At 36.2% G+C, this 144,179-nt stretch overlaps 4 protein-coding genes across 5 annotated transcripts; 1 reads left to right on the forward strand and 3 right to left on the reverse strand.

The window, feature by feature from the left end:
• Positions 1 to 465: 465 nt before the first annotated feature.
• On the reverse strand, positions 466 to 55,267 carry LOC105383814 (corticotropin-releasing factor-binding protein). Its single transcript, XM_048622924.1, has 7 exons — positions 54,796 to 55,267; positions 43,720 to 43,825; positions 31,469 to 31,626; positions 5,425 to 5,620; positions 4,166 to 4,344; positions 2,640 to 2,748; positions 466 to 1,428 (listed from the first exon to the last, which is right to left on the reverse strand). The coding sequence occupies exons 1-7, from the start codon at positions 54,862 to 54,864 to the stop codon at positions 1,277 to 1,279; spliced, it is 969 nt and encodes a 322-aa protein (XP_048478881.1). The 5' UTR covers positions 54,865 to 55,267; the 3' UTR covers positions 466 to 1,276.
• Positions 55,268 to 63,684: 8,417 nt separating this feature from the next.
• On the reverse strand, positions 63,685 to 78,276 carry LOC105395077. Its single transcript, XM_048623238.1, has 5 exons — positions 78,055 to 78,276; positions 76,064 to 76,257; positions 73,636 to 73,763; positions 65,564 to 65,739; positions 63,685 to 64,277 (listed from the first exon to the last, which is right to left on the reverse strand). The coding sequence occupies exons 1-5, from the start codon at positions 78,247 to 78,249 to the stop codon at positions 63,849 to 63,851; spliced, it is 1,122 nt and encodes a 373-aa protein (XP_048479195.1). The 5' UTR covers positions 78,250 to 78,276; the 3' UTR covers positions 63,685 to 63,848.
• Positions 78,277 to 82,991: 4,715 nt separating this feature from the next.
• Positions 82,992 to 108,342, forward strand: LOC105383628 (serine protease nudel). Its single transcript, XM_048623106.1, has 26 exons — positions 82,992 to 83,137; positions 86,223 to 86,307; positions 86,838 to 86,963; positions 87,220 to 87,807; positions 87,933 to 88,014; positions 88,239 to 88,361; positions 88,662 to 88,903; positions 89,309 to 89,466; positions 91,491 to 91,618; positions 92,134 to 92,311; positions 95,113 to 95,444; positions 96,381 to 96,679; positions 96,832 to 96,947; positions 97,356 to 97,515; positions 97,700 to 98,789; positions 98,885 to 99,054; positions 99,232 to 99,345; positions 99,488 to 99,665; positions 100,254 to 100,691; positions 100,820 to 101,008; positions 101,374 to 101,527; positions 102,111 to 102,279; positions 103,578 to 103,775; positions 104,250 to 104,484; positions 106,771 to 106,887; positions 107,959 to 108,342. The coding sequence occupies exons 2-26, from the start codon at positions 86,226 to 86,228 to the stop codon at positions 108,275 to 108,277; spliced, it is 5,985 nt and encodes a 1,994-aa protein (XP_048479063.1). The 5' UTR covers positions 82,992 to 83,137; positions 86,223 to 86,225; the 3' UTR covers positions 108,278 to 108,342.
• Positions 108,343 to 127,211: 18,869 nt separating this feature from the next.
• Positions 127,212 to 135,667, reverse strand: LOC105383538 (probable aldehyde oxidase gad-3). 2 transcript variants are annotated; one of them, XM_048623162.1, is made up of 17 exons: positions 135,544 to 135,667; positions 135,113 to 135,279; positions 134,574 to 134,734; positions 133,528 to 133,913; positions 132,985 to 133,208; positions 132,580 to 132,682; positions 132,212 to 132,339; positions 131,808 to 132,098; positions 131,315 to 131,599; positions 130,506 to 130,999; positions 130,235 to 130,418; positions 129,933 to 130,128; positions 128,901 to 129,673; positions 128,598 to 128,790; positions 128,006 to 128,116; positions 127,680 to 127,798; positions 127,212 to 127,634 (listed from the first exon to the last, which is right to left on the reverse strand). In XM_048623162.1, the coding sequence occupies exons 1-16, from the start codon at positions 135,584 to 135,586 to the stop codon at positions 127,719 to 127,721; spliced, it is 3,819 nt and encodes a 1,272-aa protein (XP_048479119.1). In that variant the 5' UTR covers positions 135,587 to 135,667; the 3' UTR covers positions 127,212 to 127,634; positions 127,680 to 127,718. The 2 variants fall into 2 exon arrangements, with proteins under 2 accessions (XP_048479119.1, XP_011551942.3); XM_011553640.3 differs by having other exon boundaries at positions 127,212 to 127,798.
• Between the last annotated feature and the right edge of the window lie 8,512 nt (positions 135,668 to 144,179).

Genomic DNA, 144,179 nt, shown 5'->3' on the forward strand with positions numbered 1-144,179 from the left:
ACCTACCGCTAGGTGGCGTCTCTCCCGCGCCATACAAATTTACTTTACTCACCGCTTCTTGAACTGTGAAAAAACTAACACTTAGGGCCCAGTTTATAACTACACTCGCGAGCAATGAAAAACAATTTTCAGTGATAATAGCACCAAATTACTCCTAAACGGAATAGACTGCCATATTCAAGTAAGTTTGTACATTTAACAGCGCATCAGAATATTACCAACTCAAAACGTATACATTACTATATTTAAATTTTAAAATTAACACACACACACACACACTCACGCCTTGTACTAATGTACTAGTAGGCAGAGGTGCATTGCTGCACCCACTTTAAAATTAAATGTTTAAAAAATGGTTTTACTTGGTATGGGCTATTTGAGAGTGTTAAATGATATGATATGAAGCCACGTTAAAGGATCATTTACGAGTAATAGCTTCACAAGATATTAATAAATAAAAATCCATTCACAGTACGACTATTTTATTGACAAATGTACCTATTGTGATTATGTTTACTTCATTCAGAATGAATGTACAATCAGGCTTGACTAGATTTATATGAAATTAGTTGATTACCTATAAAAAAATCAGTTTGAAATTGTTCACATAATTTATATTGTTTTTGAAACACATTTAAATAAACATTACTAGTTGTTTTGATTTAATTAAAACAGAAGATATAGAGATTAACATTTATGATTATTAGCTCTAATTTCTCCACAGTCGGTTAGATCGTAACTAGGTAAAGGTTGATCAATTATAACGTCATCTCCAAATTAAATTCTTGACAGATGTGTCAAAAGTCAAGCAATAATCCCTGGTTATGCTCTATCTAACCCACTATGGCGAAATTGGCACTTAATCTTATTGATTAGTAGGTAAGTAACTTGTAACACATACAATTATATTTATTCAATCTAAAAGTACACTATGGAATGCATGTAATTTTATTTAACTTTCATACACTTACGTGTAAGTTTCATCAACAATCAAAAGTTCGTTTAATGTACATTCCTACTTTAAACGTGGGTAGGTATACGGAAAATATATTTATAATAATATAAACTTTTTAAAATCAACTAAATGGCACATTCTACTATCTTGCTAAGTTACCCACCACTTTAAGTTAAAATTCATAAAAGAACAAAATGACAAAGACGTCAAATGACTCAATCGGTGACATGAAAAACAAAATGGAAATATAAGATTTTCTAAATTTGAATCTGTGTTCGACGGTGTACAATCAAGAACAGTAAGTATGCTTCTAAGTTCCGTTTACAGGTCGTTCATTCCACAGAGGAGGTCGGCTTGCTCAATGTCTTCCGGGTTGAGGGAAGAGAAAGCCAGGGTGACGGAGTTGTGGAAGCGCCCACTGGACACCAGCCGCACCACTGTGTCTTCACACGCGATCAAGGCTGGACGCCGGCCTGTAAGAAGTCGTCGTACTGGTTAGTTTAGTTTACTTTGACGAGGGTACGGTCGGAACACACAATGTTATCTAATAAAATTGTGGTAAATTATGTCGATGGTGAATGCAATTTGAAGAGTATTTTATTTTAATATCTATTTATTTTAAGGTTTTATTGTGATTAGGTCTCAATAGATCATTATCTATGATGACGGTACTGTGAAAGTGATCTGCATAGTACCAAAATAACCTTTTTGTTGATTATGTGTTTGATTTAACAACATTTGTATGAAACAGTATTTTTTGTTTTTACGGAATTTCACAAGCGTGTTGACAAAATAAGCTGTTTTGCGAAAACCACTAATACGCGTACTTAACCATATTTTCATTATTTTGAGTGAAATTCGGCGAGATAATAATTTACTTAATGAAAACAAAGAAGACAAAAAATCTATGAGCTCTTTTGTAAAAAAAAAACATGAAAGTATTTTCAGAAACTCAGACCGTGCCATATAAAATAATATTTCAGGTAAAATATCAAAATATGTGAGTGAGGTTTATTTAAAATTGAAATTTCAGGTGGTTTCAAGAAATATTCACACACATTTCTGGTTATTTGAAATGAAGTACGTATTTAATTGCTTTACGGTAAAAGCGGTTAAATTGTTTCACATTGTTATAAAATTAATAGCATTGTTATGAAATTTATAGTTTGGTAACGTTTTCAAATTTCATTAACGGGTAAACACAAAAACAGATTTTAAAGTTGCCAATTATTAATAATTAGAAACTTAGTGAACAAATAATTGAAAGAGGTACATACATCTTCTATTAAAAGGTCTTAGTCAGTGCTAGAGAGGGGTCAGTTTCTTTAAAGACCTGCTATACAGTTTGAGTTTAGTAGATAAGTATGCAGATTTCCTCACGATGTTTTCCTTCACCGTAAGAGCACGTGGTTTGAATGTACATACTCGTCGTCTCAATTCAGCCACGCCTCCACTAAAACTAACCATTACTTATCCTATCTATGTGGTTGTCTGGAAGACATACTTTTTAGTAATAAGGTCGCCGATTGTAGGTACCTATTTATTATATTGTATTATCTATGTTTGTGAAACTGTTTCTATTTTTGTGCAATAAAGAGTATTTAGTATGTCCACCAGTGTATGATTGGGTATTGGCTTATCATGATGATGATGATGATGAAAGAGTATTTGATCTTTATCTGACCTTCACTGGAGTCCAGTCCGCACACGTTGTCGAGCACCTCCATCTTGGTGTGGTCCAGTCCGCTGGCGCCGCCGATGTCCACGTAGTCCGTCAGGCCGCGCTTTGAGCACTGTGGACCAACCACCATGTTTCAATTAGGTACACTGATGAAAAACGTTCCAGTACAAAAGCACCCTAAATGGAAAAGTATATATTATATAGTACCGAAGTAAATTTAATAGCACATCAGTATGATATTATACCATATATTTAAAACGTAAAAATATTTTAATCAAATATTAGGTAAATAAATGTTTTGAAAAATTGGCGTCATTTGGTATGGACAATTAACATTTTGTAAGTGGAACTTCCTCATTGCTCGCGAGTGTAACATCTAACGGTCGTCAATTGCCAAGTTAACACGCCTGGGTTGCAGTGGGCTTCTCGTGTCTCCCAGGTTTGTGAAGATTCAAATTATGCGTTATGTGATGTACTTATCACGTGAACTGCTAAGAGCTTCTCAATATGGTACATAGTATGTTAAATCCCAGTTTGATGTCAGCTTTTGGTTGCAATTTATACGAGATCTAGTTTTTTAAGTTATTTTTTTCTTATTATTACACCCTCGTAGCCAAATTCAATTCCCAATACCTATTAAGATTCTATTTTCACTTCAAATCTACGTAGACCCTAAACGATATATCGGTTACTGTAGCCTATTCAGATCCACTAGGCTTTGTAGCCACATAAATATATTTTAGCCGAATGACTATTTCGTATGAGCCGATTTATGGCCCAGCAAACGTACGAAGGCGTTAAGTAATACTCTGTAGACGATTTTAAAGAAACCCACTATAAATTTAGGCCGTGGCATTTACATTATGTTAAAGTCAAATACCTAGAGAAAATATATTTAAATTGATCAGGTTTGATCCGACTAAGCGGTTGGCTAAAAATAACTAATTCTTTCAGCAAAAATTGCCAATTTCGTTAATATTTGAAGACGTTTTCCTTACAGCCTTAATAAAGTTGGCAGACTATCATTATTTAGGGATTATCCCCAACGCAGAGGAATTTATTACGAAACAATATTAGCAATTTGAGCTGGGGATTTCTTTATATTGGATTTGGTCCCCGCGAAGGGTTGAAAGGAAATCGCCTTGAAAAATGATATGCGGTAAACTTAACCTGCAAACAAATAACATAAGAAATATAAAACAAACAAAAAATAGTGACGTCTGATGACCCACTTCGACTTAACTTAAATGTTAAATTTAGCTAAATTTAAAATTATCGAAGAGATCCTTGAGATTTGATTATTATTGACATTTCAATGGGTCCGGGAAAACGAAAGCAAACAGTTTATTTCCTCGATTCCACCCCATCAGACCTCACTATTCAAAGCAGTTAAAAATAAAATAGGTATAATCTTAAAAATAAAAATATACAACGGCACAGAACAACATAACATGATCATTCCGATCATACAATGTAAACAAACATCCCCAGCACATCGACAATCGAAAATCATTATTCCGAGAACGTACATGATGGATAGTCCCAGTCTCGATCTCCAAGGAGGTCCCTCGCTTCACCGCCTGGCCTACGTTGAGGTCCATGACGCGGACCACGGTGGGGGCCACGGCCACGACGGAGCAGTTACCCGACGCGCCGTGGTTGCGCAGTGTGAACACGCCTTCGGAACCGAACAGCATCACGTTGCAGGCTGGCGAGAAAAAAGAAAAAAGTGGAATTTGGAGTTTTGGACATGCGTTTGGAGTTCGAATTACGAAAAAAGTTTAGACTCGTTTAGGTCTATGCGGTGTCTATGCTAAAAATACGATTGCACAAAAAATTATGACTCTATTTTATACACAGTGAGCTCTCTCTCGATCAACTCCCAAAATCATTCTTTTAAGAAGATTCGAGAGTCGTCGTCTAAAAAGGGTGATTTTCATCGAGTCCTTACTTTCAAGAGGGTGGCAAGTGGCAATTTATACCCATTTGCAGATTAACATTAATACAAAACAAAGTCGTTTTAATAAACAAATTAATTCTACTCCCGTCCAAAAAAATAAAATAATGGAGACAAGAAACTCCTGCTCCATCTTTTCAAATTGACTCAGCTGTTTCTTGACTCCCTAGCTTCCAGTTATTATTCTGAGCTTGCGGTTTCCTACAAACCAACTCACGTTTAGGATTCTTCAAATGGCGTATAGTAACTGAGAAGCCCTTGCCTCTCGCCGGCACGCGATACTGGATGAGGGCGGCGTTCTGCCTCGACACCAGCTTGCCGGGCGCTCGTATTAATACCCAGTTCGCAGATTAATATTAATAGAAAACTAACTCAAAAGAGTTTTATTCGAGTTTTAATCGATCAAATTCATTTTACTCCGTCCAAAAAAGCCCAATTTGTCTTTGTAACGAAAAGAAAACGATAGCAAGAAACTCCCATCTTTTCACAATGACTCAGAAGTTTTTGGTCACCCTTCCAGTTTTATACACTCACGTTTAGGGTTCTTCAAATGGCGTATAGTGACGGAGAAGCCCTTGCCTCTCGCCGGCACCCGGTACTGGATGAGGGCGGCGTTCTGCCTTGACACCAGCTTGCCGGGGGCGTGTATTAATACCCAGTTTTCAGATTCATATTAATAGAGAAGTAACTCAAAAGAGTTTTATTCGAGTTTTAATCAATGAAAACTACTCCCCTTCCAAAAAAGCCCAATTCCTTTTATGTAACTAAAAGAATGGAGGCAAGAAACTCCTAACCAGTTTCTTGCCTTACCATTCTTACAAACCAACTTACGTTTAGGATTCTTCAAATGGCGTATAGTAACCGAGAAGCCCTTGCCTCTCGCCGGTACTCGATACTGGATGAGGGCGGCGTTCTGCCTCGACACCAGCTTGCCCGGCGCGCGGCGGCCGCACGTCTCCACCACGCGCGCCTCGTCCCACGCGTCGGCTGGCCAGACCTGCCCGGACAGCTCCCAGCCGTCGATCCACTGAGGAGGTTAGTTGGTGTTGGATTAACAATGTACGAACTAGATGGTGTGTCACATAGAAAAACAAAGCAAAAAACTGTTGGAATTTTGTTTACTGTCAACCCGTTTTAGTTCAACCTATACTCTAATTTTTAATTCCGCGGAATTCTGACATTTCATTAGTGATACCACTAAAAAAGCTCTTCACCGAAAAAAGGTAAAATTTGAGTCCATTTAAGGACAATATTTTTTTTAATGTTTTCATAGAAAAACATAGATATAAATATTTGCTTGCTAAAGTGAAGTAAGTAATACAAAAATAAAAACCGGCCAAGTGCGAGTCGGGCTCGCGCACAAAGGGTTCCGTAGCAGCAAAATTACAGTTAAATCAACCTATCTCAAAAACTATAAGAGATACTTTGATCAAACCAAAAATCGTTGAAAGAGTTAATTAGCATGCATCACCTCTATTTTTTTTAGAATTTTATACCCCGTAGTTATAAAAATAGAGGGGGGGGGACATACTTTTTACGACTTTGAGAGCTGATATCTCAAAAACCGTTCACTTTAAGAAAAATGATTTTTAGAAAACTTTATATCATTTTAAAAGACCTTTCCATTGATACCCCACACGGGTATGTACATCGAAAAAAAAAATTTCATCCCTCAGTTACATGTATGGGGGGCCCCACCCCCAATTCTTTTTTTTACTATTTAGTGTCATATTTTTGTAGCGGTTCATACAACACATATTCCCATCAAATTTCATCACTGTAGTACTTATAGTTTCCGAGTAAATCGGCTGTGACAGACGGACAGACGGACAGACGGACAGACGGACATGACGAAACTATAAGGGTTCCGTTTTTGCCATTTTGGCTACGGAACCCTAAAAAATATTTCAATACTAGATGTTGCCACGAGCTTCGCTTCAACTTAATTAGTTTTCCCGTGGGAATTCCGCGATAAAATGGCTATTTTTTATCGCGGAATACTACATAAGCTATTATGTGTTAATCCAGGGTGTCAGCTAACTCCATTCCAAATTTCATTAAAATCGGTTCAGTTGTTTTGACGTGAAGAAGTAACAAAGGTACACACATACATACATACACACATGCTCACAAACTTTCGCATTTATAATATTAAGTAAAATCACGACTCACGACCATTGTATCGAATTAATTTTAATTACTTTATTTTATTCTTTAGCATGGCATCACTTGCTACCAAATTCAGGGATAACAAACCTTTTTAATCGATTTCAAATAAAAGATTCTCAATTCGGTAAGTATATAATATGTTCGGTATATAGGTACCTATATAAGATTATTGGAACTGCACCATATTAACATATGACAATCCATTAAGCCTTTAGGTATGTTGAGGTGCGACGTTTTAAATTAAAGTCCGAACTCCAAATGAATGTTAACAGTTTATTATCGTCACAATAACACACACAGGAAATATCGAAAGATAGAATAGAAGGAGTGAAAGAAGAAAGCACAAATAGTTTTTAGATAAGTTAACGAACAGTTTTTACACAAGATACACGAAACACGAACAGTCAATAGTCCTTATCACAAAGGCATACGGTTGATATTCGCGTAACAGGCGAGAGCGCCAAACAAATAATGTTATAGCCGCGGAGTTGTAGATCACGACTGGCGACTGATGCGCGCTTGCTCGCGCGCACAGAATTCGCGGGTAAGCGCATAATAAAAACGGCAAAGTGTGTATCACATTTTTAACCGCTGACAACAAAAATAAGGTGTTATAATTTTGTCGTGTATTTGTGTGTAGGTAATTATGATATAAATAGATAATGTTTTGTATAATATAATAATATAGGTGTAGGTATATAAATAGATATTTTTAGATTATAATTTTATTTCTTATTTTGTATAGTGTAAGTGTAAATATTTGTAATAGGTAAATAATTAAATATAATAATATAAATATTTATGTGTGGTGAGTACGCCACATCACCCCCCTCCAGAGACCGGGTTACGGGCGATAAAAATCAGGAAACCGAACTCTCCGCCCAGAACGAGTCGTTTTAATGGGAGGTTGAGGTGGAGATGCACGAGTGACGTCAGGTACCGGTGCAGGTGTGACGTCAGGTGCAGGCGTGACGTCGGATGCAGGTGCAGGTGTGACGTCAGGTTGCTGGTCAAGGGTGTCCGAGTCCGTCAGTATGTAGGCTGGTTTTATGCGGTCTACAGATACTGTTACGGCTTTGCCCTTGACATCTAACTTGAAAACCTTGGCACTGATGCGCTCCAAGACTTCGTGCGGGCCCGTGTATGCGGGTTGGAGTGAGCCTCGCAGCGCGTCTTCTCGAAGGAATACGTGGCTGCAAGTGGCTAGATCCTTAAAAACGAAGGTTTTGGGGTTACTGTGGTGCGAAGTTGGAGTTGGTCGCAATTTGTTGGCGAATGACTTGAGTCGGGCGGCGAATTCAGTCGCATCGGTGGTATGACCAATGGCTGTTGAGTTGAAAAACTCGCCCGGCAGACGTAATGGTTCGCCATACAGCAGCTCGGCAGAGGAACTTTGGAGGTCGTCCTTGAATGCACTCCTTATGCCGAGTAAGACAAGCGGGAGCGACTCGGTCCAGGTGGTGTCAGCGTGGCACATGATTGCAGCCTTGAGCTGCCGGTGAAAACGCTCCACCAACCCGTTACACTGCGGATGATAAGCGGTGGTCCTTCGGTGCTGGAAACCGACAAATTTGGACAGGTGCTGGAAGAGAGCAGACTCAAACTGCCGGCCCCTATCGGTAACGATGGAGGTTGGGCAGCCGTACCTCGATATCCAGCAAGCTAGAAGCGCTTTAGCCACTGATTCCGCTGTGATATCGGTAATTGGGACAGCTTCCGGCCATCGCGTGAAGCGATCGACGGCTGTCAAGCAGTACCGGTATCCGTTGGAAGGAGGAAGAGGGCCGATGAGGTCTATATGGACATGTCTAAATCGCGTTGCAGGTACGTCAAGTGTGCCCAAAGGCGCGGACACATGTCGGGTAACCTTGCAACGCTGACAGTCTAGACATGCCTTAGCCCATTCGCGGCAGTCTTTCCTCATCAGTGGCCAAACGTAGCGCTGTGCTACAAGTTTGGCACTAGCATTGGCTCCAGGGTGACTCATCGAGTGTAGGCAGTCGAAAATGGCCCTGCGCAAAGGCTTAGGTACGAATGGCCTGGGGGTCGGTGTGCTGATATCACAGTACAATTCAGTACGACACCCGGGAATTGGTACCTTTGCTAGCCGAAGTGATGTTTCACCCTGCAGCAACTGGATAAGCTCCATGTCTGAAGCTTGGGATTCGGCTAATACTTCACCGTTGACTGGACTTTGCAGCTCCTCAACACGAGCGAGCGTGTCAGCCACCACGTTATCCTTGCCAGCAATGTGCTGGATATTGGTGGTGAACTGAGATATGAAGTCCAGGTGTCTATACTGACGTGGCGAACAGTTACGCTTCCGTTCGTGGAAAACGAAACACAGCGGCTTGTGGTCAGTATAGATGGTGAAGTGCCTGGCCTCTAGCATATGCCGAAAGTATCTGATGCTCTCGTAAATCGCAAGGAGCTCCCGGTCGTAGGGTGAGTATTTCACCTGCGTAGGGCTCAATTTGCGGGAGAAAAATGCTAGAGGCTGCCAAATCCCATCCTTGTACTGCTGCAAAACGCCGCCCATCGCCGAATCAGACGCATCCGTGACTAGACTCAGTTTGGCCTGCGTATCAGGATGAGCCAGTAGCGCAGCGCTACAGAGGCTGTCCTTGATTTCGCTAAAGGCCTTCAGCGAGTTTCCGCTCACATCGACAGGCTGTGATGCCTGGATGATGATCGGTCCGTCACGAAGAGGCGACTTGTGGCGGTGGCGTTGGAGGGTACGGTCGTCGCTACTTCCGGCCTTCTTGGCCGTTTCCCGCCGTGAAGTCGCAGGGCTGGATGCATCGCTTCGCCTGGTCCCTGAACCTCCAGTGGTGCCAGCAGATCGGATGCTTCCGGTAGCTGGACTGGGAACGGGTCGAAGGTGATCGGCGGTCACGTCGCTGCGGTGGTCGTCGGTCGCGGGATCGGGATCGGTCGCCGTGGACGTGGGCAGTGAGCGCGCTGACCTGCTTCGTCAACGCTGCGATCTGCTTCGCCATCTCCTCCATTGCCGACGTCGGCCTTGAGCTGGTCACGGCTGTGACGTGGTGTCCTGGCACGATGTCGTGGATACGATCCGCTAGCTCAGCCAGCGCATCGAGGCTGGAGGTCGCCTGGGAAGCCACGATGGTCTGCATGCTGCTGGGGAGTCGGCTGGTCCAGATGGTCTTGAGGAAGTCCTCTGGAACGTCAGGACCACCGAGGTGACGCAGGTGACGCAGGAACTGTGTGGGCTTGCGGTCGCCCAGCTCCTCGTGCATCAACAGCTGTTTCACTTTGTTCTCCTTGGAGACGCACAGCCGCTTGATAAGCTCCGACTTCAGATTCTCGTATTTGTCGGTGTCGGGAGGCGAAGTGATAATGTCCTCGACCTCTGCCGCATACTGGTGCTCTAGCTGCCCGATGACGTGGTAGAACTTCGTGGTGTCATCCGTTATTCGTGAAATAACGAACTGGCCCTCGAGTTGTGCGAACCAAATCGCCGGTTTCTCTGGCCAAAACGGGGGTACCTTTACGCCCACTCGGCACACGTCGGGCTGGTCTACCGCGGTCACCGGGGCGCGCTTCCTCGCGCGCGGCGTAGGTGGCTGCGACTCTGCAGTATCTGCTTCACTGTCCGTCATCTTCTTTATATTTCACGGTCCAACAAAGGGGTCACCAATTTAGGTATGTTGAGGTGCGACGATTTAAATTAAAGTCCGAACTCCAAATGAATGTTAACAGTTTATTATCGTCACAATAACACACACAGGAAATATCGAAAGATAGAATAGAAGGAGTGAAAGAAGAAAGCACAAATAGTTTTTAGATAAGTTAACGAACAGTTTTTACACAAGATACACGAAACACGAACAGTCAATAGTCCTTATCACAAAGGCATACGGTTGATATTCGCGTAACAGGCGAGAGCGCCAAACAAATAATGTTATAGCCGCGGAGTTGTAGATCACGACTGGCGACTGATGCGCGCTTGCTCGCGCGCACAGAATTCGCGGGTAAGCGCATAATAAAAACGGCAAAGTGTGTATCACATTTTTAACCGCTGACAACAAAAATAAGGTGTTATAATTTTGTCGTGTATTTGTGTGTAGGTAATTATGATATAAATAGATAATGTTTTGTATAATATAATAATATAGGTGTAGGTATATAAATAGATATTTTTAGATTATAATTTTATTTCTTATTTTGTATAGTGTAAGTGTAAATATTTGTAATAGGTAAATAATTAAATATAATAATATAAATATTTATGTGTGGTGAGTACGCCACAAGCCTAATAAACAAATATGAAATTTTTTATTGTATAAGTATGTTTATATGTTTGTTGGTATGTATGTTTGTCCACGAATATCTCGGAAACGATTGATCCGATTGTTACTATTCTTTTTTATAGTTCTGTACCTGAAAAGGAAAAAAGGAACCCTTATTGTTGTCCGTCTGTCTGTCACCACCCTTTTTCTCAGAAACGGTTTAAGATAACAAGCTAATATTTCATATAGATGTAACTACAATGACATAATGATGAAATTAAAAGGAAAAATATCTCAGGTAAGTAGACTTGTACGGAACCCTCAGTGCGCGAGTCCAACTGGCACTTGGCCGGTTTCTTATCGTTGACCTTTCGCGTTGTGATAGTTTGTTGATTTTTATTAACGTTATGGAGCCACAACCTGGCCCTTCCCAGGAAGCGGCCCCATCTGACAGAGCACAAGAGTCAGACTTTCTCTCTCCCAGAAAGCAGCGTCCTCGTGGTTCTTTTGCGCCTAACGTAAAGACCATCATTCTAAATATTTAAAAACTAGAGGTCGCGTTGTGGCGCGGGCTGCAAGCAGCCGCGCGGGGCTATGTTGCGTTTGTTTCGGTTTCAGCAGGGTATTGACTTGAACATATCGTAACCAATCTTTCTTGCGTTTTGTTACGCCCTAAAAACAGTTTTTTCAATATGAATGTCTTTATTAAAGGGGTACTGATGATTTTATTTCAGGTGGGATTAGTTTTCAGTATGAATTTCGGTTTCAGCAGGGTATTGACTTGAACAAACCGTAGCAAGTCTTTGTTGTGTTTTGTTTTGGATTAAAAACCGTTCTTTCAGTATAAATTTCGTTTTAAAAGGGGTACCTGATGATTTTGTTTCAGGTGGGATAAAGTTTTCAGTATGAATTTTTGTAAGATACGGTTTTTAAATTGACCATAACGTATCGAACATTTCATGGGGTTTCGTTTTCCCTTCAAATCTAATTTCAGTATGAATATAGGTAGGTATAATGTATAGGTAGATATGGAAGCATTTAACGTAGCTGAAAAAATATTTCAGTATGAGATTTGGTAACAGATGGGTATTGACTTTGCCATAATACAACGGATATTTCTGGCATTTGGCTTTACACAAAAAAAAACTCCACAGGAATGTTAACATTTGCCTTGAAAACTATTTTCATGGTGAATTACGGATTGTCTCACACAAATACGGTAGAGAAACTGATCTATATTGACATTTTATGGTTTCGTAAACTTTTCTTACTTACTTTCGTTAACTTACCGACATAGTTTTGTGTAGAAATATTGGGTTCTTTTACACCTCATAAAAAATCTGAGTCACCTCCATTTGCGCGTTTTTCTAGCTTCTCGATTATTAGTTTACTCTGTCCTGAAGATAAACTTTTTCATAGCAATGAAATTTACAGGCTTTTTTGATACTTACATGAATTTCTTATGTGGGTTTGCTGTTTAAGACACAGTAAGTAAGTAGGATAAAGAGCGTTTTTTAACATTATAGAATAATGCTTTACTTAAATTTAATCCATAATTGGTTGCACACGTATGGAACTATAAACGCGCCCAAACTACGAGTAACACTTTGTCTTTCTTTTTTATTCATTCATGTTATTTCTTAGCCACAATCGGCTCTCAGGTTATATAGCTGTGTTGACGAGAGTTTGAGTAGTCTTGCCTCGCTTCGCTCTGCTCTCCAGGGTTTGAAGTATGGTGGTTCGCATTGTTTTGCCTCGCTTCGCTCGGCTCATCTTTTACGGTAAGGTTATACTTAAGTTGTATTGCCTCGCTGCGCTCGGCTCTTCAGTGGTTGTGGTATGATGTTTTGAAATGTTTTGCCTCGCTGCGGTCGGCTCTCCAAGGTTTGTGGTATGATGGTTGGATTGTTTTGCCTCGCTTTTACGGTAAGGTAATACTTAAGTTGTATTGCCTCGCTGCGCTCGGCTCTTCAGTTGTTGTGGTATAATGTTTTGAAATGTTTTGCCTCGTTACGCTCGGCTCTCCAAGGTTTGTGGTATAGTGGTTTGGATTGTTTTGCCTCGCTGCGCTCGGCTCCTCTCCAGGTCTCGGAATGGTAGTCTCGGTTGTTCTGCCTCGCTTCGCTCGGCTCTGCAGTTACATAGGCACTTGCTGTTTATTGTACTTTAGCCTCGCTTCGCTCGGCTCTTCGGGTTTTCGGATGTTGGTTTCAGTAGTTTTGCCTCGCTCCGCTCGGCTCTCTAGGTTTTGGATTGATGGTTTAGGTTGCTTTGCCTCGCTTCGCTCGGCTTTCCACTTCTTAAACGGGACTTTTCCCGTAGTTTTTCTTTATTGATATTGATAATTATGATACATAATGCCTCGCTTCGCTCGGATTTCATGCCTTTATGGCAGGGTTACTTATCGGATGCCTCGCTGCGCTGGGCTGGTTTTATTTTGGTATAGCTTGTAGAAGGACTATGGCCTCGCTGCGCTCGGCACTTACACTGTGGTAAAGTTGATTGACATTTTGTATATTTTTAGTGAAAATATTTTTTCCTCTAAAAGTGGGGATTTTTATTTTAAAAAATAATTATTTGTATTTATCTTCACAAATGCGCCATACACTTAACACAAATCTGTCTGACCACTTCAAAGGGGTGAAATTGCTAATGTTGGTAATTTTTTCTACGTTTTTAGGGAAATTTTGTTTTTTTCCCTACAAGTGGGGAGTTTTTATTTTAAATAATTATTGTTTGTATTTATCTCCACCAATGCGCCATATACCACAAATCTGTCTGACCACTTCAACGGGGTGAAATTGCTAATGTTGGTAATTTTTTATACGTTTTTAGGGAAATTTTAATTTTTTTTCTCCATAAGTGGGGAGTTTTTATTTTAAATTAAAATTGTATGCATTGAACTACACAAACACGCTATACATTCGAAACCCCTCAGACCATCTCAAAGTGATAAAATTGCATATTTATGTAAATTTTCCCATGTCTTTAGGGAAATTTTAATTTTTTTTCTCCATAAGTGGGGAGTTTTTATTTTAAATTAAAATTGTATGCATTGAACTACACAAACACGCTATACATTCGAAACCCCTCAGACCATCTCAAAGTGATAAAATTGCATATTTATGTAAATTTTCCCATGTTTTTGGGGAAATTTTGATTTTTTTCCCCATAAGTGGGGAGTTTTTATAATTAATTAAAAATCTATGCATTTAACTACACAAACGCACCATACATTGAAATCCCCTCAGACCATCTCAAAACGATAAAATTGCATATTTATGTAAAATTTCCCATGTTTTTAGGGAAATTTTGTTTTTTTCCCTAAAAATGGGGAGTTTTTATTTCATAGAAAAATTAAACGTACCTAAACACACAAACGCGCTCTACAAGTCAAAACTGTCAGACCACCCAATACAGGTGAAATAGCCTTAAAACATGTAAAATTTCTCTTTTACAAAATGGCTGCCACTTCATCCGCCATTTTGATTTTTGCAGTTTTCGGAATTTTCCTAATAATTTCACCATATATCAGACCATGTACAAAGAAAAACATCACCCCACCTCTCTCCCTTCTGGGAGATCAATTCACCTCAACTTGAATCGACGTCGAACTTTTTCAAAAATATAATCTCCCGTATTTCTCAGGGTTGCCAGCCGAAAGTGATAAAAATAGTCAAATGTCATTAGTATGAGCCTTTCTGACTAAACTGCATCATTTTTTATTAAAATCCAAAACGGTTATTTCTATTTTTTATGTTATTGGGGAAAATCTCAAAATTTTCCCTAAAAATGGGGAAATTTTATTTAACTGGTATAGTCTACCCAACAAACTACACAAATACGCTATACAAGACAAATCTCTCCTACCACTCAAAACACGTGAAAAAATCAATCAAAAATCGTGAAAAAAAGTCACTTTTACAAAATGGCCGCCAAAGCAGTCCGCCATTTTGTTTTTTCAACTTTTCGGAATTTTCCCATAAATTGCACCATACAACAGATCATGTCCAAAAAAAATCATCACCCCACCTGCATCCCTTCTGGGAGATCAATTCACCTCAAGTTGGGTCGACGTAAAAAAATCGGAAAAAATATAATCTCGCCTATCGCGCAGGGTTGCCAGTCGAAAGTAATAAAAATGGTCAAATGTCATTAGTACGGGTCTTTCCGACAAAACTGCATCAAATTTTAAAATCAAAAGTGGCCATTTCTACTTTTCATGTTTTTGGGGAAAATCTCGAAATTTACCCTAAAAATAGGGAAATTTTTTTCACATGGCAACTCTACTCATCAAACTACACAACCGCTCCATACAAGTCAAACCTGTCAAATGCCTCGAACACAATAAAAAAATGCTTTGAAAATCCCCGAAAAAACACGTTTTTATAAAAAAATCTCCCCTCCCCCCGCAATAAAAAAAAAAAATTTTTTTGGAATTTTCCCATAAATTTCATCATGTGCCCCACCGTTTGCTAAAAACACCATCCCCCCACCTCCCCCCCTTCCGGGAGATCAATTCACCTCAAGTCGGGTCTGACACGCCCTAAACTTTACCTCACTACAACTCGGCCGCCATTTTGTTTTTTTATTTTTTTATATTTTTTTTATAATCTGTCAGACATTCCGAAAACACCCTCGAAATATAAAAAAATGTATGGTCACCAAAAAAGAGGAGCAAAAAAAATTTTTTTTTTTTACAACTTTTTTTAAAATGTCGGATTTTTTCTCTACTCACCCGAGCACCCTGTACATTTCCCTAAAACATTTTCATATCAAAAAATGGCTCCTTCTGGGAGAACTACTATGTCAATGAATCAGTGAGTGGTAATCCAGCTTTATATATTATAACTAGAGGTCGCGTTGTGGCGCGGGCTGCAAGCAGCCGCGCGGTGCTTTTATGCTTTTGGTTCGGTTTCAGCAGGGTATTGACTTGAACATATCGTAGCAAATCTTTTTTGCGTTTTGTTACGTCTTAAAAACTGTGTTCACTATGATTTTTTTTAATTAAAGGGGTACTGACGATTTTGTTTGACGTGGGAAACAGTTTTCAGTATGATTTTCAGTTTCAGCAGGGTATTGACTTGAATATACCGTAGCTATTCATTCTTGCGTTTTGTTATGCCTTAAAACTGTTTTCACTATGATTTTTTCACTATAACAGGCGTATAGTGCCACAAACAATTATCTGTTCCGGTGAGAGCGAACTAAATTGGTCCATACCTCATTACTTACTAAATGAATTTCATATTGACATAGATTATATGGACCAATTTAGTTCGCTCTCACCGGAACAGATAAGTTTGTGGCACTATACTGATGATTTTTGTTTTATGTGGGATACGGTTTTCAATATGAATTTTGGTGAGATACGGTTATTCACTTGAATAAAACGTATCGAATATTTTATGGGGTTTAGTTTTCCCTTGAAATGGGTATTGACTTTGCCATAATACAACGGATATTTCTGGCATGCCTTTACACAAAAAATCTCCACGGGAATGTTAATATTTGCCTTGAAAATTATTTTCATTGTGAATTACTCTCTCTCGTCTCACAAAAATACAGTAGAGAGACTGGTTATTGTATTATTGTTTCGTAAACTTTACTTACTTACTTTCGTTAACTTATCAAGCCGACATAGTTTTGTGTACAAATATTGGGTTCTTTAACACCTCATAAATCAGCTGAGTCACCTCCATTCGCGCGTTTTTCTAGCGTCTCTATTATGAGTTTACTCTGTCCTGAAAAGAAACTTTTTCATAGCAAAGAAATTTACAGGCTTTTTTTATTCATTAGTTTCTTATGTGGGTTTGCTGTTTAAAAGACACAGTAAGTAGGATAAAGTGCATTTTTAACATTATAGAACTGTGTTTTACTTAAATTTAATTCATAATTGGTTGCACACGTATGGAACTATGAACGCGGCCAAACTTATACTTTGTCTTTCAAGTTATTTCTTAGCCACAATCGGCTCTCAGGTTATATAGTTGTGTTGACGAGGGTTTGAGTAGTGTTGCCTCGCTTCGCTCGGCTCTCCAGGATTTGCAGTATGGTGGTTCGCATTGTTTTGCCTCGCTTCGCTCGGCTCCTCTTTAACGGTTAGGTTATAGATACTTAAGTTGGATTGCCTCGCTGCGCTCGGCTCTTCAGTGGTTGTGGTATGATGTTTTGAAATGTTTTGCCTCGCTGCGCTCGGCTCTTCAATGTTTGTGGTAGGATGGTTTGGATTGTTTTGCCTCGCTGCGCTCGGCCCTCCAGTTAAACAGGCAGTTGGTGATTGAAGTAGTTTAGCCTCGCTTCGCTCGGCTCCTCTCCAGGTCTCTGAATGGTAGTCTCGGTAGTTTTGCCTCGCTTCGCTCGGCTCTGCAGTTACATAGGCACTTGCTGTTTATTGTACCTTAGCCTCGCTTCGCTCGGCTCTTCGGGTTTTTGGATGTTGGTTTCAGTAGTTTTGCCTCGCTCCGCTCGGCTCTCTAGGTTTTGGATTGATGGTTTAGGTTGTTTTGCCTCGCTTCGCTCGGCTTTCCACTTCTTAAACGGGACTTTTCCTGTATTTTTTCTTTATAAATAATTATGAAACGTAATGCCTCGCTTCGCTCGGATTTCTTTTCTTTATGGCAGGGTTCTTGTCGGATGCCTCGCTGCGCTCGGCTGGTTTTATTTTGGTATAGCTTGTAGAAGGACTATGGCCTCGCTGCGCTCGGCACTGACACTGTGGTAAAGTTGACTTACATTTTGTATATTTTTAGGGAAAATATTTTTTCCTCTAAAAGTGGGGAGTTTTTATTTTAAAAAATAATTCTTTGTATTTATCTACACAAATGCGCCATATACCACAAATCTGTCTGACCACTTCAAAGGGGTGAAATTGCTAATGTTGGTAATTTTTTCTACGTTTTTAGGGAAATTTTGATTTTTTCCCTACAAGTGGGGAGTTTTTATTTTAAATAATTATTGTTTGTATTTATCTACACAAATGCGCCATATACCATAAATCTGTCTGACCACTTCAACGGGGTGAAATTGCTAATGTTGGTAATTTTTTATACGTGTTTAGGGAAATTTTGATTTATTTCCCTAGAAGTGGGGAGTTTTTATTTTAAATAATTATTGTTTGTATTTATCTACACAAATGCGCCATATAGCATAAATCTGTCCGACCACTTCAACGGGGTGAAATTGCTAATGTTGGTAATTTTTTATACGTTTTTAGGGAAATTTTGTTTTTTTTACCCATAAGTGGGGAGTTTTTATTTTAAATTAAAATTCTATACATTTAACTACACAATCGCGCTTTACATTCATAACCCCTCAGACCATCTCAAAGGGATAAAAATGCATATTTATGTGAAATTTCCCATGTTTTTAGGGAAATTTTGATTTTTTTCCCATAAGTGGGGAGTTTTTATTTTAAATAAAAATTTTATGCATTTAACTACACAAACACGCTTTACATTCGAAACCCCTCAGACCATCTCAAAGTGATAAAATTGCATATTTATGTAAATTTTGCCATGTTTTTAGGGAAATTTTGTTTTTTTTCCTATAAGTGGGGAGTTTTTATTATTAATTAAAAATCTATGCATTTAACTACACAAACGCGCCATACATTCAAATCCCCTCAGACCATCACAAAACGATAAAATTGCATATTTATGTAAAATTTCCCATGTTTTTAGGGTAATTTTGTTTTTTCCCTAAAAATGGGGTGTTTTTATTTCATAAGAAAACTTAATGCATTCACTTACACAAACGCGCTCTACAAGTCAAAACTGTCAGACCACTCAATACAGGTGAAATAGCCTTAAAACATGTAAAATTTCTCTTTTACAAAATGGCTGCCACTTCATCCGCCATTTTGATTTTTGCAGTTTTCGGAATTTTCCCATGAATTTCACCATATATGTAACCATGTACACAGAAAAACATCACCCCACCTCCCCCCCTTCTGGGAGATCAATTCACCTCAACTTGAATCGACGTCGAACTTTTTCAAAAATATAATCTCCCGTATTTCTCAGGGTTGCCAGCCGAAAGTGATAAAAATAGTCAAATGTCATTAGTATTAGCCTTTCTGACTAAACTGCATCATTTTTTTAAATCCAAAACGGTTATTTCTATTTTTCAGGTTTTTGGGGAAAATCTCAAAATTTTCCCTAAAAATGGGGAAATTTTATTTAACTGGTATAGTCTACCCAACAAACTACACAAATGCGCTATACAAGACGAATCTCTCCTACCACTCAAAACACGTGAAAAAATCAATCAAAAATCGTGAAAAAAAGTCACTTTTACAAAATGGCCGCCAAAGCAGTCCGCCATTTTGTTTTTTTAACTTTTCGGAATTTTCCCATAAACTGCACCATACATCAGACCGTGTACAAAAAAAATCATCACCCCACCTTCCTCCCTTCTGGGAGATCAATTCACCTCAAGTTGGGTCGACGTAAAAAAATCCGAAAAAATATAATCTCGCCTATCGCCCAGGGTTGCCAGTCGAAAGTAATGAAAATGGTCAAATGTCATTAGTGCGGGTCTTTCCGACAAAACTGCATCAAATTTTAAAATAAAAAGTTGTTATTTCTACTTTTCATGTTTTTGGGGAAAATCTCGAAATTTACCCTAAAAATGGGGAAAATTCTTTCATATGGCAACTCTACTCGTCAAACTACACAACCGCTCCATACAAGTCAAACCTGTCAAATGCCTCCAACACAATAAAAAAACGCTTTGAAAATCCCCGAAAAAACACGTTTTTATAAAAAAATCTCCCCTCCCCCCGCAATTAAAAAAAAATCATTTTTTGGAATTTTCCGTTAAATTTCATCATGTGCCTCACCGTTTACAAAAAACAGCATCCCCCCACCTCCCCCCCTTCCGGGAGATCAATTCACCTCAAGTCGGGTCTGACACGCCCTAAACTTTACCTCACTGCAACTCGGCCGCCATTTTGTTTTTTTATTTTTTTATATTTTTTTTATAATCTGTCAGACACTCTAAATACACCCTCGAAATATGGAAAAATGTATGGTCACCAAAAAAGAGGAGCAAAAAAAATTTTTTTTTTTTACAACTTTTTTTAAAATTTCGGATTTTTTCTCTACTCACTTGAGCACCCTGTACATTTCCCTAAAACATTTTCATATCAAAAAATGGCTCCTTCTGGGAGAACAATCATGTCAATGAATCAGTCAGTGGTAATCCAGCTATATATATTATAAATAAACTAGAGGTCGCGTTGTGGCGCGGGCTGCAAGCAGCCGCGCGGTGCTTTGATGCTTTTGGTTCGGTTTCAGCAGGGTATTGACTTGAACATATCGTAGCAAATCTTTCTTGCGTTTCATTACGCCTTAAAAATTGTTTTCACTTTGAATGTCTTTATTAAAGGGGTACTGATGATTTATTTTAGGTGGGATTAGTTTTCAGTATGAATTTCGGTTTCAGCAGGGGATTGACTTGACCATACCGTAGCAAATCCTTCTTGCGTTTCGTTATGCCATCAAAGCTGTTTTCACTATGAATTTCTTTACTAAGGGGGTTACTGATGATTTTGTTTTAGGTGGAATACAGCTTACAGTATGAAATTCGGTTTCAGTAGGGTATTAACTTTAACATACCGTAGCAAATATATCTTGCATTTTGTTAGGCCTTAAAAAAGGTTTTCACTATGAATTTCTTTATTAAAGGGGTACTGATGATTTTGTTTCAGGTGGGATTACAGTTTTCAGTATGAATTTTGGTTTCAGCAGGGTATTGACTTGAACAAACCGTAGCAATTCTTTGTTGTGTTTTGTTTTGGATTAAAAACTGTTTTCTGTATGTATTTCGTTATAAAAGGGGTTCTGATGATTTTGTTTCAAAGGGGGGCACAGTTTTCAGTATGAATTTCGGTTTTAGCAGGGTATTGACTTGAAAATACTGTAGCAAATCTTTCTTGTGTTAAGTTTTGCCTTCAAAACTGTATTTGCCGTATGAATTTCGTTATCACGTGGGTATTGATGCTTTTGCTTTTATTTTAAAAACTGTTTTTTTTTTCAGTATAAGTATCGGTCAGCTTTACAATAACGCAGCGACTCTTTCTGGTGTTTTTCTTCGCATTAATATTCCAATCATATTGAAGAAATACTGGCTTTAACTGATACTGATTTCCCTTAAAAAATTTAGCCATTATAACTATAATACCTTTACCTATAGTTTATCTAGCCGACATATTTTTGTATACAATCGTTGGCTTCTTTAATAATAACATAACACCTTATAAATCTGAGTCACCGCCATTCGCGCGTTTTTCTAGCGTCTCGATTATTCACTTATACTCCTGAGTTTTTTAGTAGAGAAACTACCTACCTATATGAACTTTTTTTTTCATGAACTTTACCTAGTATCGAGGCGATATCTTTTGTATACAAATATTGGATTCTTTGGTATTATTTGCGGCATTCAGCTCTCAGATAAGTTTTGTTGATGAGGGTTTGAGTATTGTTGCTCCCTTCAGGGTTTGGGTTTTGGTGAGTTGAATGGTTTTGCCTCGCTTCGTTCGGTCCTTATATTTTTACGATAAGGGTATACTTAAGTTGTATTGCCTCGCTGCGCTCGGCTCTTTAGTGGTTGTGGTATAATGTTTTGAAATGTTTTGCCTCGCTGCGCTCGGCTCTCCAAAGTTTGTGGTATGATGGCTTGGATTGTTTTGCCTCGCTGCGCTCGGCTCTCCAGTTAAACAGGCAGTTGGTGATTAAAGAAGTTTAGCCTCGCTTCGCTCGGCTCCTCTCTAGGTCTCGGAATGATAGTTTTGATCGTTTTACCTCGCTTCGCTCGGCTTTGCAGATACATAGGCATTTGCTGTTTATTGCGCTTTAGCCTCGCTTCGCTCGGCTCTTCGGGTTTTCGGTTGTTGATTTCAGTAGTTATGCCTCGCTCCGCTCGGCTCTCTAGGTTTTGGATTGAGGTCTAGGTTGTTTTGCCTCGCTTCGCTCGGCTTTCCACTTCTTAAACGGGACTTTTCCCGTAGTTTTTCTTTATTGATATTAATAATTATGATACGTAGTGCCTCGCTTCGCTCGGATTTCTTTTCTTTATGGCAGGGTTACTTGTCGGATGCCTCGCTGCGCTCGGCTGGTTTTATTTTGGTATGGCTTGTAGAAGGACTATGGCCTCAAACTGCACTTAAACTTTAGTAAAGTTGATTTACATTTTGTATGTTTTAAGGGAAAATATTTTTTCCCCAAAAAGTGGGGAGTTTTTATTTTAAATAATTATTGTTTGTATTTATCTACACAAATGCGCCATATACCATAAATCTGTCCGACCACTTCAACGGGGTGAAATTGATAATGTTGTTAATTTTTTATACGATTTTAGGGAAATTTTGATTTTTTTCCCTTTAAGTGGGGAGTTTTTATTTTAAATTAAAATTGTATGCATTTAACTACACAAACGCGCCATACATTCGAATCTCCTCAGACCATCACAAAACGACAAAATTGCATACTTATGTAAATTTTCCCATGTTTTTAGGGAAATTTTGTTTTTTTTTCTATAAGTGGGGAGTTTTTTTATTATTAATTAAAAATCTATGCATTTAACTACACAAACCCGCCATACATTCGAATCTCCTCCGACCATCACAAAACGATAAAATTGCATATTTATGTATAATTTCTCATGTTTTTAGGGAAATTTTGTTTTTTCCCTAAAAATGGGGAGTTTTTATTTCATAAGAAAACTAAATGCATCCACCTACACAAACGCGCTCTACAAGTCAAAACTGTCAGACCACTCAATACAGGTGAAATAGCCTTAAAACCTGTAAAATTTCTCTTTTACAAAATGGCTGCCACTTCATCCGCCATTTTGATTTTTGCAGTTTTCGGAATTTTCCCATGAATTTCACCATATATCCAACCATGTACAAAGAAAGACATCACCCCACCTTCCCCCCTTCTGGGAGATCAATTCACCTCAACTTGAATCGACGCCGAACTTTTTCAAAAATATAATCTCCCGTATTTCTCAGGGTTGCCAGTTGAAAGTGATGAAAATAGTCAAATGTCATTAGTATGTGCCTTTCTGAGTAAACCGCATCATTTTTTAAAATCCAAAACGGTTATTTCTATTTTTCAGGTTTTTGGGGAAAAGCTCAAAATTTTCCCTAAAAATGGGGAAATTGTATTTAACTGGTATTGTCTACCCAACAAACTACACAAATGCGCTATACAAGACAAATCTCCCCAACCACTCTTAACATGTGAAAAATCCAATCAAAAATCGTGAAAAAATGTCACTTTTAAAAAATGGCCGCCAAAGCAGTCCGCCATTTTGTTTTTTCAACTTTTCGGAATTTTCCCATAAACTGCACCATACATCAGACCGTGTACAAAAAAAATCATCACCCCACCTGCCTCCCTTCTGGGAGATCAATTCACCTCAAGTTGGGTCGACGTAAAAAAATCCGAAAAAATATAATCTCGCCTATCGCCCAGGGTTGCCAGTCGAAAGTAATAAAAATGGTCAAATGTCATTAGTACGGGTCTTTACGACAAAACTGCATCAAATTTTAAAATCAAAAGTGGCCATTTCTACTTTTCTTGTTTTTGGGAAAAATCTCAAAATTTACCCTAAAAATGGGGAAAATTCTTTCGCATGGCAACTCTGCTCGTCAAACTACACAACCGCTCCATACAAGTCAAACCTGTCAAATGCCTCGAACACAATAAAAAAATGCTTTGAAAATCCCCGAAAAAACACGTTTTTATAAAAAAAACTCCCCTCCCCCCGCAATTAGAAAAAAATCATTTTTTGGAATTTTCCCTTAAATTTCATCATGTGCCCCACCGTTTACAAAAAACACCATCCCCCCACCTCCCCCCCTTCCGGGAGATCAATTCACCTCAAGTCGGGTCTGACACGCCCTAAACTTTGCTTCACTGCAACTCGGCCGCCATTTTGTTTTTTTATTTTTTTATATTTTTTTTATAATCTGTCAGACATTTTAAATACACCCTCGAAATATGAAAAAATGTATGGTCACCAAAAAAGAGGAACAAAAAAATTTTTTTTTTTTTACAACTTTTTTTAAACTTTCGGATTTTTTCTCTACTCACCCGAGCACCCTGTACATTTCCCTAAAACATTATTATATCAAAAAATGGCTCCTTCTGGGAGAACTACTATGTCAATGAATCAGTGAGTGGTAATCCAGCTTTATATATTATAACTAGAGGTTGCGTTGTGGCGCGGGCTGCAAGCAGCCGCGCGGTGCTTTGATGCTTTTGGTTTAGGTGGGAGACAGTTTTCAGTATGAATTTCAGTTTCAGCAGGGTATTGACTTGAGTATACCGTAGCAAATCTTTCTTGCGTTTTGTTATGCCTTGAAAACTGTGTTCACTATGATTTTTTTTAAATTAAAGGGGTACTAACGATTTTGTTTCACGTGGGAAACAGTTTTCAGTATGAATTTCAGTTTCAGCAGGGTATTGACTTGAACAAACCGTAACAAATCTTTCTTGCGTTTTCTTATGCCTTCAAAACTGTTTTCACTATGAATATCTATATTAAAGGGGTACCTACTGATGATTTTGTTTTAGGTTAGTTAAGTTTACGTTTTTAGTATGAATATTGGTTTCAGCAGGGTATTGACTTGAACATACTGTAGCAAATCTTTCTTGCGTTTTGTAAGGCCTTAAAAACTATTTTCATTATAAATTTCGATATCATGTCGGTATTGATGCTTTTGTTTTCAAAACAGTTTTTTTAAGTATAATAATCGGTCAGCTGGCTTTATTTATAATATACCAAATTTCTGGCGTTTTCCTTTGTATTCAAATTTGAGTGAAGACTACTTATGGCTTTATGCTTATGATTTTCTTCTTATGAAATGTTGCTATTATAATTACTTTAGCTTTTTTTATTCATTAATTTCTTACGTGGGTTTGCTGTTTAAGACTATTTTTACAGAACTATGTTTTACTTCAATTTAATCCATAATTGGAACTATAAACGCCCAAACATACACTTTATCTTTTTTTTATTCATTCAAGATATTTCTTAGCCACAATCGGCTCTCAGGTTATAGGTATAGTTGTGTTGACAAGGGTATGAGTAGTAGTAGGCTCTCCAGGGTTTGAAGTATGGTGGTTCGCATTGTTTTGCCTCGCTTCGCTCGGCTCCTCTTTTACGGTAAGGTTATACTTAAGTTGTATTGCCTCGCTGCGCTCGGCTCTTCAGTGGTTGTGGTATGATGTTTTGAAATGTTTTGCCTCGCTGCGCTCGGCTCACCAAGGTTTGAGGTATGATGGTTTGGATTGTTTTGCCTCGCTGCGCTCGGCTCTCCAGTCAAACAGGAAATTGGTGATTAAAGTAGTTTAGCCTCGCTTCGCTCGGCTCCTCTCTAGGTCTCGGAATAATAATTTCGGTTGTTTTGCCTCGCTTCGTTCGGCTTTGCAGTTACATAAGCACTTGCTGTTTATTGCGCTTTAGCCTCGCTTCGCTCGGCTATCCGGTTTCCGCATGTTGGTTTCAGTAGTTTTGCCTCGCTCCGCTCGGCTCTCTAGGTTTTGAATTGATGGTTTAGGTTGTTTTGCCTCGCTTCGCTTGGCTTTCCACTTCTTAAACGGGACTTTTCCCGTAGTTTTTCTTTATTGGTAATAATAATTATGATACGTAATGCCTCGCTCCGCTCGGATTTCTTTTCTTTATGGCAGGGTTACTTGTCGATCGGATGCCTCGCTGCGCTCGGCTGGTTTTATTTTGGTATAGCTTGTAGAAGGACTATGGCCTCGCTGCGCTCGGCACTTAAACTGTGGTAAAGTTGATTTACATTTTGTATGTTTTTAGGGAAAATATTTTCTCCTCTAAAAGTGGGGAGTTTTTATTTTAAAAAATAATTCTTTGTATTTTTCTAAACAAATGCGCCATATACCACAAATCTGTCTGACCACTTCAAAGGGGTGAAATTGCTAATGTTGGTAATTTTTTCTACGTTTTTAGGGAAATTTGGATTTTTTCCCTAAAAGTGGGGAGTTTTTATTTTAAATAATTATTCTTTGTATTTATCTACACAAATGCGCCATATACCATAAATGTGTCTGACCACTTCAACGGGGTGAAATTGCTAATGTTGGTAATTTTTTATACGTTTTTAGGGAAATATTGTTTTTTTCCCTACAAGTGGGGAGTTTTTTTTTTAAATAATTATTGTTTGTATTTATCTACACAAATGCGCCATATACCATTAATCTGTCTGACCACTTCAACCGGGTGAAATTGTTAATGTTGGTATTTTTTATACGTTTTGAAATTTTGTTTTTTTTCCCTATAAGTTGGGAGTTTTTATTATTAATTAAAAATCTATGCATTTAACTACACAAACGCGCTATACATTCGAATCTCCTCAGACCATCACAAAACGATAAAATTGCATATTTATGTAAATTTTCCCATGTTTTTAGGGAAATTTTGTTTTTTTTTCCTATAAGTGAGGAGTTTTTATTATTAATTAAAAATCTATGCATTTAACTACACAAACGCGCCATACATTCAAATCCCCTCAGACCATCACAAAACGATAAAATTGCATATTTATGTAAAATTTCCCATGTTTTTAGGTAAATTTTGTTTTTTTCCCTAAAATTGGGGAGTTTTTATTTCATAAGCAAACTAAATGCATTCACCTACACAAACGTGCTCTACAAGTCAAAACTGTCAGACCACTCAATACAGGTGAAATAGCCTTAAAACATGTAAAATTTCTCTTTTACAAAATGGCTGCCATTTCATCCGCTATTTTGATTTTTGCAGTTTTCGGAATTTTCCTATTAATTTCACCATATATCCAACCGTGTACAAAGAAAAACATCCCCCCGCGTTCCCCCCTTCTGGGTGATCAATTCACCTCAACTTGAATCGACGTCGAACTTTTTCAAAAATATAATCTCCCGTATTTCTCAGGGTTGCCAGCCGAAAGTAATAAAAATAGTCAAATGTCATTAGTATGAGCCTTTCTGACTAAACTGCATCATTTTTTTAAATCCAAAACGGTTATTTCTATTTTTTATGTTTTTGGGGAAAATCTCAAATTTTTCCCTTTAAATGGGGAAATTTTATTTAGTAGGTATAGTCTACTCAACAAACTACACAAATGCGCCATACAAGACAAATCTCCCCAACCACTCAAAATAGGTAAAAAATCAAATCAAAAATCGTGAAAAAAAGTCACTTTTACAAAATGGCCGCCAAAGCAGTCCGCCATTTTGTTTTTCAATTTTTCGGAATTTTCCCATAAACTGCACCACATAACAGTCCGTGTCCAAAAAAAATCATCACCCCACCTGCCTCCCTTCTGGGAGATCAATTCACCTCAAGTTGGATCGACGTAAAAAAATCGGAAAAATTATAATCTCGCCTATCGCCCAGGGTTGCCAGTCGTAAGTAACAAAAATGGTCAAATGTCATTAGTACGGGTCTTTTCGACAAAACTGCATCAAATTTTAAAATCAAAAGTGGCCATTTCTACTTTTCATGTTTTTGGGAAAAATCTCGAAATTTACCCTAAAAATGGGGAAATTTTTTTCACATGGCAACTCTACTCATCAAACTACACAACCGCTCCATACAAGTCAAACGTGTCAAATGCCCCCAACACAATAAAAAAATGCTTTGAAAATCCCCGAAAAAACACGTTTTTATAAAAAAATCTCCTCTCCCCCCGCAAATGAAAAAAAAACATTTTTTGGAATTTTCCCATAAATTTCATCATGTGCCCCACCGTTTACAAAAAACACCATCCCCCCACCTCCCCCCCTTCCGGGAGATCAATTCACCTCAAGTCGGGTCTGACACGCCCTAAACTTTACCTCCCTACAACTCGGCCGCCATTTTGTTTTTTTATTATTTTTTTTATAATCTGTCAGGCATTCTAAACACACCCTCAAAATATAAAAAAATGTATGGTCACCAAAAAAGGGGAACAAAAAAATTTTTTTTTTTTTACAACTTTTTTTAAAAAGTCGGATTTTTTCTCTACTCACCCGAGCACCCTGTACATTTCCCTAAAACATTTGTATATCAAAAAATGACTCCTTCTGGGAGAACAATCATGTCAATGAATCAGTCAGTGGTAATCCAGCTTTATATATTATAATATAATATAGAAAATGGTCCGGATACAACTGATGTTCAGACTCGTATTGAAAAAAGTACCCAGCCAAAAAAAGGTTTGTGATCTCTGACATGTCAAAAATTGATAACTGTCAGAATTCCGTGAGATTAAAGATAAGAGATTAATGTCAACCATTGGACCGATGAACAAAATTACAAATCTTTTAAAGGAACTAATTCAAAATAAGGGCTGAGTGGTACATAGAAGTGGGGTGTTATTTATCGAGACGTATCTTTTGCATTCCACATAATTCGTATTAAAATGTCGTTGGTATTAGCACATACAATTTACTATATCCATCTACTGTGATAATAAACTACATCGCCACGGCAGCTAATGTGCTTAAACGCTCAAGCGGAATTATTAAAATTGGTGAAAGCTCGTGGGATCCGCTTACGAAAATGACGGTGAATTTGGCCAGTTGCGCGTTGGCGGTTGAGACTGCTTGACTGAGCAGTAGGTTGTTAAATGGAGTGACGGAAGCCTGATATTAGCTACCGCCTACTGTTTCACAAAGTGTGAGTAATACTGCGTTCCCAGTATGCAAACTGTTAATGCAAATTGCGCAGAAAGAGCGCAAAGTAACTGTGAAAACTGGGCATACTAGACTGATACGCCGATAACTCAGTCGGTGGCAAACTGTCATGACAGCCTAGCAAACAGACGGTTGCACCTATCATCAACAAAATGTCTTTTAGCTATATGTAAAAACTTTTCACAAATGTAAAGATAAAAGTTCTATATTTGGGGGAAAGCAAGGCTCACTTTTATTATTATTACTATCGGGACCAAAATAGGTAAGTATATACGTAACACGGTTAGATTGAAAGAACATACACAGTACTTAATTGTATTTATTCGAGCAGTGAAAAGTAAATGGAAAAATCTAGTATGAAAGTTATAAACGACTGTATAAAAATATTGACTCTAAAAATAAAAAGATTTTGAATCTATTTGAATTTCTCCCCCGTCATTGCACTCGAAATATAAACTGAAAGAAAAGAGCAAACAGAAAACGCCAGTTAGTTTGCATTCGTAATAAAATGGAAAAGCAATTTCAGTTCGTTTTCTTGATTCGAAAAAGTTACAAATGTTCTATTTTCACTTCATCAAGAAAAGTGCTTGCGGTTCTTATAATAAAGTTTAAGTAAGGAACTCTCTGTGTACTAGAAAACAGATGCGTCTTACTTAATCAATTTACTCTTACTGGAAATCGAGTTTTCCAAGTGCACCCCCGCTATGAAAAACTACTGAATCTTGCAACTGTTTCAACATGGTCACACTTTTCCAACGGAAATGTGGTTTCTTTTAATTGCATTTCACTTTCAACACTCATCTATCGTAGCGTTGTAACCTACTTTATACACCACTAATATTGGGGTAGGTAGGTTCACTCCAATGTTTTTTTTGCATAGGTACCTAGTACCTACGGGTCTCTAGGGCCCGGAAAACTAAAACCCGTATAATTTGCGGGATGATTGATTGTTATTATAAGATCAATACCTACTAAGTCTAAACTGACCGCAACTAGCCGTCGCCGACGCCTCGACCGACGGAGACTTGAGGAATAGCTGCCCTACCACCACTGACACATTAGAAACCTTAACCTAAATCCTTAACTGTCAGATATCTGTCAGATCCATACAAATTATGTTAGCTTTCATACATAAGCTGTTGCTTGAGAATTGCTTATTGCTAGTGTGTCCGTGATGGTAAGACAGCAAGATCGCCTTCTTCTGACTCTCACACTGACCAGGGAAAATCTCACGGCCTTGCACGCTGTGATCCCATGATAGTTTGGGGATCCTTTATTCTACAAGATAAACAAGTCTACACTAACCGCAACGAGTCCCCCATTCTCGCACGGCACGTGCATGTAGTTGAAGGCGATCATATAGATGCCGCACACACCCGCCGAGCCAGTAGACTTGGAGAACAACCCGCCTTCTGACGTCACCGGGATCAAGGCACGGGGCTATTATCGACGGTGGTAAACTCATTTTATAAGCGTTCTATTATTCAATCTGTTTTTACCTCGAGTTTCGATTTACTATTTACTACTTTATTACGTCGATAACGGATAGTCTTATACCAATCTCTGGGCCGTATTAAGACAAAAGATAGAGTAACGTTTATCTACGTCTGTATTTATCACGAATCCCCGGTATAGTACCGTTTATCTACCTCGATAAATTACTCGTGCTACGCGGACAGGAAACAATAATAATGGTAGACTAGACTAACCGCAATGAGCCCCCCATTTTCGCACGGCACGTGCATGTAGTTGAAGGCGCCCGCACGCGTCGGTCCGCCGCCGCGACCATGTAGATGCCGCACACCGTCGCAGAGCCGGTAGACTTGAAGAACAACGAGCCTTCTGAGGACCTCACCAGGCCCAAAGCACGGGGCCGTTATCGACGTTGATAAACTCATTTATGGCGCTTTTTTATCCCGAATCACGATACTATAATTTTTATCTACATTGAAAACAAACCCGTGCTGCGGGGACAGAAAACAATATTTTTTATGGTTATCTATATTCAATATCTATTTATAAAGAATCTCAATATAGTAACTTTTATCTATGTCGATAAAAGATCCGTGCTGCGAGGACAGAAAACATTCTATATTTATCACGAATCCCGATATAGTAACGTTTATCTATGTCGATAATAGACCCATGCTGCGCGGACAGGAAACTTTCTGTATTTATCGTGTATCACGATATCCAGTATACTAACGTTTATCTATGTCGATAACAGATCCATGCTGCGCGGACAGAAAACAATAATGCTTGTAGAGACTATACAAACCGCAACGAGCCCCCCATTCTCGCACGGCACGTGCATGTAGTAGAAGGCGCCTGCACGCGCCGCTCCGCCGCCGCGACCATGTAGATGCCGCACACACCCGCCGAGCCAGCTGACTTGGAGAACAACCCGCCTTCTGACGTCACCAGTATCAAGACACGGGTTTGTTATCGACAGTGATAAACTCATTTGATGCGAGTTCTATTAAACAATCCGCATTTATCGCTAATTACGATAAAATTACGTGTGTCTATGTCGATAACGGAGCCGTGCAGCGCAAACAGGAATCATTCAGTATTTATCGCGTATCCCGATAAAGTAAAGTTTATCAATGTCGATACCAGACCCATGCTGCGCTGACAGAAAACATTCTGTACCTATTTATCACGTATCACGATATCCAGTATAGTAACGTTTATCAATGTCGATAACAGTTCCATGCTGCGCGGACAGAAAAGAAAAATGGCGGTAAACCCTATACTAACCGCAACGAGTCCCCCATTCTCGCACGGCACGTCCATGTAGTTGAAGGTGGCCTGCACGCGTCGGTCCGCTGCCGCTATCATGTAGATGCCGCAAACCGTCGCCTCGCCAGCTGACTTGAAGAATAACTCGCCCTCTTCTGACGTCACCAGGAAACAGTCTGGAAGGGAATTACGTAGTTAGGTATGCTTGGAATGGACAAAATGATGGAACTATCCCCAAAGGGGTAGTCAAAACTTGCACTCAAGTGATAGTCGTGGGCCGTACCGCCGTTTTAAAATGAGAATGGAAACATTTAAATGAGTACAATGCATTTAGGATACATCTAGAAATCTAGATGTGTATGTTTCCTCATGATGTTTTCCTTCACCAAAAGAGCACGTAGTACTTATAATAATATCTTATACAGGACAGGATAATAAGGGCCTAGGTTGTGGCGGTCTGGGCCTTCAGAGGTTTTAACGTTAAATTGAATCAAGAGACTGTTTTTACCATTTCTTTCTACCAAAAACGCTTTGTGTTAGAAAGTACCACGGTTTACGTTGAACAGCCAGGAATTCAGAAAGAAAATAATTACATTAGGATACCTACATTGTAAGCAATTTAATCTATTTTGTTTTTGAAATAATAATAAGTAGAACAATTTAATAAAGTTTAGATAGAGCTTTGCAAGGAGAGCTTGCAATGCCCACGCATTTAGTCCAACAACATTGTCAACATTCCCGATTTTCATTAATGTATATTATTATAATTATTATGAAGATTTATTATAAATAGCTGTTCCCGCGCGCTTCGCTTCGCCTTTAAAAGTTTTCCCGTGGGAATTCCGGGATAAAAAGTAGCCTATGTTCTTTCCCAGGGTCTAGACCTTCTATATACCAAATTTCATTCAAATCCATTCAGTAGTTTTGGCGTGAAAGAGTAACGGACAGACAGACAGACAAACACAGTTACTTTCGCATTTATAATATTTTTAAGTTAGGATTAGGATAATATTATACCTACCTACCTGGTAGGTATAATATTATCCTAATCCTAACTTAAAAATATTATTAATTATCTTATAACTACCTAACATCCTACCAAAAAATATTCACATATCCCAATATAGGTAGTATTTTTTACTTTACACTCAATGTAAAAGATATTAGGTAAAGGACAACTGCCTATACATTGAACTGCTCAACCAATTTTCAGAATAACAGTGATAAAAACTCTGATCAAACAATTTCATAAAAAGACAGATACGTAGATCAAACCTTAAATAGAAAGTACCTAAAGGCTACATAAACTTAGTCAGCTTTAACAAATTTTTGCCCTATCAAATGCCTTTATAATCATAAACCAAAACTATTTTAGTCTACGTTTTTATAATAAGGGAGATCCTTAATCTATATTCAGACCGAGATTTCAGCAATTTAAACATAAGAATGGAATTCTCGGTATTGCTCTCACCATAATCTACACCCAATCAGAATCCCCCTAAGCTAAAAGCCCCTTGAGTTATCCAATAACAAGCATGGGCCCACTTCAATAAGGTTAACATCGTGTCAGAGACATGCATGAGATACGGACATAGTAACTCTTGATTTTATTTTATTTTTAGCCAATAACTTTTAGTGTTGTTGGTGATGATATTGAAATTAACTTATTTCAGAATACTTTACAAGATTTATATTGAATTCATATTTCTTTGCTTAAAATAATACATTTACCACTACTAATACATTATTATGATATTGTCATAGGCATGTAATTGTATCAAACATCCTGAACAAGTTATTCGTGAAGAAATGTAGGCACTTATAGGAAAGCTTTTTTACGAATTTCCAAATGTCATAAAATGAAACATTGCTTTAAATTACAATAGTCATTTACATAATTATGACTTTTTTAGATCCTGAATACGGAAAGTCGGTTAACTCGATGCTGAAAAACAGTTTGTTCATCGTAGCACAGCTTGATAATATATATATAGGTATATAGCGTAATATCGTAAGTCGTAAGTGTCCTTAGAACATTTCATTACATATACTCCTTGTGAGATGTTGCAGAAAATTGGACTGTTAGTGGTCAATGGCTGTACAAGTATACATAATACAATCTATGGAGTAATTACTTACTAGGACTCCGTAATTACTTACCTACACAAAAGATGCCTTCCAAAAGGAAGAACTGACAATAGCAACATCAAATCTTTCATTCAGTAACATCAATGAATGAATGAAAAAAAAAAAAAAAATACATGCTTTTCCACATTAGAAAAAGCAACACAAATTTAGGGCAATTTTCTCCACTAAACAGGATGTGTAGATCTTTTAATACAGTCACCAAAGAAACGGATATCTGCATATCTCAGAGGCTTCCAGTTTTCAAAAAGGAACTGATGCGGTTGTTATAGTCACATGTTGGAAGCTACACTGTAATTAGTATTCTTACGGAATTCTGACAGTTATCAATTTTAGACAAATCAGAGATCACAAACCTTTTTGGGCTGGGCACTTTTTCAATACGAGTCTGGACATCTGAGACTATAATATTTTTTTTTAGTCCCTGTATCCATTTTATTAAGTGCGGCGCTCCAAATTAAAAGGGGATTTACCTACGGTGAGAAATAATTACCGTACCTAAATATATCACAAACAGTGAAAAATACAATTAAAGATAATCTCAATTATCTTATATAATTATCGCTGTCGTAGAAAATATATCTAAAAACAACTAGTAATTCTTTTTGAAACGGTAGCCGTAGTTCGCCGATGTCAGGCCGATGTTGCGTTCGTATTTGAATAGAGGTGAAAAATTTGCAATAGTCGGAATTTCGTTCCTGTAGAAAAACGCGTGAACCTTTCGTCGAATTGTCGTAAAAGTAAAGTCATCAAAATGTATGAAAGATAGTTGCGGACCACTCTTTTTCGGTTTCTGAAACTCTTTTGTGTCTTTATATTCTTTGATAATTTTATAGACACTTGACAGACTCACGCCAATCATCTCGGAAGTCTTTTTAGCACATTCCTTTGCACTCCAATCAGTTGTTTCCGGCCAATTTTCTATATTATATTTGTAAATATTTAGAATGATGGTCTTTTCGTTTGGCGAAAAAGAACCACGAGGACGCTTTTTTCTGGGAGAGAGAAAGTCTGACTCTTGTGCTCTGTCAGTTGGGGCTGTTTCCCGGGAAGGGCCAGGTTGTGGCTCCATAACGTTTATAAAAATCAACAAACGATCACAACGCGAAAAGTCAACAAGGAAAAACCTAACAGAAACTTAACAAATATAACAAGATGTAGACAAGAAATAGAAGCAAATTACACTGAGACTGAGAACATATGAGCGCATTCGAGCATTCAAAGAAGTCGAATGAAAATCTTTCTTGAAAACTCACTAACCGATTTTGATGAAACCTACACTTGGTTCCTACGGTCGGAGGATCCTCCCTTTGCCATGGGGAAGCGCCTCCAGCATCTCAATACTGCCTTCTTAAGCTTGGACCATTTCCCACCACGCTGGTCCACTGCGGTGTTGGTGGGTTCACACATCTAGATGTTTTCCTTCTCCGTAAGAGCGATGGTATACATTGTACTTAAATTCAAAGAACTCATTGTTACCTACATGTCAGCGCCGAGATTCGAACCCGCATCTCTTGCTTGAGAAGCGGGCGCTTACCCGACTGAGCCAGTTGGACTCGCGCACTGAGTGTTCCGTACAAGTCTACTTAATTACCTGAGGTAGTTTTCCTTTTAATTTCATCATAATTATGTACATCTACACGAAATATCAGCTTGATATCTTTACCCGTTTCCGAGAAAAAAGGTGGTGACAACAAAGTGTGATCCTATAAGGGTTCTTTTTTTTCCTTTTGAGGTACGGAACCCTCAAAAAGAATAGTGACAATCGGATCAATCGTTTCGGAGGTATGCGTGGACAAACATACATACCAACAAGCATATAAACATACATAGGTACATAAACATTTATAAAATTTTGAATATTTGTTTATTAGCCCTAATATATTGTCATATGTCAATATGGTGCAGTTCCAATAATCTTACATACATACCGAACATATATGTACTTACCGAATAGACAATCTTTTTTTGAAATTGATTAAAAAGGTTTATTATCCCTGAATTTAGTAGGAAGTGATGCCATGCTAAAGAATAAAATAAAGCAATTAAAATTATTTCGATACATTGGTCGTGAGTCGTGATCCTACTTCATATTATAAATGCGAAAGTTTGTAAGTGTATGTGTGTATGTATGTATGTATGTACGTGTGTATGTTTGTTATTTCTTCACGTCAAAACGGCTGAACCGATTTTAATGAAATTTGGAATGGAGTTAGCTGACACCCTGGATTAACTCATATGTTACTTTTTATCGCGGAATTCCCACGGGAAAACTTATTAAGGCGAAGCGAAGCTCGCGGGAACAGCTATTATATTGAAATATTTATTATTTTTGTATTAGTTTACTTGAGCAAGTAAATATTTAGATTTATCTTTTTGTATAAAAATATTAAGAAAAAATTATTGCCCAGAAATGGATCGCAATTTTTCCTTTTTTCGGTAAAGAACTTTTTTAGTAGGATCACTTATAAAATGTCAGAATTCTTTTCAATTAAAAATTAGAGAGTACATATTATTTTTTTTTTTTTTTTTTTTTTTTTTTTTTTTGGACTCGCGCGACTAGCGCATTTGCCACTAACAGCTATATGTTTTTTTTTACAAAATAAAAGGTAAGGAAACGAAACACGGAAATGTTAGGGAAAAAGGAAAGGACATAGGATCAGGAAAGTTCAGGTATAAAGAAATACATTTAATATAAAACATTAAAAAAGGCAAAAAAAATAAGTACATATTTACAATTCAATATTATTTTGACTGAGAAAATCAACTAAAATATTATAAACCTTTACTTTACATATATGTAATAAACTATGAATGGAAGATGGGAGAGGAATTTTTAAGGCAATCAAAGAATTATAAAAATCAGAATGATCAAAAAGAGGACATGAAAAGAACAAATGGTTCAAATCTGCCCAATCTGCACCACATTCACACTCAGGAGTTGTCACAATATTCATTTTGTATAAATGAGCTGGAGTACAAACGTGCCCCAGTCTCATTCGTACAAGAGAAGAGGTTTTGTTTTTAGAATAACATATCTTATGAAACCAAGGTTTAATTGGAATATCTACTTGAATTGTTTTATAGTGAGCTCCTTTCGTGTAAGCATTCCACTTTTCCTTCCATGTAGACTGTAAAAAAGTTTTTGGTAAAGAATCTAAGTCATGAGAGAATATTTTATAAGGAAAGGTGTCACCACAAGAAACCGCCTCATTGGCCAACCTATCAGCCATTTCATTCCCTCTAATGCCACAATGACTAGGTACCCAAGCAAATGAAACCGAGATACCTAGATTATAACATTTTTGAATGTCTGCTCTAATATTAAAAATTAAAGGAAAGTTATGTTTAAGTTTAAATGGAAATCTGTCTAATGTCTGAAGAGAGCTTAATGAATCCGTAAATATGACTGTCTTTTGAAGTTTACATATAAGAATATACTCTAAAGCTTTCGAAATACCAAATAATTCACCTGTAAAGACAGATGTCTCTGGAGGAAGTTTGATTTTCTGTACTATGTTATATTGGGAGTGGTAAACTCCTACACCTACTATTCCTGAAGAGGAATGTTTCGAAGCATCTGTGTAGATATAATGATAACCCTGCCATTCATTCTCAAGAACTTGTAAGAAATGATTGTTAGTAAAATCACCACTTCCCACTCCAGTGTTTAAAATAACATTTAAGTTTGAAACTAAGGCCTCATAATCACATTCGAAAATTGGAAGATGAGTTGACCGATTGATGGGCGCACACAAAGATTTATATTTTCGGAAACTATTTACTAAACATGGGATAGGTTTATATCTCCAGTAAGAAGAGGACTGAACATGTTCATTAAGATATTGAAGTTTGGAAATAAGGGGATGATGAGAAAATTGTAGGATTCTAAATAAGAATTTATCAGAGAGGTATTGCCGACGTAGGGCAAAGGGAGGTTCGGAACACTCCACTTGCAAGGCGCTGATAGGGGAAGAGCGCATAGCACCCGTTACCAATCTTAGGGCCTTAGATTGTATGACATCTATACGTTTAAGTCCAGTGACATTACTAAGGTCAAATACTATAGACCCATAATCGATAACACTCCTTATCATAGCATTATAAATTAATTTCATTGAAAAGGGGTGGGCACCCCACCATACACCAGAAAGACATCGCAACATATTTAACACTTTCTCACATTTCATTACTATGTAATCAATGTGAGGTAAACCCGACAATTTACGGTCAAGAATCACCCCAAGAAACTTAGTGTGACTCTTAACAGGAATTATGACATTATCATATGAAACTGTTATGGGAGGAGGCATTCTCTTTCTTGTAAATAATACTATTTCGCTTTTATAAGGTGAAAGCTGTAAATGATTGGCATCCAACCATATCTGTAACTTCCCCAAGTCACCCGATAAAATGGTCACCGTCTCATCTATTGACCTATTACTGCAATAAAAAACTAAATCATCAGCATATTGAATAATATTTACATTACTAATTGATGATTCTAAATCATACGAGTAGATATTAAACAACAATGGACTAAGCACAGATCCCTGAGGGAGACCTTTACATATAATTCTACTGCTTGTAGATTGACCATTTTCGAGTAAAATAGTTCTATTGGTTAATATATTCAAAATAAAGTTGGATAATAAAAACGGTACATTCAAAGCTAAAAGTTTACGACGTAGTATATTCAAGTTAACATTATCATAGGCGGAAGTAATATCCAAGAACGCAGCCAAAACGGATGCATTGGCAGAAAATGACAGACGAATATCTGTCACTAATAGGGAAATACATTCCATGGTGCTCTTGCCTTTCCTGAAACCATATTGACTTTGAGGCAATAAACTATTACTTTCAATAAACCATTCAAGCCTATTTTTAATTAAGTGCTCTGCAATCTTAAGTATTACTAACGAAAGAGCTATTGGTCTGAAGCCTGAAGGATCTGAGGGATTTTTGAGAGGTTTAAGCAGAGGAATAATAGTCTGTACTTTCCATAAATGAGGTACATTACCAGAAATCAACACATGGTTGATAATCTCCAAGTAGTATAATAGTGTATTATCAGACAAATGAGCAAAGAAAGAATAAGGAATACCATCACACCCTGGTGCGGAATCTTTACAATATTTAATAATACCTTTCAATTCATTTAAGTTAAAAGGAGAGTTTAATCCTACTTGGTTGTCAACTATTGAAGGGGGAATGGAATATTTACAACATAAAGATTCTGGGGGAACTGAAGGAGGAGCTAACCTGTCAAGAAACTGTTCAGTCAGAGAAGGGGGAAAAGCATTAATTGTGGATTCCTTGAAAGCAGATTTAAATCTTCTTATATTTGCCCACACTTCGGAAGGATTTACTTGGGGGGATATGGAAAGACAAAAAGATCGCCAACTAGCAAACTTTTTCTGTTTAAATAACTGTTTAGTTTTAGTGATAGTTTCTGTGAGTATACTAAAATTTTCATCAGTAGTACAGTTAGAGTAATTTAGTTCAGCCAATTTCCTATCTTTGATTGCTAAAGTGCAGTCACTATCCCACCAGGGTGGAGAAGGACACTGCACCATTTTAGATTTTTTAAGAGGGAAAACTTCTTCAGCAGATTCTATGATAATTTTTGTTAAGGCTTCAGCGCATAAGTTTTCATTACCACATGATACACTAGGTAAAGCGCTTATTTTACTCTCAACTTTCTGTTGAAAATTACTCCAATTAGCCTTTTCCAGATTAAATTTAAAACGAGGGTTGATTTTACAGGGTGGAGTGGATGAAAATTTTGAAGGGAATTTAATTAAAATAGGAAAGTGGTCACTGCCAAAAGTGGAGGGAAGGGGTGTCCAGAGTAGTTCAGCTGCTAATTTGGGTGAACAGATAGATAGGTCGGGGGCACTTATGCCTTGGCCAGGAGCAGTCCTACGAGTAGCTGAGCCATTATTTAATATAACTAGGTTATACTTATCAACTAATTCTAAAATATTTACAGAACAGGGTGTTGGAGTAGAAGCAATAGTGCTACCCCAAGAGGAGTGTTGGCAGTTAAGATCACCTAAAATTAAAAGAGGTTTAGGAATAGAAGATAGGATACCATCAATCTCATTGATGATATCAGAAGAAGCAAGGGGTATATACAAAGAAACAAAGGTAATGTTATTAACCTTTACGGCAATAATGGAGAAATTACTACTATGGGATGGAATGGGAATATGTACATAATTACACGGACGCCTGATGAATAAGGCTGTACCACCATATCCATCAGATCTGTCCTCTCTCAGACTAGAGTAGCCTGGGATTTTAAAGATAGAGCCTGGCTTAAGCCAGGTCTCTTGAAATGATAATATAAATGGTTGGTACTTATTAATTAAATGAATTAAATCAGATTTTTTATTTCTTATACTTTGGCAATTCCACTGAATCATTTGTTGCTGTTTGTGGTGAGCCATTGTTAGTAGAAGGTTTATGCATGTTAGTATGGTCATCGTTGGACGGTGTGTTTTTATATTTACATTGAGTTAAATATGTAGTTAACATTTTAATTAACTCCTCAATCGTAGAGGCTGTTGATTGTTCTGAAATAGTTATATTTTCACGATGTTTAATAACACCCCCATTCGGAGATGATTCGACATGTTCCTGAATTATTTCATTATGAGCCTTTCTATCATAACCCTTGGCTATGGTAGGAGGCGATTTCGGTTTCAGATAAACAGTTTTTTTATATGAAGTTGAAGATGAAGGATTATTTACAAATGATAAATCATTATTAGTAGCCATGAATGGAGTGGAGATCGGTTTAGATGAAACCACTTCAGAAAACAATCGGGTGACTTGAGGATGAATTTTGCTGGCCTCAGCATAAGAGATGCAGCTCTGCGCCATGGACAATTTAATCGCCCTTTGTCTTTCAAATTCTGGACACTTCTTGTTGGTTGCAAAGTGCGAGCCACCACATGAGCAGCATTGGAAGTCACCTTCCTCTGCTGAACATGTAGATCCCGAGTGTTTGCCGCCACACTTGAAGCACCGAGGTAAAGATCTGCACTGATCCTTAACATGCCCAAACCGACAACAGTTGAAGCACTGAACAGTGGGGAAGATATAAAGTTCTACGGAGAGGGAAGAGTAACACATGAAGATTCTTTTAGGAAGAACTTGGCCATCAAATGTTGCTACAACTGTACCTGTGTTAATATGGGATGCCTTTCCATCATTAAAAACTTTACGTTTCATTCTTCTTATTTTTATTATTTTTCCACAGCCTATTGGAGTGGACATATCTTTAATAATGTCCTCCTCTGTCCAATCAAGTGGGACTCCTTTAATGACACCCATGCGGGTGACATTAAAAGTGGGGATAAAAACTTTATATTTTTCTTTTAAAGCCGAGTTCTCCATAAATAAATTTGCGTCTTCAAATTCAGAAAAACTCACTGAAACTTTGTTCCGGCCAATTTTCTTAAGACTTCCATTTATTATATTTTTAACGTTATTTTGCTTTAACACGCGTCCAAATGACACGGGGTGTAGTATCGAATTGGATGAATCAGATTCTGTGATTTTCTGAATATGCACAATAAAAGGTGCAGCATCTGTTTTATTATAAGTGGACCTTCCAACTGGGTTGTAGGTGTAGGGTGTTTTTGAAGTATCAGTTTGCTGTGGTGGTGTAGGGACAGTTTGTGGTGCAGATTGAGTTGAGGGTTCCACAATTGCATCTGCTTGAGAGCAGGCACAATCATGTTCCTTGTTAATCTTTCCATGTTTTCTCCTTTTTTTATTGCAATGTTTGCACATGCGAGATGGCCTAATTCTTTTCCTACTGGTTTTGATAGAGGATACTGAGGCATCAGTATCCATACTGCTGTCTATAGTTACGTATTGCCCGACCTCTGGAGAGGCCGTGCCCCCCGGGTCAGGGGGCTCCATAACGGGTCAAACTATAAATAACTTTTTTACTTACCTATGTGACAGCAAACTATATATATTTACAAATTAAAGTATATACACACAAATGTAACGATATTTACAAGTTAAAACAAGCCTGATCCTGTTTATAATTAGTTTACAAAAATTGTTAGAAAAAAAGACACCCGCTCAATTCGACGTTTCCCGCGCTTTTCTACATATTATTTTAAATGTTCAAATATTTATTTTATTTTATCAATTAATTATTTTTAATCAATCTATCAATTTCAATGTAAATTCAAATTATTTATTGCCAATTTATGTTATTTTAATAGTGTTTCAATGCAATTATACTTTTTTATAATTTAAATGTAAATTATTAAGGCTCTAATTTATACTTAATTTATATTTGATTTGTACTTTTTTATAATTTAAATGTAAATTATTAAGGCTTTAACTTTAAAAATCTAATTTTATTATTACTTATAATGCATGCTGTAATAATGCTGTATTCGCCTGTTATTGAAGATGCATTTATCATTTAACTACTGTATTTTTATTAAGCATGAATTTAATGTAATCTTTGTTGGCGAATCATATATAAATAAATAATAAATAAATCAATGCTCTAAATATTTATTTATTTATTGGGACATTACGTGAATTGAATAAAATAAATGTGTATTAGGTTAACCTTGTGGTATTGTATTTATCTGGTTAGCGTATTGTCAAAAAGATCTTAATTATATAGGTATTTATACGTTGCATCTATGCATGATTATGTGTTTGGTCAATACTTATGTACAGAAAAATGCCATTCAGTGAATAAGAAAGGGTGTTTTTTTTTTCAAAATATAATCTAAGATGTTGCAGTAGTACCTATTTACTGTAGCCGCCTTTTCACTATAATATAAAACAAATGTAGGTATGTAAGTAAACCAAAAATAAACATTCCACAATAAGTTTTATGTTATAGTATATATAGTATTGCAAACAGTATATTTAATCAGCGAAGATGATATTAACCATGTCGATACGAGTATGGACCGCACCCAGTAATTGTACTACACACGACTAAATGAAAATTGATCTTCTACTTCGGTTACATCGTATATTTCTTTATCGAGCTCGGATCAACATAAATAACCGTGTTCTAGTTCATTTATATTCGTTTGTGTTTTATACAGATCCTACAATATTTCTCTTATGTTTTTAACTTTGTATGTAAATACAAACACCTAGATAACCTTTGGCATTAGCACTACTTTAATAATTATCTAACTAAAGGTAACTAAAGGGTTTTCAACCCCGACAGCTATAACAAACGAAAACTGAAGAACGAATCCGATTTTCATGAAATCCTTCGACTTGTACACGGTATTTACAATAACAATTACCTACCTACACTCATTATTTGCACCAAAATAAGAACTTAAAAATAAAAGGCAGCCTTATTGCTTATAGCAATCTCTACCAGAAAACCTTCAGACGGAAGAACATTTTAAAAATAATAGGCTTATAGATGTAGCTGTGGTGCAAGCTTTAATAGATGTAGATGTGGTATAAGCCTTATCCGTTGCTCACGGCTCTCTACCTACATCAAGCCTAAATCAAGAAGCACCACAATGTATCCTTCCTCCTCATCTATCAAACCGCAGTCGTTTACCTACAACGCTAATCACAAAGCAGTACCTTCAGTAGGGTCGATGATGCGGTGAGTTGGCTGCGACATCATGCCTAAAAGGCCAGGGAACTCGCCGGCTCTTAATAAAATTTGAAAATCTGTGGGCTATCGTGAAAGCTAGACCTCGTAAAATAAATAAATATTGAGGCTGTAATCCATACGTGGTTTCAAAGCCAGGAAATATTAGAAAACTGTAAAAAAACTTGTCGGTTCTATGCCAAAACGTGTTAAAAAAGTTCTAAAAGCCAACGGAGGACACATTTTCCATTAAAACAACTAAAATTGTATTAATATCTCTGTTCTTTTTAATTATATATTTGTAATAAAAGTATTTCTTCAAATTATCACTTTATGCTTACATTAATTCGCACAATAGTCAATACTGTAGCTGTGGTGCAAGCTCTGTTGCTCACAGCTCTACAACGACATAGGCCTCAATCAAGAAGCGCCACAATCTATCCTATCTCCTCCTCATCTATCAAACCGCAGTCGTTTACCTACAACGCTAATCACAAAGCAGTACCTTCAGTAGGGTCGATGATGCGGTGCGCGGGCTGCGACAGGCGGCGCGCGCGCGTGAACCGGGACAGGGCTCGGGTGACCGCCCTACCTCGGCCCGGCTCCATTTCCTGCAAGCAATTAGAGGCCTTATGAACTAGTGAGTCTAGTGACGTGACGTGTACAGGTTATTTGATATTGTGAGAAGGTTAAGGGGAACTGAGGTTGGATGGGAAATAGAGACGAGGAAAAAAGAAGATTCACTACAATAGTATAGGTAATTGTAAAATTAAACAATTTAGAAAAATGTCACAAATGCGGCTTCATTATTTTTAACAGTAAAAGAAAAGTACAAACTACTGAAAATGAATGGGTATTTTTCCCCATCTCTACTGTGATAAAGCCTATGTGATTGTTACCAAACAGTTTACATTTAAAATTGTTTCTTAGTGGTTGCCTACGTCATACAAGAACAATCCCTGTAAGTTTCAGGATGATACATACAGAAATTTAGGCTGCGTTAATTCTTTGTCAATTATTCAGACCAAACCATTTTATAAATAAATAAAATAAAAAAATTCACACCTTGTCCTAATGAACTCCCTTGCGGGGTAGGCAGAGGTGCATTGCTGCACCCACTTTTCTCCAGTGTTATGTTAGTCCCAATGTAATAGGGGGCGGGCAAATTGGCATTTTACGGGCACATCCAAGACCCGAGAACAAATATCTGTGTTTAAACAAATTTACATACCTTTATAGTAGATACCTAGATAAGTATGGACAGAGCCCCGTATTTTGCCATTCAGAAGGATTTATGCGTGACATGTGCGTAGGCATTCGATCGGGAACCATTTTATCGGTGACCATGAATCTAATTACAGTATCAATATGGCCAAATATGTGTAATGGCTGTAGCTCATAAAAAATAAAACGTAGCCTGAAAAATACCGTTTAGGATTAGTATAAGTAGGGATACTTTTTCAAATAAAAACGTTTTGCACGGGTGGAATCATAAAAATAATTTGAGTATGGTACCTACAAATTGGACAAATGAGGATCTTTTCACTTAATTCAAGTTAACTGTAATTTTCAGTTTAGAGAGGATTTTCTTCAGCGTACCAGTTAAACTAAACTGCTTACGTGGGCAACGCACTACACTTGTAGTTACACTAAAGGTCAATTCCTACTACATATTTCCTACTGAGCCAAAATATGGAACCCTCCCTAACTGAAAGTTACTTAGTAATAATCTCTAGTAAGTTGATCTGCTTCAGGCAAGCTCACTGATAAAACTCCACCCTTAGATATTATGTACGGCGGTGAGTACGTAATTAAATATTTTTTACGTTCTCGTAAAAAATCACTTACTCCGCCACATCCCCCCATAATGACGGCGGATTTATGTGATAAATCATACTTCCCACTGCTTCTGTCTCCATACAAATATGTTGACGCATAAGGGGAGGGGAAGCAGATTTTAGGATTAAATCTGTAATTTTAAGTATTATTATATTACTAACCTGTTACATCCTAAAAATATTATTTAGCTTGATTATATATATTTAGATTGATTAGATTAATTACCTATATTTATATTTCTTTGCATTTGTAAATTAATATTGCTGTCTAAGCCAAATAAAGTTTTTCTTTCTTTCTTTCTTTCTTTCTAAAATTTAATGGCGAGTCTCCAGAATCGGCCATTTTGTCAAGTTTGCATTAAATTCGTCAAACTTTGGCAACGGAGAAATGAAATGAAATGAAGAGGCTCTAACAAGAATATGGTTTCTTGTCAAAGCATCGACAACCATCGGTTGTTGAAAGCTTAGGGGTGATTTTTCAATAGTCAGATAAATGCTATCTGAGGAATAAAATTGTAGCTGTCACTGTCTAATAAAAACATTCAGATGAGACAGCATCAAAATTATTCCTATTCCTCAGATAACGTTTATATGGCCATTGAAAAATCAGCCCTTAGTTAAAAATTATTTATACTTTGGACATACCTACTTGATATAAATTGTTTCCAAAACTGGCCTCTCTCTATTTTCTTTATAATTTTAAAATAGCCAACTATTTATTAGTATTACTTGTATAAGAAACATTATTTCGTTTACATTTATTACAAAAAAACATGTCGGTACCTAACAAACATCTTACTGTAACTTATTCTAAACAATTAACTGCGCTATTTATGGTATATATCGTAGATTAACTTCCAATAGCGACTGAGTAACTGACTGAGTCCAAGCAGCAATAGAGGCTACGCCAAACTTAGTTACAAGGCTTGCACTAGTTCAGCCTTGTTCAAAGAAGTTGTACCCTTTGATATGAGTACACATACTATATGTAATGTTATTACTATGAGTGATTTCGTATTACTTGTGGTGTAATATTTAGCATAATTATTGATACTTAATAGCCATAGCATGTATACGTGTATGTATACAGATAAACACATGCCTTTACAAGTCCTTGATTCTTGATTTACGATTACCTAATTGTTCCTAGTTCTCTGTGGATTGGATACTTTGTTGCTCACTTTTTACTATAATTACAAAATTGTATTGTTATTATTTTTTTCACAATTTTCAAAACTAGTAGAGCAAATTTTTTCCAAAAATATGGACAGTTGAACTTGGATGTATGTTTTAGAATGAGATATCATGAAATACCTATGTCACTAAATACTTACCTACTGCTCTCATGCAAGCATGAGAGACGTTCAAGAACGTCATCCTCATTCTCAAAATCCATCTCAGAACAAAAAAAATACAAGAACTTTAACGATAAAAAATATAAGTAAAAAATAGAATAACATCTGCGAACACTTCTACATCATCGCCATTGTAAAGTTAAATTGATACGGTAAGAGAAAATGTCGACCATATTATTTTAAGTCCAGCACTGCCAGCTCTAATGCAAATGCAGTTTTCATACAATAGAACCTCCTCATTTTTTAAGCCGGTTAAAAAGAAAATTATAGGTACCATTGCCCAACAGTAAACACATAACATTGTTATTAAGGATTGTCGGTTGTTTCTTATCCACGATTTCTTATTTATGTTAGAATAATTAAACATAGTCTTCTGAATAATATGAAATATTTCAGGTGTAAAATGAGTAACTCATACATGAATCTGGGAGCTTAATTCAAAGAGCTTTAGGCGTCCGCAGGTTGACTCAACTATATTCAGGATTATGTGAACCTGAATTTTGTATTCGTGAACATTTCGAGGTTCTTAGGAAAGGTACACAGCCTTCTTCAAAGTTTGTTGCTACCTCAAAGGATAAGCGGAAATTAATCCAGATTGATGCTTAGATTATCTACAAATTGCTTAGTACTAAATGTAATTGCAATAGTAATTTCTCAACATTTTACACCAACTACCTAATATACGTTTTGAATAAACTTAGTCATACGTTTTGTAAAAAAACCCGTACCTTTTCATTTGCCTCAAATAATTATGATGTTGTTAATACAGGGTGAAAGTTTATAAGTTAACTTCCTGAATAAGGTCAACGTACGTGACACAAGATCCCGAGTAACATTTGATAAAAATGGGCTGCCTTCGAAGATTTCACTGATAAAATTTCAGCATTTATTCACTCACAATATTAATTAGAAGAAGCTTTGATCAATATTATTTTATATAGTATTCCTAAAGCACGCGGTCACATTTATTATACATCTAAGTAACTTAGCTGAAACTTCAGGACCTATTGTGTAAAACTGATGACTGAAATACTTACTCTATACGGTTTCATGTTCATAATTGCCATAATCCTTTGTTCAGTAACTAAAGTTGTTCCCTAGAAGGGATATTTTCAACAGTACTATGTACCTAATTCGAAAAGTGGACATGTTAGAACGGATTGACTCTATGAGAAGTTTTAAACTAGTTATTAAAGTATCAGCAACTTCCTACGCATGAAAAGGTTTTGAAAAAAGAGAAAAAATATTTTAATTATTATTATGCAGGTATAGTAGTTTGATTTTTTGCTTATTTTATTAGACAGAAATATCTGAAGAATCGCAATAATAACATCCTCGAATATTAAACAGTACACAACTGTTACTCATTGACCCATGATACTTTTGTACGAAAAGTCAGCTTCTTCTTTCACGCCATTTGGGGGCAAATTTTCCCGATCATTGGCTAACTATTCGCTCCCACAAAACATATTTCATAAATATTTTCCAAGGCATAACTTCAATTTGTTTCGATTTGATAGGTTTTATCAAAAGTACTCAACACTTCGGGCGAATATAATATCTGCTCAAAGAAAGCGTAAGTAGACGGGTAGCTACGAGTGAAAGCTAAAAGGTTTTTTAGAGAATGTCATTATTAACGTACCGTGGCTGCAATAAATTCAATAACAATGAAGGATTTATTTATGGGTCTGTACGTAGTACCTAGGTATATATTTATATAATGTGGAAAAAATAAGTAACTAATCGTAATATTTAGATTTCTGTTAATAGGTATCTAACTGACATTAGTGTGTTATATCAAAAGCAAAACTTTTACGAAAAATTTAAAATCCTGACTTGGAGTTGGGCCAAGTAAGACCTTCAACTTCATAAACGGATTCAGTGCAAGGCTTCGTGGAAACAAACGTCTCTCACAAGGTAGCCAGTAGCCGTAGGCAATAGCATAACTACCTTAACAAGTATGCGACTTGCAAAGAAAGACACTATGACAAATCTTTTGACCATAAAGAGACTACAGATCTTTATAATGTAATTATTTTCAAGAGAAACGATCATCTTCTTCTTAGCGTATATCAGTGACAAATGTTAATACAATTACTTAACTAGGGTTTGTCAATGAGGTGAGAGGATTAGTGCCAATTTTCCCATAGTCGTTTATGTAACCGACCAAGGATTGGTTCATTAATTATACGTCATCTCTATATCGACCTCCATCGAACCAGAAATCGCATTGCAAAAATGGAGATGGATTGGCCACACAATCAGAAAAAGAGCCTAGAGCAAAGCGAGCATTGCCTTCGAATGGAAACCGCCTGGCGGCCACCGCAGACCCGGTCGCCCCGTGCACACACGGCGAGCTGCGAGGGCAAGGCCTGAGCTGGACGGAAGCCAGAGCGGTTGCTGAGGACAGAACGGCGTGGCGCACGCTTGTATAGGCCCTCTGTACCACCGGGGTACCATAGGACAGCAACAACAACATCTCTATATACAATACAATTCTTGAAATATGTATGTGTCAAACTAATACCTGGTTATGCTCTAACCGACTATGGAGAAATTGGCACTGAGACAGACAGAATAGTTTTAATTGGCTACCAAGTGTGCAGCGGACGTATTTGGTACAAACACTCAGGTAAGCTCTTTTCGTGAACTCTGATAGAAGCTAATATTGTGTTACTTATTTAGAAATACTGATATTATGTGTATTCAAGTTCACCAATTTTACGCGTTCCGTTTATTCCATTATTTTTTGTTTAAATAAAAAAAATAAAGATAATATCCACAGTTTTTGAGTAGGATAGGAACCTACTGTAGAAAATATTTTAAATTCAGTTTTTTTTCCACGGAAAAGCTGATTCACTGTACAGTGAATGTAAAAAGATATTATGGACGTGCTGTATCTTGATCACGATAGATTTGTTGACTCCATAAAAAAAATCGTCTAGAGTATTCCAAAAAGGTTATCGGCTGTCGAATCTTATTGAAGTGGGGAGGTAATATCCGGACCTCTTTGAAGGGTGCAAAACTTTTAAACTTGGATTTTTATGCATTTATCAACGTCTTTAAAGCCAGAAGAAATAAAATAACGTTGATTCCGCTGTCTTTGACGCATATTTAGATGTTGATCATGATTTTTTATAAATAATTATTGCTCAGTATAAAAAAACACTTGCCCACAAAATGCCAACATTTATATAGGTACCTCGTCAAAATGCGTCACATCAGATATAATTGGATATCATATTTCTCTCATTATTTATTGATAAATTGATACTTTCGTCATCAATTTTCAACCCCCATGAGTGTTCATAATTAATGATTTTAAATAGTATTCCGAAGTGCAACGTTATTTAAAATATGTCGATGGCTGGGTGCTGAAATCTATACCAAAGTGTACGAAAAAGACATATTTTGACATCCATCGATGAGTCTAGGTTTTTAAACAGAGTTAGCCAGCATCTTAAGTTAGATTAAGAAAAAAAAAAATTTTATAAAAATACAATGTACACTCACCAGCAATAAAAAAGTTCAACCTGACATTGGCGTTCCATATGTCACTGGGACTTTTTCATTGCTCGTGACTTTATAAACTAACATGAAATCGGAATAATAAAAAGTACTAAAAAGATTAAAAGTACTCATGGATAATGTAGCATTGTAATGGTGGCATAAAACATATGTACTTACTTATAGATTTCTTGTAGGTATTTGTTACAAACACACATACCTAAGTACTTATGACATTATTTGCTCTTTATAATATCTCTACACTCAGTATAATGCTCAACAATGCCTAACAACATTGAAAAGGCAAACCGAATGATGCCTCGTTATTTTCTCGACTTAATCAGGCTTAAAACTCTCATTTCGTTTAATTTAACAATCAGTGTCAGCCTCAGTGTTGATGACGCAATGGAATCGAGATGGACGTTTTATCATTTCGTTTTAATTCCAATTAGGAGTGTATGTTTTATAATTCATATTAACATAAATTCTATAAGGAAAGCTATAGATCGCATCCAGTTGCATGCTTTGGGAGAGTCCTTACCTAGGCTGCTACTGCCAAAGATGATGATGTTTAACATAAATTTTAATTTTGTATGGTCAGCAAATGCTTTTTTAACAGCTAAGTGTTATGAAAATTTTATTTTCGTGTGTACATTAGGAGTATTAGGAGCGGTGGTAGCTCAGTCGGGTAAGCGCCCGCTTCTCACGCCAGAGAAAGGGTTAAAATCCCGGCACTGACATGTATCAATAAGTTATTTTAACTTAAGTACAATGTATACCATCGCTCTTACGGTGAAGGAAAACATCGTGAGGAAACCTGCATATCTAGTTTTAGCACATCTATGTATGTGAACAAACCAACCCTCAGTCGACCAGCGTGGTGGGAAATGGTCCAAGCTTAGGAAGGCAGTTTAGACCTTGGGGATATGCATAAAGGTTCCACTCGAGAGAGCCAGGTGCAGGCACTTACACCACCACAGAGAATAGAATAGAATAGTATTGTGCACTGACAATAGAAAATACAATGACAAGGGTAGATAATACATGCAGCAACAAGAAATGCAGCATAAAAAGACTTCATTCACCTAAAATATAGATGTAGGATGTAGATGGTAAAGAATGCTACTAGCATTAATTCGCCTTTGTACCAATTTACTTTGTGCCATAAATAATTTAATAATAATTTTATCATGATATCGGTATTAATAATTTTAATTATTACATGGTTAATCCAATAAAAGTAAAAAAAACCAGAATAATACGAAATATAACGTACCTACCGTATTTATTATAAGTATTGTATAATTTTGTGGAATGGAAAAAAAGTTTATAGGTACTATTTTATGCAGGTATGTTCATTTGGGAAAGTTGTTCTGATTGATCAGTAGATTTGTCTTGGGGGCATCACTTTAGCACCTTGTAGGACCCTACAATATACATGCATTGTTTATTAAAAAATAAAATACATGAAAAAATATAATAACACACGCGAGCAATGAAAACATTCCAGTGGCAATTAGGTTCTCCTGAACGGAAAATTACGCCGTCTGCAATATTGAAGACCATTCATATCAGTCCATATCAGTGGATCAGAATATTACCAACTAAAACGGTTGGCTAATTGTTAAGTACATAATATATTTTTAATGAAATGTTTTAAATAACTTAACTGCCCCAGTTATTTGGTGTCGGCATTTTGTAAGTGGCACTTTTTCATTGGCCGCTTGTGTATTATAAAAAGGCCCAAGTCAAACAAACTGTAAATTGTAATTTTGAATAAATTAAGCTGTGAAATTGAGCAGTTAATTTTAACTAAAGATGTCATAAATATTCATTTTGCACAGATAAGATTACATTTTGTGAAAAGCAAACCCCTCAGTTGATTTAAATTTAGTTATAAATCGTTTTAAATAGGAAAATCGTGCCGCGAAATACTATGATAATAGACAGTTATGTTTTATTTGACCTCCTAGAGCAATATAATAAATATGATCATCATGTATGAAAAAAATGCTATTTAAATGATTACGTAAATAATAGGTACCTAAATATAATATAAATCTATTACCTACATGTAAGGTCAGCTCCATAATTAGCTATACACTTTCTTTGAATAAAATTTGACGAGTTAAACTTAAAGGTATAGCTACTTATGATGCTGACTGTACTGCCTGTCATATTTACTGCCACATACTACAAGAGCTTAGCATGGAATGTCTTGAAGTAGGACTAAATAAAACTATGCTAAAACTGAGGCACCAGAACCGACAGCGATAAAAACAAAAACGAAACAGGTACTTTAGTTTAAACTTTTTTGATGTTTCACTCTTCTTCTTCAATCCCGCTATTCCTCTGAGGAGTCTGGGGCTGACACCAGATGTTGATGTTTTTTGTTTGGATTAAATTCCTGCCATTTTTCACTATATATGTGCGAGCCCAGGTCGATGAAATGATACAGATGATGTAAATGATACAGTCATGATTCCCTGCGATTTAAAACCGATGCGACGCCACCGTGACGCCACCTCCACGCCGCCGCCGCCTCGACTCTAGTAGTGGGTGCTGAAGCGGCCTAAGTATGTGATACAGTGAAAATTCATCGTAGTTTTTCAGTTAATTTGATTATATTAATGGGCGTTTACCTACAGGAAATTGGGATCATCCTACATAATATAAACAACTTACTCCGTTTTCACACTCAAAAGTTAGAGGAAGGTTTTGGGGAGAGACCATCATTTTTAACCGACTTCGAAAAAAGGAGGAGGTTCTCAATTCATCTGTATGAATGTTTTTTTTTATGTATGTTCACCGATTACTCCGCCATTTATGGACCGATTAAAAAAAATTATTTTTGTTGTTGTATTGGTTTGAGTTCAGGGGTGGTCCCATTTTTTTTCAGAATTTAATTTCACCCCCAAGGGTGGGTAAAGGGATAAAAACAGGGTATGAATTTATATTTTCGGCATCTATTATCCGATTCTAATGAAATTTATAACGTAAATAAATATACTAAGTAAATAACTAACTATATTTATAGCAAAAAAATATGATGATGACCTTGAGCTGATCTGATGATGGAAACGGAAGGGAGTTAAGGGAACTCCTCGACGGTATATAGCAACTACCTCGTGTTTAGGCTTGAATGGTTCGTATTGACGAGTAGGGCTTATTGGTATCATTTGCATCTTACATTTGATTGTCAATTAAACTAAAAACAATAAAATGTAATAATAATTGCAAATTAACTAAAAACAATAAAATGTAATTACATTTTTTTTGACTTCAACAAACCACTAAAAAGAAAGAAATAATTTAAGGTTTACACGAATTCTATGTGACAGTACAAATATACCTAAGCAGGAACTGTTCTTTTTAAACCTTAAATTATTTCTTTCTTTTTAGTGGTTTTTTGAAGTCGGTTTTCTATTTTTTTTAATTATTATTTTTGTTTATTCTGAAAATTACGGTGTTCAAGCCTTTCCATTATCTACTGTCTGATTATTAAAATGATCTATTGTGACGAATGGGCATTTTAAACAGGTGAACTACTGTGACTTTGCCGTCGTGTCGGCCTTCCCATTTAATTAGGTGAGTGATGGATGGTGGTTAGTGCTAAGATAATATGTACAGTCAGCTGCATAAGTAGCTGTAAATTTTTGTACCTTGTCAAACTCACAAACTATGGTATGGGTAATATACAGGGTGTTGCCAAAATGAAACGGTAAGCCGAAAGCTCACAACTTTTGTTCGACGACATTTTGCGAAGTTTGCGTTATAATTAGGTATTTTTCTTTCGAACGAACGTTAGTCGTCATAGAATGTTGATTTCTATGAGCAAGAAAATCTATATGAATGTTTGATAGTACCTATATTTGTTTTCAATAGTTGATTTAAAAAAAAACGATTAAAAAAGGGGGTGCCATTTACTACGCCGAATGGCGTAGTGGTTAGTGACCCTGACTACTGAGCCGATGGTCCCGGGTTCGATTCCCGGCTGGGGCAGATATTTGTTTAAATACAGATATTTGTTCTCAGGTCTTGGATGTGCCCGTAAAATGGCAATAGGCCCGCCCCCTATTACATTGGCACTGACATAACACTCTGGCGAAAAGTGGGTGCAGCAATGCACCTCTGCCTACCCCCCAAGGGAGTACATTAGTATAAGGCGTGAGTGCGTGTTTTTTTTATGACATAAATATTTTTTATTGATTGTATACACAGCCACCGGAAGAGATGTGGTGTGCCATCCTCCACCTAGTGCCTCTGCTCTGGATATGCTGTAACTATCATCTGTTAAGATGCTGTGGCCACTGAAGGCCTAGCATGGGGCGCATTTAAAACGTGACAAAAGTTTTTCATTGCGCTCACTCACATCGCGCAGCCTCAAGAGCGAGCGCGATGGAGAACTTTTGTCACGTCTTAACAGCGCCCCGTGCTACAGGGCCTGATGAGTATAAAATTCTCATTATACCTATGCAATTTACGAGCAATAAAAAAATTCCAATTACAAAATGTCGACACCAATAACTACCCTATTTTTAAAATACGATTAATTTAGAATTTGATTAAAATATTAACGCTTTTAAATGTTTTTTTTTTATTGGCATTATTAGAAAGATCTACATTACATTTTGTATAATAGCCTTTATTTATTACAAGTATACAGGTTGTTGCAAAACTTTGTTGTTAACGTCAAGTTACGTGTCTTTCATTATGAATATTCATAAAATAGAAATTGATCACAATGATTGTCTGAGTCCTCTTTCGTCTTAGTAACTACTAGTTCTTTTTGCAACAACCTGTACATACTCTTATTTTATTTAGTTTTAAACATAAAATCTAAAATAACTTTACTATAAATTCTATTCAAACCAAACTTACCGGCAAAAACAGGCCGTTGATACAATTACACGCGAGCAACACAAACGTCAAACAGGCGAACGACTTCATAATGTCTTTCACTGAGCACTTGCACTCAACACTCCGTATTTGTGAAACTTTCAGCCTCCCCTTTCACGGGCTAGCTCGGTACTCGCCCCCAATAGAGTGAATGGGAAGTCTCCCGACCCTGCCTTATAAGCCCGCAAGCTCGCGATTCTGCGCACCCTCTAGTATCTCGAATACTTTACACCCCCACAGAACTTTCGCTGATGAATTTGATGACTCTATTTATAGTGACTATATCCTCTTCGGCTGTATCAGCTTGCGCGATAAAAGTTTATTTAGAATACACAACTCCCGATTGAGGAGACGTACAAGTGTAAGGGTTAAACATTTTTGTTCAATTTTAACGGCGCACGCCTGTAGTGTCGTAGTCAAGCGTTTGAGAACTGTGGTAGTAAATGATAAGGAGTGTTTGCCGCACGAGTAGTGGGTATAGTTTTTATCTGTGATTCAATATTTGCCGGGCAAATGTTTTGAACTAGACGTCACAGTAGGTGCGACTGATATAGAATTGCTTGAGGTATGTAATAGTGTAAGTTCAGCCGCACACTTCGGGATTTCTCACCAGGTTTCTTCGATACACTATCATAATAGGCATGGTTATATGTTCGCTGCAAGCTTGGTTCTAAAAATATTTACTATCAGCTGATATTGTATAACGCCTCTTCAAAGGTGGGCTATAATACTCGGCCATCGGCCTTAAGGTAAGCTTTCACCTATCGGTATCGGACCAAATGGAATTTCTGTTCAATAATACTGAATAATACTGAATGCAATGCTTTCGATGCCGAAAGATGGACGCTTAGCTTTACCCACCCACTGTCGGTTACTAGTCTAGGGTCAACGACCCATTAGTCTGAATTAAGTAATCGGTTAACTTTCATAGTTATTTTATAAGTTCATACCAAAATTCAGCTGACACAAATAAAATTCCATCCGTTACCGTGAACGGAAACCTATGTTAAAACCGTGCGTGTGCGGTTAGCATGAAGAACAAAAAGGAGAGTGGGTAATGAAGTTATCGTGTGTTTGCTAAGAGTTTTAAATACTTACATTGTTTCCGTAGATGCTCTCAATTCGATCTTGATCAAGTTTCGTAACACCTTCGCACGTACGCCCACAGTACTGTCACTTATGAACTTAAAAACTTCTATAATTTTAAACCTGTAGAGTAGGTACGTACTATTTCTTTGATTCTAATTATGTTAGGAGGTATTTGGAATACTATATATTATAGAAAACAGACGTTAGACGTTTAAATACAACGACGTAATAAATGTAATAACGTTATATATTAACAGAACTAGATTATGTATTTCGTTTGCTATATACCTATATTTTTTCGGACCGGTGCACTTGGTAGCGGTTGTAAATAATCTGGTAACGCAGGGCGGGTTTGAAATCACGATCAATATGCAGTGATAATAAAATTAGAAAAAATCCTTGGACAGAAGATCGCGGACTAGATACCTAGGCGTAGGTACGGGACTAAAAATATTATGTCGTTGTAATCCTATGGCAACCCAAAGGAGCAGAAAGATTTTATTTTATTTTTTTATTTTACATTTACAAAAGTAGATGTAGGTGGACTTAATGCTAAGAGCATTCTCTACCAGTAGGAGGTTCAGGAGCAGAAAGTAGGGAAGTGCAAAAAAATAATAATAATAGATGGTTTCCGCTAACGTCCACAACTTTCACCTATCTTCAGCTGTATTTTTTGCCTCGCTCGCTCTCAATGATTCGGTGCCACATTCGGACACAGGAGCGTCTTCCATTTGGGCGCCGCTACTCAATAATGTTTCATCATCATCATCAGCCAATAATCATCCACTGCTAGACATAGACCTCTCCCAAGGAGCACCACAACACTCAGTCCTCGGCTTTCCTCATCCAACCACTACCGGCTATAATAATATTTATGGCAATGAATAAAAGGCTCACAGCTAACAGGGTTAAAATTTGTATTACTGCCACAAACTCCCGATACACCCTACGCATTACCGAGAAAGAAATGGATACACTGAAAGGGTGCGTAATTATCGCGTAGGTTCTAAGAAAAACCTTTTAACTATGAATCATGTTTATTTATGACTTACACCTTTCCATTTTAAGTACTTCCATAGTATGAATGAATGACGGCATGATGACGTCACTGATATATCATAGTCGCCCGATTGTAGTTCTATTAGATAGGTAAGTGCTACATTCAGGGATAATATTAGACTCATTTCAATGAGAATTAAGTCTAGTGGTACGAGTATACCACAAAACATTGTCTGCCGAAATTTTCAAAAAGTGTTTTTTTTGTTTTTGAATTATGTATTTAACAATGATCCAGAGAAATCTCTACTTGGAAAAAATTATTTAGCATAACCATATACCATCACTATCAATATACCAAAAAATCAGCTATAGACCTCATTTGATACAAGGTAAAAAACATAGTATCAATTCCTGAAAGAAAAGGTGTGTAAACAGTTTTCATAATTGGATGAGTGGTATTCGATTGGGAATACTGGCTTTCTCTTCTAAGAAGGTTTTATACAAATTATTAAGCAAATACAATGTAATGAGATTATGTGTAGGTATTATTTTAAGTACCTACATATAATATTATGTATTACCTTAGTAATAACAATAATACCTTTTTTATAAAATATAAATTATACTAATAGTGAAACATGACAGTTGTCAATTAATTAATCGATTCTCGAATATATTCGAATGATTCAAAAAATCATTGATTGAATCATTTATTCAAGGTTATAATATAAATTAACATTTAACTGATGAAGCCTAACCTAATTGTAAATAAAATTATGAAAACTGAGCTAAAAGATAAAATTTTACAAGTTAAAAGTATTCGCCTCGAGCTTAGTCTAACTAGTCAAATATGCCGCCTCGTATCGTTCCTGGCTCCAAAGTGCCCAACAAGCCAGCCGCATTACCGCGCTGTATCGCCAACGAAATGCGCTGAACCAGGAACCACCCAGAGCGAGCATCATGACCTTTTTCCTTCAGGCGCTTGCCAAGCTCTCTGATGAAGCATAAAGCCTCTGTTTCCCAGGAACCTGCTGCTTTGACAGCAAAAGGCAGAAAGCTGTAAGAGGCTTTCAAATTAGAATACTTTAAATGCTTTGCCCCTGCAGCTGTCTCGGCAGCAGCTCCTCCAGCACGAATTGTGTTGCCGAGATGAGCGGCGGCATAGGTACTTACACATGTAGCGTCCCAAACCAGACATTGGCCCCTCTTCCAAGGAATTAGTGTGAGGCCATCAGGGCGCTTCCCGTCGGTCCGAAACAAACCAGGAGGTTCAAGGACGCACGGGATATTAGCTGACACCAAAGCTCTGCGTATTATATCGTTGAGGTCACTATGACGGGGCAACCTCCCGGCACACCTCATGCAGCTGAGAGCGTGGTGGCCGTCTGCCTCTACCATCACCCCGCAGATGCACTTGTGTGGGACACAGACGTCGCAGCCAAGTCGCAATGCTACGGCAATGCGTAAACTGTCATTTTCCAAATGTGTGCCAAGCTGGGGCGAAGCAGTGCATGCAACCAGGCTCCCGCTTCCGGTCTCGTAACCGCCTTAATTCGTGCAAGGTGGGCCCCCGAGGAGTTTGCCATAATATCAGCAACGAGAGCCTTACACTGAATTTCATCCCATTCTTTCTGTATGTTCGGTTTGACAACATCCAGAATGTTGTCAAGCAAGCTTGTGCTGAGAGAGTTGTCGGGTAAGTTGGCAACCCGACTGTCAGATGTTTTCAAGCTGCCCGAAGGCCTCTGACTAGGCTTAACGACTGCTGCCGAAGCAGCAACCGGGACCCACGGCTTAACGTGCCGTCCGAAGCACGGAAGCGTCCAGAAAAGCACCACTTGAAATTGGTCACCCATCCAATGGCTGACCGTGTCAGTTGTTGCTTAACCTCAGCGATCAGTTACGATCACTGAGGCCCGCTCGACTACGGACGCTTCGAAGATGGAATTTACTAGTAGGTATTTGTGCATTTAAACTGTGGTACGTGTGTAGCCGGCATAAACCCAACTTCGAACTAATAAACCAAGTGATAAACACGACGGCAGCTCTCTAACCTAAGTCAATATAATTTCGTGGTCCCTTTATACAGCTTCCATGGTATTAAGTTTAAGCCCAATCTCGATCAAACTGATTTAAAATAGCGGATAACTTTAAATATAGTTAAGTAAGTAATAGGTAAAAATTATGCTGGTTTTTCAATTGATTCCTAATGAATTTTAATTGATAGACTGATTGGTGTACAAAATGAAAAAAAAAGTATTTTCAATTGAAAGCATATTAATTAAGGTCCAAGTGCTCATAGTAAAAAAAAATACCTATATCTGCTACGTGTGAAAAAATATACCCACTTGGCTGAGAAGCGCCACCCACGACTACAATACGTAAATGTTGAAGAATCAGCGATCGTATTATAAAGAGCACGAATGTATCTAAGCCAAGCATAGCACTATCTAGGTCAGCGGAATAATTGCCAAGGTGTCATTTTACGTGGGTGCACTGTAGAATGTAGATATTTAACCAACACTATCATAGTGTTTAATGCTTACGTACATAATATTGTTTCAGCGTGACGTGAAACAATCAATTCGATTTTTTTTTTTATAATTTTATTATTATAATATACAGGGTGTTGCAAAAAGGGTATACTAAGCCGAAACCTACATGTGCAGCATGTTATATCTAAGCCCGAAACTGAAATCAGAATTTAAAAATTCGCGAAAAAAAATTATTCAGTTTCCATAGAAACTTTGTTAATCACGTGACTTTTTACTACGGTTTTTTTTTCGCGTATTTCCAAATTCTGATTTCAGTTTTGGGCTTAGATATAACATCCTGCACATATACGTTTTGGCTTAGTATACCCTTTTTGCAACACCGGCTTATTGAATACCTAAAGCTTAAAGTTCCTTTGTGCAACTCAGCGTCAATTATTTATTACATCTTTTAATGTTACACCTATGTATATTACATAAGGAAATTTATGGACCCTGTCGGAATACAAGTTATATGTGGGATGAAAACCTCACATATTGATAATTATAACAAATATAATATAGTACTTACGTTGTATATTTGTCAAAGTCAAGGAGCTACGTAGGTAGATACTCCTGAAGATTTACTCTATACTGACGAAAAACTAACGAACGAGAGCTGTCGTGCAATCGGGACATTTAATACAACGAAATAGAGTCGTGCCTCGCGCAGCAGCGCACGGAAACTTTGTTTTTCGTCGTATAGAGTGACCCGTCTGTAACGAGGAGGTAAAAATCCAATAAAATTTCACTTGTGTATAAGTGTCAATAACACTAAACACTCAGAAGTCATATTTATAAAAGCCCTTACAAGTAATAACAATAAAATCGTTTGGTATTATTATCTTATAAATATATATATTTTTTATATTTATTAATTATACCAGGGGGTAAAAGTAACTACATACTTACCTACATAGATTTTCCACCTACAGATTTAATAGTTTTTGTAGTTTATACCTAAACATTTTCTATTCTTATAGATACAGGGTGTCCCTCCACGGCGATGATGATTTTGATGATAGGTATTTAATTAAATAGCTATAAAATTTTATTTTATGTAAGTACGACTTATAATTAATAAAATGTACCTACTAAGTATCACAAAATAAACGTTATATGTTTAATAAATCTTTTACTTCCCATATTCCATATTGATAATCTTTTACCGCAACAAAACATAATTTGACCATTAAGCTAAGGAAAGGTCTTTAGAATATCTTTCAGGCAATTATCTTTTCTACTCTCCTGAATGTATTAAGGAAGATTAATGAAATTAACTCATAAATGTGAAGAATAGCTGCTTTTACTTAATAATAAAGAGCTAAAAGGAAACCATCGTAAGAAACTACTTAATTATATCTGAGTAGGTACCTCCCCTATTTTTCACCTTTGACTTTGACTGTGTTTTGCAGGTAAAATTTGTATTTTTCGTACTAAAATACTTTTTTATCATCCTTAAGTATTATAAATTGCCAATTTTGATTTATATGTACTTATTAAAATCTATAGGTGTTATTCCGATATATTATATGCTTTTTAGTATATCAGTACCTATACTTCATAATAAAATGGTCATTCTTGTTTGGCTCACGGGAATATTTAGTTCATTTTGAATCAGACACAACAGGCACTGGTGAATAAGCGATTCTAATGAGCATTATCCAAACCATTGGGCTTAAACGTTGGGAATGAGCACTACTAATTATTCCCCATTAATATTCATTAAACGTTTATTCATCATCATTAATTAACTATTTCGTTTCAAAATATTTTCTTGAGGCGTGCTGTTCTATGGGTGGTTTAGGAGTACTTACATCGTATACTTATTCGTTCATGGTCTCCACTCGAGAAGTCGTTTATCCCACCGCTTTTCGGTTCCTCGACATATAGCTATTTCTGGCTCAATGCTGGTGACTCATGGGGTCATTCAGAAAAAAGTTTTTCAGTATGACCCACTCCGAGGCACTTGCTATACCACTTTTGTTACATCCTGTATTATGTATTTGAATCAATCGGTTCGAGTGGCCGTGTGTGATCATGTGAGATTCCCTTACTTACCTTTTAATAAATCACGTTAATTATTATAGCATAGCATAATATAATATTATGTCTGCTATTACAGTCCTACGGGGCTTTTAAAGGTCATATTTCCTAACTCGCACTTCATATTGAAAATAGAGAATAGCATAGCTAATGTGAGAAGTCAACCATATTTTGGAGGTTCTACTGAAACCGTGTCCAAACACATTTAGGCCAGCTTCGAGCCACAAATTGAATAAAGTGTCAGCTACCGAAAAAACTCCGCCTCTGAAATACGCGGTGCACGGAAAGAAGAAAAATAAAGGAAAATTGACTACCAAATGTCAGATATTCTTCCTATACAGTCAACTCTACTTTCAGATTTTAAGGGTCGGTTTCACAATGTCTGGATAATGGCTATTTGTGGGATAAAATACATGCTGTCATTCTCTGTAATTAGCTATGTTTTATATAGTGATAGCCATTGAGTTGAATCCCGAGTCCTCGTTGTTCTATGATGACAGCGTGTCTTTAATCCCACAGTTAGCCACTATCCAGACATTGTGAAACAGGCCCTGAGTTAAATAAAAAAAAAAACTTCCATAAAGGGTACTTTTATTATTATACTTATACTTCATAAGACCTGATACCGAAGGCTAAGTGAAACAGAATACTAGACAATCCGACCCCAAAAGCCACTTGCAAAGTATCAAATCTGCAATGAGAAACTCGAAACCCCAATTTGGTGGCATCTACATTTTAGATGAGGGTGATGGAGTGATCATTCTAGGGTAAAGTTTTGAAAAGATGAAGTTCATGAAGTATTTTTTCTCTGCTATAATTTTTTACTCTACTTTTGAAATTGAAAAATATACTTAATTCCTACAGACATTATGTATTAACTATCTCGTTGTATTTAATGTTTTATGCTGATTGTACGACAACTCACCTTCGTTAGTTTTCCGTCAGTAAGTATAGAGTTACCCGCCTGGTGAGTTGCTCCTTAGGATAATTACCTATCACGCTTATTTCCTGTAGCTGATAATTATTTCGCGACTGATAGGTAATTAAGATAGGACATTAATCTAACACATAGGTACCTACGTATTGATAACAGTAAACCATGGACTGATTTGAATGCGGGTTTGTTGACATATCTAGTAACTATAAGTAGAGCACAGTATCTATAATACTCTCACGAGCAATGAAAAAGTTCCACCTGTCGCTGCCGTTTCATAATAATTATGCCAAAGGAACTTTTTCACTGCTCGTGAATGTAATTTTACACTGGACTACTTTCATTCTTTATTACTTTTGTACATACTTCTTAACAATTTTTTGTCACAGCTATCTATGCATCCATAAGAAGAACAGTTAGTCAATTTGTAAAGTAACAAAATTTGCAAGATTAGATAAATCATCCCGTCGTTTTCAAAAGCTCTAGTGTAAATGCGGAAATTGGAACGGAAGCGGCGCGCCTCCGTGTTACTCGCAGGAAATAGCGCCATCTTCTTTGTCTTCTCACATTCAAATAGCTCAAAAAATATATTTTACATATTTTACGGATGTAAAAAAGGGTATATACTAAGTAAGCCGTAAGGAAATGACTCAGATAGTTAGTTTTTTTTAAGAGTGCAAATTGGGAAGCTGTTTTAGAATGTCCGACCCGAATTATTGTATTTTGGTACAATATTTCCATTCATATATATTATTTTGTTTGGTGAGCCTATTTTTTGGATCTTTATGTAAAATAAAACTGTTATTTAGGAGATACAAAAGTCATGAAGATATTTAATGGAATGTAATATTCATCCTAATTGAGGATATAAATATTGGAGTCTTATTCAGAGTAGAACCTAGCGATTTGAACACGATTGTGCCTTAGTGCATTCATGTTTATAAACCGTTTTTATCCGCGCAGTTGAGTTCAACAAAGGCCAAGCGGGGATAGGCAAATTATATATTCATTTTCGATTTAGAAACGCTGAAGCAACCTGAATAAGATTGTTGGATGTTTGTAATTCCTTGATCAATACCTTCCGATAGCTAGGAAATAACTGTTCAACCAATCGACGTCTGCTCTGTTTGGGATGGCTTTGATTGCAGCGGAACTACTACGACCTAGGTAAGTATTATGTATGTATCAGGCAAGTATTGAAATGGGCTGATTATCAAAAAGGTTTGTGAATTGAAAGACTAAATTTTACCATTCATTGAGGTATAATAACAACAACACTAATTAACTACATCATAACTACATTACAAAAATAAATAAATCAGTACGGGTAGTAAGGACTATAATAAACATGTCTTTGCGGATACATCACTTGGGCGAAATAGGAGAAAATGCCACGCATCACCTCAAACAACGAACGAAATAGGCTGACGAAGACTTCAAGCTGAAACGACAGGAGTGGGACTTTGAAAGCGAAACCCATTGTACGGAAGATCTATGGAGTAGTCAGCTTGCACGTCTCCCGGCCTTGTCGTCAGATCAGCCAATGGCAGAGGGGCATCCATTGAAGTGAAGAATGGAGGTGATGCGTCGGGTTCATAAACAGGATAGATTCTGGGTTCTGACTCTTTCTTGACAGGCTTCGGGAGCTCTGGTCTCCAGGTCACTTGTAGTCGATGTTTTGATTCTAGTTTTTCGCTAGATTTGTCCTGTTTGGCGTTTGGGTCCATGTTGGACCAAAGCTTGGCCATGGAGAGGGTGGTGGCGGCTGGGGTGGAGAGTTGGGGCCAATCCTTCAGGCTGCGCTGCTCGAAGTGGTCGTACGGGTAGGAGTGGTAGAAGCCGTAGTTCACCGGAGCTGTAGCAATCTAGAACAGAACGCCTTTTAACCGGTTATCCTGGTGGCGAATTAGTAATGTGCGGTAAAGCCTACAGTGATCATGATTACTTTATTAGTGAACGTTATGTTTCTGGGAAGAGTCACTAAGCCTAAAAATGTTAGAATTAAAATGAATACGACATTTTATTTGTTACAGTCTGTGTTATGTATTTTTTAAATCATTTTGTACCTATTAGTTGGCAGAAATATTTATTTACTCCTCTTAGTACCAAATATGTACCTGAAAAACAAACTACACAAAAAAAGGTGTATTTAGCTACAAAATCCTACAGTTTCACAGACTGTCACAAACTTATGCAAAATGTGGAAGTTAGAGACAATGTTAATCAAATCATACCTTATGCCTCTCGTACTCATCCAAAGTGCTCACCTAAAATTGAATGTTAATCTAGTGTTAGTAGTTTACTTCACATACACCAAACCAATTTACTGATGTTAATTGTTATTGGCTTTGTTAATTGAAAATGAAATTGGCCAGTTCATTGTTGCCGCGAACTCTTTGAGACTATTATTAACTTTACGGCTTCTAAGCTCTATTATTACTCAAAGGTCATGTTTAACATAGTTTTCATGGTAATAGGATCAAATTTCGTTTAATTTGTAGCTATTGAATGGCGTAAAAAGGATTTATCAGTAAATTTGTACGGTATCAAACCAAATTATGAATATTATCTACTTACTGAATTTGATAATTGTTTATCTAATTAGGTTAAATTGAAACCACCCACAGGGGATCTGGCCAATTTATTAGTTTAAATGCGGATGTAAGGAAACCTCTATTTTAGGCAGGGAAATTCAAATAAATGCTAAATAATATGTTATTAACAATTTATTGTGATTTTAGTAGATATAGCTAAAATAATACGGTAATAAAATAAAAATACTTAAATAAAATACTAATATAGAATACATATAAATTGGGAATGCTGAGTCATGATTAAAATGTGGTTACACATTAATGTGGAAAAACTTTGAAATAATTTTTTTGATCAGTTAAAGTGAAAATGAGTTGTACCCACTTACGAGTTAGTAGTTAAATTCACATAGTTAAAACAGACAAGAAGTGTGAAAGTATATTATAATTGTAATGTACTGCGAAAAAACAAAATCGGTCCTAAGACACTTCCTTGTGGCCCTCCAACAATTTTCACCCACGTTAGCCATTACTATCTCATTACCCTGCATTCCATCACTCAAAACTTACAGAGTTAAGTCACAGCAATACAAATCACCAAGCACCGGTTAGATATTTACCTTTTTGAGTCCCTGAATGGAGGCGAGTATGAGCGCCATCTTGGCCAGAAGCAGTGCCTTGCCGCCGAGCACGGCCAGGAACTGGAAGCCCATGGGGATGAGAACCATGCCGATGGACACGATGCCGAACATCATCATCGTCATCATCTGGTGGCGGCGGCGGCCGCGGTACTCCACTGAGGGGAGTGAGAAAGTTAATAACCACAATGCACGAAAAGGATTTATTGCATAAAGAAATTTTCTAGCAGACGACATTTGTTAATGTTTCGTCGAGTTTTAAAATTAAATAAGTACAATGCAAGAGTCCGAAAACACAACGCCACTTTCAAACGGATAAATGATTGAACATGTTTTTCTTTAATTTAACTGATGACGAAAATTAAAAAGAATATTTCGTTTCCTTAATAAATACAGTCACGAGCGAAGAAAAGTTACAGTGACAAAAGCACCACATTACTCGGAACTCACACATTAAACGGAAAAGTCTAGCTTAAGGCCAGAATATTACCAATGTAAAAGGTATTTTTATCATATTCTTAATAATTTGTTTAGTAAAATTTTAGTAATTTGGTCGTCATTTTCGAAGTTCAACTATTTCATTACCCGTGAGTGTATTTTAGGTGTTGATTATGTTACAAAGTCACCGTTGCAAGCTGTACATCCCTTTGTCTGGTCTATTTGTATCTCACACGGGTGCATAGTTCAAGGGTACACAACGAAGTTACTGTCATGTGTCCATGGTTCACTTACATTCCTAACTGTCCCGGTCTAGTTGATATGTGATAGTCTAATACAGTAATAGCCCCCCACGGATCACGCACACGGTATTAAGTTGTGCTATATTTAGTCGCTAACCAGAGCGTATAATTATAATCCAACAAAAGTAAATAAACCTATGTCATTGCTTTTGAATTCGTGGAAATGAGAAACTGAGTAGTAGGTACTACAAGATCTGAAAGGAACAATTTTGTCTTAAAACAAAAATGTTTATAACCCCGATCGGGAAATAAGCGCTTGATTCACTGTACTAATTAGCTGCTTAAAATCATTTACAGTGAAACTATAAAGTCCTGAAATTAATGTTTGAGGAACTAAAATTTTCAGGAGCCTGGCACCATTAGAAAAGAAACATAAAAGTCATAACAATTGTTTATGTCAATAGGCGGTTGGCTGTTTTTTCGAATTTTCTTAATAATTATAAGGATAATCTAGATAAAAGCAACAATTTTCGCTTGGATGCAATTAGGAAGATGAAGAAAAATATTTGTAGTCAAGCTAGTGAAGTTATTTATCGAGTTTTAATACAATGTTTAGCGGAACATCAAGCTGGACACATTTTGTCGAATTTGGAGGATGTTTACGCTCGTACAGCGTCTATGACGGGTATGTAGCATTGTACAAATTGTAATAACTCATTTTTTATTAGTACAAACGCTTCATTTATCGATAAACCTAGGTTTAGAGCCCAAGTCGAACATTGTTTACATACCACTGATTGTAGGTTTCATCTGGTTTCAGTTGAGTCAAACCTTAACATTTTGATACTTGAAGATATATTTTTTGTTTACTTACTAAATTCACATTGTGTGAATTTGGGGGGCATTGTGTAACTGAAAAGGATTTTTTTATTTTATTTTATAGTTATATCGGACCAGCGTGCCAAAGAGGGCAAAATATGGAATATTTCTAACTCCTGGAAGAAACAGAACTGGCCGTCCAAAAAGAGAAATTGATGTCTTTACTATGTGTGCCCTTCGTCAACAGATCCAGTTTTTTTATACAGTTTTAATAACGTTATCTAAATAAACATTTATTGGTTTCACTATTAGCCTTCATATTAACACCTTCTAGCTTGTGTAAGAGCTTTTTTGTGGATGGTAAGTTGTTTTTAAAATACATAAATAGGTAGGAAGTTAACAGGCAAAATTTCAAGTATCAAAGTCAGTTATGTTTCGCTATATAGTGTTGCTACATGAAAGATAGCAGTGCCCTCATTTAATTTCAGGACTTTATAGTTTCACTGTAAGGTGAAGTGCGGTAATTGCAACTAAAAATATTGAAGTCGTAACTTCATGATCTGATAATTCTTTATATATAAGGAAATAGTATTACTGCAAAATCATGCCAAAGTCAAAATTTTATGTAGATTTTATTCTACTATCATGACAAAGAAAAACTCTGAAGAATAAAGAGCTATTGCCAAAAGTTCCGGCAAAGGCAGAAATAGTTGCAATTACCCCTCCTGGCGGGTAATTGCAACTAATCGTTTTATCTCCATATTTTTCTATGTGTGGTGTATATTGTGTATTTGAAACACAAAGACTAAGAGAATATTCATAGGATTGTGACACTTATCTCCTTGTAACTACGACCAATTTCGCATGAAACTACTGTTTAGCCGTGGGTCTGGTAATTGCAACTAATTTCTCAAAAATAGTGATGGGAACTTTATCGTAATTTTATCGACAGTCATATAGTGTCTGCCATCGACAAGCCAAGAAGACCATGGTCGCAGAATAAAACTCGGGGATAAAAATTAATAGCTATATTTTTATTAATCAACATAACTAATGTTTAATCAAACAGCCTTTTTACAATTTTTTTGGAAAGTTTTCGGAATTTGCCGCAGGCAGGATGCCGGGTGGAATTTTGCAGGTTTTCTAAAAAAATGTATGCTTAACAGATATGTTTAAAATTTGGTATTCAGCCTTTTATTCTTATTTGTGTGTTATATTATTAGTGATTGTATCGATATATTCATGTTCACTGCCCCATCACTGGCTTTTTCCAATTTCATACAAAAATTGGCAGCTAATTGTAACCACCCTAAAAACTGCAAAATAGTTGCATTTACCAGACTTTGCATTTTTTGTCTCTTAAATGTAACTACACAGAAAACTCGGAAAACAATCGTGTTAGAATAAAACAAATACATACAAAATGACTTACCGTTATTAGTTTTTACTTTTTTTTGGAAAAACCTTGCGAGGAACCACTAAAAACTATTTTATAAAATAAAAATGCACACCATGTCCATCCGACTCCAGCAGACTCAAAATGGCCGATGACAAAAAGCTTTATAACTCCCACAATTCTTGAGCTATCAGAGCCATCCACATTTTTGGGTAGAACTTTTATGATGTAAAATTGATTTTAGTCTGTCGTTTTACAATAAAGTAACTCTAGAGGGAGTTATAGAAGTTAGTTGCAATTACCGGATAGTTGCAAATTACCGCACTTCACCTCATATGTAGAATAAATTTTCATACTTATTCTAGATACTAGATGTACAGGAAAGGAGTCTCAACTAGTCTTAGTGATGTATAAACTGTACCTACTTCGTCGAACCCTGAGCTCATTACCCAAGCCTATTTCCATAAATGTGACCAAAAGTTGTGGCTTTTAGTTCCGTATACCCCTTTATTAACACCCTGTATAGCGATCTAGATATAAGCAACACTACTACGGGAAATATTTTTAACGATGCTGTTAGTTGGAGTTTGCATATTAGTTACTCGTTGCTAAGTATCGGCTCATGTTACGTGGGACGACGTCAAAGCTAAATGACTTTAAACTTGGAAATGTGAAGCGAACTCACTAACAGGCGGAATGTTAGAGGTAGGACAATGTTTGAAATGATAACTATACGTTAAATGTGGGCTTGTCCTAATATTATTGATTAACCTACATACTTGGCTCTTTATTATCTTATGTATAAGTTTTTTGCTACTTTAACTTATAAACGGCCATGAATACTAAATTAATTAATTGGTTTTCGCCCTTAACTCAGGGGTCTAAAGATTAAAATAAGGTATGATCCTTAAATACTACGACTGATTGAGGGTTAAAGTTGAATATGAGTAATCGAAATCGAGTCTTCAATAGCACAATAATAGGATCGTTTTACTTTACCCCCGGAAGTTTTTATTTTCTACTAGGTTTAAAGTAAGTATGTACATTAAATACGCTGAAATATAAACATGTATTATTCAAATCAAATCAAATCAAATCATTTATTTGTTTAACACAGGTTAATGGTAAGGTGGTAAATATTAACAAAGTTCCGCTATGCTATGCCACAGGGCGTACAAATATTTTAAAGATTAAAGTCCATGCTACATATGACATGCAATAACTACAAAGATAAAAGAAACAATACATATAAAAAATTGAGCCAAATAATAATTTTGTTGCAAAATATTATATGAAAATAAATATAAAAAAAACCTAATGAACTCATTAATAAGTTTGTCAATGTGTGTGCGTGTGTCTATGTCAAGAATGATTATATATTAACTTCGTCTAATTAAATTAAAATGGTGATAAGGAATAAAATTATTTGTTTTAAAATTAGTAAATGTCAAGAAGGAATTCATTTATAGAATAATATGCTTTATTGATAAGATATTTTTTTAGTTTAAGTTTAAACGCATTGGGATCATCAATCTGTCGTATGGTATTTGGAATTTTATTATAAATTGCGGGTGCCATTCCGAAAATATTTTTACTGAACTTGGCCGTTTTGTGTCCAATATTGCAGATTCTGTCACCGTAGCGCTGAATTTGAATCGTTCAAAGAGATAGGGGTTCGACTTTACAAATGCGGCTACTTCATACACATAAAGAGACGGAAATGTAAATAAATTATTATTTTTAAAATACGTTCTACAGCTATCTGTGCGTTTAAGCTTGAAAATTGCACGAATGCATCGTTTTTGTGATTTAAACACTACATCCCTGTTAACAGTGTTTCCCCAAAAGATTAAGGAAAATCGTAATAGAGCCTCAACGTTACCTTTGTAGGCGATTAAAACTGTCTCTTTATTCGCAACTTTACCTAATTTGTGTAAAGCATAAGAGAATTGGCATAATTTTTTTGTGACATGTTCAGAGTGAGATCTCCACGACAAATCACTATCTATGTACAGACCAAGGAATTTGGTAATATTAGTATGTTCTATTTTATTATTATTATATTTAATGTCAATATTTAAAATGTCTGAATTATTTGGATTAAATGTCATTATTTTAGTTTTTTCTAAATTTGCCAATAGACTGTTATCATCTAGCCAATGTATTATGTCCTGAAGGGTTACGTTAATTTCATTTTCTAATGATGAAATATTATTTGCCGAAAATACCACTGTGCTGTCATCAGCGAATAGTACTACAGGATGCTCTGTTATTTTGGGAAGATCATTTATGTAGATTATAAAGAGAAGTGGTCCCAGTACACTACCCTGAGGTACGCCATATTGAACGGTTCGAGCACGTGAGAAGTGAGAGAGTTCACTTTATTATATATACCCATCACATTTATGTCAGAATGTCATGATTATGCATTAAGTGGCTCAGAGACCTATCTCCGAAATTCTATGTTCTATGCGAAAACATAACTTTACCGAGATACCAAGAATAAGTCAAAGTCAGAAAATGGCAAAGAGTCACTAATCATGCTGAAACTTTCCATATAAAGAAGCTCGTTTCTATAAGTATATTTTAAGGGTATGAAGTAATATGCAACAAATTTGAAATACATTAGTCCAAGGTTTAGGTTATTAAAAATATTTTATCAATAACCATCCTGACAGTTTTTGTGGCAAATTTGCATTTCCTACTCTGAAATCTTGTGAAAAACCTTTTAATAAACTTTAGTTGAGTAGCAAGGCATTTAACTCTACTACTAACCGCTATTTTCACAAACCCTGCTCTTATGCGAATAACCTTAATCTTATAAATGTTACTTTTGTTTCATAGATCCCGATTTGTTACACCAAATACTATACTAGTACCTACTAGTAATGTATAACATATTGTACACTTTGTACAATAATATAAACTTCGCCCACATTCAGTGAAAGTTTGGCAAAGTACCTATTTCGGGAAAGTTGAGAAAACTACTCTTTGTGTGTGTAAATATAGAAATAGTAAATAGTAACATCAAATGGTACACCCACAGTCCCATATAAACTTTTCAAATCTACAGAGATTTGAAAGCTATACCTACATAGGCTATTTGTAACATGAGTTAACATGACAAACATGTTTCAATGTCTGTGTGAAATGACTGATAGTTATACTTGTATTTAGTATCCTACAAAATTTACCGAGTAAAATGATATTAGATCTGTCCAGAAACGTAATTAATAGGGTAACGTAACGTACCTAGGGACATTTTCGACTACCCCAACTTTGAATGAAGCTATCGCAGCGTACAACTAAGATATTAATGTGAAATTTTCTTTATTCGGTAGGATATATAATCTATTATCACTAGTATTTGTGCTTAAGCTTTACTGTGGCCAGATTTTATTAAATTAAGATAAAAGTAAAAATGCTTGTTTTGACCCAAGGTACGTTACACGTTTGTACCTTGGGACACTGTTTCCTATAGCTTTGTACTATGGAAAATGCAAACTTCTAAATAACGCCTTATATCTCTGTTCTTATTTATTTACTGCATCTCTCTTCTGTCTAGTTTCACTCTGGCACTAATAAGAACAGAGATATAAGGCGTTATTTAGATGTTTGCATTTTCCATAGTACAAAGCCATAGGAAACAGTGTCCCAAGGTACAAATTTAATCGTGTCCCAAGGTACAAAAAAGCAATATTTAACCAAAATTTAAATATCTTTATTTTTAATTAATAGGAATCTTTCAGATAATTGCCATGTCATAAAATTAAATAACTGAAAAGTTATACGTGACATCCATGTCTTTATTTTGAGCATGCCTCAATGAGATAAAGCAACACAAAAAACTATACAAAAGCTACTTTTGACTCCAAAAAACTTCATACTGTCTTCACCACACACTAGATGCTGGTATGATCACGAGACTCACTAGTTTTGCCAAGCGAGTAAAATACTATGCCTAGGGTAGAATTTTAATGTGTTTATTTAGCCGGTTTTTAAAATACAATCAATGTCCCGAGGTACAAGCGTCCCAAGGTACGTTACGTTACCCTACCTATGAATACAAGCTTTTAAAGCTCCATTCTGTAATGGAACAACAGCTTTAATGCACTTCTATTGTAAAATAGTACAAAGGGACAGGTAGACGTCAATGTTCAGGACATCTAAAGCTAAAAGTTTCCTTTGAGACTGGACAATACATGTACCAAATACACCTACGGACATGCTTTTGTACATGAAAGACAGAATGTGTGGCCTTCTGCCTCACCTACGCCTACTGAAGCTAAAACAATGATGTTCAAGACAAAAGCTTAAGGTCCTTTCGGCATCGTACATCGCAACGGACGCATCGCAATCTCTATTCTTTGTATATAAATTCACAAAAGTGCGTAAACTTCATCGGCATTACAGACGTCTTTTTTTCATACGTAATACCTAATTTATGAAAATGTTATTGGATACGTAAGATACCGATAGGTGGAGGCTTACCTTAACATTGAAAGGCGCTCATGGATTTTCTGACGCCATTTATTATCTCTGTAATTCGATCCCATACAGAGAATTATATTTTACTAGCTGTTCCCGCGCGCTTCGCTTCGCCTTAAAAAGATTTCCCGTGGGAATTCCGGGATAAAAAGTAGCCTATGTTATTTCTCAGGGTCTAGACCGTATGTATACCAAATTTCATTCAAATCCGTTCAGTAGTTTTGGCGTGAAAGAGTAACAGACAGACAGACAGACAGACACAGTTACTTTCGCATTTATAATATTAGTTACGATAGTCCAGCAGAAAGATATTTTGACAGTGTGGGCTGTCCTACATAGTTGTACAGGGCCAACGTAAAATTATGTATATACTTATGAGTTTTTTTTTTATATTGATGGAAGGATTAGGCAGTCAGATTACTACATAAGGTACCCATACAGTTATTGATAGGTCACTCGAGGCGCCTGACCAATTTGCAGTGCTATTTGCAATATACTAGTTTATTGTCTGCCTTTAATGGGTCGATTACACCTAAGGAGTACAGTGGCGAGTCAGTGTCCTCGGCCGAGCACTTTGTCAATTGCTACCCGTTCATTGGTCGAGGATCGGCAGAGGATACGGACTCGCCACTGTACTCGTTAGGTGTAATCGACCCGTAACTTCCACTCACCTGTCTCAGCAGTCTTCCCGGTCTGGTCGAAGTCGAACTTGATGACGTGCGTGCGCAATACCTTGGCCATCCGCTGCAGCGCCAGTGAGCGCCACTCGCCCTCTTCCAGCTCCTTCTCAGACCACGAGCTGTTGACGAAGGGGTGGTTAAGAAAGTTTTGGATTAAAAAGTTAAATCGACAGAAATATTTTTTAGTAAGCTAAGATAGTAAAAAACCTCAGTTAAAAAAAATGTTTTGTTTCGACTTTTTACAATGTTTAATATAATTTTGGTATAGGTATGGCTTTCAGAATCTCTCCCTAATAATATGACATAATAATATGACATAGGTAGTTACATTCAGGTTACGAATAGTATATTAAACCCCAGTTTCACCACACACTGTTAGATCAAAACAAGGGATTAGTTGTTGACTTTTGACACATCTGTCAATACTAAAATTTAATATGGAGATGGCGTATAATCGATAACATTACAATGTAACAGGGGTTTTAATGATCTAAGAGACTATGGTGAAACTAGGCATAAAAGTTAAATATCATAATATAAGCAAACTCAGATATGAGTGCCAAGTCTATTTAATAAGGGGTACTTAGCAATAACTATTCGCAAATACCTTTTGTGAATATGAAAAAAACGCATACGTGACAGTACTACGAATCACTTCGGCGGAGGCGTTAGCCCACTCAAAGTACTCACAGTAAGTGCCCGTATGTTTGAAAAAAGCATCCAAAAAAGCTTAAGAACGGAAGAATGGAAGTACCCCTAAAGTTTATAAAGACGAAAAAAATGTTTTGATGACCTAATTAAGTGTAGTATTTTCCGGCTTCTCCATAAAAGTTTTCCTGCAGAAACTCTGATTTAACAGCGATACCTACTCTCTATACATCCAACGATAAAACAACTAACAGGTAAACAATTTAAGTATGTATTTATTCCTTCCTGTTATAAATGAGTTGATTATCTTTTTTGTTTGGCCAGTAGCCGCGGCGATATAATCTCGTCAGTGCTGAAACTAGGGCGCATTTGCGCAATGAGTCCCTGACGTAAGAAATAAACATGAAACCTCCTTTTTGTGCCGACGAAGACGTTAGCAAATTCTGTAGAGGTTGTTGAACTGTGATATTGTCATGGCTTGGTAACGCGTATGTACGTTACTTGTAAGTTCTCCGAAGTGCCAGGGGACAGAATTTGATGAGATCCCTGTATGAAATAATGTTGCACGGAAAGTGACAATGCCGTGAGTGAAAAGAGAGTAATTTTTCATTAGCTGAGCTAATGGAAATAGTGGGCGGTATGATGATGTACGGATGTATATTATTTTTTATATATTTTAGACACAATCATTCTCAATAATAATGAATCAAGAAATAATTATCTGTACCTATACTTGGATACTCCGCACTTTATGTGTATCGTTCGTTATACAGATACTATCTGAAGGCCTGGTAGTGCCCCGCCAACTCGAGCGAAAACAGTGACACAGGCGTACCTTCCCTTTTTCGAAACAGTTCATACATTATATCAGAGTCTTTACATCACTCATTTATTTATGAATTACCTATATAAAATAAAATAAAATTATACAGTACATCTTATTACATCCCTGTTTTATACACATACTGTATAACATACTGTCGGGCGCAGACAAGAAACACTATGAAAATGACGGCATTTTCTTAAGGGAAAATGGGAAAGTTTTGAAGGTCTGAAGTTCTTTCTTTGTGACAACAACACAGAGATCTGATGAGGCGAAATCATACAATTGTGGAGTCATCAGCTTTAAAACCAATAGTAACGCAAACTTGGTGTCTGTACCTATATCGTTCTTCAATATTGCAGACGGCGTCAATGAGCTAGTTTTTTCCGTTTAGGACTAATTTAGTGATATTGTCACTGGAACTAACTTATTGCTCGGGAGTGTATAACGCGTTCGGAAAATCTAGTGAGCAATAAAATCGCAAACCTCGTCTCATTCTCGCCGACCACGTTGCCCGACTTGTCGACCATCTCGAAGCGCACCAGGTTGACGCCCTCGGCCAGCGGCACCACGTCGGTGCCGAGCGAGCGGTCCAGCGCGCGCAGAGTCTTGCGCTTCATGCAGCGCACGGACAGATACACTCACGAGCAATGAAATAGTTCCACTTACAAGATGGTGACAGCAAAATTACCCAAACTTTTTAAACACGGTTTTGTTGGTCAAATTCTGAAGCGCTGTAAATTTATTTAAAGATTGCAGACGGCGTCAATAAGCTTGCCTTTTTCGTTTAGGAGTAATTTGGTGCTATTGTTTTTCATTGCTTGTAAGTGTATTATAACGTATAACGCGCGAAAATAAAGAGTCAATCTTAAAACCGCGTCTAATTCTAACATCCTTTTCAGGCGTATCGCGCGGAAAATCTAGTAACTAAACAATAAAATCGCAAACCTCGTCTCATTCTCTCCGACCACGTTGCCCGACTTGTCGACCATCTCGAAGCGCACCAGGTTGACGCCCTCGGCCAGCGGCACCACGTCGGTGCCGAGCGAGCGGTCCAGCGCGCGCAGAGTCTTGCGCTTCATGCAGCGCACGAACTTGGGGAAGTACTCCTTGTGGTCGATCACGTCTTTCACGTCGATCAGCTGGGAAGAGAGAGAGAGAGAGAGATTCAAAGAGAGACAGAAAAAAACTGGAAACTTATAAGGACTTACAGTGCTTACATAGAGAAGCGGATTCCCTGTATCTACATATGTGTACCGGTATTTCCCGTATTATAACGAAGAATTTCCCGGATTTTTAAATCTGTCAATGAGCGCTTTAGCATAATCAGGTTACCGATACAGGTAGAACTCGATTGTCTATGTAAGCACCCTTACACTGTCCCATGGATGTTTTGCCCGCGCTTATCAGCGTTGCTGCGCTAAGTAAGCGCTTATAACTTTCCAGCTTTCTTTCTGAATACGGCCTAACAGAATCATCTTAAAAAAACTAAAGTATTATCGATGAATGTTTAAAAATCATCTTTTCATCTCATATATTTTTTGTGTACTGAGTTGACTGTTGATATCCACTGGAAAACGGAATGGTCCAACCCGAATATCTACCGCAAACGCCAATTAAATTATTATTTATTTATTTACAAAAGAAATCTGACACGGTTTTTTCCCAGTATCATAAAAGTAAAAGCGTGGGTCCAAAATCTGTCGTCCCTTATCAAGAATAATGGCCTGTTATCCCTATTACCGATACATTTTCTTTAAATTCAGCATTTAATTTTCTGCACATTTTGTTTCCGAATCTCAACAAACAACTTTAACATTTATTTATAAATTCTGTAACAGAAATGGTGAGGTATTGTGTAGATGATAAGGTTTAATTTTACTCTACTGCTCCGGAATCTGCCTCCATCAATCACTGGCAGTCAAAGATCATCTTGTCACATCAGTTATTTAGGGATTTGGGCCTTTGAAGCTTTCATTGCCGATTAATATTATTCAGTTCGGGAGCATACATTTTAATATCGATCAAGAATACTGCTATATCTATGTTAAAATGATTTTTTTGGTGAATCAGTTTTAAAGAGCACTTAGTGTTTGTCTGTCCTCTCCTCCCGATTGTGCGACAGTTTGCAAAATCCCGCCGCTTATACGTATGTATAACTTAACCAAAGTTAAAGCCTCGGTCGATTTTAAACGGCTTAGCTTACTTTTTTATAACTAAGTTTTTATCTGAATTAAAACACATGTCAAACTGCATTGTTGTAGGTATATTTTGTCTCGAAACCACCAAAATATAAATAAATAAAAACACATACAGACGTAGACTTTTCCAATCGTGGGAGTAAAATATTTTTTTTTTAAGTAAATCATCCCTTTATTTGTTTTTTAGGCAAATTAATAGAATATCTTTGATTTAAATAGAGAGATGGTGACCATAGTCCTAGAAATCTAAAACCTTACCCTAGCCACACATCAACCAACCGCACCGCTAAATACAGGCCCAAGCTCTTTGGTATTTAGTAGCGATCCATTAGATATAATCGGTTTAATCCGATCGAATAGGGATTACCGCCCGCCCACCGCACTGTGAACAATGTATGTCTTTGTAAACTTGCCACTTATACCGTACCATGTTATAGGTATGCCGATATTCATACTATACATACTACTTTTTTTCAAACTTTTACTTTGTGTTCTTTATAAAACGATATCAATTACCTTTTACGCGTAAAAAAGGACGCTGATATTTTTTATTAATTATTCTAAATCCCTGTTTATCAACAAAACGGAAGGTTTCAGAGATGACATCCGAAAATTACCAAAACTAACATTTAGCTACGCCATCTCAGCATACACTTTCCTAAAAAAATTAACTGACTTAGACAAAAGAAGGAGGTTCCCAATTCGTCTCTTTGTATTTTTTTACCTAAACTGTCTTACCTTTTTGGAGCAGTCCCTCCACAATATCCTTATCACATCGGCTCCATCCAACCACAAGTTTGCCAGGAAGCTGCTGAGGTGGGCATCTCCGTCTAACTTCACGTTGGTCTGGTCGCCATGGCAACCAATCAGAAGTGCGGCCAGGAATGCTATGGACGACTTCATGTTGGAACGGGCTTGTTGCACGCTTTTCATTTGTTTTCAACATGTGCCATGCCGCGTGGAACTGCAATCAGATATTTTTATATTGTATTTTTTTATTATTTTTTATTATGTTTCGCCGTCTTTTGATATTGGAGGCATGTTTTTTTTATACATAGGTACATGCTGTTTCTGAAAGCTTTAAAAGCTATGCTATTAATTTATCTAACTAAATAACACTTTCCTATAGAACGTTCGTTTATGTAGAAACAAAATCAAGCCAATGATCTTAAATTTAATGTAATAAATACTATACAGACTACAGAGATAAATAACTTATATACATTTTTGTTTTATATTGAGATGAGATGTTGAAACTGAAGGTCTAACGCTACTAGTCTAAAGATCTAGGTAACTTTATTTGTGAAGCTTCGTGTAGTTTTCCTGTAAAAGTTATGAAGTGTTCGCTCGGCAAAATGTTGCTAGTTAAGAACTAACTGTGACGAACATAACTTGTGTATAAACTGCTTACGCTGAGTTGCAGAAAGGAGCTTTAAGCTAAGGTCGATCTTTAATGAATTACTACCTTTCTTTAGAAGATACAGACAAAAGTAGACATGCAAAAAATTTATGCCGAAATTAGTTCTGCTAAAACTTCTTTTTCGAATCTAGGCATTACTCAGGTATACCACTGCACTGAAAACGGTAAGGCCATCTATATTATGCACTTGTATCTATAAAATCAATAAATTATTATACTTTCTTCTACTTCCTTTAGCTACCTCTACTAAAAAAATACTTACGTGTAACTGATAATAATATATGGGTAGTCTGTACCAATGAGCAAGTTTTTAGAAAATGCCATTTAAAATGTCTCGGGAGCACGTCTTCCATCCATAATATGAAATGCGCATGTGACAGGAATCGAAGTCGAGTCGGAAGCAAATTGGGTCTGACTCTCAAATTGCTCCGGAACGAAAGACTATGTATGTAGGTACACATACGTATCTATGTATGCACCTTATACCTAGGTATCTTCGAAGAATAAGGTTAGGTAGTGTTAGCATGCAGCAGATGCAATGTAAGCGAATTCTCTTGAACTGTTCCATATTTATAGCCGATGTCTGAAGGTTAGCTTTTCACATGAAAAACTACATCTACATCTAGGATAATATTACGAAAATGTATGCATACCTATATTAATTTTAAAGAATATTAATGCAGAAACTTATTTATTACCTTTTAAAACTGCTTGTACACTGTAGTCACGTATAATAAAACGAATCACACACAAAGTTTCGTCAATCCCTTGAACAACGTAATACTTTTAAAACTTGGTACACGCAAATGTTACACTTAGAAAACCGATGGTCACAGATAGACAGTACAACACAAAAGCCAATAGTCCACTGTCAAGGTCAAATTGCAAATGGTAATAGTCAATTGACCCCCTTATGTTTTATGGTGTGTGGACAGTTGGAAAGTAGCCGCTTTTCTTCGTGATTATACACCGTATCGGCCTAATGGAACATACTCGAACTATAATTTCCCCGTGTCCATAACGATGTATGTATTATTGTGTCTGTACTTATTGCACTAGTTAAACTTTTATTATAAATATAGGTACTCATAAAAATCACTACAAGGAATACATTGTATACAGACAGTTTTCTGGAATGAATGTAGAAGTTATAAGTACACATTTATGTAAAAATATATTATTAGAATGTACCTATGTAGTATATAACTAAATATCAAATCATAATAAATGAAGATTCCCAAAAGCAATTTTGCGAAAAGGCCTCGACCGACTCCCGAACACAATACAGTACCAGCAACTTCTGACTTACAAACTGACACTTGCTACACATAGATTAAGCACGACACAAAGTCCCAACAGTCCCAAGTCCTCGACAGTATTCGGGTGTGATACGTCATTTACAATGCTAATATGATGCTAACGATGGGCGGATGCAGTGGATTTTATCGGAGTGTGCCTTTGATGGAGCGATATGTGTAGACCTTTCATAAAACGGTCAAATATTTACGATCGTATGAGTTTCAGCCTGTGTAAACTGTATCTGTGATTAAAAGCATTTAATTAGTTTTAAGTTCGACGTAAACAGGTGAGTAAGTACGGTACGAGTTTGGTACGTAGGTACATACATTGTAGACTAGGCTGCTGAAAAAGTACTTAAAATAGAATAGAATAGAATAAATCTTTATTCAAAGAAAACAACTTATGCTATTACATACATCCCACAAAACCAAATGTTAATATGGTTTGAATGTGGGTAAGGAGTCGCACTACATAACAAATTTATCATAGCTTAGTAGCACATATGCACATTTATATATAATGATTCCACTTTTCAAAACATCGTAAACTGAAGGCTTAGGTTTTGGGTAGAATACGGATATAAATATCTCTGAAAAGATACCTATCTCTGTCGGTGTAAATTGCGCTTAAAATATAATGCTAATTATCCAATTAATTAAGTACCTACTACATAATTTATTCAGACCTAATTATCATTATTATTTACAGAAATGACAAAGCTGACTTTGTTGTTGATGAACAATGGGTCTTGTAGTCTGGCTAGTAAGCAATTTTTGGTTACCCGAAGTAGGGCATTGACATATGCAACAAGTTTGCAACTCTAAAATGATAACCGTACATAGCACGTAACTCGTTAGGTTTAAAATAATAATAATATATGTACTTACATTTACAATACAATAGAGGTGTTGTAATTTTGAAACCTGTATGTGTGGAATTGTAGAATATGACACATTTTATAATATTTTTATTTATAGCAATGTGACTAGATCTGCTTAGCCGATCAAGAGTTGCTCCCCATATTTTGTTTGAGCTTCATAAATTAAAGAGTTATTATTTTAAAGAACCAGATATCTATCAAAATTATAACTTTACTTAACTGTATAATATAGTTTATAATTACTTAATTATTATGGTTGCTGTCAGTGACAATTAAAGTTTTTCTTTCTTTCTTTCTATTGTATTTCTATTCCTAAATACAACATAAGTATGCAGTGAAACGCTTATAGTACTAATCATTTCCTTAAAACAAATTTAACTGTTTTATACAGCGCATGTAATAAAAATAAAGTTATAATGATGGAAATAAAACTGGTTATTAGGTACGTCCATAAGTTAGTAATATCTGAAAACGCTGATGGGGAAGTTATTTAACTGTTAATTCTCATTTTAGGATAAGTACCAAGTAGGTAATTGTACCTATTAAGTTTTTTTCAAATCTGTTACTTTTAAGGTCAAACAGTTTAAAATAGGATGCGTAAGTGCATACCTAAATACTTTTAAAATAGAAACCTCTATCTCTTTAGTATTTTTTTACATAAACACCAATACCATATACTTTAGTTAACAGCTATACTCAAACTGCGGCCCGCGGGCCGCATGTGGCCCGCCGGGCCTTTATCAGTGGCCCGCGTGCCATCAGACATAATAGAGAATATACATTATGTGTAAAAAGTATCGGGATTATATCCATAAAACAAAAAAATATTGTTATTCATCCAAATTTATTTTATCACCTTCAAAGTTTGCTCCTTCAGAAACTATAAACATACGCCAACAAATTATCCAATCATCACAACATTTTTTTAAACGCTGTTTTCAGAGTTGTGTTTAGAACTCGCGGCGATTTTTCCTTCATTCGATTGAAAACAGTGCCTCGAAGTGGTAATTTCAGTTTAGGAAAAAAAGAAGCTAGAGCCGTGAGCTGCAGCCATATCTGGTTAATATGGTGGAGGCCCGATGGTATTTGTTGAGTGTTTGCTCAAAAAATCATTTACAATGATGATCCTTGTGCGAAAGGCGCGATATCGTGGTGCAAAATCTTTTCTCGAATTTTTTTCCACACATCTTCGTCGAATTTGCTGTACATATTAAATTCTACATAACCCGCAAATAATATTATTTTCCTACCGTTTGACTTTCTAGCAAGAATTCCGAGTGCATAGTCAAAGAAAACAGTCAACATGACTTTAACTAACAATCGATAGAAGACAAAAAGAAAATTCGCCGCGAGTACTAAACACAACTCTGGAACCAGCGTTTAAAAAAATTGTGATGGCGTACACTACAACTATAAAGTCCTGAAAACGGGAGTGGATTATAACTAATTGTTTAAGACTGTATTTAATCGATCCTTTATATTTATTTTAGGACAAATCCGTTAAAAGCCATTATCAATCGGTATTTTATTTTTAAAATGTATGTAAATGTAAATAAATAACAGAAAATTATAAAAAGTTTTAGCAAAATCTTTCTAATAATTCAAAATCTTAGCATTTTTTTGTTTTATTGATCTAATCCCGATACTTTTTACACAGAGTAGTATATGCATGTGTTTTTTAATATTATTATGCGATAGTTTAAAAAATAATAATATATATTTTGCTTGCGGCCCGCGACACCATGAATTAAACGTGTTTGTGGCCCTTATATAAAAAAGGTTGAGTACCAATGCTTTAGTAGGTATACAGGTGTTCTTATAGTATGGACCAAACCATACAAACATACAGCCAAAAATATTACTTAAATCATAAATTAACAGTATGTGATAGGTTACGATTTCAGATGCCTTTTTAACATAACGTAACATTATTTAACAAAATTAGTTAGACCGAGTTAGTTTACGCTCTTAAGTCACAACGCCACTGGTAGGTATTGCTAAATATGAAATTACTGACCAATCAATTAATTGTTTTTCTACCCGATTATTGCGATCAGCGAAAACTGGCCAGTTTCTTCAGGTCAGCGGGTGACAATGGTGATTCGGTAGTTTCCAATTTAAATTTCGAATCTGAATTTATTTTAAAAATTGCCATGAGTGCGATTTTTAACAAAGTGTAAGTGTCGGTTTTACTCGTAATACTGTCCGGAAAAAATACGAACGTAAGTATTTTTATAATTATATAAGTAGGTAGGGTAACGTAACGTACCTAGGGACACTTTCGACTACCCCAACTTTGAATGAAGATATTGCAGCGCACAACTAAGATATTAATGTGAAATTTACTTTATTCGGTAGGATATATAATCTATTATCACTAGTATTTGTGGTGGAGCTTTGGAGTGGCCAGATTTTTTGAAATTAGGATAAAAGTAAAAATGCTTGTTTTGACCCAAGGTACGTTACACGTTTGTACCTTGGGACACTCTTAAGTGTACTTTGGGACAAATTGATTTATAATATTTTTAGCAAAAAGTCCTGTAATCATCGAAATTTTATAACTACATTGACATCATATTATCATTAGTTTATAACGAAATTATATTTTGTGATTATGTATGAATCTTACGTTACAAAAAGGAACATTCACTTTATATAAAATAAATAGGAATATTTTCTCCTGTTTTTACTTTATCTACTGCTTGTTTCAAACGTTCCAGACTGACTGCAACTCTCTTCATTCCCTTTTCACTCTGCCACTTATAAGAACAGAGATATAAGACGTAATTTAGAAGTTAGCAGTCTCCATAGTACAAAACCATAGGAAATAGTGTCCCAAGGTACAAATTTAATCGTGTCCCAAGGTACAAAAAAGCAATTTTTAACAAAAAAAATCAGTATCTTTATTTTTATGTTAGGAATCTTTCAGATAATTGCCGTATCATAAAAATGAAATAACTGAAAATATATACGTGATATCCATGTCTCAATTTTGAGCATGCCTCAATGAGATAAAGCAACTCAAAAAAATATACAAAAGTAAATTTTGTCTCCAAAAAACTTAATGTTGTCTTCACCTCACACTCGATCCCGGTATGATCACGAGACTCAATAGTTTGGCCAAGCGAGTAAAACACTACGCATAGGGTAGAATGATACTTTGTTAAATTTGCCAGTTTTAAAAATAAAATCATTGTCCCGAGGTACAAGCGTCCCAAGGTACGTTACGTTACCCTACATATATGTTAATCATAATGTTTTAATTTCCAACATTTCTACTTGGTTAGCTTCTTTTATATTCGTAGTTTATGTAGTAGAACATTAAAATTGCAATCATCCTAAAAATACTTTATATGCTTTTAGGCCAACAAATAGAACAACTTTTTTATGTAATTTCAGTTAATTTAGACTTAACAACAATCACAATTTATAAGTTATTACGTTACTGCTATTAGGCTTCATAATATTAAATCTGTATAATGTCTCCACGCCGACAACAATATAACGTGGCGGTTGGTTTTATCATCTCATAAAGATGCGATACTATAATTATTGTAATGTTCACAGGTGAGCAAGTATACTAAGTTTTTTTTTTAATATAAACACTCACAACTTGCACTAATGTACTCCCTTGCGGGGTAGGCAGAGGTGCATTGCTGCACCCACTTTTCGCCAGTGTTATATTAGTCCCAATGTAATAGGGGGCGGGCCTATTGCCATTTTACGGGCAAATCCAAGAACCGAGCACAAATATCTGTGTTTAAACAAATATCTACCCCGGCCGGGAATCTAACCCGGGACCTTCGGCACAAGAGTCAGCGTTGCTAACCGCTGCGCCATCCGGTCGACTAAGTATACTTACAAGAAATACTTAAATCTATTACTTAAAAATGCCCAAGAAAAACTTTTAAACCCCCCAATCAACACTAAAAGACGGATCATCTTTTGAAAGGCTTAGCCAATTTTGATACAATATAGTAAAGATTATTTTAATATAAAACTTCACTGACTCCTGGCGCAGCTGCAGAAGAGGCTGCGAGATTAAAGTGCCAAAAGTACGGTCCGCTATTGGGTAGTTACATTTTTGCCCCCCTTGCTCTGGAGACCACGGGTGTGTGGGGAGTACAGGGCAAGGCCTTTGTGAAGGAAATAGGACGCCGCTTGAGGAACCGTGGTCTTGACTTCCGGTCTGGGGCATATCTCATGCAGAGGATCTCCTTGGCGGTTCAGCGTGGAAACGCTGCAAGCGTCTTGGGGACCTTTGGGTCGGATATGGCCCGAGTCGGATTGCTAGTGTAGGAATTTCATCGAAGAAATGACATTTAATCATATTTTTAAATTATTATTTTAGGTTATTGTTGACATTTATTTTAATTGTTTTTGTGACTTAGATTTAATATTATTTTTTGTGTTTTTATTTTAATGTATGATAAGTTTTAATTTGATTTTATTTAATTTTAATGTATTATTATAATCTTTTGCATGAATACATAAAATTATAAAAAAATATTTAGTAATATAGTAAAGAACACTCGGGGTAACATTACCTACCAAAAAAAGTCTGCCGTTTAGAATCAACACTACCACAGACATACACAGACACAATATACTTACTTATAACACCCCTGTTTTGTGTTCGGAGTTAACATTGAACTGGAACAAAGCTGGTCTCGGGGCAAGATATCAGACCCTATTTATTGTAATGATACTACTTTTTTTCCTCTTTGCTACTGATAAGAACCTGTACCTACTGTTTCTCTGCCCCCGACTGTAAAAGGTTTTATACCATATCGCCTGTGTGTCTATGAGTAAAGTATACTAAGTCCCAAAGGGTTAATGCAGGAACATGACCATTTAGTACTTAGAGTACTTGGGTAATACTTTATAAGCTCACCTACAGCACTTTAAACTTTTGACATTTATGAAGTTTATTTTAGTTTTAAACACTTGAAGCAATAGTTCATAATGTGCACACTTTTTATTTAATAAGGTCTTATAAGAGAGGAGTCGTATGTATTTGAAGTATGAGTAGCACGTAAAGCTGTAACATAACATTGGAGTCATCAAATGGAAGTAATATTTAATTACTTAACATTTATTATTATACATCATTTATTATTTTACACCCGGTAAGAGAAGAATGCTATATTTTTGTACTAGATACCTACTACTCCTTTCGATTGTTGGCTATTTATCAAAAGTAATAAATTAAGAGATATAGATAGCAATTTTTCATATTCTATGATACAGAGGTTTATGTAGGTATTTTTAACTATTAAATATCAATTTTTTCATGACTTTTTTCAGACCATGAATGAGAAAGTGCAGCTAGAAAAGACCCTCGGTCTCCCACCCATGGAGCTGGCTGAAGGAACCACTTACATCAAAAGAGGTACATATTTGTAACATTCATTATTTATTTAACAAATTATATATATCCTTTGCCCCACGGGGGGGTCATAGGACGCCAAGAAGAAGAAGAAGACAGGGAGGAATTATAAAAATATCAGTGACGGTTTCTTTGCTAGGTCAATGTACGCAACATACTGAGCACCTTCCTTTATGAGATCAACTCAGGAATGATGGAAAAATATCAGCGACGTTATACGTTTTCATTGAATTACCTACATATTTATCTGTAATATGGGCTATTATGAAAGTTTTCAGTACATCAGTCGGGCATTCGCCTGGGCACGGGAACGTCACCCATAAAATTGTTCCCTGTATAAATTTTATTAAACTTTATTAAACTACCATTATATCTTCATTCACCTGTATCAAACATGCTGTAAAGTATGTATAATAAAGCCATTATACCTTTCCATTGACATAAAAAGTCGATATTTTCTTGACACAGCTACAATTCAACCTGCCACAGTGAACATGTAAATCTAACTCCCAATAACATTGTATTACTCGTAGAAAGCGGTTCGAACATCGCACAGAAATGCTTCCATCCGTGGCTGAAGAGAGCGTTGCAGACCGTACTGCTCACTGCTTGTGCTGTCGGTACTTTCGTTGTTCTACTGCGGCTGTTACAGAGCACAGGTTTGTGCACTCATATAATTTTAATATTTACTACATGCATATAATTTTAATATTTACTGACCTGTTGGTAATATTGTACTGTAAGGAACAAAAATGGTGGTTATCTATGAAAATCATCAAAGTATCAACTAATTCAGCCAATCACCTACATAATATATAATCAATGCATTAATAATTATACAAGTCCTTATAATGGATGTTGGAAATGTGTTGTGTTTATATTTGTCATTATACTAAAAGTTCATTTTGATTTTAGATAATAACAACAAAAGTACAGAGATAATAGTAGTCACTGGGTTACGTGATTCGCCAAACATAACAGTCCAACAGCATAATTTCGAGATCATTCTTCAACTACGAAACAAAACTTCCAATCGTTCGAGAAGAAAACGAAGCATCACCAGTAAACAAGATTTGTTGGCCACATTCAAATTACACGAAGAGGTTGTGAAAAAAGCAAGAAATATTGTGATGAATCATGACAAACCTTGTAACAGTGACACTCAGGATAGCATATGCAGAGATCTCGTTCATAAACTAGATTTGGTTACTAAAAAACGTAGTGCAGGCCATACTAACGAGGGCTTGAAAAACCATGAAGATGTTTTAACTAGTGCAAGAGAAAGTGATACTATAATAGAAGACGTTAATCATGAAGGAGATCATATCATGGATGCCAATGAAGGGGAAGATCATCATGATCATGGTTTTCAAGCCAGAAGTCAATACCCAGGCCCAGCTTACCCCAACCCAGGACCATCGTACCCTATAGTAGCGCCTGCTCCTATAGCTGACACTTGTCTGTTGGCACGCCTGCTGAAACACAATCCTCAGCAACTTCATGGTAAGTTCTTTAAACCTAAGAATTTAAGAAAATTATCTCGAACTATTTAAATTTGTACCACAAAAGTAAAACAATAGACAGACACTTGTTTCAATTTATTTATTGATACTTTGTGTATTTTTCAGGAGTTTACGATGTACCACCCAGTTACATACCACATTCTCCAGTGCCGGTTCCGTACCAGCAAATTCCTCCACCGTACCCTGAGTAAGCTTAATTCATTTTCTATGATGATTGTGACTCGTCAAATTACTGAATATCGTAATTGAAGTAGAATAAGTGGACCACAGCAACCTCTGGTCCATTTTTAAAATGCCTCTTTCATCCAAAGGTTGTCTGGTAGAGATAGCTTTGTTTATCTATTTAAATAAACTTGTTATATTTCTTTGTTTTTGGTGCAAATAAAGAGTATTGACTATTGTATTTTATAGATATGGGCCACCAGCATACCACGTGCCGTACCACGGTCGTGCCGTCTCAGATGTTCAGGAGCATGAAGATCATAACGTCCATCCACAGGATATCGAAATTTTGCGCTCTCATACCACGACGCCGTAAGTTTCCTATTTTAATAGTTATAATGTGGGTTTAGATGTATTTTAATTCTAGGTAGGTACATAATTATGTAGCTCAATATGACAGAAGTTTTAGTTCTTAATACAACACGGGTCAAAAATCAAAGGACATGCTTATTGACTACATGATGTGAGTTGATGTGATATAAGTAGATTAAGGGACTATACTAGTCGTACTATACTAGTTTTCCCATGTACGGTATGTCGAGAGCGCTCATGTGTAGGTATTTTAAAATAATGTAGCATCAATATTTAAAATATTCTTTTCTTCATCCACAGACGCATCACCCTTACAAACGAGTCTCTCTCCTCAACCAGAGAAGCTGACTGTCCTATAGGTTCAGTTTCCTGTGAAGACGGAGGGTCTTGCGTGGCTCAGAAGCAGTGGTGTGATGGCCTGGTCGATTGTGCTGACGCCAGTGATGAGGCCAGGTGCACTTGCAAGGCTAGAGTGGATAAGTCCAGACTATGCGATGGCTATTACGACTGTCCGTTTGGAGAAGATGAGATGGGATGTTTTGGTTAGTACAGTAAGGGGCAGATAAACCTGACCCCCTTCAGAAGCATTGTTACTATGAGAGGGGGGTCAGGTTTCTCTGCACTTGACCGTACATTTTCTATGTAATAGTTTAAAGTATTACCAAGATTATGTATGTGGAGAGTTTTTTCTGTAAAATTTTGAGCATATTTACTAAATCTGCATGCAGCCAACTACAGCAACTCACCGGCCAAAGCAAAACTCACCAAAGCAAGACGGACGGACAACAAAGTGATCCTATAAGGGTTCTTTTTTGTCTTTTTAAGTACGGAACCCTAAAAATCGTAAAATGCTGGCTGGGCAATATAAGCACAGGTGTAACCAAAATTGTCGCCATAGTTCCATATCTCACAATATAGCCAACCATTAACTTATATGTCCCGAACAGGCTGCAGTGAAGACACCTTCAGCTGCGAGGACCTGGACCTGAACTCCCGCAGCAGCTGCTTCAGCCGCGAGCAGCGCTGCGACAACACCGCCGACTGCCCCAACCGCAAGGACGAGCTCGAGTGCAACCTGCTAGCCCCCAGTCTGCATGACAAACCGGTGAGTAAACTGTTACTAGTCACCTTTGTAGTAAGTAGACACCTTCACCTTCAGCTACAAAGACCAGATGGGCTAACACAGGGTGCATTTAAGACGTGACAAGAGTTCTCTGCGAGACAAAAGGCTGCGCGATGTGAGTGAGCGCGATGCAAAACTTATGTCACATCTTATATGCCCCGTGCTACTAGCCCTGTACAGGCTGCAGTGAAGACACCTTCCGCTGCGAGGACCTGTGGGGTCACCACATATTAGCTATTAACAATCCTTAAGCAGCGTCGCTCGCTTGTCAAAACTGACGTAACTTCAGATCTGACAGATGTTTGACAAGCAGGCGACGCTTAAGTCTAAGTCTACTTCTAATTGCGAAAGTATCGATGGTGGTACGGGATCTGGACCTGAACTCGCGCAGCAGCTGCTTCAGCCGCGAGCAGCGCTGCGACAACACCGCGGACTGCCCCAACCGCAAGGACGAGCTTGAGTGCAACCTGCTAGCCCCCAGCCTGCATGATAGGCCGGTAAGTAAACTGTTACTAGTGTATTGTATATTAGTAGGTCCTGAAGGGCTACAAATACAAGACAGGAGGAGGCCTGGGCGGCCAATGACATCATGGCTGCAAAATCTACGCCAGTGGTTCCAGCTGAGTACTGGAGAATTGTTCCGTGCGGCGGCCTCCAAAACGGAAATCAGCAGGATGATTGGCAACCTTCGCTGGAAGACGGCACTAGAAGAAGAAGGGCTAGCAAGGGCGCATTCAAGACGTGACAGAAGTTCTCCGTCGCGCTCGCTCTTCAGTCTGCGCAATATGAAGCGCGATGCAAAATTTTATGTCACATCTTAATTGTGCACCGTGCTAGTCGTTCTGGACCTGAACTCCCGCAGCTCGTGCTTCAGTCGCGAGCAGCGCTGCGACAACACCGCCGACTGCCCCAACCGCAAGGACGAGCTCGAGTGCAACCTGCTAGCCCCAAGTCTGCATGATAAGCCGGTTAGTAAACTGTTACTAGTGTATTGTGTATGTCCTGAACGGGCCTGCCTGTGCTAGCCGTTCTGGACCTGAACTCGCTCAGCAGCTGCTTCAACCGCAAGGACGAGCTCGAGTGCAACTTGCTAGCCCCCAGTCTGCATGATAAGCCTGTAAGTATTTTTTTGTAATAGGATAAGCCTGTGGAAGATCTGTGATACTTAGGCCTAGTTTCACCATACTCTGTTCAGATCATAACAAGGGATTAGTTGTTAGCTTTCGACACATCTGTCAAGAATTGAATATGCAAATGATGTATAATTGAAACAGAATCAAACTAACAGTAGAAAAACCATACACATTAATATATGTCTATGAGAAAAACACAAATTGCAAAAACAAAAGCTCATCATGAAACGTCACTCATAAAATGACACTCTGTTTAATTAGATCATTATATTTATGTCGTCTATATTTTTTATTGTTAGCGATTATCCAACTCGAGATTAAAATGTGCAATAGGATTAGAACTTTTTTCCTTGTTTTGTTGTTTTTTTTTTATTTAAAAAGGCACTTAAAAACTTGAGACTGGGTCGAGTTTGAAAAGCGAATTCATGTAAAGGAAATCTTTTTATTTTTAGCTTTTCTAATGCAAGCCAAACTTTTAAATGTTTTTTTATGATCAGAATACCGTAGGTATGTACTTAATAACATAAAAACTTTAATTTGGTACAAAATTAAACGAAATACTTCGTATGTAGATGTTTGGAATACCTTAAAATTTTCGGAAAACTATTAACCAAGAAAATATATACTATAACAATATGTAAAAAATTACTGCCTTAAACAAGGATGTTCCGTAATAAAATATCTCTTCTGATTTTTTAAGTAATCATTTGCACTCAAAATATATAGCTAAACGATGTATACTAAAAACATGACTATACGGAACCCATACCAATCAAAGCGGTTTCAGCTTTTGACTGCCATTTAATCTTTTAATGGAGTCACAAAGTAAAAAAAACATTAACAGTATTACAGAAATGTGCTTGGAATTTTCAGATGTTTGCAGTGTCCAATACTGAGGGATTTCTGCAAAGGAACTTCCGAGGTACGTGGTTCCCAGTGTGCAACAACCCTTACATGTGGGCCCACGACGCTTGCCGCAGGGAAACGGGCCTTATTATCAGGTAAATAACGACGTTAACTCCTAAGAATATTTTATATAGCTGAAGTGTTTTGATAGCTTTTGAAATTTATGAGTGCCACACCGACTTCAGGCTTTGATGAATGGTGGAGGAGAATTTGTGACAAATGCTCTCAAAAGCAGCCCAATTATGTTGGTGCCACCTTACATCCTTTTGTCGAAGATTTTGAATAGCGTCATAAATAAGTAGTACCTCGTTAATTTTTTATCAGGAATATAAATCATTATACCTAGTTTTTTATTACTGAAATTCCATTCATAATAAACACACATTCATCGAAGAAGTAATGAGTATTTCAATAATTCTCCAACTTAACACAAATAGTACTTTACATATATAATTTTTTTACAATCTCATACACTCTGCTCTCTGTACCTCCTGCAGGTTGACTGGTAAAAAATGCTTTTAGGATTAAGTCCACCTTATTTTACATAATTAGGCTCTTTTGAATACTGTGCAATAAAACAAAAAATTAATAAAACCCACATTCTCCCCAGGCCCCCATACATCCAGATGGTGCCCATAGACCCTCGCCTCAAAGTGACGTACCTAAACACCGGCCCCGGCGGCGTGCAGATGAGCGACAGTTGTGTGAACTCCTCAGCAGTCTACGTGACCTGCCCTGACCTGCTGTGCGGGACACGGGTGCTGACTACTCCGCAGTTCTTGAGAGAGGTTGGTTGATATTCTGCCGTCGAATCTTAACTTTCTAGCTGCCGCTTCACGGGTTTGTTATCGATGTAGATAAACGTCAAGCTATATCACAATTCGCCATAAATACAGCGCATTGTTTGGTGGAACGCGTATTTAACGAGTGTATCGACAACGTTGCTTAAAACAAACCCGGGCAGCGCTGTAGGTATGAATCGCTTTGAAAAGCTGTCCCGTGCAAATTACAAGATAAAAAGCCTATGCAATCTTAATTCACCAGCAGTTTTCCGTAAATGAGTAACAAACATGTATATCTATCCATCCAAGAGTCTTTATATGATAATGTATATACCTATTTCATATTTTATTAAAATGGTTTAGCATTACATATAGCGAATCCCGTTACAACTTTTCCGTTGTGTATGTCCCAAGTAGCAAAAATATGTGCAATAAAGGTAACGGCCACGTTCCTGTTTTGCTATCATGTGCTGTAAAGGTCCCGTAATTAGTCGAATTATGGTCGCGGCAGCGCTGTCTCGACGCGAAAAGGGCACAAATTATACAGCAATTCAGTGCCAAGACAGTCGAGTAATTGTGACCAAGAAGCTTAAATAGTAGGTTAAAAGTCGAGTAAAAGTAAACTGCACCCAATTTAGGGCTGTCATAGCAATTTTGTTGCAGCTTCTACACTAAGGGTGCAGTTACAGCGATGTGGTGCTCATTAATCGACAAATAAATAGAATTATAGCTGCCGAGTTGCTACAACTCTTCATTTTTGTGCGATAAATGCACATTACCTACTATTTAGCTATATTTTAGCCACGCTGTTGCAGAAAAATATAAGGAACTAAAACTGTGGATTGTGTCTTCTCTATCATTTGAAAGAGATAGATATAACCGATTCCAAAAGCATATTATCTTTATTATTTACTAAATGAGTTATTTCGAGTGCAATTTCTTTGGTTGCATTTTACACATTCGTATACGAAAAATCTTAAACGCATTTAACTTTATCGATAAAGTAATATGAATTCCTTAACATATGTTTAAGGGCTATGTTAAATCTTTCTGAACAAATAGTAAATTTGATCAAAATTTATTAAATAATTTATAAAAATAAAATCATAGCCATCTTTGTTCGTATATTGCTATTACAGCACTGTTAATAGATTTTTGATAGAATAATAGTTACAATGTTGCACTTATAGCATAGCAAGCAGCCATCATTAAATAAATTTAGGGTTCCTCAATGTAAAACCCTTAACTTGACTAACCCGAGTTGGGATTAATCTCATTCGATGTCTATTATTAAATGTAATTTAATTACCGTTTGGTTCATATTTGCTTCATATAATACTTAATGATAATGAAATGAACTACTAATGTTCCCATAAGTCGGTTATATATCGCAAAGTTCCGTTCCCGTGGTAATATCGGAAAAAAGTATCCTATGTGATATGTCCCAGATAAAAATCTCGGGGTAGATCATCTTCATCGAACGCGAGCGCAACTACATAAATGACACTGTAGTTTCGAAACTCGAATCAACCTAAAAGCCATGCCGCACAATGTTATCGTGCTGGCTTATTACACCTTCCTAAATCAGTCGTCTTTCTTACTTGCCTTTAAAAATAAAAATATATTACGATAAAAAACTTTATTTTCTTTACACGATAAAAAAATAATAAAATTGATTTTCAGAATAGAATATTATAGCAAACATAGGTCATTAAAATGGTGAATTGATTTAACAATTAAGAGTGATTTATTGATTGCAAAGCAAGCATGCATACTAATTAAATAAAGCAGAATAAAATTGTGCAGACATTCGATTTCTTCAGTTGATTTCTGTGGAGCAACGGAAGTCGGAACCACTTGACGTTTCGGCCATCGCACTTGACAAATTTTGAGACAAATACTTTGTTTGACCTTTAGTTTTCATTTTCTTCTATAAACGTAACCAAAATGCTATTACTGAATTATTTATCGAATTAATGTGCCACAATAGCATTTCAAATAGAATATTGAGCTATTACAGTTATTTGAGAGCTTTTATTCGAAATGTCGATTAATGAAGCTATAAGAGTTACAATGATGCAGTATAGTGAAATAAAATCTTTTATTCAGCTAATTAGATCCAAATAATACAATGATGAGTAATAGTTCTATAGTAGCAACCTGAACAATCAATAAGCGAATTAATAACTCCTATAGCTCTTTTTCAGCACTAATGTGTGCGTTAATAAAAATAAAATAGCTTTTATAGAAATGTCGAATAAACGGGCTATATAGGTCGAATATTGGTCGAGTAGATGCGTATTCCACATTGTTACTGCGCAATTTAGATAAAAATGCTTATTAATAGCTGGACCACTTTTATAGCACAATCTAGTAAAATTTCAGCCATTAATTGATATTTATTCGATTTTAAGTTCTATAAATGGGCCCTTATTCGACCATTTTGCTTGTTGGGGTGTTATCAACGTCTGCAGACTTTTTCAACTTTTCAGGAAGGTTATTGAACTGTTCTAAAACATTAGAACTTGTTATTCTGTTTCGTATTGTTATTATGACTTCATGAAAGTTATACAATTACTTGCTGATTTCATTGGATATTAATTAAATATTTGCGTAATTTAAATGCAAGATTATTTATTCAGGAGAAACTTTTTAATGATGAAAATTTACAATTAATTCAAATAATATCGGATTCGATACAGAGTATTATTGAAGTAAAATTTATATACTCGTACTTAATAATATCAATGTAAAGAATTTAAGTTTACTAAGATTAACTTTTATATTATGTACCTATAATATTTCAGAACGCCGCATTCGAAAACCACCTATTCGGACGAAACAAAAGATTCTTACTCAGAAACCCGCGATACTCAATCGTCTACTTCAACCGCTCCAAGCGGCATGTCAACAGTACTTTCAGCCGTAACTCTGTGGCTGAGGAAAATGTGCCTTACATTGATGGTGGTATAAGGGGTTGGAGAGATAAAAGGGCTGAGACGAGGGTGGTGGGGGGCAGGCCGAGCCAGCCCGCCGCTTGGCCCTGGATGATCGCGTTGTACAGAAATGGCATGTTCCACTGCGGAGGCGTCGTCATCAGCCAGAAGTGGGTCGTGTCGGCTGCTCACTGCGTTCATAAGTAAGTTTGTTACATTTATTTTGTGTCATAGAAACAACAGCTGCCGCTACACGGGTTCGTTATCGATGTAGGCAGATAGGCATATCGCGAATCGACTTAAATACGGGGCTGTGATTGGTGGTGGTGCGATTATCGACGTCGATAGCGAACCCGTGTAGACCTTTTTGAGTCATAATTATTTTGCTACCTTGTAAATTTTCACACTTTGTTACTTCTAAGCCTTGAAGTGTACCTCTAGTTAAGATATAGACTGCAAATTGTGTTGCTTCTAACTCGGCTTCCAACTAACCAACTCTCTCTCAACTTGACTTAACTTGATAAAGGCCACTTTATTCTCTTAGTTGACAAAAGTAATGGGCTATTTAAGACTAAATCCAACTTAATCTGGCAATAATACATTTTATAACTCATAAAACTAACGAAAAGGTCAGTATTCTCTACGTTATGGCATAATACAACAGCTAATTCTGTTTCCCTCATGTATCTAATATTAAAACTGTCAGAACCATACCTTACCACCGTACATTAAAACGAAAGTTTTGTTAAAATACGAAACAAGAGTACCGCAACCTCATCATAATTTAATCTCGAAAACTAACAACTTTCTAAATGTAGAATATTTTCAAGTTCATCATACATCCTTCGTCTACAGTTTTATAAGCACATAGGGTACTAACATGCCCCAAGTTAATTAAATTATCCAAGGCTAAAGAGTTTTAACGAGATCAGCTGAAAATGTAGCGGCCATGTATTATTCCACGGCGCAGACAAACTTCCCGCACAAGACCTGCGAAGCTCTTCATGAATTATTTATTGAACATCATGCGAGGAAAATTGAAAAGATGTACATTTTGCTTTACCAATAACATTCGAAAAGGGATGTCGATTGATCCTTAGTGTACACATGATTTTTTAATCAAACTTTTATCCTCTAAGGTTTTGGGAGCACTACTACGAGATTCAAGTGGGTATGCTGCGTCGTTTTTCATTTTCGCCGCAAGAGTCGAACCACCGGGTGACTCACGTGATAGTGAACCAGCACTACGATCGAGTGGACATGAAGAACGACTTGTCACTTCTGCGGGTGACGCCGTCGATTCAGTTCAGTCGCTGGGTACGTCCCATATGTCTGCCGGGACCTGACACGGCCGGACCTGACTGGAAGTGGGGTCCGCCCTCGGGGACCAGCTGTGTTGCTGTGGGCTGGGGAGCCACTGTGGAGCACGGACCGGATCGTAAGTGTACAATGGTTTTTGCTATCATTGTTTCACCGACTATTAACACAGTGTTGCGAGTAATTAAAATTTATCGACATCAGAATTCGGCCTCCCGTAAATAACAAGGTTTGCTAATAATGTAATTTGTAATGATGATGATTGTTTCACAGCTGATCATATGCGTGAAGTGGAGGTTCCAATATGGGGTCAGTGTAAACACAGAGAAGATAGAGCCGGCAAGGAAATTTGTGCAGGACCTGTGGAAGGAGGCAAAGATGCTTGCCAGGTATTGAATCCCCTTTAAAAGACACCTGACTAAAAACGAGGTTATCTGTTTGCATGTGATTTTACTCATGGAGTTAACATCTTGCCTTTTAATTTATTTCTTAAATATAATTATATTAAGCACATAGGATATACATACATACATACATCCATCCTCACGTCTCTCAGCAGGGACAAAGGGCTTTGAGACATAGGATATTGTCATACAAAATTACTCGATGAATTTGACTTCACTACTTTTAATTTATTTCTAAGTATAATAAATAAATATATTAAGCACATGGGATATTCAAACGTTACGCACTGTTTTTACTGTTTTAGCTAACAGTGTATGTATTTTAACTTTTAACTTTTCTTGCGAAGTATTTACTTATCCCTTGAATAAATTATTTTATCTTTATAATTTTAGGGAGATAGTGGCGGTCCACTTCTATGCAGGAATCCTCTGAACGCACAGCAGTGGTACATGGCTGGCATCGTGAGTCACGGAGACGGCTGTGCACGCAAGGGGGAACCAGGCGTCTACACCAGAGTCAGCTTGTTTGTCAAATGGATCAAGTTTCATATCTGTAAGTATGAGGAAAAATAAGTTGTCATAGGGTGACGTACTTGTTAAATCATTGGTGCTTGGTACCAGAAGGAGTAAACACCTGCTACCATAGCCTGCTACTGTACCACCCATGCCGCCTGTCAAACATCTGTCAGAAACCAGTTAAATGTCCATATTTAAATTTTGTATGTTTTTGTTTTCAGTTTCTAAAACATTACCTGGAATCCAACCTAAACAAGAATGTCCTGGATTCAAGTGTATATCGGGAATAGCAAAATGTTTACCGAAAAAAAGAATGTGTGATAAAATCATTGACTGTTTAGATGGTGAGGATGAAATGAACTGCAACTTTGACTCACCTCTTCATGGTGCTGATAAAAATATGTTTATTTCCGAGAACACAGTTGAAAAAAGAAATAATTTTGAAACAAAGGAAGCAGAAACTGAGTCTCCAACAGTTAAAGATACTACTCAAGGTTCTAAAGATATAATTGAAGATACAGATACTAGTGAAACAAATAATATACGCACTGTTTCTCATCAAGCAACAATGAGAGATAATTCAGATTCCGCTGGTACTGTTTCCCGGGGTGACATTGAAACGATATCGATATCTGTTACAAAAGATCCCTTAGAATCAAGATCAATGATGTTAGATAGCCAGAAGAAAAATGAAGAGCTTAGGGAATCTGATATTCCAGAAAACTTTGACGATTTCACAACAATTACTACACAGTCACCCGAAAAAAACTCTATAACAACTATAAGTGACACAACAGAAGATTTCAGCCAATCAGTAGAACATGAAACTCAAAGTGTGGAGAATGAGAGTCAAGAAATAGGAATCAAAAATCCTCAAACAAAATCTACAACAGAGAAAATACATGCTGAGCAAGACAGTGATTCGACGGAAGAGAAAGACCATTCTAAAGAACGTAAAATTAACAAGGAAGATCAGGAAGCCACAGACACTACAACAACTGACTCTTCTTCTGTAGCTAATACTGATATCATAGATTCCACTACTCAAAAAAGTACAATTACTACTCGTAGTGAGACTGTTGATTTGGATGATAAAGAATCTAAAACCTTTTCGTTAGATCTTCCACTTGATGAAAGTGATCTGACCAATAATCATCATGTCAACAAACATGATCAAAATTCAGACTTATCTTCAGAACCTGAAAGTAAAAGCATAGTCGACAAAATAAAAGGACTAGTGTTGGCAAAGTATCTAGTACCCGCCAACATAAAAAAGAAGCATCGCGTACCAAAATTCTTTGAATGCAGAAGGTAACGAAAACGTTTTAGTCCTTCTTAGTTTTAATATAATATCGCCTAAGCATTAATATTAAATTTATTTTAATTGTTGAAACTCTCTATTCTAGAATTAATCAAAGCATTCCTTACCATCACCGCTGCAACCACAAGGCTGACTGTGAAGACGGGACGGACGAGCTGGACTGTTCGTGTGTGGACTACGTCACTACTTTTGATGAAAAACTTATATGCGACGGTGTAGTGGACTGTGCTGATGGCCATGATGAACTTAACTGCTGTAAGTTAACAGAGTGGAATTTTGCTATTGATGAATTTTAAGGCAGACTGATGGACTGTAGTCTGCCTTGACTATAAAAATATCTGATTAAAATTAAATTTATGTAGACTGCAGATTACCTAAATATTTTTACGGGTTATTTTTATAAAAATAATTCAATTTTAATGATCATTTCAGATTCTTGCGCCGACGATCACTTTTTATGTAAGAAAAGCCAAACGTGTTTACCGCTTAGTTTTGTTTGTGATAAAAAGCCACAGTGCCCTCAAGGAGAAGATGAATTGGATTGCTGTAAGTATCTAACAACAGTAAAAGTTGTACTACTCACCCATAAACACTATATTATAGTACACGATATATATACCAAAAACATTAACCACTTTATCAAAAAGTACCTAATGTTTTCTGAAACTTTCTTCTTTATTTGTTTCAGTCGCACTGAGTAATGGGAAAAATATTGAGATTGACTTCGATGGAAGGCCAAAAGTTGCTCTCGAAGGTTACATTACTCGTAGAAACAGGAATAATTGGAATATAGTATGCGAAGATAAACTCTCTTTTGATCGACAGGAAGCTGCTGCTTCTCATATTTGTCGTTATTTGGGATTCAGGTAAATATAATAATAGATTATCATAATTATCTATGTACTCTTACCTTACTTGCGATAATTATTCACAGCATATACGTATGTGACATATGCATTTGATGTTTAGGAATCACCGTAGAGTTGAGGGTTTTCATGAATATGATGCATTGATCGCTCTATGTAATTCGGTATTGTATTACAGAATATCTTCAGCTAGTTTATTAGTATCTTAGGGAGCGGTGGTAGCTCAGTCGGGTAAGCGCCCGCTTCTCACGCAAGAGATGCGGGTTCGAATCCCGGCGCTGACATGTACCAATGAGTTCTTTTAACTTAAGTACAATGTATACCATCGCTCTTACGGTGAAGGAAAACATCGTGAGGAAACCTGCATATCTAGATTTAGCACATCTAGATATGTGAACCCACCAACCCGCAGTGGACCAGCGTGGTGGGAAACGGTCCAAGCTTAGGAAGGCAGTTTAGACCTTGGGGATATGCACAAAGGTTCCACTCGAGAGAGCCAGGTGCAGGTACTAACACCCCCACAGAGAATAGAATAGAATAGAATAGAATAGTATCTTAGAGACTTATTGATTTCAATTTCTTTTCCAGCGCAGCAAATAGCTATCACGTGAAATACATTAACATCAAGGATGAAATACTCACTGAATCAAACAATGATTTTAGAAGAAAACGAGATGCATCTTCTGTTCCCATTAGTTTCATGTACAGAACGGCTGAAGAAGATTCAGACAAAGCTAGAAACATTGTAATAAGAGACCCTCAAGTTATAAAAGAGCAGTGTGTCCCGAATATAACAAAGACTTGCATGTCATTATACGTCTCATGTGAGCTCAATTTGTACAGTGACTTTACCGAGTTCTATGAATTAGAAAATGATATTGCATTTAGACAAGCTGATGGTAAAGCGGTGAGAAGGCTATGGCCATGGGTGGCTAAGGTGTTTGTCGAAGGCGAGTACCGGTGTACAGGAGTGCTCGTGGATTTATCTTGGGTTCTTGTCAGTCATTCGTGTCTTTGGGATTCTATGTAAGTTGCTTATCTTAAGTTACTAAGCTTTTGTATTTTCGTTCATGGTCCCAGAAGATAGTTCAACATTTTAGTTATTATCACTGTTACTTAACAATGGTGTAAAGGAATAAATCTCTTAATTTCAGGTTGATTCAAAACTACATAACAGTGGTCCTTGGTGCTCAACGGACGTTGAAAGCAACTCATGGTCCCTATGAGCAAATCTATCAAGTGAATGGTAAAAAAGAACTTTACCACAGTAAAGCAGCCCTTCTCCATTTGAAAGAGCCGGCAAGCTATTCAAGATTGGTCAAGCCAATGGTAGTTCCTGCAGTGTAAGTATTATTGCACCAATATAAATATTTACACCAATATAATAAAAACAGGACATTTGTTTACTCGTGAAAAAATAAAACATCTGAAACAAACGACCCATTGATGTTGCCTGAATTTTAATTTTTAGTCCGCTTTGTAAGAAAGATAAAAATATGAGACACGTATTTCGTATAATAAAAAAATTATAGGTAGGTAGTTACTTAATTCATTACAATTTCAATTAAGTTGAAATATGCTTGTCGCATACCTATCACTCACCATTAAACTGAATTTGTTTAATCGAAAAAGGAAAAATAAGACACTGCTATTTTTCTATTCTCTGATATACGGACTAATAGAATTTTGATTATTCTTTCTATTCTAGTACCACTCACAGCGAAGAAAACGATGCTGTTTGTGTAGCAGTCGGACAAGATGACAATAATAAAACCGTCAGCGTTTTCCTGAAGGAAACTGAAGAAGGCTGTGATTTACACAACAAATGTTTTAAACGACACAAACCTGAGCTTATCTGTCCGGTAAGTGAAAGTAAATAAAATACCTACTTGATACGACTGTTATGTTTAAGAAGCTTTCACGTTGTTTCATCTTGAGTATGACATAGGTAGGTATTCATTGTAAATTATACATACCTACCGTCTATGACATGTTTTTTTTAAGTAAGTTGTTACCTAGATTCGGTATGCTTTGAATGAATGGTATTTCTATCTAAATTCCTAGATAATACCCAGTTCTTACAAGTCATCATATCTGTAGATCATTTATCAATCCGCTCGAACCTTTATTATTATGGACGCTTGTCGTTCCTAGAATATGCATAAAATATAGGTTTACTGTTATACGTAAAAAAACAATATCATCGAAATGCCTCAAAACAGTGTAAGCGCATTCGAATTCACGATAAAGGTTCTAATGACGGTTAAATAAACCAAATACCTGTCTATTATAGCTACAGTAATACAAATTACACTATCCATGTTCCAATCTCGACCTTCCCGTTTGCCCCAATTATGAAAAACCCCCGTGCACCCCCCCGTGCGAAAGTATTTGACAAATATTTTTCCCAATATTCCCCAAATATTTTTTCCCTCGTTATTGCAGGCTGACATGAAGTCTCGTCGCTCCTGGTCGGGCATTGTCAGCTGTCACTCGGCGCGCGGCTGGGCCCCGGCCGCCTCGTTTGTGGAGGCCGGCGGAGAGTGCGGCTTTGGAGACAGGATTGTTGGCGTGGATGTTGACAACCTTGGGAGCGAGATTAAACATGCATCTGGTTGGTTACGCGTTTTAGTTTTTGATTTTTTGAAGACATAAATAAGTAGGGTAACGTAACGTACCTTGGGACGCTTGTACCTCGGGACATTGATTGTATTTTAAAAACCGGCTAAATAAACACATTAAAATTCTACCCTAGGCATAGTATTTTACTCGCTTGGCAAAACTAGTGAGTCTCGTGATCATACCAGCATCGAGTGTGTGGTGAAGACAATATGAAGTTTTTTGGAGTCAAAAGTAGCTTTTGTATAGTGTTTTGTGTTGCTTTATCTCATTGAGGCATGCTCAAAATAAAGACATGGATGTCACGTATAACTTTTCAGTTATTTAATTTAATGACATGGCAATTATCTGAAAGATTCCTAAATTAAAAATAAAGATATTTAAATTTTGGTTAAATATTGCTTTTTTGTACCTTGGGACACGATTAAATTTGTACTTTGGGACACTGTTTCCTATGGCTTTGTACTATGGAAAATACAAACATCTAAATAACGCCTTATATCTCTGTTCTTATTAGTGCCAGAGTGAAACTAGACAGAAGAGAGATGCAGTAAATCAATAAGAACAGAGATATAAGGCGTTATTTAGAAGTTTGCATTTTCCATAGTACAAAGCTATAGGAAACAGTGTCCCAAGGTACAAACGTGTAACGTACCTTGGGTCAAAACAAGCATTTTTACTTTTATCTTAATTTAATAAAATCTGGCCACACTAAAGCTTTAGCACAAATACTAGTGATAATAGATTATATATCCTACCGGATAAAGAAAATTTCACATTAATATCTTGGTTGTACGCTGCGATAGCTTCATTCAAAGTTGGGGTAGTCGAAAATGTCCCTAGGTACGTTACGTTACCCTATTGTGCAGATAATTTTTTGCTTTAACAATGTAGGACGCTTTTTCGTTATATAGGTATAAAGTGTCCAGTGTGTATTTTATTACCTTCTGGCAAGAATGATCTACTGGTTCTTTTACCAGATAATTTTTGCCCCACGTTTGCCAACTAGCTCAGTATATCCTTCACACATACAACCTAGCTTTCAATGTGCCTTCTAAAAAAAAATGTGCCGTCTGCCACTTTCTTGCAAACAGCAAACAATGTTTTTATGATACCTATCAGCTGGTCCATACGTATTCATTTCGTACATATTTAGCTTTAGTATGGAACACATTTTTTTCACGATTTTAGAGTTGGTCCCCTGATGAAAGTTTCTCAGAATGTCGGATATTCCCGGGAATACACTTATGAAACACCTTTTTATCATATAAGTACAATAAACATGTTTTTTAGGTAAAGTTCTATCAACATCGACGGAACAAGTGACGACAGACGCATGCGACGGCATCAGGTGTCGGCGGGGGAAGTGCATCAAGTTCTCTCAACTGTGTGATGACGTCAGGGACTGTGAGGATGGGTACGACGAGTCTGACACCGCGTGCATGAAGAAACAGACGGTTTGCGAGGAGGATCCGCATCATAGAGGCTGTGGTAAGGGTTTCAATAATAATAATACTTACTTGTTTTAATTGTTATGTTGATTAAGTTGATTTAACAATTCTGTATTTTTTGTACAGAAATTCACACTAGTGCGTCCCCTCATGGGCATTGCCGAAGCCGTTTTAGAAAAACAGCTTGGTGCGATACGTACGATAACGATTGTTGACCGATAAAGCGTTGATTGACACCTGATTACGTTTTCACTGATGGATAGAACATTTGGAATGTGTATTTTTCTTCGAATTCCCATGTGAATACTGGTTGAAATATGTTTTTGACCATTCTTATACGTGTATTAATATTTTATAATGTGTTCAGCGTTCACCTTCTTAACTAATCGCAAAAATACCTACTCATCACATTTTTATAATAATCAATGACCCGAACTTGGACTGCGTCAAAACGATTGTACAAGTGCTAAGTATCACCAGACTCTGCTACATAGTAATATTAAATTATTTTCAGAATGCACATCGGGCCAGATGAAATGCAAGAACGGGCGGTGCATCGCAAAAGAGCTCTTCGGTGATGGGAACAACGACTGTTATGACGGATCAGACGAGCCGGGCCGAGTCGTCACGTGTGCGCAGTACCTCTCCAGGGTTATGCCTCTGAGACTGTGTGATGGAGTCTTGCACTGCGATGATAAGAGTGATGAAGACCCCATGTTCTGCAAGTGCTTCTCTAAGAAGTCTTACAAGTAAGGATCTTACTAGTAGTGAGAATAGATACACACTCGCGATCTATGAAAATGTTCCATTGAGAAAAGCACCTTATTACTTTTAAACGGAAAAGTATCTGCAGTATTGATAAAAAGCGCATCAGAATATTACCAACACGAAACGTAAACGTAAAATAGAACTCTAATTTTAATGATGAAATGAAAATTGGGGCCTCCTTTTGTAAGGAGTATTTTTTATACATGAATTCCTTTTAGTAGATAATATATTCTTCTGATGCGCTATTCATATAATTTCAATTTTGCAGACAGGGCGACATTAATCTAGCCGGTTCCATGGCGCTATTCTCACTGGAACTTTTTCATTGCTCGCGAGTGATAACTTACAAAAGATAGATGAAATATAGAAAGAGTCGTGCATATCTTGTTCATGCATGACAAGTCAGGTAAAGTGCACTCTCCGTGCATACTCTAGTGATCCGTAGGAAAGGGTGCACTGGAGCGACTCACATCGTGCCGAGACGATGTCATTATTCCGATCGGAAGAAAGTAAGGTTCAGGAAATCATTTGCTGTTTAGTGTATGTGTATTCACTTTGCAAGTTCAGCCGTTCGAACAAATGAGTACATGAGTACCTAATTTCAAGAAATTCAACAGCAAATTCTACAGCACTGTAAAAATGAATTTGTATTACTAAGAACTGTAAAGCTGCGTTGCTTTGCTGCGATCAGGTTTCGTTGACCTTCGTTGCTGTAATCTGCCCTGTATTATCCTAACTTATTAGTTAGGATAATATTTTATAATATTTTATAAATGCGAAAGTAACTGTGTTTGTCTGTCTGTCTTTCTGTCTGTCTGTCTGTCTGTCTGTCTGTCTGTGACTCTTTCACGCCAAAACTACTGAACGGATTGGAATGAAATTTGGTATACATACGGTCTAGACCCTGAGAAAGAACATAGGCTACTTTTTATCCCGGAATTCCCACGGGAAAACTTTTTAAGGCGAAGCAAAGCGCGCGGGAACAGCTAGTGTATGATAAATATCCATCGTTGGGCGTTCGTAGGCCCGGTCTGTACGCAACTTAAGGGACCGTCTCTACAGGCGAGGAAATCGCGACGATACTATCTTCGTGCCACGCATTTTATGATATTATAATTTTCTTTCCAGCAAGGAAAGTAAAGCAATTACATCATTAAAATTTTAATTCGGTTGCCTCGAAATCATTCCCAATATATTATTAATTTGATATTCTCTTTAAGGCCAACGATAGTCTAAATTTAGATTTAAGCAGTGAGTTTGTTCACATCCTATTTATGTAAAGTACATGATACAGAACGGAATATGGAGGACCCTGTTACAACAAAACGATCCTTCAAATCCACTTACTTATTGTTTGTGCTCGCACAATATTTACTACACCTAATACTATTTACATACATTAAAACTACGTAAACACTACTTACACTTGGAAATCCTGCTTAGTGTTGCTTAAAACATGATGCATTCCGAACAAGGTATAGTCGGCAAAATAAATAAGTAATAAGTCTTCACCTTTAGCGGATGTGTGTAGATTGTACCTGGGACTCATTGGTGAAATTAACATAATTTAAGGTGCTTGTATATTACAAGCACTATCGATAAGTTTATTAGAACGTTGAATTTTCAGTAGGGATATCTTCACGAATACGAGATAAAGGGCCTTGATTCACAGACAATCGAATTTGACGGTCGAATGGCGTACTCGTAGTGGTTAGTGGCCCTGACGGCTATGCCGAAGGTCCCGGGTTCGATTCCCGGCTGGGGCAGATATTTGTTTAAGGACAGATATGTACTCGGGTCTTGGGTGTTGATATTTATATTTAATATCTATCTATCTATCTATTTATGTATTTGTGTAGATATATCAGCTGTCCGATACCCATATAACCATATTTCCATAACACAGGCTCTGGCTAGCTTGTGGTCGGATGGCCGTGTGTGAGATGTCCCCACATATTATTATTATTATTATTATAATCAGACGGACGTACAATTAAGTTGTGTTTGAAGTACCTACTTCTTCTCTTTCTTTGGGTATCATCTCCTCCGGTCGGCAATCATTCGGCTTATTTTCTCTCTCGAGACTGCTCTACAAAGATGTGGATTCCATGTCGTACTATAGTCTCTTTGTACCTGCTAGCCTAGCACGGGGTGTACGACGTGCACGTTATGAAACAAAACTTTTGTCTTATCTTAGCGTGCGCGTCTTGCGCCCCGTTCTAGGCTTCTGTTCGAAGTACGGAACCCTAAACCAGCTTCATCCTCAGATGCGGTTCCACCGAGCACTGCGTGGCCCCGGACCTGGTGTGCGACGGCTCCCCGGACTGCCCCCACAAGGAGGACGAGGCCACCTGCATGGCCATCAGCGCCCCGGAAGGGACTCCGTAAGTGCACCCTCACGAGCCATCTCATCCCCATATACAGGGTGTTGCAAAAAGGGTATACTTTTAAGCTATATGATTTGGAAATTCGAGAGAAAATATTCCTTTCCATAGAAATTTCGTTGATCACGTGACTTTTTTTTACAAAAGTTGTTCAGAATGACCCCTTGAGTCACCCTCTTTCGGCTTAGTATACCCTTTTTGCAACACCCTGTATTATAATGTACAACTTATAGGTGAATACATTGGTGACGACATGATAACAATGATCAAAAGCCAACTTTCTTACACGCTAACACGGTTTGAAGATTTCATTTGCTGGGGCCAGATTCCAGTCCTAGTCCATCACGCTGGCCTAGTGTGGATTGGTGGACCCCTACACAGGCAAACTTGAGTGGTCAACCCGACTGTCAGATGTTTTCAATATCGGGTCACTAATCTACTATAAGGTGTGCATTATACCGTAGAATGAATTACTTATTCATAGTCTCTAATCTACATTTTGGAGGCGAACTCTTTTTCGCCTGAAATAGGTAGTTTAAGGTTAAAATTTGGTGCCATTGTTAGAAGAGATTTTTAGGCGTAAACATTTTTAGACTGCTAATAAATAAGTGTCCTCTTGAACTTATTAGGCGGAAGAAATACCTTTCTGAGGATTTTTCACAATGACTGCTGATTTTCAAATTTAGTCGCATCACGTCCTTTTCGTATAGGTACGATGCGCAAGGAATGAATTTAATAAAATATCAATTTTGTAGCAAAAATTGTGGAAGATCAATATTACAGCAACTTATAATTCCAGTGGTTACATCAATGTACCTATTCCTTTAAAGTATTACGACAAATTCTTTCTGAAGGTGAAGGTTGTCCTTCATTTATAAAAACATAAAAATCTTCTAAATGTAAAATTACTTTCAGGCCCTTTTGAAATTCCTTGTAATATTTTACTTTCCTTTTGATTTCCACCTAATAGAGTCAACCCCTAGTCTGCTCCACAGAGAATAACAAATTGCGTTACCCGCGCAAAATTACTGTTTAAACTTAACTAGACAAGTCTACAAAACAATTTTCCAGGTATGGCACTGGCGAGGTCATCGTCCGGTCGCATGGCGTGTGGCACTCCAAATGCTACCCTAAAGAGAACCACACAAGGTCTGAATTGGAAGACATCTGCCGCCAGCTAGGCTTCATAAGTGGGCATGCGAAACAACTGAAAGTGGGACAAAAGTCCACTTTTCATCCAGTGACTAAAGTGGTCCTTGAGCCGTTCACCGAGGTGGTACTGAATAACAACACGAGGATAAAGCTAAGGAATAGCGACCAACCGCTGGCCAGGGCTGTGGTCAATGAAGATCTAGAAAATTGCTATCCAGTTTATATAGAATGTCTATAATTTTAGTTTTACTTTTAGCATATACTTTTTTATTGTTTTACGTATTTTAATAAATTATTTGTTTCAATAAATACCTTATGTTTTTAAAGTTTATATTCCTTTTATCCTGCCATCTTTCGATTTTTACTGGCGTTCGTATTAGTTGTGATCACGATAGAAGGTAGAAGGTATAAGTTATGATTATTTTGAATAAAGAAAATTGAGTGTAATATCTAACTTAGAAGTTCCCCGTATAAAATATAGATGGCGGTTAAAAGATATTCTTGTGTCTTGTTGATTTCGCTCACCATAGATTCACAACAACTTATCAGAAATGTTTCTAATTTGGTAACCCAGGGACTCACTCTATAAAAACATATAAGTTTTGAAATCTTCAAAAAAAATTACTGATAGTTGGTCGCTTACTTTGAGAGTGCTTTATAAGTAGTCGGGATTTAGTTTTTAAAAATAACATATTAAAATACCTACATAGATATCGATATAAAATCACTGCGGGAGGTATCAAATGAAGGCGTGTATCGACAAATTTGTTCAACTTAATTGGGGTTTTAGCACATTGATTTGGGGTCACTGGATCTATTATGTAAGGATTTTCGACATAATGAAGATATATCGCGTACAATAATAGTTTTGTTTAAATAAATAATGGATCTAATGTGCCACCTACTGTGACAGGTATCCTTTTGTGCATATTTAGATCGATATGAAAAGAGCATGGCGCTTCTACAAAACTGCAATATCATGATGATTATGTATGATGATGCATATGTATGAAATTTAAAAAAATATCTAATACTAAGAACTTATTTAAAAAAAATCTTTACCGCAGCTTAACCGAACTTCATTGAAGTTCGGTTATACTTATAAAACGAGGCAAACTTACAACAGTGCCTTAGGTCCTCTGAGAGTAGTCAATTCAACTGAGTGAGTACATCATAGGTACCTACGAAGTTTCAATGGGTAATTCTTATATTTGCAACTCTAAAAACATTGTAATTTGCATGAAAAACAGATAAATTCTGGATCTTCTTTCAGAAAATAAGCAATCGATTAGATTCATCACTATTTGCTAAATAATCATAATAAAATATATCATTTTCAAGTTTTCGTGACACCTGGTCCATATAAAGTCATCTGGTTCAAGTTATATGGCAAGAACACCTGCGGGCAATACAGACTCTTAATTAAATCATAAATAGGTACTTAATCATGAATCAAAAAGATCTTTATCCTTTAAAAATCAACTTGTTAATTTGTTTGATTTTCCGAATATAGAATGTTTGCTACATGGATTTTATGCAAATTATTCAAAATCGATTTGAATTACGATTTATGTATGTTGCACCCTTATGTTAATGAGAGATATAATAATTATGAGGTACCTATATTTTTTTTTAAGCAAAGCTCTAGTATCTTAATCATATTTGATTAAAGACAGATATTTGTACTAGGTTTTAGGTGTTAAAATAAAAACTTGCAGATATATCAGCTGTCCGATACCCATATTACATACAGATTCTTCCTAGTTTGGTGTCGGGTCGGATGGCCTAGTGTGGGATGTTCCCATATTTCTATTATTACACTCACGGGCACTGAAAAAGTCCCACTCAGAAAATGCCGACGCCAAACAACCCCAATTTTTTAACATTTCATTTATATTTGAACAAAATATTACCGTTTTTAGTTGGTATCATCCTGATGCTCTGTTAAATGTACTTCAATATTGCAGAAGGCGTCATTAAGCTAGCATTTTCCGTTTATAAGGAATTTGGTTATTTTCTTAGTGGAACGTTTTCATTGCCCGAGAGTGGATAATTATATGAAAATCATCCAGAAGTATACTTGGCAGACTTTCTGTTAACACCCTTCCACAAGTCGACTTCTGCCATTTTATAGCCAGTTTAAACTGCGCTTTATAGAAGGGTATCTATCAAGTCAATTTAAAAAAAACGCATTTAGAACAAAAAGTAAGAAATCGATTCAATAAAATACGTTTTTTTTTCATATAAATGACAAATGAACTGCAAGCGGCACAATAATAAACGCGAAGGCTTACAAAACGGTTGAATAGTGAGTAATAAATTTAACAATGTCCATTGTATTATAATTTTGCTGTAAAAATATCCGAAGTTTAAATTTGCTCCTTTAATATGTGCCGATCAATTTATGATTTTCGCATTTCGCAAGCTGCGACAACTCGGCTACTTCAATATGGACGGCACTTTGACATGCAAGCTTTTTTGCGTCCGTTTCATTCTAAGCTGTTCTATCTGCTAACTGGCTGTATAAGTTTATGAAGAAACTGAGATTTCTCTTCAAACTACATAGGTTAGGTACCTATATATATGTATCGATTGGTAACTGGCTAATAACTAACCCCCTTATTCATAAAAAAGTTACTGAACGGATTAACTATTGAACTGTTTTGTCACTCTCTGTCAAAGAACAAATTGTTCTCTGTCAGAGAGGGACAGAACAGTTCAATAGTTAATCCGTTCAGTAACTTTTTTATGAATAAGGGGGTAAGCCTTTATGGGAGTTTTGATGGTCATTCACTGTACCAAGTTCTATTTCCTAAGTGTAAGTATGATCTTGTACTAGCTCTATATAGCTCTATGTTTGTTTGATTCACATAAATACTAGCGTGTAAAAAACAACTAAAAAACTAATTATTTTCGGTAAACATTCATAATAAATGAATATGCAGAGTCATGGCAATAATGGTTTTATACATATACACAATATTTTTGTATCAACTTAACACTTCACAGCCTCAATTACAAAAAAAACTTGCAGATGTCTACGAACATAATGAATAATTATTATGTAAGAAAAATTATGAAAAAATTCGGCGGCTTCCATTGGGTCGACTTTTTGCTTATAAAATATTACGGGCCAAGGTCTATATTGGTGCAGACCCTATACAGGTACCAGTGCAGACTCTGCAGACCTAGTAGCATTGAGCCTTAGATTAAATATACGAAACAAGATGGTGTGTCACATACAAAGCAAAAAACCAACGATATTTTAATACAAACGTTCGTTTATTTAAGCATAAAACTGTCCGCGTTTTGTTTACTGTGAAACCGTTTTAAGTTCAACCTAATGACAACCATTATACCAATGAATAAAGTCACAAATTTTCTAACCGAACTAATACTAATACTAACTAATATTATAAATGCGAAAGTAACTGTGTCTGTCTGTCTGTCTGTCTGTCTGTTACTCTTTCACGCCAAAACTACTAAACGGATTTGAATGAAATTTGGTATACATACGGTCTAGACCCTGGGAAAGAACATAGGCTACTTTTTATCCCGGAATTCCCACGGGAAAACTTTTAAGGCGAAGCGAAGCGCGCGGGAACAGCTAGTTCAGAATAAAAGCTCAGGGGTAGAAGTGGGGTGTTATTTGTCAAGACGTTTCATTTGCACTGACACTCCATCTAGTTCGTATTCAAACATCGTTGCATCGACCAGATGAAAAGCTGTGACAAAAGTTTATGTAGCACTCGCTCTCAAGGCTCCGCGATCAGAGTAAACGAGACAGAGATAGGTCGAGACTTTTGCCTCTGAATCATGTATGTAAAATAATTATAGAATTCTCACTAAGTCGACCTCTAATTTACAAAAATAAGATTAATCATAAAATCTATTCACAAGATCCTCATTATTGTTCGCGCTCACGATCGCAATCTTTTCCTTGTTTCCGTGATTGCGGTTAGATTTTTCTTTTCCGATCGACCACAGGGCTAGTGCTGATGCATGCAGGTAACTGTTTAAACGATGGTTATCGCTAAAAATAACCTCCTTTAATTACTGCTCGGTTTGAGTCGCCCTGACCTTTCACAGCCACTTGTTGGTGCTGCCTCCGACTCACTAAGCGTAGAGTTAAGACTCTACGAGACATGCTGGGTGGATTGCATATGCTATAAAGCTCAATCATAATTATAAGATAAATCAAAGTTTGTGTTTATCATTTTCTGGCCTTAAAAATACGATGCTGATACCTTCATGGTAAAAGGAATAAATGAAATAGCAGTTCTAAAAAAAACCACAAAAAAAAATACATCGCTCACTCACATAGCGCGGCCTGTAGAGCGAGTGTGGCAGAAATCTTATGTCACGTCTTGACTTGCGCCCCGTGCTAGGTATTCTGGTATATATACGTAACGAGATCAGAGCTTCAGTTAGCAAATTACCTACATAATATGTTTTATATTACTTATTAAAAAGTTATTTGCTTATACTTGCCATCTAGTGGCATACCCCGGCACTAATCACAGACCTATCTGTTGCTTCTTAACTCTGTGGAGGCTCGATCATGAGTTATGCGACACATCGATTACAAAACGGAACACACAATCAATTGAAGCGGCTGCCTTTATGCCGATACCCATCGCCCGGTGTATTACTTACTCATTAACATACTGTTCTTTGTCTCTTAGTGTTATTGAGCCGCGACAATGTGTACCTAGTTTACCCTACATGTCGTATGAGGTACTTTTAGCATTTAGCAGATCAAGGATTTATATATTTACAATCTTTGTGTTTTAATAATATTTTTAGTATCTATATTTAATAATATTAAGTATATTTATTTTCCTTTATAGGTGACATTATGACGTCCAGATGGCGCAGTGGTTAATGGTTAGTAGTAACTCAAGAGTCCCTAGTTTATTAATAATGATTACGAAACGTTATCGCCCAATATTATATATTTGTTCTTTATTTTACATACGTCCAGATGGCGCGGTGTTAATGGTTAGTAGTTACTCTGATGTGTTAAGAGTACTGGTCAGTCTTCGTTGTACTGGAAGGAAGGATAGCAATAGGCTTGCCTCCTATTTCCAGTGGATATAATATATAAAAACAAACACTGGCGATCGATAAAGCAATGCACCACTACCTACTGTACAATATAATCCATCTAAATTGCAAACCATTAGTAGATGGAGTAAGAGCGTGTGTGGATTCTTTTATATAAGTATATTCCTAAAATCATTTAGAAGACTTTTCCGCTCAAAATGTATGCAGGTTTCCGTCTAGACAAAAGAAAACACCAATAAAATATTTAGTGACGTGTGAAACTTTACCGTGCGAACGTTCACAATTCTACAAAGTGACACTTGAGTAATTCTGTGGCCAATATTTGCTATCCATCAGTAAACTTTGCTGTTGATTCCCACAAGAAACAAGTGGGCAGCGTGGATATACTCAGTCTACAAAGTTTCATACATCGAATTTACATTTTATACAGACAAATATTTCGTATCGGAAAACATTTTAAATCCAACCCCAACTCTGTTCTCTCGAAATAAAACTTACCTACGTTCCTTGTATCAAAAAAGACACCACAAAAACTATATGAAAGTAAAACGACCTTTACCAACGTCACTCTGTATTATCAAACCCATGCATCAACGATTAGTGAGCTCACAAGAGGTAACCATCCATCTGACACTTCATCATTATCACCAGAAAACGATCCCATAGGGGGGGTCACTCTATATGGCCAAAAACTAAATTTCGCAGTGCTGCTGCGCGAGCCACGACTCTATCTCGTTTTAAACGTGCAGATTAAACGACAGCTCTCGTTCGTTCGTTTTTCGTCAGCATAGAGTGACCCTCCTGCAACACGGAACGGACAACATCATCACACCCTGCGGCCATTATTCAGGAAACAACTACACTATACACTAAATTGCTTACAAAATGTTTTAATGTTTACATTTATTATGATTCCATGATAGCATCAGTGAGCAAACAAAACTTAGACATCAAAGGGGCAATACATGCGAAGCAGTGGGAATAAAGACTCGCAATCTTCGAGTAATAAATCTGTCACGGGCAACCTATCGGCCGATCTACGTATGAAACCAATAAAAAAGCATCTAATTAATGATTGTTAACTAAAAAAAAAGAAACAGACGCTTCCTACATTGCTATTTACGTATCTCTTGACCCATTGAAATTTTTGCATTAACCAACTTTTTGCAATTAGCAAAAAGGTTTCGGTTAATAAACTTTTTTTATTTGATCAATCAATCAGTTTTCGTTTTTACCAGATCTTGTTAACTGGAATCAAAGGATAACCTTTTCTACAATACGGTACTATTATTCGTGACTGTGCTTAAATAAATCTAAATTTATAATTTCATTAAAAACAAAACATTTGTAGGTGTAGCTCGAAAGATAAGAAAATATCAACACCTATAAAAAATCGTGTGAGTCATTGTTATTAAACTACTGCGTTGTTTTATTTTATTTAAATGAAGTCGTAAATTTTGATTTACACATTTTAAGTAATAAAATACTTAGTTAGATATTACGGAAAATTTACTTACTTAGTAAGCCTAATCAACGTAGCGACTGGAACCTTGAACAAGTGATATCGAAGTTAACTTAGAACCTTCCGATGGGGTTCATTTGGTGTTGGACATTTCGAAAGTGGAACTTTTTCATTGCTCGTGTATTATAGTCAAAGGCTAACATGCTTTCTTCTTTCGGTATGACCAGTATAATCCTAGTAAAACGATATAAGAAAGGATGGATTGGATATGGATTTGCTAAAATTTATCAGTCAAAGGGCGAAAAACTACACTGAAATCAAAGGTTTTCATTCTATCGAACCATACTTTTTTTGAACGCCAATTACGACTGAGCTGTTTTATTGGTGGAATACATAGACAACTTTCAGTTGCCTTTAAATTTAGATGCTTTGTACATATATACATACCTACATATGCACTCACGACTGTAATCCCCGAAGGGGTGTAGTCAGAGGTGGCTCACGAGCGAGCCACCCACTTTTCGCAGCACATTTGTACTCACGTGATAGAGTGCGAACCATATCTGTTATATTATTTCAGACCTAAATATAGATATCCTATTAAATCTGATTATTATGTTTATGTAGGTCTATGTAGTATATTATAAAATATATATCATTATTTTAGGTATACAAGTATAATTGCATGTAAGTTTATAGATTTAGTTAGTAGGTACTTATATAATAACAAAACTTTACTTTAATTATTCCTTTAGAATTCTTTAGTACACTTGACCCCTCTTCCACCCTAAGGTTGTCTTGAAAAAATCGCTTTAAGCGATAAGGCCGCCATTTTTGTACATATGTGTTAGTATTTAAGTTATGTAAGTTTATTTCATGTGTGTGTGCAAATAAAGAATATTCTATCTATCATATCGCCGTTTTTGGGATAGGTGCTTTGTGTGTGGCAATAATTATGGTTAGTGACCGAGAGGATGCAGTGAGAAAGCGAGTACAAATTTACAAAGTAAAGTGGCTTGAAAAAAAAGATGTCCCAGCCCTACTGACTACCCCTTCGGGGTTAGAACCCTTTGGCCAATTTTACTTATTATGCAAAGCTGGCCAAATTATGAACTTAATGAATCACCACTCTACACGTGATACTTAAGTTGTGCTTAGCGTGGCGTTCTCAGTTGTGAAACCGACAGTTTGTGTGAATCTACTGAGTAGGTACGTTGGGTTTGTAACATCAAATATTTTAACAATTCAAGTTTTATTTTTACCACAACGATCACTTAGCAAAACTAATACTGGTTTTTTATCGCCACACCCTCCTAAGTTCACCATTCTTAGATAACAATACATTTTAAATTAGAATTTTATGGCTTTTCATGTGAATGGTCTTAAAAATATGTAAAAAAAATCGTTATTTAAATAAGATGTGAGTCAGATGGATCATGACATCATTTACTGTTTTCATTATTATGTTTATAGATATACATACATAATTTTAAATGTCTGAATTATTGATACTACCAGTGAACTGGTGACCCAAGCCAGAAGTTCGACACTTTTTTTTACTAACGAATTATATATTAACCTAAATACACTTCGCGTTGTGATGGCGCCACCGATGCAAGTTTATGAAGACGGTGTTAAAGTATAAAAGATAGAGAAAGAATTTTAGTTATATGGAATATATTGCAAATATAAATAGATACGATAAGACCTCGTCCTCTCATTTGACAACCGTGGGTACAAATCCTGCCAAGTCAAAATAAGTGAAATCATTTGTCACTCATTCAAAAGCGGCGATATTTACGTTACTGAGCCACTGCTGTTTTCTTTTTGACCAAATAATGAGTCACCTATCGCTTTTTTTTTAAATACGGTATCGTAAAACTGCATTTAAAGAATATTTATTAGGGTTTAATGGGTCATATTATTACGGTTTTTTTTTCTACTAACATCAAAGATAGCTTACATTAAATTTACACTGGGTAAAGTTAAAGTTGGATAGCTTCTATGGAGATGCAAAAAGTTGTTTAGAATGGCCCTGAGCACCAACTTTTCGGCATTTTTGAACACCCTAAATACTTATCTATGGAACAAAATATTGATGATTAAAGGAATATTTTACAAAAACCGGGTTAAGAAAACATTTAGGTGCAAGGAATTATCTCTTGAACACCTATAGTACCTAAGTACGCTACAAACAAAGTAAGATGGAAATCTTTCATTAATTCCGAATAGTAAGAATCCCATACTCGAATTAAAAACGACTCACTTAAAAGTTCATAAAAACATTTTGTATATTTAAAGTAAATTTTAATGTTTTGGCTGCGGTAGGTGTCTTCTTGAATCGAGATGAGGCTGAAGGTTAACTACTGCAGGCTTCACGAGTAAATACTCTTCCGAAAACCTATAAGGAGTTTATGACCAAATATTTTCGTATGCAAAAACTGATATTTCATCAGGGTACAATATTATGCGAAAAGACATACGAGCTTATGAATATTATACAGAAAGACACTAATTAGTGAACAATGTTGATTTACTGTGTACAAATCTTGTTCGGTAAACATTAAACAAAATTAAAACACGCTGATTAAAATACATATTAGTAACTGTATTCATTTTTGCATAAAAACTTGCATAATGTTTTTTTTTATTGAGATGACACCTTTAATTCAGGAATCAGCGAATACGTTTAAACATTAATCAATATCGAACTAAAATTAAGTGTATTTTTTATAATAGTATACAAACTTTCCTTAACAAGTGACCTCCAATTTTGGGCTAAAAAATGTCACCTGAAGAAGTTAAATATAGCGATGACTAGGCTACTTTTTATGACCCACAATGATTTATTTATAAGAATCAAGCCTTTATTTACATTGTAGAAAAGGCCACTATATTCATGCTGCGTATCTATAGGGATGCCACTCTGTCTGCGAATCTGTGACCACAATTTGCATAAACCATGTTTTCCATAAACATGCCACGTGATACTTTCAATATATTCTATTAACTTAATATTAACTATTAATTTAATTATCTAGTGACTATATTTAGTTTTTCCTGTTTAATTTTTTTTTTTTTTTTGCACCTTTCTACTTGTTTTCTTGTACCTCCTGTAGGTTGGCTGGTAGAAAATGCTTTTAGCATTAAGTCCACCTTTTGTACACTTATGTTATATTTGTGCAATAAAGTATTAAATAAATAAATATATTCAACGGCTTAAAATTGCTTCTGGCCGCATAAAAAATGGTCATTCGACCACCTGAGCTATCTCAGTGTACAAAAAATAGTTCACACAGGACAAAAAAAATGTTACTTGACAAACTTATTTTCGGTCCCATTCCCTTTTTCTTTTATTATATTATTTACTTTCACTATTCACTACCTAAATAGCAAATCTTTATAAAAAAACACGTTTAGATTGAGTAAAAAATCTGCTGTAACACTCTGAAACAATACCACAGATAATAGTCAGCACCACATACGTTGATGTACGTTCAGCAGCTCAGTGCATGATTGCAAGGTTTTCATTTTTCTATTAATAATTTTACTGTGCCGTTGTCATTAAACTTTTCTGCGAGACGAAATGTGGTTCGGTCGGGTTGATATCTGCTTAGATATTGAGATAGCAGCTTTTGCCTACAATGAATTAATTAGGAAGGTAAATTATGCTCTCCAATGTTATACGAGTATTATACAGTACGATAAATTATGTGACTTTTATGTTAGTAAAACTGTGTCAATTTAATTGTTACTACTTAGTTTTAATGGTTCGTTTTATAATTTCAAAGAATGAAGGTAAGATTTCGCTGACTCAAGATATTCACTCTATCTACAAAACACAGTTTCACAGCACTAACCACCACAGCTCTATCTTATTAAACGTTTCTATATTCATGAACAACTCCTTTAATATTTTGTTAAACAAGAATAGTCGGTTATTCTGTAAACCCTTTTACAGACAGTGGCTGAAATATTACCACCTTACTTTGAATTCTATGCTATTGAAAAATAATTAAATATTCAACTTTTTGCTCTTTTTTATACAAAGAAAATATCGAAAGGAAGCCTCGTAAAAATTATGGTACGTATATATTTTTTGTCTATTAATAAATCATATACGAACTATCGGTATCAATTTGTGAGAATTCGAATCTTTATTGCCCAATCGTAAAACAGGTGGTCGTCGTTGGTCGAAGGCTCAGGTAACAGGTTAGTATTATACTAATGGACATTTTATTTTTAAATCTAAAAAGGTTCTCTGAAGAATCACTGGGTAATTATTATTAGTACCCCTATAATAATATGCATCGGTATAAACAAAGAAACTTCCCAAAATGAACACTTCAGTAAATTATACACGAAAAGCTCTGCCGAAGCACTGACCGGCTAGCAATACGTTTAATATATTATTTTTATGCGTAGATACATACATAAATATTTAACAAGGTACGTAGCAAGTACAAAAACTACTTATACTTACGTATACCTATAAATTATCAAGTTTACTTAACTAAAAAAAAGTATTTTTTTGTATGTTCTAGTTGATTTTTACAGCTAGAAATTTAGAATATCTTCGCATATAAATATTAACGCTAGAGTCTTGACGCAGGCTAATTTCATTAAATTTAAATTCAGTGTTAACGGTGTCAAGTAAACTACCTATCAGTTGCAGAAATAAAATTAATAAAGGCAATAAAACAAAAATAACATCTATAAAACAATAGACAGTGTAAAAAATAACAATAATAAAAGTATGTTTATATTTTTATCAGGGCCCATCACGACCCATCACGTCGCCCCTGCTGGGGCACGGGTCTCCTTCCAATGAAAGAAGGGTTTTAGGCCTAGTCCACCACGCTGGCCTAATACGGGTTGGTGGACCGCAACACAAGCAAGCTTGTGCTGTGAGATAGTTACGTTACGAAGATCAGGGCCCGAAGTAAGCAAAATTTTATATATATTAATATGTACATGACAATAGCATGGTAATTAAATTTAAACATGAGAAAATGATAAGACAAAATTATACAGGATGTTCATGACATGCACCAAATTTTTTTGGTGATAGGTCAGTTAGAGGACATGACAAATATTTTTTTTCTTTGGGACCTCTATGTCCAAAACCCAAAAGTTATTCAGATATTTTTATGTCTTATTTTTAATGACATTCATTATTATCGCAGCAGTTTAGGACCTCTGGCAATTTTGGCATACTTTCTCTTACTATTAAAATACGACGTTCATAATATGCTTCTGGTCTATAAATCAAATAGACATGAATTAATGGTCCTATCTTTTATGTGTTGATAACTTTAATGTTCACACTTCTGAAAAGATGTCGTGGATAATTTAAAATAACAGTTAGCTCCAATATTTTATACTTAATTATAATTATACGCTTTCGCTAATTTTAAAATCAGTTTATATTTAACCTGCACTAACATATTAAATCTAGATTTAGTGTCAAATTTTATATGGACTGACGTTTCTTAAATCGAGATTTGACACTTAATCTAGATTTAAATGTTTGTGCAAGTGGCCCTGAATGATTAGGGCAAGGTTTTTGCTCCGTAGTAAAAACTTTTTTTTTTTTTAATCTGAACTATTATTTGCTTAAAAATCAACAAAATTAATTATGTACCAAGCTTGATACGTCGAAACCATTAGTTAACTACGGGTCAATAAACCGGCCCTTTAGTCACTGAATCAGTTAAGTTAGTTGTATGTATCTTACTTTGCCATAGATAGGTACATATATTATTGAAAATCAATACGCTCCATTTTCAAATTGTCAAGGTTACACAAATGCACAGCTTGATAACATGAACATGACACACAGCCAAATATACATTTCAAGTCTGGCTGGTAAGAAAACAAAACTCTTTCGACGACCAAATTCTTTTTTAAATTTATTTTTATTTAAAAAAGCACGTGTTGCCGCACATGTTGTGCAAAATTTATCGCATCCCTAAAATCATAAAATAACCTTCTTTTAAATAAATAGGCGTGCTTTAATTCTATCACCAGATCGGGTCGTCATTAGTATGGAAATCGTGAATATTATCATACACCTACCAAGTGAATATCACGTTGCCACTCATTCTAGTATCCTCAGCAATCAGTTTTAAAAACCGTTAGAGAGACTATATTTATAAACGTTATCAATGACCAGTTTGATGAAATAGTCCAGTCTACGGGAGATACAGTCACATTGTGCAGTCTGAGTTTCTCTGGCTGGCAGTTTGAAAAAGAAAACTTGAATAATCGTTATATTTAAAAGTTGCTATTTCCTATAAATCTCTTGCCAAATTGGCCACAGAAACTGTCTAGTATCAAGTTACGTGCTGGATCACAAAGTAATATATTAATTAATAATAATTTTCTTATTCTGGACACGGTGGAATTTTGTAAGTGATTGAGGTGTACAAAACAACAACAAACAGGACGTGAAGATAAAATATAATACACTCACGAGCAATGAAAAAGTTCCAGTAACAATTTCACCAAATTACACCTAAACGGAAAAGGCTAGCTTAATGATGCCGTCTAGTACCTATAATATTAAGTACATTTAACAGCGCTTCTGAATATCAGCAACTAAAATGTCATTATATTGTGTACACATTTAAAATTAAATGTTTTAAAAATTGGATCCATTTGGTGTTGACATTTTGTAAGTGTGGAATTTTTACATTGGTCGTGAGTGTAAAACACATAGTTTCAGATCATCGTGCTTCCAGTAACTACGATTCGATTGGGCGGCATATCACTGATAAATTTCAACCCTATATGCCGTTGACATGAGGTTGTTTCGTGTCATACAAGCCATACACAACCGGTCGCTATCATTTCACCAAACGAGAATGGCACCTGACGTAAGGTCATTGCCACAATTTTATTAATAAAGACCGCCGTTGATAGATTAGTACCTATTATATTTACTGATATAGTTATTATAATTCGTTTTATAGTAATTTATGTGGTAGGAAATTGGGCAAAACGCTCGTCCATATCGAGGTAAGAACAAGTAGCGTGAGATACGCATAGCCATAGTGTAGCGAGCATGCTTGTGCTTCCATGCTAACTTGTATTCTTGTCAGATACAGGCATACAGTTAACATAATATTACGTATACGGAATAATAAAAAAACAATTTCAGTAGCCTTCAAAAGGTGGCCGTATCGTTTGCAGCGATCTCTTCCAGACAACATTTGGATGGATGAACTGAAAGAAATAGAAATAGGATACAGTTTACTAAATAAAAGGAATACAGAAAAGACATATAGTTAGTTACAATATTTGTAGTGTGTTCAGTGACTGCTGGTGCTGGCTAAAAAGACGGGGTTTTCAACACAGACGATAGGATTTTGGAATCGATCGATGTCCATGAATAAAGTTCGTCAGTGGCGCCTTTATAACCTTTTAACCAGCCTAGCGCCGGCGTGAATGGGAGCAGTTAAGCTTGGATGTCCAAATAGCAGCCTAGGTACCTTGGTATACTCTTTTGATCCAGATCGATGATAGAAAATCTTATTTGGCACCATTGAGTTATAATGTACTTTTGACACGTCTTTATCAGAAAACGAAGGGAACAAATTAATCAGAAACAAGACGTAAAGGAAACTCATAAATAATTATATTAACAGCCTTGAAATCTGACCAATATTGCAATTTATCCAAATATAATTAATATCCTAATTAGGTAATATTTTTTTAAAGACGATTATTTTGTAGTTTACCATGATATTTACAAATATTCAAGGTAAGCATCAAGGAAAAGGATGTTAGTCCTAAGGTAATGGGAGCCACTTCAGAGGAAGGATTTATATTTCCCAAGAAAAAATACTGTCTTGATTTATTGATCTTCCGGTGAGTTAGATTAAGGTGAAGCCGCTGTGAATACTTCTTAAACTAAATAACGTTTTATTTACCACCACGATTATAAAGGTTTTCTTATACTAAAAAATGGTTTAGACCTTTACTTTATTGCCATGTGTTGCTAAACTTTTCGACACATTAATTTTGTGCTAGACAGTTTACTTTGAATGGTTGTGTTGTTATGTAGAGGACATCCTAGGCGAAAGTATGTGTATGACGAGATATGTAGGTTATGAATGTATGTATGTAAGTTTACTTGCACGTGTCGTCAATTTGACGTATTTCTCTAGTCTCTACCAACCAACCGGATAAAAATATTGACTTACCCGCAGTTTCTTATTACAAGCAACATTATTTCAGTATGACGATATTTCACTGTGATGCAGTGTTTGCTAAAAACAATACCAGGTATTTTGAAACACAGTTCTCAGCAATCTTACTACAAACCTAAGAGGAAAATATCGAACTAACCTAATCCTGCACCGCAAATGCGCATTAACTCGTCAATAATAACAAATAAAAACATTGACTGACAGCATTTCACACATACGTGCAATCTACGTAGGTAAGCGTTGTAAAACATAACTTTTTAATTACCTACCCACCAAGACAAACATCTATTAATACACAGTTTATGTATGATTTTAATAAAATTTAGCGTAGTTAATGTAAATTCATGATGGGATAGGCACATGTGCATTTCAAATGACTCCACTGCTGACACAGGCGTCTTCCAAGGAGTTTGACAAACTCTTTCATTGCCCTTCTCACGGCTACCTGCCTAAGGCGCTCCACCCACTGGAGTCGAGTCGAGGCGGCGTCGGCTGTAAGGCGCAGTGCGCAGGGAGGGTTTTGATTAGTATGAAGTACGAGTAAGTACCTAATTCAGATTATACTTACATTTAAATTACAATCTTCTGTGTTGGCGACATTTAGAACTGATCAAATCGAAATTTATAATATAAACATAGGTGATTTACCAGGTAGAACTGTTTAATAGATTTTTCAAGGTGATTCAGTCAATAATTAATAAATTAATTACATAATTTTGATAGATTTTTGTATACGGCCAGTCACGCTGCCTGATAATAAGTTTGTAGTGGCGATTATTATTAGAACATCACAGACTCATAAAAAAACTAGTATTCTTAGGTAGGGGAGCGGGGGGCTAGTTGTAACAGGGGTAAGTAGTAACAAGCATTTTTTACCTACATAATAGAAGAATATTAATTTAATTTTCAATCCAATGTACTATTTAATACGCAATGTATCATTTAAGCGTGGTAAGCATCCCGCCGGACGGCGCAGGAAGCGGTGCTGTGCAGGCGCTCCGAAAAAGCTAGGTTTCGGACTTTTTTTTGTTTATACGAAATTGACTAGCAAAAATTCATATTGTTTAGCAGTTTTTGTTTAACAAAAATACATTTAGAAATTGTTTAGTTTCATTATAATTATTTTTAATTTTACAACAATTAAGCGGTTTATTTTTTAAAAATATTATTTTAAAAACCTGTCCTATGGGGTATGTTGTAACAGTTTTGCGGGGCTAGTTGTAACATGTTATAACTTACCCCCTTATGTATTTATTAGTTATGAAATTTCGCGTCCGTACTTAAATTTATTATTTTAGTATTTTAAATACTTCTTCGTTTAACTTCCTTAATTTTTATTTTAGAATGATACACTATACTAAAGAAAATCTACACGTGCTACCCAAAGTCAAGATGTTTACGAATTGGCCTCTGCTGAAGTCTTAGAAAATAAAATCAGTGTACGAAAAGCCGCATAAACTTTTAATTTATGTCATGCATTTTTATATAGATATGTGAAAAAGAAGAAAAGTAACAATTCTTTATCAGTCGGCTATATATCAAACCCACATTGGTATTTCAAGAGGAAGAAGAAGCTAAAATATCTTAGTACTTGCTTACTTGCTTTAACATTTACTTTGGATTGCTTGATTACTTGAGCATTTAAAACCTGTTAAGTGTCTGAAGTATTTTTATGTCAAATAAATCTTTAAAAAATGTAAAACTGGTATTCTATTCCTAATGTTACAATTTGCCCCCAGCTCGTTACAACTAGCCCCAATCACGGGGCAAGTTGTAACACCCGCCACTTTTTTTTCAAAAGCGTTTTTACAAAAAGCCTTGACAGTTTTGATTATAATTTTCTTTGAAATTGATAGATAGATAGTTGTTAATTGGAATAGTATTGCTAGATTTCCTGAATACTAAACAAGTAAGTTTTCATAGCCAAGAAACCAAAAAATGTTACAACTAGCCCCCCGCTCCCCTACTGCAACAGCTATACGTAGGTAGTTATTAAGCTTTAACATGCTTTGTACGTTTGTCATGATTCTAATAGTTACATTAGGATTACGAGGATACAAATGATTTAATCGCGAAACTGTCAAATAAAGAAAACCTCGACGCCGACAAACCAATTTTGTTATAATCCATTTGATTCCCATAATTAAAAATGTATAAAACAGGCTTGACTCGCTTAAAGGTATACCTAATTTAGTCAACAAGATACCATTAAAAACCTGTGTTTTTTATGGATTTAGATACTCATTTCGATTAAGTTTAACATAAGCACCCTGCCGTGATCAACTGAGGTCACGTTTTCTCTTATGTTATAGTAAAAAAAAATGGCCAATATTTATTATGGTGAAGATACACTCACGTGAAATGAAAAAGTTCTAACTGCCATTGACGTTCCATATACATCACTGGACATCAACAACAAGAGAGCATTAACTTATCATAAGATGGAGTGGTACAGTCACTATCAATAATTATGGTATTCCTAAATTATCTAGTAGGTACCTACTCTTCACTATTTGATCATAAATATTCTTCCACCCAAAGGTTGTCTTGAAGAAATCTCTTTTATCGATAAGGATAAGGCCGCCATTTTTTGACCTATGTACGTTTTGTAACTTCTGTTGTTGTGTGTGTACAAAAAACTAATATTCTAACCAGCTATCTATCAATAATTTGTTAAGTGTACTAAATAAATAAGCAAACAACCCTAAAAATTCACAATGTTCCTCACGAAAACTTGGACCATGATCGACTTATAATTAATAGGCTCGATTTGGTAAAGAATACATGTAGGTACATTTAAAACATAAATATTGTATTCATAATGATTTCATTATCATAATTAGATAAGGTTCATTATCATAATTAAGTAAGAAATAAGCCGAATTCAAACATCTACCTACATAGGTATAAAGTTTTGGAACTTTAGTTGTAGTTTACTTACGTATTGATTTTAATCGCTCACAACAAGCTAAGTAAATAAAAATGTATATGGACACATTTTAGGGTGAATTCGTCCAAACATCACGTTACACGAGAATAACTATACCGGGATTAAAATTATACGCGAGTAAATATCTAGGATAAGTACATTTGCATTCTACCAAGTTATACCATGATTAAATTGAATGAACGAGGAACGAAACTGTAATGCAACTAAAATAAAAATAGCTGCGTTTCAAAGCATGCAATAGAAATGACATGCCAACTTAGTTTGAATGGATTATAAAAGTATGAAATTGTTTATGTTTTAAAATTTTATTCGCTGTTGTTATTCTGAGACTTTGCCTTTTAACGTACTTTTGTTTATGTTTTGACAGATGTGTTTATATGTCATTATGACGGTTTTCTAATCAGCTGATGTGCTGCCGCCATTACAAAATTACTCTCGGATAAGCTCGTTACACGGTCAATTTTGGCGGTATAACATTTTATTCTTGGGATAAGTTAGTTATCTTCTTTTCAGGTTTGGTAGAATGCAAAATCTGCTTACTCGCGAGTAACTGGTAGTTTACTCGTGAGTAAATAGTTACTCGACGTTGGCCGAATCCGCCCTTAATCATGAAATTAATGTCCTAGAAACTCGTGTGATTCGGGCATTCGCTATTTAATTTTATTCTCTATCTAAGAACAATTACCTATCCACAGGAATGTATCGTGCCTTCTTAACCTATGTTTCATCATCATCATCATCATAATCATCATCATCAGCCTTCTATCGCCCACTGTTGGGTATAGGCCTCCTTATTTGTACGCCAATTCTTCTGGTCCTGTGCCGCTCTAGTCCACTGCTTCCCCGCAACCTTGCAGATGTCATCCGACCATCTAGGCTGGAGGTAAATTCTGCTGACGCAGACTTCAACTGTTGACAGTACGTAGTAAACAGAAAACGGAAATAATATAAACTATACTATCATACGACGCGCCCGATGACAACAGTTGAATATCAGTTTATTATAATTTTAATTCAAATTTTATGCAAACTAACCGTGTCTAAGTATTATTTATTGGTGTTCTCGTGTTCGAGGAAGGAAAGTGTGAATTAAAGGCGGTATATTTATTCATTGTCTAACGGTTCAACTCAAATAAGAAGGTCGAGCCTCGAACGAGAGTTCAAAATGTCACCTTGTGACCTGGTCAGTGGTCAGGTAGGTACCCTAATTTTTATCCTCAAATTGATTGCTAATGAATCTATGTCACGTCGATTTAACTATGTTTGTAATGTATTTAGGTATCAAGATTACAAAAGATAGGTATATATAAGTGCTTGGGTTTGTTTATTTTATACCATATTCACGAGAAATTGGAAATTTTACCAAAGGGTTACTTAATTATACCTACTTACGTGTGTCTGTGTATCGCTATCAAACGTGGATATAGGAACTAGTAGTACAACTTATAAAAGAACGTTTTAAATCAAAGTAGACGCATAATTAATTATTATATTAATTTAATATTTTTATTCAAATAGCTCCAAATCTGCGAACATGATTAATGATCTTTAAATTTTATATTATAATCCAATCATGTTTATTTTTACAAATTGTGTGATCATAATGGCAACACGTTTCATAATTTAATTTGTAAGGATGTTGAACTTCGGTTTGTATCAGAATACGTAGTAAAATGTAACTGATCCAATAAATATTTTAACTTGAGTTTAATATAAGTTAACAATTATAAAATTTTAATGGTACAATAAAATTCTGCCATAATATTAGAAACTTGTCTAGGTGGCGATGGATACAATAAATTATACATTTATTTATGTGATAGTGGATTCAGCTATTTGAAATTTGATTGAAATATATGATGAGCTGGATATATATAAGAGGATTGATAAAATATATGTTTTTATATTAGGTCTCTAGACAAACTACGTAATAAAAAATAGGGCTTACATAGACAAAAAAATACATGAATCTTATTATTAAGTACGTTTACCCTCTCTGATTAAGGATAAATTCCTCTTCTTTAACGTCCAACGCCTTGAGTATTGACTCAGTGTCATATGGTATATCTGAAAACAGAAAAATAAGCTCTGAATTTTACCAAGTAAGTTAAATTAATTTCTATGCTAGCTTTTTACTACGGGTTTCCTTTCATTTACCTTATTAGAAAATAGCTTGCGAACATAAATCAGCTTACCAAAAATGACACACTTTACTAACTTTTAATATTGAGTAATTTACAAATAATAATTATAGGTATAAAAGAGGAAAGTTACCTATATTGATCCAAGTGTGTTCATAACCCGAGTCGTACCGAGACGCGTAGATGCAGGACCTCAGGGCGAACATGACGCCGCACCCGAGACACACACCCATCTCGCCCACCGCTGGAATTCAATTATAACATTATAAATAAAAGCGTGTCGGGTCTTGGATGTGCCCGTAAAATGGCAATAGGCCCGCCCCCTATTACATTGGGACTAACATACACTCTGGCGAAAAGTGGGTGCAGCAATGCACCTCTGCCTACCCCGCAAGGGAGTACATTAGTACAAGGCGTGAGTGCGTGTTTAAATAAGAGCGTCAATTATGTAGGTATGTCTCTATAAAGACTAGTTAATCATACTCATAATGGGAAGCACGTAACTGGCCCAATGTGTAGAAGATATGCACTTTTAGATCTCCTTGGAAGTGTGGAGTGAGGTGCAGGAGGAGGCGTGTGCAATGTTTATAGCATTAAGTCCACCTTTTGATACACTTATGAACATATTTGTGCAATAAATACATATTTAAAAAATACCTTCAAATTTTATTACAGATGGTATAAATCTTTACAAAAAGTAAAATAAATATAGAGTACCTACTTACCTTTAGATCCTAAAACTCCTGTTGTGTTCTTGGAGTTATAACGTAAGTTTATCCTGAAGTCAGCAGGGATGTCCCTGGCTAGTGGTACGTGATAGTTCAAAGATCTGTTTGTCAGCAATTTACCGGAACTTAAATCATATACCAACTTCTCACACACAAAGTATCCTATACCTTGCATAAAACCACCTTCAATCTAAAACAAAAGTTACAAAAGTTTTACTTACTTGAATAATTTTATTATTATGAAGCAATGTAAATATTTGTACGTTATTTGTGTACTTATATTTGTTATAATGTGCTTACCTGTCCTACATCAATATCTGGATTCGCGCTGAGACCAACATCTTCCAAAATGTCAGATCTTAAAATCTCAAATCTGCCCGTCAAGACATCTAGCTGGGTCTCTATAATATGGACACCAAAAGCGCTGTATGGTTTTAGATCTGGCTCAGTATCTTTCATCATGTATCCAGCTGATAAGTTCACCTGTTTAATACCCGCTTTCTTTATAAGCTCTAACCAAGAAGGGTTGCCACCCATCTCCTGCTTAATGGGTTCTAGTCTCTCTTTGAGAATATTGCAAGATTTGATTATTGAGTATGATACACTTTCACTCGTGATGCTAGAGCCGGAAAACACGTTGTTTGGATTCACAAATGAATAACTTGGCAGAATATTGACCAGATCTAATGGTATGCCTAAAGTGTAAGCACAAACTTGTGCAGCTTTGGTATTAATACCTTGGCCCATTTCAATGCCCCCACATGAGATTGATACGCTACCATCACCTTGATATATCGATACATAGGCGCCATAATTGCCATAGTAAACCACGGGGAAAGACATAACATTGATGTTAATAGCCTTTTTCATCCATCTATTTGCAGCGTTGAATTCTCTTATTGCCTTTTCCCTGTTGACGTAGTCAGCTTTTACTTTGAGATCTTCTATAAGCGTTGGTATATCATTGTCACTCGATCTCATATTTTCCAAACGTACGTCTACAGGGTTCCTGTTAGTTTCAAAAGCAATGTGTTCCATGACATGCTCAATCGCGGCTATGCCTTCTACAGCACCTGTTATAAAGCAGTTAATTTATTTGAAATTACTATAAGTAAGTATTTGGTCTACAAAACTGGACAAAAACTAATTTTGTATGTCATTAACTTTCGACGAATGTTTAGTGGCGACATTTTGTAGTACTGAAGACGGTCTGAATAAGAGCCGCTATAATGACCGCTATTGATATTTTAGTCTGTCATGTATACCTCATTAAAGTTATTTGATTTAATTTGTTTCAATTAGGTAGGTATTTTAAAAATATATGTTTGTTACCTGGTCCTCTCATAAAAGTGTTGGATGGTTTATCGGTCAGACAGTTTGCAGTTTTTACATTCCAAGTATTTTTATCATAACAATTAGTAAAGCTCTCCATAGCATAACTCAAAATATCTTCGTTAGTGGAACATCCTTGGTCTTCTACGATAGTAACATCAAGATATTGAATTTTCCCGTTATCGTTAACACCAACCTGAAATAATAATATAAGATAAACTGTTCCATCTTGTACTTGAAATCCTATAATTATGAAGCAGCCATCAATAAATGAATTGAATAGGTACGCTTTAAAGACTTACCTCGTAATCGAATTGACTTGGCAGCCTCGAGCCAGATATGGCCATATTAGTCTGCATAGGAAGAATGAACCGACAGGGTTTGTCCATATTTTTTGCCACTACAGCACATGCGGCTGCCACTTGCCCATTTCGAGTAATTTTTCCACCAAAACCACCACCAACTCTTGGAACTTTAACCACAATGCTGTAAATAATGTACATAAGCGTACATATTACTAGATTGATTACTATTTCTTCTAATACAAGGTACTCACAAATAATTGCTACTTACTCGCTTTCTCTAATGCCACAAGTCTGTGCAATAGCAGTTTGAGTGAGATCAACCCACTGCGTAGTGTCATAAACTTCCAGCCTGTTGTCTACTGGTATGATCACTGTACTTAGAGGTTCAATATAGTAGTGATACTGGCCTCCTAACTCAAATACTCCTTTTATAACCTTTGTTACGTCAACACCTCTTGATACGGGCTTTATAGCTACATCGCTAGGTTTGTATCTCGAACTATCTTTTTTTGCTTGATCAATTGTCAATACCGGAGCTGCAGTGCTTACATTTTTATAGGTAACTTTTACTTGTTTAGCCATGCTTTCAGCTAAGAATCGGTTGTTGGCTACAACAATGGCAACTGGCTGGCCATAAAACAATATTTTATTGGATGCAAGTAGTTCTTCTTCTGCTGTGATTAGTGGTAATCCAGGTAAGGTAAATGAGTTCTTTCCAGGTATGTCCTTGGCTGTGTACACGGCCAATACTCCTTTCACTTTCTACAACGAAAACATCTCATTATTACGTACGTAGTAACTAATATACTCTAGCAAAGATAATTAATAAGTTATATTGATGTAGTAAATTATAAAAGAAGGTACCTACCAATCTACAGTCAAAGTCAAAATTATTTTATATGTGAAATATAAAGTATTGTCTTATCTTCAATGTCGTTGATATTTTACTCTGTCGTTGATATAATTTGAAATTTACATGATAAGAACAAGCTGACGAATAAATCGTTATTAATATGTATTTGTTTCATTTATGTATTTGTGAACTCAGAGTTAAAACAACGCACAGAACATACTTACCATAACATTTGATCCGTCAATAGTATCAATTTCACCAGAGTGAATGGTAGACAAAACAAATGCTCCAAATACTTCATGGGGAATTTTAGGTACATCGTTAGTGAAAATGGCTTCTCCAGCAGATTGTAATGGTGCTTCCAGCTTCTGCACCGGTTGGTTCAATGGAAAGACATCTTCGTTAAGTTGGTAGTCTTGGGTCCCAGAGGACAATGGCCTTTTGATTAGTTCACCTCCAGATCGATACGTAGGAGACAGAATACGACTGTCGCTGATGTTAAGAATGAACTGCAAAAACATATACCATCGTAAGCTTAAGTGGGTGTTGTGAAAGTGATCAAACATTTACTGCTTTAGTTATAAAAATATAATAAGTATAAATTTCCACGAGGCAGGAAAGCTTTTATGTAAAATATTGAGACTTTTCCATTACAATATCTACATTAAAATTTGTCACGATAACTTATAGGTACCTACATTATTTTGTTGAAATTACCTTATAAAACAATCCCACAGCTAATTTCTTCCTTGCCTGAGGACTTGGTTCATGCAATATTATTTCAGGCACCAGTTCAGAAATCAGTGTCTGAATGGCTCTTTGTAGCACTTTGTTCGTAAATACATTTTTACCCTTCAAATATTTTTCAGTTTTCTTTGCATAGTAAAAGTCAGTACGGATGTTCCCATATGCTATGCTTGCGTCTTGTACAGCGTTTGAAGATTTGTTGATTTGTAGCAGAAATGCAGCGTTTACTACAGCTAATGCATTTTGACTTCTTGGCATAACCTGTAGTAAGTTTATAAAATATGTTTTAAGAGTTAACTCTAAATTTAAATTTACCCTCAATTTTATTTCATATAACTATAGTTAAATAATATATAATAATATATAAGTAATACCTTATAGCTCATGAATTGATAATCATCGCCAAGTGGTGGCAGTTCTATGTTTACTATGAGTGAACCCTCCATATTGTACGATAAGAAATCGACCATCGATATAGATTTTGTACCATCTTTCTTGTGACCTGTAAGGAAAAGCATCATAATGTACCTATCTATCGATTTAATGTGTAATATTTTAGCAGTACACAGTAAATCTTACTGGACATATCGAATCCAATCCAAGGTATGCAAACATATTTGAATGAAATACTAATAAACAAAAAAAAACGGTTACTGGTTTTAACGCTTAGAACAGTGTTACCTATATTATGTTTTATGAAAGTATAGGTATTTCAACAATAATATATCACAAGTATCCTTACGAATAGTCAATGTAGCACGGACACATGACAAAAGCAAGAAAATATCAGACTGGAATGTTTTCACTCGCTTCTTCATCATCAGATTACCAGCAAAAGATCCAATCTGGAAGCATACACAAGTGATTAAGTATAAATATTGCAGATTAGAAAGTGCCTACTACAGGGAAGCAACTAAGCATCCACCTATTGGTATCGTACATTTCGGACCAAACAGATTATTATAAATGTAGGCAGAAACGTCGTCGGCAATGCCGATGAAATGGACGCTGGACGGTGGACGCACTTGTTTGAATTTCTATACAAAGAATGCTATGCGTCCGTTGCGTACTATGGCGAAAGGTGAGTGAGAAGCTAAAAGAAAATGGAATATATATTTTTTAATAATTAAATTATTATGGTAATTACCTGTCTTACAGGAACATTGGCCACTAGTTCAATATGTGAGGCAAACTGACCCAAATAGGCAAAAGCTGGATCGGTACTACTTATCTCTCTAAACCATGTTATAGCATCTTCAAGTCTTGAATTAGCACCAATCACCAAATTTTGGTCCTTAAAATACCCGTTCATGGATTTAACATCACTTATATCGATTAATACACGAGGATAGTTAAAACTTTCCAATACACCTGAAATCATTTACATAAATGTTGTTTACTGTGTTAAAATATTGATGCTCTTTGTAATTAATCGTAATGTAAAATAACAGTTAGGTACTTAGCAATATGAACATTTAATTAAAAATATAATATATCCATACAGTTATAATCATAACCAAAGTTTGGCGCCGGATTGTCGCAACGTAGCTTTAAGGATACTCCATTACACCGCCATACAAATATCTAAACATAACAGGACTCGAACGTGAGAGAAATCACACTTTAAACCCTACATTCAAAGGCAATAAATCATCGAGATCAAAGACAAAAAACAGAACAACAGCGGTACCTTTTCCCGTATTTCCTACAATAAACATGCAATCTTTATAGTCTTCCTCTTTCAGTATCTCAAAGATATGGTCCTCCTCATAAACTTTGTGGAAGATTGTCGATCCGAAGTCCAATTGAACCGGTAGCAGTGGCAGAGCATCTTTTAGTGCATCACACACTTCCCATTCAGCTTCCTCGCTGGACTCCGAACATTTTGTCTCGCAACAACGGTTTGACTGGCAACACTGACTGTCCATATCTTTGACTTTGGCCAGTAGACTTGGGTCGGCATCTACGGCGAAAGACTTCATAGTGTCCATGATCGGTCGAAATCCGGTGCATCGACAGGTGTTACCCGCGAATGACTTCTCAAGCTCCTCCATAGTGAGATGTTTGTCCCGCAAGCTGAATGGTAGGAAAAAGTTTGAAAACAATTTATGCATTAATAATGTGGCGCTAAAGAGCGCGGTGGTAGCTTAGTCGGGTAAGCGCCCGTTTCTCACGCCAGAGATGCGGGTTTGAATCCCTGCGCTGACATGTACCAATGAGTTCTTTGAATTTAAGTACCTACAATATATCCCATCGCTCTTACGGCGAAGGAAAACATCATGAGAAAACCTGCTTATCTAGATTAATCACATCTAGATATGTGCACCCACCAACCCACAGTGGATCAGCGTTTTGATCAGTTAAGACCTTGGGGATACGCAAAGGTTCCATTCGAGAGAGCCAGGTGCAGGTACTGACACTCCTACAGAGAATAGAATAGAATAGAATAGAGTAAGTATAAAGTGGAAATTTTAGAGTGCGTATCTATTCACAAATCCAAATAGAATCACTCTACATATTCAACGGAATGCGTTTGACTCACTGACCCGACGGGCTGATTTAGGACAAATGTATTTTATTCAGATGCACATTTTGCGTATTGCTCATTCCGCTAGTTTCTCAATATGCGTTGTGATCATTTAGCGTAGTTCTCATTTTACCTCTCTGTACATTTTGCACATTATGCATCGTAGGATAAAATAATACTAGGTAAGTAAATTAAATATTTCCCGTTACCTGTCCATAGTCATGACCCATCCCGGGGTACAATACCCGCACTGGGTCGCGTGGAACTTGCTCATGCGGGTCTGGATGTCGTTGTAGCCGTCGCGCCGGCTGCCGAGCCCCTCCACGGTCGTGATGCTCCAGCCGTGGCAGGAGTACACGAGGACTAAGCACTGGAAGAGTGGGCAGCAATGAGTTACAAGTAAAAAAAAATTCCTTTTTAGTGACGCTGATACATTTGATAGTAAAATAAGTTTGTCACCTCACATCAAACATAAATGTTGTTATTGCTACTTCAAATATGTCTTCAGGGGGGTAACTCTGTACTGACAAAAAAAAACGAACGAGAGCTGTCGTACAATCCTCAAGTTTAATACAAAGAGCCGTGGCTAGCGCAGCAGGCAGGCCGCGGCAGCGGTCCGTAATTTAGTTTTTTCATATAGAGTGACCTCTGCACCTTGGAAGCCAGCAGCCTACGCTAATCTTTTCACCACAATCAAAAACCCTATTCCAACTCTAGCCTTATACCAACCAATGCTATTTTTACTCACAGAATTCACAGCGAAGGTCTCAACCTCCCCCGAAGGTCTCAGCGCACTGACGCTGACGACGCAGGAGCCGCACCCCCCCTCGCGACACATGGACTTGGTCCCGGGGAGCCCCAGGACATCCCGGATGTAGCTGTTCAGGGATTGGGTGGGCCGAGACTCGTTGTTCACTAGAAAACAGAATGTTATTATGTTTACACGGTTACCTTCCAAGTCCAATCGGGAAAATATGAGGCATCTAAGTGTAAATTAAACGAAATCGGATGACACATAAGGGCTCTTTTTTCTTTACTTCTACGACTTAAAAAATCACACTGGTAGATTATACATAAATCTAACTGATCGTCCGCGGTTCTAACCTCTGAGGTTCGGTGGTTGAATCTTTTGCTATCCCTTTGTTTAAATTTAAAATGTTTATTATAAAATTGTCCTACCTTTACATTTTCTTCCGTTCACCGTAAATTGCACATAATCCATGATGTTTTCAGGAAAGGTCTACACTGAAACTACTATCTTAAACCTGTAGCACATGCAATGAAGATATGCTCCAATAAATACTTCTGGCCCTATGTACCTATGTTATACATCTTTAGTCACATGGTGGTTTACTCAGCTGTTGTTTGACATGTTAATCAAAACTTAGACGTAATAATAAATTCGCTACAGCAACTAGCGAGAGTTTTATAGACTGTAAGCGTGTGCGTGAGAACTTCGCTTTTAGAAGAAAATATTTAAGGAAAGCAAACGAATATACCTACTAATAATATTTATCAATATTTACTTTACTATAATGCATTTAGTATGGAACGGGTAGTCCAGTCCATTGTCCTTGGACTTGACTACCCTTTGACTACCCTTTCTGTAATCACAGTCGTGAGACTCGTGAGCATACTATGTATTTTGCATGTGAGAGAGGTAGACTAGGGTTTTTCATCGTGGTGAAATAATTAGCCCTTCAGATAAGTTAACGATGAAAGTTGGTTTAGTAAGTTACCCTTTGTTACATTAATATCGTTGATGTTTACCGTTTTGGTTTCCGTATTTAAACAAGTGAATAAAATATATTATTATTATGATTATGTGCATGTTATTATTATAATGAGCTGTCGTGTAAGTATAATATTTTACAATACATCTGACTAAAAAAACACTTTCTCAAATGAAATGATCTGTTCAATTTCCAATAAAAGTAAGGAAGTAATGAATCAATCATTACCATAGTACACGTATTGGAAATTACTCCGAAACAATAGTATTTAATCTCACAAATTGTAGAAACAAAAGTTTAGCAACTTAAATATGTATAAAGGGTGTCCCGTAAGTCAACGAGGTCACGGTAGGATGAAATACAAATCGTTATTCTAAGCAACTTTTATAACTGTACTGATATAACCATAATAAATGTATTTATTTCACAAAGAGTTTCCTAAAATAATTATAGATTTTACGAACATGCCGAGTCTTAAGTCGATGTAAACCTTAAAATGGTGGTGATAAAGGAAGGCATTTCCAGTTAATTGAACCCTGTAATATCTTTGAGAAACTTAATCATTTCTAAAATATATGTTTAATGAGTTTTTTTAGTCTAGACCAAAATTTTATGTTAAAAACCAAAACTAAAAAAAATATTATAATTTTTCCGTACTTGTATTACAATGTACCTAATATTATACGGATTCGAAAACCTGGCTTTCGCCTCACGTGAGTTTACGTAGATACCTAAATGCTTATATAAATAATTTAATTACTGTTGATATTTTTCAGGTGGAAATTTTTATATTATTATTACTTGAAAGAGACAGTCATATCATACCTACAACCACTTTGATGTGAGTTAATGTTGCAGATAAACATTTTACCTACTTGCTTTATTCACAAATGTCTAGTTTCATTTACTTAGCATTAGCATGAAGGTTGTATCCATCAGATTGGTGATAATTATTTGTGTCTATATAGATTTTTATTTAACACAAATAGTACCGATTAAAGTTATTATTATGTTGTACTACGAGTTCTAAGGTCAAAAGCCCTTATTGTACAATCTACCCGTAAACTAAAAATCAATAGGTAGGTACTTTACCATGATAAGGTATTCTGCGTTTCTTACTTTAGATGTAACCAGTGCTTTATTCTATTCTTATTAGTTTAAGGGCTGATTTTACAATAATCAGATAAGTGTTATCTGAGGAATAAAATTGTTGCTGTCACACTGTGTGTTGCTGTGCTGAATGTTTGTATTAGACAATGACATCAACCATTTTATTCTTCAGATAACACGTATCTGACCATTGAAAAATCAGCCCTAAAGAAAGTAGGTACTTTTATAAACTATACTTTATCTGTATAATTAATTTACAATAATTAACATGCATAATTAGCATAGAGCCATTTAAATTTCAGACCCACAAACAGAATCAATTTATAAAACTCATAATTTTTGGTAAAATTTAGAGAGATCTTACCGTACATAATATTTTTTTTGTAAGTTAACTAGTAGGTGTGGTATAAGGCATACATAATATGACCATCCATTAACCAACTAAGCAAATGTTTAATGTGCGAACCGTCTACTGCGATGATCCATACTGACCAGTTTTTTCACGTAGGTACAGTATAAGGCGGAGAAAACTGACCCCTCTCGGAAGCATTGTTACTATGAGAGGGGTCAGGTTTCTCTGCACATGACTGTACAGTCAGCAAAACTGATAATGACCCACCCCACTACAATTATTTTAATCCTAGGACTCATAGGAAGAATGGAAGATATATTATGTTACATTTTATAGAAACCTACTAACAAGTTCTACTGATTAAGGTTTTTGTCACCTAGGTAGTAGGTATAACCGCTCACTAGCAGTACAGTACATACTATATCTCTTTTTCTTACTGTACTTAAAAAACGGGTGATTACTGGATAATATTTGTGTTGATAGTCACATCATAATTATCTCACTTACACACAATTTATGAAAATTCTTATACTTACATGATTTTTATTTTGTGATTAGGTACGTCTATCTATATTTTTTGTAAATTCATATCTTAGGTTTAGTTATGTAATTAAATCTCTCTTTATTTTATTATAGTGCCTTAACCGTTTCCTATCTCACTCTTTTCTCGGAAACAGTCTTTCACTATACAGGTTGTTGCAAAAACGGTATATACTAAGCCGAAACCTACATGTGCAGCATGGTATCTAAGCCCGAAACTAAAATCAGAATTTCAAAATTGGCGAAAAAAAAGTAATTCTCCATAGTAAAAAGTCACGTGACCATCATAGTTTCTATGGAAAATAATACATTCAACTGACCTTGTGCTTATGCCGAGAGTAGCAAACACTGCGTTACCGTGTTTCGGGTGAGAAGTCTCGGCCGCTACCAGCGGTGCAGTATCAGTGGCCCAGTTCTGGGCATGTATTATTTAGCGACTTTGTTCGTTTGTCGTCGACACGATAAGAAGAAGAAGATGGAAAATAATAAAAAAAAATCAACAATTTTGAAATTTTGTAGGTAGTTTATTTTCTCCAAACATGCATTCGTTAGCTGATTCTCATTAGTATGCGTATGTTGTAGGTACTTATTTGCCACCTGCTATTTAGCTTCTTAATATTTATTTTATTTTTTGTCCTAAACTTGGTTTTATTTACTTTCACATATTCATGTCATACCTATACTTTGCTTTATTTCAAATAATTAAGCTCGTTTGCAGACTAAACTTAGCACCAAAATTTTCCTTCAAACATTTTATTTTATATATTTAGTAAGTTTCCGTTATTGGAAAGCACTGTAGGTACCTCAGCAATAATTACATATATGAAGTATGTGAAATGATTATAGTATTTCTGTTTTAATGTGTATGTATGTATGTTATGTATAGGTTTTTGCAATATCCCTAGTATTTTCGCAAAAAAAGTATTTGTTAAATCATCCTACGACATATTTAAGTAAATTTAAGATATACTGACGGATGGTAGGTGACATGAATAATATATAATTTGTTTACATGTATTACATTTACCTGTTAAATATTATTTAATTAATTTATATACCTACCATCTAAGAAACTTTTTTTTTCAATCTATTTCATTTAAGGAACTTTTGTCACTAGGTGCCCCCATCGTACCATCTACGTAACTTAAAATCTTTTAATAACTTTACTTATTAAACTACTTTCGGGAAGTTACCTGATAAAAATCTATATCTTGATGTAAGAAACTCCTTACATTTGCACTTTATAATTTACTAACCGATGGAAATCAGTGTGAACTGTACTTTACGCCGAATTTCTTCTTATCCAGTACGTACGTACGTTCTATCTCAAGTCGAAATGAAGACATATTCACATAACCGTTTAATATGACATTTTATTAGCAAACAAGTTGTATTTGTTGTTACAGAAGCCTTTTACATAAATAGTGAGTAAGTAATTATAATTGCTAACAGGTATTTATAGTCATTGCTTATTAATTCGTTGCGCGTGCAGTATTTTAATGATTTGAATAATATCCTCTTTCGGCTTTAACTAATTATTTCAGTTATTACAAAATATATATTCGTGAAAGTACCTACTGATGGACCTAGAATCAACGCACACCCCAAACAAAAAAACTACGGGACGGTTGTCCTCCAGGAGAAAATCTTTAGAACTTAAAGCTCGAAGGAAAGCTTCTGCTTTTAAATATTTCATAAAAAGTAATGATTGTGGCCTCTTATCTAGAAGGCATTTCTGAAAGAAGTTGCATAAATTAATACTCGTAGATCATGTATTCTAAAGAAGGAAATGTAGATTACACAATTATTTTATTTAAACTATTATAGCCGGTGACGGCAATATTATAGTGCATAATACTGGGTTGAAATAAACTTTGGGATTAATCATCTATTTTTATTTGTAACTTTCCGTATACAACTTTTCTTTTTTTTTTTTTTGTTGTATCGAAATAAAAGTATTTTTTGTGTCGTCTGGTGAATCATTTGGCCATTCTAAGCCGTGAGGTTATAAAACAGGTAAGATTGCCTAAGGTTATTGCTCGATTAGGCTGAGGTGAGGTGGCTTGGTAACAAGGGAGCTTCCCTTCCTATTAGCGTGTCAGTGAGAAACATTAGGTACATAGGTATAGCTGGCCTGCGATACGGAGTTATTTGGACATTTTCGATAGGTAGTAGGTATAGGTAGGCTGGGTTATTCGATTGGCAGTTTTATTTTATACAATCACGAGCACTGAAATAGTTCCACTTGCCATTGATTGTTCCATATGTCACTACAATATTTTATTGCTTGTGTATAAGATCTTGATAATATTGAAAAGTTACAACATTATTCTGAATTAGGGTTCGCGTACACGAAAAAATTAACATCACCTAACCGTTAACCACGAATTTAAAAACACTTTTCTTGATCCAATTTAATTCAATTCTACTGCGATAGTTGAGAGAAATTAAAATAAAACCTCTCTTTGTGTTTACGACGAAATAGGAGCACAGTTTTTGACTACCACGGGCTAAAAGCACGTTACCTTATAATTAAAAAATACCAATATCTGTTCTATTTGACAACCGATTCCACAAAGAACCAATCCCAATAGATCTTTATTAAATAGTGCATTTAATATAACAAATATTGGCATAATAAAGCAGATGTTTTCTGATCTATAATAATAATAATGTAAATAAAAAAATAGACTTATGTAATGGAAGTTAACAACTGATTGAATTAAAGAACTATAGATTTTTTTAAACTAGGTATACCTACGTTATTTTTGAAAAACTACTAATAATATCTTAAAGTTTTCAATTTTTTAATGTAATATTTGGATATCGTACATAATAAAGCAATTTTATGACTCAAACCTAAAGTTCAAAGAACTATAAAGACCTTCTAATTTTGAATGAGGTCCCCAAATGAATTGACATTCATTGTCAATTTATTTTAAGCACAAGTAAAAATACGTTTTTATAATTAGAATTTGGTAGTAATACAGGAATTCTTAATTATAAAAATACGATGAGAATTTTTATTAATAATGCAGTGAATAATTATCTTGAAATAAATACTTAATTTTAAGTATTTTTTAAATGTGCATAAATATACTTGCAGATTAAAAAAAGTGTTCAAATTTTTCATAAAAAAATGGGGATTTTTTGTCGATATTTTGTAAGTGATGATTTTTATTGCTCCCGAGTGCACATTATTTTAAGTGTGGTGATGGTGATAAAAACCATAGCAATCGATCGGCCAAACAAACCGGACCACCGGCATGCCTCACTAATTGATTATTCAATTAAAGGCAATTCATTAAGGGTGTATTTTAAATTGCAACATCTATTTCAGGGCCTCGAACGAGGAAAAGCCAGGTAAAGGCCCGTCCTATAAAATTATATTTAATGAGCAGTTTCGCATGTAGTGATGTGCCCGCGAACAGGGCTCTTGAATCAAAAAATATCAGATTTCCAGAAAACAACAGTATATATTTTTTACACTGTCCTCATAAAGAGACAGAGTATCGTTTTATGACATCTTGTTTCCTTCTTATTGCGGGCAGAAAGAACTTCGCCAGGTGCATTTTTTTTGTTCCTGTCCACTTATTATATTAAGAGGTATGGAATATATATGCAATTGTACTTATAAAACGGAATTTTAGTGAAAAAGAAATATAATGTAATAAACTAACCAACTATAATCAGATCTTTAAATTTTTTGGAAATATTTTAATTTATAGTTATTAGACAACATTTTTTTTTTGTAATGATATATCGTTCAATATAGATAATATTAGATAATCCTGCACATCATATTATTACGAGTATTACGTTGATCTATAAAATAGGTAGATTTAATATTGTTTACGTTGACAATTACGATAAAAGCACATCTATAGTGAATTACAGACATAATTAAAGCTGTTAGTAATGTGGTCTAAAAATAGCGCATGATTATACACATAATAGGTACTTTACCTATATGAGAGTGTTTTTATTAAGCATAATAATAATATTAATATAGATTGCTGATAACATAAACAGTATTTGTAGCCAACTATTCTGTCGTCCAACTTAGTTCCTAAACGTAACTTCTAGATTACAGTTCATACAAAGGATCTGTTTTTTTTTGTATTATTAGTAAACAAAGTTTTTTGTTACTTAATAAAATAATGTGCAATGAGACAATAAACTCTAAAAGCATTTTTCATTAGTTTTTGTCCTAATGAATTGACTCAGTGTGCGTTTGTTATTAAAAAATATTGGTGATTATTCCGTGACAAAGAAAATATTACGGGAAAAAACTGTACAGTGGTATTATTTATTGTATTCTTTTCATTTTTTACAAACACTTGAGAGCTATGCTTGGGGTTTCTCTGATGGATCGTATCAGAAATGAGGTTATCCGTCAGAAGACTAAGGTTACCGACATAGCTGTCAAAATATGCAAGCTGAAGTGGCAGTGGGCTGGTCATATCTGCCGAAGAACCGATAACCGTTGGGGTAGACGAGTTCTCGAGTGGAGACCACGAACAGGCAAACGCAGCGTGGGACGCCCTCCTGCCCGCTGGACTGACGACCTTAGGCGGGTGGCGGGTAGTGGATGAGGAAGGCCGAGGACCGAGTGTTGTGGCGCTCCTTGGGAGAGGCCTATGTCCAGCAGTGGATGATTATTGGCTGATGATGATGATGACGTTTTTGAGCCGTTAAGTTTCGACTTGTACGGTCAGCTGCATAAGTAGCTATACACTGTTGTACCTTGTCAAATTGACTACATAACAAACCGTCAACGTTTGAATAGGTAGTTAGTGAGTTTTGACAAGGTACAAAAGTGTACAGCTACTTATGCAGCTGACTGTACGTTGATGGATTCTGCAGTTTTTTATGTAGTAAGGTTGGAATTGTGACAGTACGATATCAATACCTAAAAGTTATCTGAATTTACCAATTAAAACTCTTCAAAAATTTTAATAACTTAGACACGGCATAGCGCTCCCAAAGTTGAAACAATAAGCGTTTGTTGACTTCAAGCTAGTAGTCTTTATCTTACTTCCACCATTTCAATAGGAAATGCATAGTCTTCCGCGAATTTTCAGAAGTTCAGAATCTCTCCTTGAGTTTTTGTAAGACCCTGTATAGGTATAACTACATTAGTATCACTGGTAAAAGCTCGATGCATCTTTTTGATAGATGCGATAGGTCAGCAAACTACTCTGGGCTCATTTCTATCGACTGACTCACTGAATGACTCATAACATTGACCACATGCGTGACTGAATGGTCAAAATAGAATGTCACTAGGTACTGCAGTTCAAGATGTATTGTTCGCTTTTATTGATAAGTTTGATTCAATTCGGATTGGTTTAGGTATATAAATAGAATGCAAGAGTATGTAAGTTACTAGCTTTACCAGCGAGCTTCGTTTAGTGTGAATAGTATTCCGGTCATAATTCCGAAATTTAAAACTCGTCTTTTAAATGATAATCCAGGGTGTCAGTTTACTACATATTGGTCCAGCCGTTTAACCGTGAACGAGTATCATACTTATGAGCAATGTTAAGATAGGTATATATTTACTCGAATGAATAATAATATACATCAGATGATCAAACATTAACATTCAGTAATATTATTTTATGTTTCTAAACAATAAAATAATATTACTGAATGTTAATGTTTAAAATTATGAAGTACTCGAATTCCGTTTAATTTGCATATTTTTAACGCATTGCATGTCGCTTTCAACACCGTTTGAACTTAGACCGAGCGATTCGTGTTTTTTTAAAATAAAAGTATTGACAAAGTGATATCTCACAGAGAAAGAGAAAGTTCAATCTGTCAATTTATTAATTTCGAATCATGACAAAGCATGATGGAATGGCTGTTTATCTGGTTCACCTCTTTTTAGAAAGTGATTTACTTTAGGAGAATCAGTGTGTATAAGGAATTACTTTTTAAAATAATCAAACATAAAAATGACATATTTGATTAATTTGTTAGGTACGTTATTATGAATCCACGGCCATTTCTTGGGAAAACTTCCTTAAACTAGGTATAAGGAGGTAGGTTCTGAAGATGAGATTATTCTAAGC

This window comes from Plutella xylostella, chromosome 9 (assembly GCF_932276165.1).
Source record: "Plutella xylostella chromosome 9, ilPluXylo3.1, whole genome shotgun sequence".
NCBI classification, from domain to species: domain Eukaryota; kingdom Metazoa; phylum Arthropoda; class Insecta; order Lepidoptera; family Plutellidae; genus Plutella; species Plutella xylostella.

What these genes read in the sequence shown, in the direction of transcription:
- LOC105383814 (XM_048622924.1), bottom strand. Translation starts at nt 54,864, where the DNA reads ATGAAGTCGTTCGCCTGTTTGACGTTTGTGTTGCTCGCGTGTAATTGT. An exon ending in TCAACGGCCTGTTTTTGCCG is followed by an intron (nt 43,826 to 54,795) that starts GTAAGTTTGGTT and finishes AATTGCTTGCAG; the next exon opens with GAAATGGAGCCGGGCCGAGG. An exon ending in CCATTTGAAGAATCCTAAAC is followed by an intron (nt 4,345 to 5,424) that starts GTAAGTTGGTTT and finishes TTTTCTCGCCAG; the next exon opens with CCTGCAACGTGATGCTGTTC.
- LOC105383538 (XM_048623162.1), bottom strand. Translation starts at nt 135,586, where the DNA reads ATGGATTATGTGCAATTTACGGTGAACGGAAGAAAATGTAAAG. An exon ending in AGACCTTCGCTGTGAATTCT is followed by an intron (nt 134,735 to 135,112) that starts GTGAGTAAAAAT and finishes CCACTCTTCCAG; the next exon opens with TGCTTAGTCCTCGTGTACTC. An exon ending in CACTTTTATGAGAGGACCAG is followed by an intron (nt 129,674 to 129,932) that starts GTAACAAACATA and finishes GCTTTATAACAG; the next exon opens with GTGCTGTAGAAGGCATAGCC.
- LOC105395077 (XM_048623238.1), bottom strand. Translation starts at nt 78,249, where the DNA reads ATGAAAAGCGTGCAACAAGCCCGTTCCAACATGAAGTCGTCCATAGCA. An exon ending in GGAGGGACTGCTCCAAAAAG is followed by an intron (nt 76,258 to 78,054) that starts GTAAGACAGTTT and finishes CTCTCTTCCCAG; the next exon opens with CTGATCGACGTGAAAGACGT. An exon ending in CGGGAAGACTGCTGAGACAG is followed by an intron (nt 65,740 to 73,635) that starts GTGAGTGGAAGT and finishes CACTCCCCTCAG; the next exon opens with TGGAGTACCGCGGCCGCCGC.
- LOC105383628 (XM_048623106.1), top strand. Translation starts at nt 86,226, where the DNA reads ATGAATGAGAAAGTGCAGCTAGAAAAGACCCTCGGTCTCCCACCCATG. An exon ending in AAATTCTTTGAATGCAGAAG is followed by an intron (nt 98,790 to 98,884) that starts GTAACGAAAACG and finishes TCTCTATTCTAG; the next exon opens with AATTAATCAAAGCATTCCTT. An exon ending in CCAATGGTAGTTCCTGCAGT is followed by an intron (nt 101,009 to 101,373) that starts GTAAGTATTATT and finishes TTTCTATTCTAG; the next exon opens with TACCACTCACAGCGAAGAAA.